Source organism: Melitaea cinxia, chromosome 2, assembly GCF_905220565.1.
Source record: "Melitaea cinxia chromosome 2, ilMelCinx1.1, whole genome shotgun sequence".
Taxonomy (NCBI): Eukaryota; Metazoa; Arthropoda; class Insecta; order Lepidoptera; family Nymphalidae; genus Melitaea; species Melitaea cinxia.
Window position 1 is genome coordinate 10,372,961 of NC_059395.1, and position 119,905 is coordinate 10,492,865.

Sequence of the window (119,905 nt, forward strand, 5' to 3'; positions counted from 1 at the left end):
AAAAACGCACTATTAGATATAACTCGAAAAGTTGTTGTTAGATCTCAAATAATTTTAAGTGATAAAATTAAAAAAAAGATTGTCGAAATCGGTCCACCCAGTCAAAAGTTCTGAAGATACATACACTAAAAAAAATCAGTCGAATTGAGAACCTCCTCCTTTTTTTGGAAGTCGGTTAAAAAATTTAGACCACTCGTCAACGTACGGACACTTCGTATCCGAAACCTACCATACCTACCTATCCGAAATAAAAACTCTTATTTAGGATAATACAGATAATAAAATCTAACAATTAACAGATTATATTAAACAGAATATTAAAAAATAATAAACGTCACGCGGATGTACAACCTCGTTCATAATAACAATCGAGTGTGATGCGAATAGAAAAATCGTTAAACCGTCGATATAATTTCGCACAAACCCGTACATGTAATTTGATGGTAGGGGAGTGTTTCCGGAGCATTCAGGCATTCAGTCAGGACCCGTTTAACGGCCCGCTTTGTATACCGGGCCCCTCGGCTGCGTTCCAAGGCCACGGGAGAGCCAAGGTCACGTCAGGTGTGACATCTTTGGACCATCATCGGTTATAATTATTAAAGATCTAAAAAATTTTGATAATTTTATTTAAGGTAAATTCTAAAACAATAATGAAAATCATAAAGTGGACTTATCCCCTTTTTGAAAAATGTATTTATTTAGTGATTATCAAAATATTTTCGAACACTTATAAAAATGTAACTGTTTTTATAAAAAATATAAACATATGACTGGTGGAATACATTCCATCACTCGAAACTTAATATGGAAGCTTTTATCTTCTAAAGGCTTGATGATAAGTAATAAGTATAGATACAATAATTGTGTTTGCTCGCAAACGAAAAAAAAACCGACTTCAATTACATCGACAAGTAATACAACGTAGATCGACGAAAAAATAGTCAAGCAACTACGCGTTATCAAAGATTACTCAAAAATTAGTTATCAGATCTCGATAAAATTTATTTGTGACCACATGAAGTCAGTGAAGGAAGAGATGTCGGATATGAGAAACTCTATGGACTTCATGAACTCTAAGTTTGAATCACTGCTTAAAGAACATAAAGAAACCAAGAAGGTCATGGTCGAACTACAAAAAGAAAATAGTGTGTTGCAGTCGAACGTTAGGGATCTTAATGCGCGTATTAATACCCTCGAACAAAACGCGCGATCTGCCAACGTTGAAATACAATGTGTGCCCGAACGAAAATCAGAAAATTTAGTCCATATTGTGACTCAACTGGGTGCAGTGGTCGGGTGTGCTGTCCCGCAGGAACAAATAGCACATTGTAGTCGTATCGCTAAAACGAAACCCAATAGTTCGAGACTGAAATCGGTTGTAGTTCAGTTCGCTAGCAGGAAAATTTGCGATGAGTTTCTAGCTGCGTCGATAAACTTCAACCGAGGAAAGTCAAAAGAAGAAAAGCTCAACAGCTCACACCTTGGCTTCAATGGCGAAAAAACTACGATATACATCGTTGACCATCTGTCCCCCATGAATAAGAGGCTACACGCTGCCGCCAGGACGACTGCCAAAGAGAAGGGCTGCAAACACGTATGGGTCAGAAATGGTCGTATTTTTATGAGAAAGACGGATGGCTCCGATTATATTCTTGTACGCGATTTAGACTCATTGAATAACCTTAAATAGTTAACGATACCATTGTTGTTATTTTGCATGAATCTGTCTATGTAATTTTAAAATTCAACTGTTTATCTGTATATTACCAAAATGTTCGAGGCTTACGTACTAAAACTAATATGTTCATACAAAGATTATTTTTGTCCAACTATGATATTATTGTATTAACGGAAACTTGGCTTAATAGTAGCATATTGAATTGTGAGCTGTTTGATGGGGGATACGTCGTTTACAGAAGAGATCGGGAAACAGCTGGCTTTAGTAGTAGCAGGGAGGGGGGAGGAGTATTGATCGCTGTAAATAATCGTATCGGTTCTAGAAGGTTGCAGGAATGGGAAAGTGATTGTGAGGATTTATGGGTACTAGTCAATGGTTCTGTTCCTTTGGCACTGTGTGCGGCGTATCTTCCACCACCGGCAAACTTATCGATAGTAAAATGCTTTGTGGACAATTTCAATCGCATTTCTGACTTTTATAACTCGCAAATATGTATTTTTGGGGATTTTAACTTGTCAACTTTGAATTGGGCTTCTGTGGGCAATTTGTCATACCATTTATCACCGCTTTTTTAATGTTTTGTAGATTTTGTTAACTTAAACGGCTTGAAACAATGTAATAACATCACCAATTATATGGGTAGAACTCTTGATTTGGTTTTAACAAGAATGTTATCTTGTAACGTGCGTGAGGCTATTGACGTGTTGTGTCCTATCGATCCACTACACCCTCCTCTTATTGTAGATCTCTCGTCAATTGACTGTCCCAAATTACAGTACAACGATACCAGCAGACTTAACTTTTATAAGGCTAATTATGACTTAATCAACAGTTTTTTGGCTGAAGTTGATTGGGAATCATTGTTTGATGGGTGTAAGGATGTTAATGGGTTGCTTGTGAAATTCTTAGAAGTTATAAACAAGGCAGTACATAACTTCGTCCCATCAAGCAAACCTAAGACGAATAAGTATCCGCAGTGGTTCAGTAAAGATCTAATTAACCGTCTTAGGGAGAAAAATAAGATCAGGCAAAGATATAAAAAATATAAAAATCCTCTTGGTTTAATATCTTTTAAATTGTTAACTCAACGTTGCCATAAACTGGCTTCAGCCAACTATAAGTCGTATTTGCAGAACATAGAGGATGGAATTTCAAAGAATCCAAAATTATTTTGGTCCTACGTCAAAGCAAAGCGTGGTGGTACTGGAGCTATCCCTGCTGTCATGATTCATGGTGATCGTCGAGTGCATTCTGGTAGTGACATTTGTAATGCCTTCGCGACCAGCTTCTCCTCGGTTGCTTCTTGCTCCTGTCCTCCTCTTAGTAATTTTGATAATGAAGATGCTGATGAGTGCTGGACAGGGAAATTAGCCTTCTCTAGTGATTGCTTATCGACACTAAGTATATCTCGCAGGCAGATCTATAGAAAATTACTCACTCTTAATGTATCTAAAGGTGCTGGACATGATCGAATCCCACCATTATTCATCTCTCGTTGCGCTTCAAATTTAGTGGAACCCCTTTTTGTCATCTTTAATTGCTCCCTTACTTCAGGAATATTTCCTTCTATCTGGAAAGTAGCGCAGGTCGTCCCTATATTTAAATCTGGAGATGCTGAACTTTTCAGTAACTACAGGTCTATCTTCATCTTGCCCACTCTAGGAAAAGTTTTTGAGTCTTTGGTCTGTCCTGTACTTCAGAGTTATTTTAGTAAATATATAAATGAAAACCAGCATGGTTATGTCAAAGGAAGATCGGTAAACACAAACCTGGTTTTGTACGTGGAAGAAATTACAAAACACATTGATAGCAATAAACAAGTCGACGCTCTGTACACTGACTTTAGCAAAGCCTTTGATAGAGTTCCACACCAACTTATATTAAAAAAGTTGTCGGCGTACGGTGTTGTTGGTTCTATCTTGTCTTGGCTAGAATCATACCTTTCTGGGCGTATTTTTTACGTAGTAGTCAATGGCTTTACCTCTACACCACGTGACATAAACTCTGGAGTGCCACAGGGATCTCATCTCGGTCCAATTCTTTTTAACATCTTTGTGAATGAACTTCCCCACTTCATAAAGCATTCTGTCCCTTCCTTATATGCTGATGACCTTAAGTTATGGAAGGTTATTGACACAGAAGAAGATGTCTCCCTTCTACAAAGTGACCTCAATGCTCTTGTGCGGTGGTGCGGAAGAAATGGTATGGAGCTCAATATCAAGAAATGCAATCACATAAAATTCACGAGAAAATTGTTTCCCATCTCATCGGTCTTCTTTATTAACGGTGTGAGTCTAGAAGAAGTTGACGTAGTAAAAGATTTGGGAGTATTTTTGGATGGCAAAATGACTTTTGTTCCGCATATTTAAGGCATGGTTGGGAGAGCTTCCAAGCTGTTAGGTTTTGTTATCAGAAACGTCAGGGCATTTAAGCGCTCATCAACCAAAATAGCTCTCTATAATAGTATTGTGAGATCAGTTCTTGAATATGGTAGCGTGGTATGGCGTCCACATTATGCTTGTCACATATTACGTATAGAACGAATTCAAAAGCGGCTGGTTCGGCATTTAGTTTTCAATCATTACAGAGACAAGAAGTCTCTCGTATAATGATATTTTAGAGTCACTGAAAATGCAAAGTTTAAACAGCCGACGTGACTTACTTGATCTCTGTTTTTTTCTATAAAATTATGAGAAATTATCTAAGTTGCCAGCTCTTTTGGAAAAATTTATGTTTAGAGTCCCTCAGGTTGAGCCACTCTTTCGTCCACTTCGTAGAACAGTTTTGGGTGCAAACTCGCCAATCTCACGAATTTGTACGCTCTATAATAGGTGTGGGGGATCGATTGACGTATACTGCATGTCTCTAACTAGATTTAAAACAGAAATTGCCAATAGGCTGACTTAGTGGTTATTGTAATTATTATTATTATTATTATTATTTTTTAATTATTAGTCTTGGTGTTTAGCACATAATTTAGTTTCTAAGAAATTTTCTATTGTATACATAATATAAAAAGCATGTGGAGTATACCTGTAACTGGTTGTGCAATTAGCACAAATAAATTAAATATTATACTGTAGATGTAAGTAACATTGTAACAATTGTTGGTGTACCAAATAAATAAATAAATAAATAAATAAATAAATAAATGATAAACATCAGCTTTCGATTAAATTTAAAATTATCAAAATCGGTACACCCAGTAAAAAGTTATTACGGATTTTTGAGAGTTTCCCTCGATTTCTCTGAGATCCCATCATCAGACCCTGGTTTCCTTATTACGGTACCAAACTAGAAATATCCCCAACAAAAAAAGAATTATCAAAATCGGTACATCCAGTAGAAAGTTATGCGGCATAATACAACGTAGGTCGACGAAAAAAGCGTCAAGTAAAACGCATTATTAGATATAACTCAAAAAGTAGTTGTTAGATCTCAAATAAATTTAAATGGGACCAATTGGCACACACCACCTTTCGATTAAGACAAAATTTGTCGAAATCGGTCTAGCCGGTCAAAAGTTCTGATGTAACACACATAAAAAAAAATACAGTCGAATTGAGAACCGCCTCCTTTTTTGGAAGTCGGTTAAAAAATAGTCAAGTAAATGCGCATTATCAAAGATTATTCTAAAAGTTGTAATCAGATCTCGACGAAATTTAAATGTGACCACATGAAACATCGACTTTCGATTAAGTTAAAAATCATCAAAATCGGTACACCCAGTAAAAAGTTATGCAGATTTTCGAGAGTTCCCTTGATTTCTCTGGGACCTCATTAACAGATCCTAGTTTCCTTATCATGGTACCACACTTAGGATATCTCCTTTCCAACAAAAAAAGAATTATTAAAATCGGTTCATAAACGACGAAGTTATCTCCGAACATACTTTAAAAAATATATATAATACACGGTCGAATTGTAACCCGCTCCTTTTTTGAGGTCGGTTAAAAAACGCTGTAATGTACATTGGCTTAGCATAAAATTGTACCTATTTCATGCTGTTATAGATGAAGCATCAAATAAAGTGACATAAGTATATAGTATTTCTAACACTTTTAACAAAAACTTTCAAGGCAAATGTTTGTACTATGTTGATTTCTAGTGTCCATCTCGCCGAACAAATGTTTATTCAAGAAACCATGAATATTTTATCAAAGGCAAATTGATGCAGACGTCAAATTAAAATAACATTAAACACTTTTGACAAGATAAGCACGATAGTCAGAGATATTATCGGTGTGTGGACTAGAAAGACATTTTAGAAGACTTTTTTTATCTACTTGAGTGATATTTTTGATGTGTTTTTTAAACTTAGGTTTGTGATATTTATCGAAAAATTATAGTTAAAAGACATTTTGTAGTTGAGATTAGACTCACGTCAATCTCAGTCCAGTCGACTCTAATTCAGGACACGAGGAGTACATCCGATACTTTAAAAATATAATTAACTATAAATAAATATTCTAGTTTCGACTACTACTGTAACAATATGAAATTTACAATGTTAAGATTAACAACATGAAACTGTCCTATAATTAAATAGAATAAGCCATTTATTTAGTGAAAGCCCCGCTGTATAGTTAACTGAGGTCACAACTCAATAATACTGTTTTCAAGCAGTATTGTGTTGCTGTTAGTGAGTAAGGCAACCAGAGCTCCTGGGGGGGGGGGATAGGGTCGCGAACACGCTTGCAATGTGTCTGGCGTTGCAGGCGTCTATAAGCCACGTTAATCGTTAATCAGGTGAGCCGTACGCTTGTCTGACGACCTAGTTATTTATATAAAAAAAGGCCGCCACTCTGCTCTACTATGGGTTGGCTAACATAACAATGATATTTTTTTCCAATGATTTTTTTCCAATGATTTTTATATGATATTTTAGTATCAGGCTTACCTAAATTAGTAAAGTTCGTATCGCTTATCATATAAGAAATAATTATGTTTAAAATACACTTCATTAATATATATTTCTTTTTTAAAAATTCAGTCTAATATAATAGCGCGTTGCGTTGTCTTTTGTCAATGAACAGTCTGAGCTATGAAACATCGCTACAATAAATTACTGTTGGCTATGGAATTATAGAGCCTGTTAGCGTGTGAGCCGATTCGTTCCAGTGGTAATGTGACGTTAAAATATTCCGCCACAATTGTGCCACCGACACACATGACCTCTAACTGCAGTATGGATATAGAATATAATTCAAAATATAGTATACTAGCTTCTGCGCGCGACTTCGTCCGCGTGGAACAGTTGCGCGCGCAATACTTGATCATTATTTTGCTGCGATGTTATTTTAAAACTGCGATATCTCCTGAGATACTCATTGAAATCGAATTAGGTAAAGGCTATTTTGTTTTAAATTAAATACTTGTGATGAATAACGTATTTATTTAGATAAGGATTAATATATGTTTATAAAAACATCTTCGCAAAATATGCATTATTTTAGAACAAACTTGGCTAGCATAAAAAAGGTTATAGTGAGCCAACCTTAAAAGATAGATATATGCTGTCGCGGACTTTTATTTAGAACTTTTAAAGAGGTTTAATTCTGTCATACATGATTTTTGCGAAACTTTAACTGTTTTCACAGCGCACGCAGCGGAAGCTCGTAAAAGGAAAAAAGAACCCTCGATTTTAAAACATTCTTCATTGGTGCTCCGCTCGTTTTGGTTTTAGCGTGATGATATATAGCCTATAACCTTTCTCGATAAATGGGCTACCTAACACTAAAAGAATTTTTGAAATCGGACCAGTAGTTTCTGAGATTAGCGCGTTCAAACAAACTCTTCAGCTTTATAATATTAGTATAGATTCTTAATTGGTGCTTCTCTCCTTTCGGTCTAAGCGTGATGATATAGCCTATATCCTTCCTCGATAACTGGGCTATCTAACACTAAAATAATTTTTCAAATCGGACCAGTAGTTTCTGAGATTAGCGCGTTCAAACAAACAAACAAACTCTTCAGCTTTATAATATTAGTATAGATTATGAATCTTTACTACAGCATACTTTACCATAGTTGAATTCAATTATAAAGAGAAAAGACAGATATTAGACATTCTTTTTATCAATAAAAAAATTATCAATCACTGCATTCTTTTAAATCTTTTATTTAATTATATTGCTTTTTTATCAATAGATATAACAAATATTTGCCCCGATTTTAAGAGAGAAGTGAAATTTCTTTTAAGACTAATTATATATTTATTAATAAAAAATAAGTAAAGAACTATGTAACGTGCCTTTAAGAAAAAAATCTAACTACTAATGTGTTGTAGTGATGGTTTTAATAATATAAATAATACTGTTTTGACAAATAAATCGACTTCTTCATACCACCAAATCAATACGTATGTAGGTATCGAGTATATCACTCTATTTTAAAATCAATCCAACAGAAAAAAAACTGAGTATCAGTTTACATACAATACGACTAAATGTAGCGTTCATAGGACACAAAAAATATTTTGTCCAAATGGAAAACTTTGTTTTCTACATAGGTACCTATAAGTTGGTCAAAACATAACATCATTTAGCGGGTCGCAATATTGATTATTTTATCCTCAAATTTTACTTGATTTAATCGAGGTAAACAAACGTAATCTCAGGAAGTAAAACTTCAAATTGAAAATTCTTTAGGTTTTAGAAAACCCATTTATTGATGAAATCTATAGGCTGTTTTACATAACGCTACGACCAATAGAAACAGAGAGTCATTGAAAAATATTACAGAAACGGGGAAAAATTATTCCTTTTGATATGATAACATATGAACCTAGCCGCTGTCAACAGCTAATCATCAATGAATAACATTTTTATATTTTTCTTAATACTCGAGAAGTATCTTAAGTATCCTTCGATAACCTCTTTTAGATAAACCGACTGCAATGTTTATGTAGAAATAAGGACATCCAATTACTTTATAAATTGTGAAATTATAATGGATGTATACTATCAACCTGCTTATAAGTAAGAAAAAATTATATAAAATACACAAACATATGGAAATAAAGTGAGTTTAAAGTTGTAAAACGAAATGGAAAATGGAAATGTAAAATTATATTGAGCTTGCTAATTTAAAGGTTCTTTTTTATATAAAATCGTTAATATACAAATAAACTAAGGTTTACACTACATATATAGAGTCATTTTATAGTCAGAGTCACCTCGAATTTTGTGGTAACGCTAATTTAAGATATAAGAGCATTATTTTCCATTATCTTTTCGTTTAGAGGAGCAGCGATGTTTTTTGGGCTTTCTTTTTAATGAAGCTTATCACGAGAATCATTGACCCGTGAATCAGAAATTTTAACGAAGAATAAACAATTAATAGGGATTAAAAAGTAATATGAAAGTTACATTACTTAAAATTAATTTTGTAAGTTGTTTTTTTTTTATCTCCTATTGTATTATTTCTAAGAGCGTTATTTCAAAGGGGATTAATAAAATTGTAATCAAACTAAATATTTGTTCATAGTTTTAAATATCTGAAGGAAGACATAAAAATAAACTTTAAATAATAAACTTTGTTATATGTTAATCCCAGCCCTTTTAACTTTTTTATTGATAATTTATATCCATTTTTGTTACTTATTATTTCCTTTAACGATTTCTTATATTAATAAAATTCAATGTTTCATTTACTTTAATTCTCAAATACGCAGACATACCTAAATATTATTTATTCTTACATAACTTCTGAACGGAAAGAACCTTAGAAATTGTCAAGTTTCCGGGTAAGTTGTCCTATTAGCAAGTTTGATTTGGGAGTCTTCGTTTAACACGATTGTGTGAAAAAGTTTTGGTTAACAAGCAATATTAAATAATATGTTCTATGTCTATTTTACTGATTTTCACGTCTCAATTTTAAATCTCAAAGGCTATCTTGGGTTTTTATCAGGAGAATTGACAATCTGAATCGTTTTAATATATTATCGTTATTAGTGTTTAAAATATATTAATATTTATATAAGTTAATGTTCTAAATACCTAATTAAATTATAAAAATAATTGTTTTTATTTTTATTTCTCATATGTTACCAAAAATAAACAATTATAATACGTAGAGGCTATATTAATATATTTTTTATTTAATTTTATAAATTTATTTATTTAATAATATAATAATAATTATCGACTTTTCCGTTTGCAAGAGGTTTCAACCATAATCCATTTCATCTGGTCAAAGAATAAGTAATATTTTTACACGAATTGGACACCAAAAATGATTCACTAAATCGGTTAAAGTTTTTTGTATCAATTTAATGCTTAAAAGATATACTCGCATGTTCAGTTGTGACATTACTAAACTTTAATTTTAAAACCTTATTTTTTATTTAGCCATAATGCAATTTTATAAGAATCTCTAATATATTTCATAGGCATGTTTTAGGCAGACTAAAATGCGAGCGTAATTTCGACGAATAAAAAAATTTGTCTAAGAGAAACAGACCGGTCAATACCATAAAACCTCGTCCTATTATGGTAGGAATTATACTATCTTATCGATCATTATCAATTGTTTCAAAAGATCTCTATGACCCTAATTAATTGATTTACAAATTTGCATAGATATATGTATATCAATTGTTTGTACAATAAAAATACCAAAAGTACATAGAGATTTAAAAAAAAACCTTTTAAATTTTAGAAAAAAAAAAGTACAAATGTTACAAAAATAATTTGAAATACTTTAATGTCAGTATTTTAATATTAATGTACCTATTGTTGTTATTAAGTGTGTAATATAAATAAATGTAATTTAATATTCTCCTTTTTCGTTTAATTATTTTGTACCTACTTATATTTATATAAATAATTTTAAAATACTCACGCGGATATTTATTATTATTTAAACTACGTTAATTTTCACTCTTCACAATCAGTAAGAGTTCGTCGTTTATTTTTATTCTTGTTTTCACTCACACCCGACTGTTACGCGGATTTGATGTCGTTTGATTGTATATTTTGAACAAGCCGCCTCGTTGTTAGTGATCTTGGCGGGAAATTACACTAGCGACATCTATTAAGATAATGCGAATACAAAAGATAACGCACGCCACCTATTGCATAATAGCGATTGTCTACTAATTGGTAATTTTATGTGTATAACTGCATAGGTAATTATTGCGTTCTCGTTGACATTAATTGGATCGAAAAGGTGTGAACGTCGTTAGTCAAGTGAATAATTGAGGATTGAAATTAAAATTCAATTTATTATAGTATATTTATTAAATCTATTTTAATAGTTAACATAAAAATATACAATATTTTTTAATTTTATCAAGTCCACTTACTACATAATTTAATGTGTTTTTTTTTTGTAAAACTTGAGAGTTATATTTAAGTCTAAGCATCTAGATTATGTTCTAAAACATAAAGTAAACAGGTGTCTAAGTTTGAATTACAAAATTCAGTTATTCATTTATTAAATTAATTAAATGAAATACATATAAAGCAAAAGAGCTGAAATGAAATTCTTAATAAATACAAGAAACGTCTTATATAGGATTTTAGATTTATAGTAATTATTACACTCAAAAACAATACATATAACTAAAATTATCAAAATAATCTTCATTATGAGTCTTCTCCCAGATCACATCGCGTAGGTATTGCTTTTTCCGATTTGTTCGCAGATTCTTTTTCTGATTCTGAAAAAGAAAGCATTCTAATTACTGAAACTAATTTAACAGCAACGAAAATTTTACATAATCTGATACGATTTCAGCATGGTTTTACAATATTTTAATATATTTTAAATTTATTAAATATTTACCTGAATCTCCAACTAAAGTTGACTTAATAGCTACAGGATCTGTGGCAGGAAGTTTTATGCCTTGTTTCAACACCATTGTTCCATCCTTCAAGAAAATAGATTTATATAATTGACTTACATACATAATAATAAAACTAAATAAACATATAGGAAACAGAGATTGGTAAAGTGTAGTCAAAAATTAACGAATTAATGTAATGCTTCTTATTAAAATTTAATACACGAGGTTTAATATATCATGGTTAGAAGAGAAATAACCACATAAACATACTAGAGATCATAAGAATTAAACAAAATAATCAGTCTAATAGAAGGTTAGGCATAAGATAGGTTTTTAATTTTTTTAATTATAAATAAAACCTGATAAACCTTTAAAGCTACAATGGCACGCATATTTATGGACCACTCATTTGTACTACCTTCATTTCAACAAGGCCTTTCTTAGCCATAGCTTCGACTTCGGCTTTTGTCATTACTATTTTTTGCACCTTAACAAGCTTCTTTCCAATTTGCATTTCACACAGCTCTCCAGTCGCCATAGCTGGAATAGTGAAAAAAAATTAAATATAAATTGAAAACAGTTGTGCCATTTGAAAGGTTTAATGCCACAAATTTAATTAACAACACTATGTTAAATATAGGTCGTTTAATATATATATTAAATTTTTACTTATTAATTTATTGTATATATATAAATTAATTAATAAGTAAAGATTTTTTCATAATAATAATAATAAATTTATACTTACGTCTTGCATTAACAGGGAGAGGCAAAGGTTTCACTCCTGGTGGTAAGGCTTTTATGGGTACCTGTGAAATTTTTTAAATTATAATTTTGTGTATAGAAAAAGTAATACAGACTAAGAGAAAAAAGTTTCAAACAATTTATGACATATAAACAAACTTCATTACATGGGCTAGTAATACAAAGTAGGTAGAAAAATGTGTGATCTAAGTATGCATTATAAGAAATAAGTTAAAAAGTACTCGTCAGATTATAATAAAATTTAAATGTGACCATGGGACAAGCAACAGCTTTTGATTAAAAACATTATCGACATCGGTCCTTCCAGTAAAAAGTTTTTTGGTATAATGCAAAGAAGGTCGATGAAACAATAGTCCAGTAAATATGCATTATTAGAGATAGCTATAAGAACTTGCCTAATCTTGATTTAGTTTAAATGGGATCATACGACAGGCACCACCGTTCGATTAAAAAAAGATTAAGCGAAATTGGTCCATCCGGAAAAAAGTTATGAGGTATAATATACATAAAAAAATACAGTTGAATTGAGATCATCCTCTTTTTTTAAGTCGGTTAAATATTTTTAATAGGCTCTACTAGAGCTACACAATTATTATACTACACCACTTGCCACAGACTTTTTTATGAAAACAATAATTTATATTTAAATTGTTTTATGGATATTTAACCTTTTTCAAAGTTTGTCCAGTAGGTGAGACAAGGACATCACTTGGAGTAACCTTTTGTTCTGGCAGTATTTTACTGACGTTCTGAAACAAGCACATATTATTATATACTACTTGTATCACCGTAGCCTTCACTTATAACAGTTATTTAATGTATTTTACCCTATTGTTGTCATTTACACTATTTGAGACTTCAGTTTCCATGTTAATAGAAGTGTCGTCTAGTTCTGTTGTATCCTCTTTTTTACTATCGTCTGCTTCTTCACTGCTCTCTTTCCTTATTTTTGCGGGACTGGAAAAAACACCATGTTAAAGTAATAATAATTTTATTTATACTTTGTAAATACTATACGTATGTCTTGAAAATCATGTATTTTATCATGTATTAAATACTTTTGCACTGTGGTAGCGAAGCAACTTCTGATAGTTTAAAATTTTCTGCTTTTTAATGTAAATCCTTTTGTTTTATATTTACATTGTTTCTATTCGGTTCCATTACTCATATTTAAATGAGGAAAATATGAAGGGTCATAGGACATAAGCAATAATATTATTGTAATTCTCTCTTACACTTCAATCGGAACTTTTCTTGGTCGACCTCGTTTGCGCGGCGTTGCTGTTACTGGAGTTTTCTGCTTCACCTGCTTAGCTGGCTTCGATGTCTGACTCGATCGTCGAGATTTGAGACGAGACTGATACATAAAATATATTTAAGTACATACATAGCTATGTTTTTGCTTGCTTTTTTGGGAGCTAGTAATGTCTATACCAAGTTGTATCAGTAGCAAAATGTGGCCTAATCGATAACATAGAAAATTTCTTTTTAGACAATCTTTAAGAATCCTTTGTTATAAAATGTTGAAGAATCAGTTATATAAATATTATTTAATGTTGAAGTACGGCTTTATTTAAATCTTGTTAAATGTTGTTCCTAAAATATTCTATATACATAAAAATGAATCGCCAAATGTGTTGCTAAGCGCCAAACTCGAGAGCGATAGGATCGCTTCAGCTAATTTTTTAAGATTTCTAATACTTTAAACAAGGTTCTTTCAAAATTTAAACAAAGATGCGTAAAAATTTGGAAAATTTCCAAAAACGTTAGGATTATTTCAACTTTAACGCGTTTGACAGTCAAGTGAGGACAACGTCTGGCAAGTCAGCCTAGTAAATAAATTTATTATTATAACCTCTAAACTTTTATGCGGTTCCTCATAATCATCGTCATCTTCACTAGTTTCATCATTGTCTTCAACTTGGGTTCTGTCACGTATCATTTGCGCGTAGTTCTTAATCTTTGATGGCCTTGTCGATCTTCGTATACCCTCTTCTGAATTACTCTTATCACTATTTGATCCATTTTTAATTACACTCTGAAAATTAAAAGTATTAACTATTTACAATTTATGCTGATGGATGTGGTTATCTTAGCGTCTGCAGGTATAGTTCGCGTCATGTAAAAAGAACGCTGGCCTTGAAGCTGCGCAGAAGCGATTTATCGGTCTATTTGGTGGTATGCCTACCCCGACGGGAGTGTTTATCACGTGTCGCATACTTGCCGGTGTGCTATTGGTTGGACAGTTCGACGTCGACTCAAAATATTATCGCGCACAAAAGTTTTAAATTACAAAATTCTCCATTTACTATTTATTTTACTAAAAAACAAATATCAATTTATCATTTTAAACACATAAAAACTAATATGATACGAATATCGAGAGTACAGATAATTAATATTTTTGAATACGACATTTCAATAACTAAAAAATTTGTTATTGCCTTTGTTTAAAAAAAAATTTGTGATTTTGTAAAGTGATAATTATTATACTTATTTAGTCCGAATTATTCGCACTTGTATTTCTAGTATTTTTTAATGTACCTACCAATAACCATTATACGAAGCCGCGAGTGAAAGCCTAATTAAAAAATAAAACAGTAGTACTTGTGCGCGAGTATACCCATGCGCAAACGCACCCCCTCCAGTTTCTTTCAGCGTTCTTTTTACATGACGCGAACTATACAACACACAATAATCTGTATAAATTAAAATTAATTCGCCGAAATTTACGTACGGGCTTTCGAAGGGCTCCACCAAATCATATAATCCTTTTTTTTTATGTTGATTATTGTCAGAAGGTTTGTAAAAATGAAAATTTATAAAAGATTCGATATAATAAAAAAATGGGTAAAAAAAATTTGTACACTGCCGGGTTAGCTAGGGGAAATAGCAGTTCATAAGCATACAAACCTTTGGTGTTTCCTTTTCTTTGATATCTTTATCTTTAATTTCTCTATCTCTGACATCTTTATCTTTAATTTCTCTGTCTTTGATATCTTTGTCTTTAATTTCTCTGTCTTTGATATCTTTATCTTTAATTTCTCTATCTTTGACATTTTTATCTTTAATTTCTCTATCTTTGATATCTTTATCTTTAATTTCTCTATCTTTAACATCCTTATCTGTATCTTTATCCTTGTGTTCCTTATTGTTTCCGTTATTATTTTTAATTTCTTTACTTTCCCTCGGTTCTTTATTCTCTTTGGTTATCATGCGCTTCTCCGGTTGTTTCTTATCAAAAGCCGGCGATTTGTTTCGAAAAGGCAACTTCTTTTCTTCAGTCATTCTGTTGAACATTATTTTGTTATTAAGAAAAAAAAAACTATAATAATTAATAGATGTAAATATAATTAACAATACAATATATAATAAATATAATACTCAAAATAACACAAGCTAATTTATTAGTTATTTGTATCAACAATATTATATACATATACATTATAAAATAAGTTTATGGCTTTATTATTATTTTTAACCTTTTTGCTATATTTTTTTACTTTATCACTCTTGGGCTAATGTGTTCCGCGGTAAAATCTTTTCTCACCACTATGGGTAGACTGGTAGAGATCTCTTCTAGAGATAAGTTCGCCCTTGCCAACATCTTTTGTAAAAATGATTTATAATTTTATTTTTTAAAGTGCAATAAAAATTGTTCAAGCGACATCTAGTGGGTAGTGGCGCTTCTAATGATATGAAGTTGCCGCTTATCAGCCAATGAGAGGGCGACGGGCGGGGGGACCTCGCCTAACTTCATACGTTTTTTTTTCTTCGTTCAAAATATTTAAAATTGTAACGTTCATCATTTTCTTATTCATTATTCGTTGTTATTTGGTCAGACAATACACGAAATCTTTATCATACGAGTCGTCTTTTATTTCAAAGCAAAAGTAAACGTTAATAGTTTTAATACCGATTGATCTTGAAATCGAATACAATACAAGCAATCTGAATTACGAACAAAAATATATATATGTCAGAGAGTCATTAATATAGAAAGAAAAACGAAGTTTGATGCGGTATCCTGAGGTTGGCAACACTGTCAGACATTCGGTCAAGACGACAAGACGTCGACGCATCGTACGATAAAGAAGAAATTTTTGAAAATCATTAAAACGAAGACGGCATTTTCGACGTAGTTTCTTTGTTCGATTTATTATTCGCGCAGGAGAAGGAAAAATTATGAATGAAATTAATTAAAGGAATTACTATGAATGAATTTTTCACTATATACTTTATACTTTTTTTTTTGTACGTTTTATTTGGTATAATTGGACAAATTTAATAATAAGTATAATAGGCAGCGCATAAGTTGAACAAAAATTTTCACAATCGAAGTGCGGGACGCGGGCGCGTCGCGTCACCCTAGCAACGCACGCGCTCAATCGCTTTCCGTCCCTCTCCACCCGCGCGCACGCTTGTCGTAGAGAACAATCGCGAACGAAAGTTTTGACTTGTTTGACTAGTTTACTTTTGTGTCAAAATAATGCCTCGACCTCGGCCAACTTTAAAGAGACAAGAGAGAAGAATGATCTTTGATGTCTTTACATATTTTTCAAAAGAAAATAATATAATCGAATCTCAGAAAAAAACAATAGAAGCTACAAAAAAATCTGTGTCGACAGTTAGAACTATTATCAAGGAAAGTAAAAGATCAGAATTTATAGTTGCATTTAGGACGCCCGGTAAAAAGAGACGAGTAAAACCAGTCACAGGCATTGAAGATGATGATGATGATAAAACGATGCATTCACTATTTTTACAAAACTGAAAACGAATTGCCAATGAATGACAGTGATCAATCGACACAGTAATTAGATAACATATTTTTTCTTTGATTTCCATAAACTATTCCTTATTATCGAGTTACTTTATTATTATTATACGATGCAATTATTCGTTTGCTGACAAACTTATACTAGGATATAATATGTTATATTTTGAATTTCGCGGGCAAGCGCAGATATTTGTGGAGCATTCGCCTTAGCACTTTTGTCTACAATAGTACCTGCGCAAACGACACCCATTTTTGTTCAACTTATGTGCCGCGACCTATACAACCTTAATAAGCAAGACGACAGTATCAAAAACCGTAAATTTAATGATTATAGAGGACCACTCATATTTTTAAAAAATTGAAACACAAATTACAGCGCATGCCACCAAGCTTAGGTAAACACCGCTGCCAATATTCTCGTGTGTGGATCGTCCTGTCTGGGTACGGGCCTTGAGGCTACCCTCTTTACCCGGGCTTTCATCACCGGGGCACTTTGCCTCTTAGGTCACGTTATTTTGGCTCTAATGGGCCAGGGTCTTATAGCCTTTGGAGTCTTCGCCTGGTCAAGTAACATTCCCACCGTCGTTCAATCCCTAACAGGTGGTGCCTCCCTTGGTCATGGTAACGTCAGGATGTTCTGCGCGTTGTCCGGATCGTCACCACCGCTGCTGATTGCAGGAGCTCGCGAGGTAGAGGATTATTCCGGCGGTCCCGCATGGAGCGGGGCAATTCCGTGGAGGTGTACGCACGCACCTTTGTCCACGCGAGCGAACATAGCGCGTGCTATGTTGCGGATGCACTCCTCCATGGTGGGCATCCTGGTGTCTCGATAGATGACGTCGTTTCTGACGTACCACGGAGCTCCTGCAATCAAGCGCAGGCAACGGTGCTGCTGGACTTGCAACCTTCTAGCCTGGTACGCCAAGCGGGAGCGGACTTTGGCACCGTAGACTATCGATTTGGTTCTGAGCGGCAGTCTAGATGTAAAGACGGAGTGGAGCTTCGTTCGGGCCGCCGCTGCGTGGTTTACCGCACCGTCAATACTCTCATTCACTGTTTTGTTTTTAGACACAATAATATGTTTACCTAAGCGTAACGTCAGAGCTGACGCCATAACACCTGCAGCCGTTTTGGCGCACTATTTGAAAAAAATATTAGAGAAATAATTTTAAGCTTCCTTAAACTTAATTTTATTACCGAAATAAAGGTTGTTTCGTAAATAGTAAACGTGTACCTACATTACGGAAGAGGTTTTCAAAATCCTTCGTCGCGGCGCATTGGGGATTACTTTGCTGACATCTTTGTATTACTCACTACTATTAAGGGAAAGCGTACCTACTTATCACTTCACATTACTCAACTGTGCGTCTTCCTCAATATTATACAGCATCACTGGTGGTTATTAATTATTATTTTATCTTTAAATTTTACAAAAAGACACATTATCTCAATGTGTAGTAGTGCTCTGTATACCATAAAACACGATGTTGCGATTAAATTTTAAGTTATTAATATAATTATGTAGTGAAAATTAAACAACAATCAACAATTGGACATAGTAAAGTAAATGCTTATCAATATTTAGAGCTTACCTTAACTTCGGTGTTGAAGTGTGAACTTGCTGCGGCCTCTTGTTTCTAATAGGTTCTAAAGATTTTGGAGTATTCTTGATTATTTCAGTGCGACTGTTTGTCTGAAAAAATATTATTGAAATTATACTTCTTTTGGCGAGTTAGGGAAAAATGATGAGAGTAAAATTTTACGATGCGCGCGCACAACGTCAAGAAAAACTGACACCCTGAAGTTAGCTAGTCAACGAAGCTGTTAGCAACGTGAAGTTAACAAGGCAATGAAGTATAACTTCTTACGTGCGTACATAAGAACACACACTTTTATATTCAATATATAATTCAATAGAGATTTATGATTGTTATGTTTGCATTAAAAATACATTTAATCTATGATACTTCATGTTGTTCATTTAAAACGACTTTGATATCATATCAGAAAGTTAACGAATTTCTATGTTTAGTTACTTAAAAGCGATGATTTACATTTTTGTTTGAAATAAATATATTTTTAATACTAATTTTCTTACTTCTAGGTGGCTTTTGTATTGTATTTGTAGAAAACTATTACTGGATATATTAATATCGATATTATAATAGTTTGAAGTATGAATTTTATATAAATGAAAAGTTTATTTTAAATTATAAAACGGTACCCTTTTGAGATCCTGCAGTTCTTTCTCCAGTAAACGTAAAGATTTATCGCTCGTTCCTCCTGTGTTAGTTGTTTCCACTTTAGTAACTGGTTTGTCCTTGACTTCAACCACTAAAAATTAAATTATTATGCAAATGAAAAATTGATATAAAATAAAAACTAGCAATCCGTCCCGGCGTCCGCACGGTTGCAAAAACTGTCACTATTTCTCTACTATATTATGCATGTATTATAAAATGCGACATGCGACAGCAGGAAGCGACTTTATACTATGTAATGATGAATAGACGAAACAAATGTACGCACATAACTTCTGTACGACTTAATAATTTGAAATTTGAATGCTGATCTTGCAAAGAGTGCGGACAAACTAGTTAGATTTTATAATTTATTTTTGCACTGATATCGGTTAAGTAAAGTTTGTTCATTAAAGTTGTTTGTTCATCCAAACTAACATTAGTAAGATTTTATCATTATATGTTAGGATTAGAAAACCCCCATTTATTGGACTCAATTACAGGGTATGAAACAATGACTTTCTTATATATTTAAACAGAGTAGTATCTTTTAATTTAACGCGAGTAAAACATTTGGACGTTTAATACATATATTATAAAAAAGAAGCCATACCTGAATCTAATGTTTGTTGTACTACTTTACGTTTCATTTCCTCGGCTCTACGCAATATGCTTGCTGTCTAAAAGAAATTGTAAAAAAATATATTACTATACTAAGAATTTGATGTAGGCTATTGCGCTACTTTGACAAATAATATTAACATTGATTTTATTTCTGTTAATTACCCCCATAATGCAACGTTTTTAATTTAAAAGTGCTTTGTGATAACAATCTTTATTGAGCGAAATAACAGCAACTAATATATAAGGGACTTGAGAAATAACATTAAATGTTAATCTGACGTATTGAAAGTTGATATAGACGAATTATTTGTAAAAAAAATTTTTAACATACACATTCGTCTGATTCTAATGTTGGCAATTCAGTGTTTATGTTTTAGGTGTTGGCTATTTGATATAAATACACAATTTAAACAGACATGTAAATTATTTGCAAATAATTATATCTTACACCAACACTCGGGGCAGGAATTGAAACCACACCCCTCAGAAATCAGGGTCATTGCCAACTGTGCCAATGGGCTAGGTTCCCTACCAGTCAATTCAAAATAAATTGTTATGTAAATGGTAATAGAATAATGTTTAGCATTTGAATTATATTGTCACCCTTCTTAAATAAAAATAACAATTACCTGATTGTCATTCGGCTTGCTTTCTTTTGCAACAGCTATTTTAACTGGGTCTGTCTTTACCGAGACAACAACTGGTTTAGCAGCTGGCTTCTCTTGTACTATTGGGGGATCTTTTTTTAGTATCTCCATTGTGTTGACTGTTGATAGCTCAGCATATGTAGTTTCAGATTCACTCTCTATAAAATTAATAATATAAAAAGGTTAAAATATTAACTGATGCCTGTGATGTTGCTGTGTTGCATGTTGTATATTTGAGTATACTAGCTGTGCCCGCGGCTTCGCCCGCGTTGATATCAGTGTGTCACAAAGTTTTCCCAGCAAACTTTCAGTGAATATTATCAAAATCGGCTTAGCCGTTCCGTAAACCTTCCTCTTAAAGCCATCTCTCCATTGGTGAAACCGCATGAAAATCCGTTCAATAGATTTTAAGGGAATCGATCACATACACTTTTGGGGACTTTGTTTTATAATACACTAACTGTTACCCGCGACTACGCTCGCATGGTTATGAAGATATGCATTACTATTAAGATGTTTAACGCAATTATTTTTTTATTTTAGTCACTTGAAATGCTTATCAAACTGAGTAACTTTATAAAAGGCACAATTTAGTATAATTTAATAGTTATTTTTATAAAACCTCTCTATACACCACATTTTTAGTTTTATTTTCAGGCTGCAGTATAAATAACCTAGCAGGCGAACTTATAGCTGCTGTATATGTTTCATAAAAACTATCAACCCCAATCAAACGCCCTTAGCAGTGGAATATCAAAAAATCCGTTCTTAGCGGACGTTTACTGACTATAATCTACCTCCCTGCTAAATTTCATCTTTGTCCATCCTGGATGGATGGACCATCCAGCGGTTCTTGAGTTCTCGTGATGAGTGAGTCAGTGACCTTTCTCTTTTATATATATAGATTACGATGCATTATTTGGACTCCTTTTCACCATCTATAGAGCATACATTTTAAATTTCGTCTCTTACTTCAAAAACATAGGACTTTCATACAAACTTCCAATCCCTGTTTTATCCCTTTAGGGGTCGAGTTTCGTAAAATCCGTTCTCAGCGGATGTTTACGCCCAATAAGGAACCTACCTGCCAAATTTCAAGTTTATAGTTGTTATATTTTCGGAGATTTCGTAATGAGTGAGTCAACCTACCATCCCCCGTTTTAACCCTAAAAGGGAGTTGATTTCTAAAGATACATTACTTAGACACCTTGTCACTATCTATAGAGCATACATTTTAAATTTCAAGTCTCTTACTTCAAAAACATAGGACTTTCATACAAACTTCCAACCCCCGTTTTACTCCCTTAGGGGTCGAGTTTCGTAAAATTCGTTCTTAGCGAATGTCTACGATATATAAGGAGCCTACCTGCTAAATTTCAAGTTTGTAAGTGTTATAGTTTTGGAGGTTTCGTGATCAGTGAGTCAACCTACGAACCCCCGTTTTAACCCCAAAAAGGACTTGATTTCTAAATATACATTATTTGGACACCTCCTCACCATCTATAGAGCATACACTTTAAATTTCAAGTCTCTTACTTCAAAAACATAGGACTTTCGTACAAACTTCCAACCCCCGTTTTATCCCCTTAGGGGTCGAGTTTCATAAAATTTGTTCTTAGCGGATGTTTACGCTCTATAAGGAACCTACCTATCAAACGTCAAATTTGTAGCTGTTATAGTTTCGGAGATTTCGTGATGAATAAGTCAAGGTACCATCCCCCGTTTTAACCCCGAAAGGGAGTTGATTTCTAAAGATACATTGTTTAGAGACCTTCTCACCATCTATGGAGCATACATTTTAAATTTCAAGTCGTTTACTTCAAAAACATAGGACTTTCATACAAACTTCCAACCCCCGTTTTACCCCTCTAGGGGTCGAATTTCGTAAAACCCGTTCTTAGCGAATGTTTACGCCCTATAAGAAGCCTATCTGCCAAATTTCAAGTTTTTAGGTGTTATAGTTTCGGAGATTTCGTGATGAGTGAGTCAACCTACCATCCCCCGTTTTAACCCCAAAAGGGTATTGATTTCTAAAGATACATTATTTGGACACCTTCTCATCATCTATAGAGCATACATTTTAAATTTCAAGTCTCTTAATTCAAAAACATAGGACTTTCATACAAACTTGCAACCCCCGTTTTACCCCTTTAGGGGTCGAGTTTCGTAAAACCCGTTCTTAGCGGATGCCTACGTCTTATAAGGAGCCTACCTGCCAAATTTCAAGTTTGTAGGTGTTATTGTTTCGGAGATTTCGTGATGAATGACCTTTCGCGTTTATATATATTATAGATTATAGATTTAAACTTTGTTAACATTTTGTCAAGATTTGAAGTCAAGGACTTCTAGGATCACTACTGTCAAAATTGCATTTTGTGCAGCAGATTTTATGGGTAATTCGTTTTTCATAAATATATGTGATTCACGTAAAGACATCGGGTGGTTAAAATTGTACATAATACATTTTATACGGTATATATTTTGAATAATATATTCAAAATCTCTAAAATTTCAGGCTGCCTGTAATATTTACTCATGTTGCAATGTTTTAAAGTACGCAAGTTGGGCGATAAAACGTCATTTTATTATAAATAGATATTATTTTTATTAGACATTATCATATAGATCATTATATATGCATCTATATGTAACTGCGTCTTGAGCATTTAACTGAGTAAGTCACAAGCCCATTGGCATTTTGGGATAAATAGTAAACTGCTTTCTTCTTCTTTCATCTGGAAAGTAATCTAAAGGTCCAGTGGGAACCTAAAGGTGACAAATATTTAAAAATTGTGTGCCTCAATGACATAACATAGAGATAGACGGGTTATTAACCGACGTGATTGTATTTAAAAGTGGCGCAAGTCTACGTCACAGAACGCGCGACGGGTCATGCCCGATCGCGCCGATTTGGCCTGATCGTGACGTGATATTATATTAATAATTAAAGATAATAAAACCCTTTTTAAAGCGATTTGTTTGACAGATGTAATGACTTGAAAACTAATGCATTTTATGTCGCGTGGCGAAATTAAAACAAAAGAAATAATATCGCGAAGCCAACTAAAATAAAAATCAATACTAATGATCTATAGCTCTTACATTTTTTGACTATTCAGTTTGGTCGGGTTCGCGATATTATCACTTTTGTTGGGTTTCGGAACGCGACATTAGATCGTCCAACGCGAACACGCACACGGTTTTGATAGATATGATTGAATTTGAACTTTGTGCAATGATAATAAAGTGCAAATTGACTCTTTGACGTTAGGAACACACCTATATTGCTTAGACAACAGTGAGTGCTTATATTTTAATATGAACCTTATTGAATAGCCATTAAGTTCAAATTGACTCTACATTTTAGTTAGAAAAAGTTTGTGTACAAAAAAGGGCTGTTTTTAGGGTTTTCCCGGAAATTATTCGAATTTTTCTCTCCGTAAAAACCATCCTTGGACTTCAACGAACATTTTAAAAAAAGAATTGTTAAAATTGGTCCAGGCTTTGTTGAATTATGCGCTTACTAACACATTTTGCAATTCATTTTTATATTATAGAAGATTAATAAGCAGTTACCTTCTGAATTAGTGATGTCAGGCTTGTCTACTACTTCTTTAGTGTTGTCAATCTGAAATAATATCGATGTTATACATATATTTTCAGTAACACGCGTTCGTTTTGTAGCATAAACATATATTTTAAGTTTTCATGTTCACTATTAATATTTTCATTTATATTTTTTATATGGTGTTTAACGCGATTTCGTGTTATAAATAATTAATAAATAAACGCCTCACACTCAACGGCCCCCACTAGAATTTATTCCGTGTCGAGGGTCCGGAAACACAATACACAAGCTTTGTGCTTGCACCCAGACCACGGCAAACATGTGTATGGCCAATATAAACGTATGCTATATGCGAGGATCGATCCCGCAACCATCAGCGCGATAGGCGCAAGCTAGTGCTGTGACAGTTGCGCTAAAATGTCAAAATCGCTGTGATCATTGTGAGATTCCCGATATTTCGGTGATGTTGCAAAGGCCATGATAACGGAATAATTAAAGACCGATTTTTTTTTTATTTAAAATGATTCGTTTTACTCAAGAAATTAGATTATTAGAAATGTTTCATAAAAGGAATTATTTTTTGAATATGATCTTGAGTCTGAAATCTTGAAATGACAATTTTGGTAAGTCCCATTAAATCTAATATATCAAATTCTCGTGTCGTTGTAGCTAAACTCCTCCGAAACGGCTTGACCGATTCTCATGAAATTTTGTGTCCATATTGGGTAGGTCTGAGAATCGAACAACATCTATTTTTCATCCCCCTAAATGTTAAGGATAGTCCACCCCAAATTTTTTTTTTTAATTTTTAGATAAATTATTAATTTTTTATTTTATTTTGGCGTTGAAAAATACATACAATCCTAAATTTTCATGCTTCTACCACCAACCCCTATTTTTAAATAGCGTTTAGCGGCAAGACAACGTTTGCCGAGTCAGCTAGTAAAAGTATAACTATACAACTTACCAAAAATTCATTTGGTTTCTTAATTTCGATGAGCATGTGGTCACCTTCATCTTTAACTGTAACAATGCGCTATTATAAGTATTTTATTGATTTTTATGTTATGACTAACATAATGTGATATTTAATAGCCTAAATTACTATTGGATAATTTGTTTTCTGAAGATTTTAAAATAAGTTTAAGTAGATTTTGCACACCTACAGACATCCGCTCTTGTACAGCTTAAGGTTGGCTATTGAAAGGTGCTTTTAGCATTAAGTTCACATACATAATTCTTGTTTATATGTTTATCATGTAATCCTAAATGACCGGACTGATTTGGTTGAAATTTTGTGTGTACATATCTATAGTTACATGGATGGTTTGAAATGGATCCGGTAGGTGGTACTGCTGTCAGTCTGTCACATATAATGTGAAGCTGCTATTCTAGCTGTCTGCTGGGTCCGCTAGTAAATTAATAAATATAAAGTAAATAAACGGTTAAGTGAAATATCATTTACCATTTATTTCATTATCATCTTCATCATCTTCTTCCTGATTTTCCATCGACGATTCATCATGACTCATATCCTGTTGAAATTAATTTAAAATGTTATAACTTACATTTCAACAGAATATCTAATTACACCATAAAAATGCTAATAACTTTGAAATAAAATAATACACTACATATACTTTACAATAGCTTGATACATAAAAACAATAAACCATTGCATAGTTAGTGTAAAAGAACACGCATAACATAACATAACAAGAACACGCATTTTTTAGCCTACTATGGAGTTTGGATCCAGTCGCGTAAGTGAGCAGACGTGTACTTGTCTTTAACAAAATTGTTTAAATTATGTAATTTCTAGTCAGCTACCGTCATACTACCGAGGCAATTAAACTCCAAGTGCAGTTGATCACTGATCACACACGTCGCTTCTGACCCCGGGCGAGGCAGCGGAACACCCGCGTAGCGCCCGCGACAACAATACTTGCTATTTTTTGTCTCTTTCATCCGCACGGACACATTTCGCTCCGGTTGCGTCAAGCGAGGCAGGCAAGTTACTGCTTTAATATTGAACTATAACTGCGATAGTGTGGGACGTCCTCCGGCCCGTTGGACCGACGATCTACGTAAGATTGCCGGTGTAGGCTGGATGAGGATTGCGGAAGACCGGGATGTGTGGCGCGAACTTGGGGAGGCCTATGTCCAGCAGTGGACTGCGATAGGCTGAAGTGTGTGTGTGTGTATAACTGCGATATTGCTGGCATATACTTAACTACGATTATTGTTTATCAGTACGCTTCGCACTAACTCAACCACCCGCATTGCTATAACCACTATATATAATTATTATAATTAATTTATAGTGAATCATTTAAAGTATAGAAAAAATTAGCGTGCATCATTCTCCGACTAAAGCAAGAACTTCTACGAGAGTTAGATCAGTCATTGACTTACGATTAGGGATAGTCAAACAACAGGAAGAGGAAACGACCCAGAAAGACTGGAATTGCCACTTAGATTTACAGGAATTTCATCAAGAATTTGATAACACGAAAGAATTTTAGCAAAAAATAATTATTAATCAAGAGCAAAATACGAAGAACATGAACAAAAATTTGGCAGAGATTAAGAATGAATTAACTGACGTGAAAAACTCAAACCACTTTTAAACAAGTGAACACAATAATTTAAGAAAGGAATTATACGAATTATTACCCAACTAATTAATGGAGTAACTAAAATCAAAACTTTACAAACTCATATAGACAATATATCTAGCAAAATTATAGCAAATTTATCTTCTTTAAGCCTCTTGTCTGATGACTTATCTGACAATACTAAGATCATAATTGGAGAAATGGAAGAAAGTAACAACAGAATGAAAAACCTCATCATAGCAGTATCCCTGTATATTCTGGAGTTAATGGATCAGAGATCTGAAACAAGGATTAAAAGTACTAAGCATTCTAAACGATAGTCCTAAAAAAATCTTTCGACTTGGCAAATATAAACCAGAAAAATCTCGCCACATTAAAGTCTGCTTTAACGATGACAAAATACCAAAGGTATTGCTTAGAGAGAGGTCCAAACTTGATAAAAATACGAAAATATTTTCTGATCAAACCCCCTTACAATCGTAGTATTGTAATAACAAAATAAAATTGGAACTTAAAAATAAACAACAAGCTGGTAATAAAAACTTACCAATTAAATATTTCAATAGAGTCCCTAAAATTGTTACGTGAAACAAAAAAATTGTAGTCTCAAAATCAAATGATAACCTGACTATTCACAACTCACACAGTATTTACACATAACAAATACTGGATACCTGTGAAGACTTGAAAACATCGAAATCAATACATAATTTCTTCTACACCAGTATTCTGCATTCGAAGCACGGGAAATTTGATGAACTGAAATGCGTCAAATCCATACATCACACAATCCACGTCATTTTATTAACAGAAACATGATTAAGACAGATGAACAGGGCAAGTGTTTTCAGCTACAGAATTAGTCACTACTACAATATCATCATCATCATTACAGCCTATACAGTCCACTGCTGGACATAGGCCTCCACAAGTTTACGTCAAAAATAACGTGAACTCATGTGTTTTGCCCATAGTCACCGCGCTGGGCAGGCGGGTTGGTGACCGCAGTACTGGCTTTGTCGCACCGAAGACGCTGCTGCCCGTCTTCGGCCTGTGTATTTCAAAGCCAGCAGTTGGATGGTTATCCCGCCATCGGTCGGCTTCTTAAGTTCCAAGATGGTTGTGGAACCTTGTTATCCCTTAGTCGCCTCTTACTACAATATACGGATTAATAAAAAAGGGGGAGGCGGCTCGAGTATTCAGATGGAAAAAACTACCTCTGGGTACACCTAGATAGATACTGCTTGGATGTGGGTCTAGTATATAATCTTGGAGATACAGATCATCCCACTTTTCTCAATACGCTCAATCAACAAATGGAAACTCATAAGAGTAGTATGTTCTTTGGTAACTTCAACGTAGACCTGCTTAGTAAGGACAGAAGAACAAGAGCCTATACCAATTTGATTTATGAATCAGGGTCAAATCAAACCCCTCAATTGCATAAAACAGAAATACTGTACCAGAGAAACCTCAAAGAGCACATTGATAGATCGATGTTTTAACTAATTTAAAAGATACTGACTTTCACATAGCTACCGTTGACTCCCCTCTCTCCTACCATAAATAACTTTATGTACAGCTAAACAAGCACAAATCTGTTCCACAAAAAAGAAGACAGTATCAGGCTACGAACTACTCAAAATTGAAAAACTACATTAAAGAAAGGCCTTTTCTTTTAACAGACAATAGCTATAATGGATCTGGAGTTTGGAGATCTTGGAGTTAGAGTTTTGTTCTTGGAGTTGAGTCTTTTTTAACCTTAATTACGTTAATATTTAATATTAATAAATAAATAATAAATATCTACACAATACACACACGGCCATCTGTTAACTTAATGCTTGTGTTATAGGTAACAGCCGACTGGTATATAGCTACATTTTTTTTTTTTCGATAAACATTCTTATAAATAATACATATATAAATATATAAATAAATATTTATATTACACCCAGACTCGGGGTGGGAATCGAACCCACAACCCTCGGAGCAGAAAGCAGGGTCACTACAAACTGCGCCAACGGGCTATTATAGGTATATGTTTGATTTATACTAACATCCTGCATTTCATCTTCATGTGCTTTCATTAAATGGTTGTTCAATTTTTCTTTTGTTGTAAAAACAAGCTCACAGAAGTCACACATAAATTCCACACCTGAAAAATTAAAATGAGTGTTAAAGCGTGAGACAAAAATTATTTTAATGATCTAATGGAATCTATATATTAATATGTGATGCAAAAATTTTGTACCCCTTTTTATGAAAATTGCGCGTACTCCTGTACGAAATTTCGCAAACTTATAGTTTATGATATAGAAAAGGAGTGCAAAATGCTAATATTTTTTTTTAAGTTACTACATTTGATATTTCGAACACTCGATAATTCGTAATATTTTTCGAGTTTCCTGAGTTAACTATTAACGAGAGTCGACTGTATATTCTTTTCTTTATTATTATAGAAGTATACATAGTCTTTGACAACAGTACCTTAATAATGTTCAAACTTATAATTTAAATTAATTATGGTCGAATTTCGACTACTGGGCGACCACTAGTAAATTATTATTGGTTGTTCTCTAAAATATTTCATATAAAAAGTAATAATTTTAATTTTTCGATCATTGGTTTGAAATTTTGAATGAATGCTTTTGCATAATTTTCATGGATAAGAGAATGAAAGATATACTATTTTATTTATGTAAACAAACCAACAACAGCTGTCAGAATGCTGACTACTGTGAAAGTCTTCAAAGTAACATTTTATACAACTAGAAAATCCACTTAATCCACTTATAGTTTAGGTTGTTTATGAATAAAGATTATAACAATATCTAATCTGCTTAAATCAAACTTTTAGCTACTCTAACGACCTCCTACTAAATATAATACTGCTCTCAAGTATTAAGGTGATCGTGTGGCTAGTAAGGTGACCCAGGTAGGGCCGGCAACGCGCTTTTGATACTTCCGATGTTGCGAGCGTCTACAGACAACGGTAACCGCTACCATCAGTTGTTCCGTACCCTTGTTTACCTACGCAGTCGTATAAGCCTTTTTTAACCGACTTCCAAAAAAGGAGGTTCTCGATTCGATTGTATTTTTTTTTATGTTAGCTCAGAACTTTTTAATGAGTGGACCGATTTTGAGGATTTTTGTTTTAATCGAAGAGCATGTCATGTGGTCCCATTTAAATTTAATTGAGATTTAAGAAGTACTTTTTGAGTTATACTTAATAATGCGTATTTACTTAACTATTTTAATGTCGACCTGCGTTGTAATAACTTCATAACTTTTTACTGGTGTAAGCGATTGTGATGATTCTTACTTTAATCGAAAGTTGAAGTGTGTTGTCCCATTTAAATTTGGTCGAAATCTGAGTGTCTAGTGCGAGTTTTGTTTAATCCGCCTCACAATAACGGGTGTAAAAAATAATCTTCACGTATAAACGCGTTTCTGTGGACAATAGTCGCACTAGGCACTCCGATGATTACTTTTCGAGTAATCTTTGACAATGCACAATTACTTGATTATTTTTTCGTCTACTTGCTACTACGTTGTATTACTAGTCTATGTTATTGAAGTCTGTCTTTTCTTCGTTTGCCAGCAAACACAATTGTTATAGTTAGTTGAACGAGACGGTACCGTTGACGTGGGTCTTGATGTGCGCGGTGACGGCGTCGACATCCTCGAACTTCTCCTGACACAGCGGGCACGTGAGGTTCTGAGTGGCGTGTATGGCGGAGTGGTAGATGAGGTCGTCTTGAGACGAAAACGTATCGTCGCACTGTTCGCAGCGGAGGGTCTCCACCTCAGGCCCAGCTCGGACACGGACTGTGTCGCGGTGCTTGAGGCGCAGGTGTCTGTGGATAGCGTGGAAATATGAGTTTAACTTAACGTGTAATTTCTATTATATCAACTGAGAAGGACACAGCAGTGCTTTCAAGTTCAAGAGTTTTCAGTTTCAAGTTTGTTGTGTTCCTGGTGGTAAGGTGACCAGAGCTCCTGGGGGGATTGGGGGTAGCCGAACGCTTGTTAGCCGTCTTACTTATAAAAAAGTGTGTGTGTCAGTTCCGACGCACGACTGGAGTTTACTCCTTTAAGTAGACTGTCTAAATAGGCACAAAAAAGGCTTACTAGTCTAAAAAACATTAATACTATATCAAATGGTATGGTAATGGTAAATAAGCGAATCAAATAACGCCATCTACCGAAACGCTATTGGGTTCCGATAAACTTTGTCGTCTCGTAACGCCATCTTCACCTTAAAAGTTGTTACAAAAAGTTTTTACGGGTACTGACGTATTGGCATTAAATTTCATTCATAGTAGCATATTAACTATCACCAGGGAATTTTTTAGTTGAGAGGAAATATAAATATTTCTTTTTTTTTTTCATGTTCAAGCAGCCAGCTGACATATTATAGTCAGTTGACTTTATTTTTCCTTCAAGATATTAGGTAAATTATAAACTGACAAATTGTAAAATGGGAGGAAATGACTAAAATACTTTATTTTTCTCCATGCGTGGGAGGCTGCCAGTGCTCGCTCCACCCAAAGAGTCGCAGCTGACGGTCGCGATTATTCATAATATAAATCCCTAATGTACTTTGCGAAGTTTCGATTGGGAGGAAATAATTGAGAAAATTTGTACCTGGCTCCCGGACTATTGTATTCATTCAGGACCAAGCAAGAAATAAATTTAAAATTCTAGCATTTGAAACACAACAGTGTACTGAGTGTTCAAATTTTTTCATCCTCATCAGCAACTCAGAATATTGACAATATTATAGACATGACATTTATTAGACGCAATGACTCATCGGCGTCGACCATGTCTTACGTTGTGGATTTTACACAAATAATTGCTTTTCAATAAAACATTTACAAGCCATTCAAATGTATATCCTACCTGGTATAGTGATGAGATTTCGTGAAGCACTTATCGCAAAACTTGCAAGGGTACGGTCTATCGCCGGCGTGTGAGCGGACATGCCTCGCTAGTTTGGCTATCGACACAAAACCTAAAAAAAAAAAAAAACTTTTGCTAGACATATTGAATTGATATTTGTTAGTTAGTAGTAACAGTTAGTGACAATGTGCGTATGTTCATAGCTTGTTGACTACTCTAAGACTCACGCTCCGGGCAGTACTCGCAGCAGAATGTTGGAGTCTTGTTGTGGACGACGTCTTTGTGCCTTTGGAGGGTTGATTTCTCGTGGAATCTATTGGAAGAAGTATTTAATAATTTAGTTTTCAGTTAATAGTTTTGTGATATAGTTATACATATCTATTGGGTTGTAATTGCATGTTTCTGATTCCATTTTTTTTGGTTTTGATCCTATTTCAGGGCTTGGAGGCGGTTATTTAAAATACACAAATTCTGATTTGTATTCTAGTCTCTCTTCCCGTGGGTGTCGTAAGAGGCGACTAAGGGATAACAAGGTTCCACAACCACCTTGGGAACTTAAGAAGCCGACCGATGGCGGGATAACCATCCAACTGCTGGCTTTGAAATACACAGGCCGAAGACGGGCAGCAGCGTCTTTGGTGCGACAAAGCCAGTACTGCGGTCACCAACCCGCCTGCCCAGCGTGGTGAGTATGGGCAAAACACATGAGTTCACGTTATTTTTGGCGTAAACTTGTGGAGGCCTATGTCCAGCAGTGGACTGTATAGGCTGTAATGATGATTCTAGTCAGTATGTTTATAATAGTACTCTATTGTGTGTGATATATACATATGAGAAAGATATTAAATCTTACTTTTTCCCACAAATGGAGCAATCGTAAGGGCGTTGAACGCGAATGTGTCTTTTTTGATGCGCCTCCAGCTCTTCTATTGACAAAAATGAGGCTGGACAGTTCGGACATACTTGTTGAGGTAAGTCCGAATGGATATGCTGAAATATATATAATCTTTTAATATTGTATTTATTCAAAAAACATTCTTTCATATATAGCGAGGCTAGTTATGAAAGAATGTTTGCTACATAACAGTCTGGAAATATCACTGCATGGTGAAAGACCTCTTCTATATTAGAAAAGCATAATAAAAGGTAAATATCACAATTCTAATGTAAATAATATAGGTATGAATTATGAATAAATTAATACATTTGATCTACACACTCAGTCCCAATTCCTAAGTTACTGTTTTTGCTAGAAGCCTTTAGTATATTTAAATATTACTTGTTCTATTACTTTACAGTAGACCTGAGACAAGAACCGCACCCACAACAGCATATATATATACATATATTTAGAACAGCTACTCCTTACTTTTTCGTGACGCTTAAGAAGTATCAGTCGTTTGAATTTCTTGCCACAGGCAATACACTGGAAAGGCATCTCATCGGTGTGTCGCAGCTGATGTGCTGCTAGGTCATATTTTGAGAAAAATTTACTGAAACAAATTACAAACATAAACTGAAATAATTTATTATAGAAATAAAATACATACAATACTTCATATTTAATGTTGTGTTTTCAAGCTAATTATTGTATTTATGCATACATTTTTAACAGTAGTAATAAATATTACTTAAAACCTGTTTTAGAGACAATAACTCTGGTTCAGATTTGGTTGTATATTTTACTTTAGACATCATATGTTTTCAAAGACATTGTGATAGAAGGACAGACAGAGGTCAGAACCAGCAGACTACTTGGTAATGATATGTTCTCAACAACATAATTTAAAAAAAAAAAATAAATAACATAAGAATATCTTGAGTTCAGAACCCTAATATACAATACAATAAAAAGTAAAACGTGTAACATAGAAATATGGGGAAATAGTTTAGATAAGTTTAATTAGTACATTTTATGTTACTATTTATATAACAAATTAAATATTATATATATTTACAATTCACAACTTAAGAAATAAATATTTACAGATAGTATTGATATAAATCATATCTGTGTGGAATTGGGCAGCATTTCCCCATTGAATCGCTGTCCCGATTCTCTAGGCAAAAAATGTACGAAAAGAAAGATGGAACAAAGTGGAAAATATTTGCCTTAAGCATTACTATATATACTAATTTCTCTGTTATTTGTAGGATATTTAGTGTCATAAAATAAATTTTAAAAAGTTATAACTTACGCATCACATTGATCACACTCGACAGTCCTCACTCTATGTTTCTGCCTCTTGTGTAGGTCGAGCAGCTGTTGCAGGGGGTAAGTACAGTTGCACTCGTCACACGGCCAGCATCCATCCTCTAACCCTTTCTCCAAAGCTCTCTCATCCTGATATATTTCTCCTGACTCTGTACCATATCATTGAAAATAGTGACATTGTTATCTAAATGCCGCAGTTTCTATAGGTGGATTTAAATTTACGATTGACAGAAGGTTTTGTAATTATCTTACCTGTCAATTTCACATTTCAACAGACTTATACACAAAATTTTTAATGCTTCCTAGTTATATAATGAAGCGTTTAATTATTATAATTATTTTATGAGATGTGATAAGCTTAACAAAAAGGTTTACAAGCCCACATTTGTGATAAATTAAGTTAATGGAAAAAAAAAAATTAGCATCTTTTAATTTCAGCAAAATTTGTTTGAATACCGAATGAACATCTCGATAACTAATAAAAAAATACATGCACAATAGTATAGAAACATGCACATATTTTCCCAATACATCATGGATATTTATTTAAATAGGTATGGCAATTCGTAAGCATTTCAAAGAAATTAAAACCATAAATAAACTCTTTATAACTAATATATTTCTTTCTGAAAACAAAATTGTCATTTTTATCATACTTTGAAATGCTGTCACAAAAATACAGGCAACTCAAAATTTACTATTAAAACTAAACATATATTGAATAGCTATGAACACACGCATTGACTACTTAGAATAATAATGCAAATAATAATAAATTTTTAAAACATAATTGAAAATAAACATAATTAGCGCACACAAAATTACCTTTACCCCTTGTGTTAGAATCTTCAACATCCTTATCATCCTTACTGGTGACCACTTTCACACAGGCTGTGCTTGTTTCATCTGGCATATCACCAATCTTAAAAATTTGTAAATTTTTGTAAAATTGTGATTGTCAAATACCTCAAAATATGAAATACATGATTTTTGTTTTTGTTCCATGCAAAATTTGGAGTTTTATCAAACTTGTAAGTTAATATAATTTCAGATTTCTTATATGCCAATTTTTACTATGAATTAATTTGAAAATTTATTGTGAACCATTTAAATGTGTCATTTAAAATTTTCAATTAAACTATTTTGAATGTATAAAAAGGCATAAATTTTTATAGGAACTTCAGTTAACGCAAGAGTTGTCTCAATCTAAACGAATTATTTCTAATAATTGCTCACTTTAACATTGTATACATTTCCTTCATCATCATCGCTATCTGAATTATCTTGAGATGTTACTTGAACAGTAGCACCGCCTTCTATAACAGTTTTCACAACTTTGCTTTGGAACACCTGTGAATATTACTATTGATCAATGGATTCGAAACACAAATAAATACATTATAGATATATCAAATAGTAATATTGCTTACATTAGTCAGGGACGTGGGCCAAGTAATAATTTCCATTGGTGACCCATGCTGGAGATATTGAAGTATGGTTTCATCTGCTTGACGGACTATTTGTTTGTACTCATAGAAAAGGTTCATAAAAAACTTACAGCGGTCACATATAAATGTTGGCATATTATCAGAAGGGTACACCTATAGAGTGAAATAGAAAATTGTATTCTTTAAGTTATTTTATGCATTTATGTTGTGTTTTTAAAAAATATAACAAACACTAGGTGGCGCTAACTTTGTCAAAGAAACTGCTCTTCTTTGACAAAGTTGATGTGAGATTGTAAATTTTTATTGGCATCTTATCAATTTTTAATAATTCAGTACTTTAATTTTTATCATGATCGGTTACATTACAACGTTAAATAATCTTTGTATAATCAATTTGGCGTTAGGCGCCATTACGCCATGAAGACAGAATCTTGTTACTATAGGTGGCGTCCAATTTGCAATGAATAGAACATTTAAAGCATTTTTTACATAATATATAAAAGAAAAAAACATTTTTCTATGTACATACCTCCATGGAAACGCATGATAATATTTTTAGATTAAGATTTACAGAATTTTTTGATGTTTGGTTTCTATCATACAAACTTCTCAAAGATTCGTTTTGTGTCAGACAAAAGCGACACATTCTTACAGCACTTAACGAATTTTTTCTTTTCTCCATTTTAAACGTTTTGTTTCACAGCACCACACCTAAAACTATATTTTGCTACATAACCTATCACTAATAACACTACCTCAAACAACTCCTATTGTATGACATTAGCGCCACAAATTATTTTGTTTGAGGACGCGTCGCTAAACTCGCCTACAAAAGTGCCACTAGTGGCGAATAGGAGAAACAAGAAACACGGTTTGACAAATTTCTACGTCACTGTGCGTCCAATATTGATTTCTTTCAACAACAGATGGTGTAATAAGTCACAAAAAATCCTACAGACAGTAGCAGCGAGACTGGACACGGACGTGCTATAATGAGGCATGGGATCCGTTTCCAGCTCAAAAAGACACTAAAATTTTTGTGATCCTTTTACTGAAGTAAAACTTCTTTACGCACACTTGACTTGAGGAGTAAGTTGGTGACGAGAGCGTTACGAAAAGTGCGATCGGGCGTGGCGAACGGAGCAAGAGAGAGAGGTGCGAGCACAAATTTTTTTCTCTCTTTCTCTCATAGTCAGTTAGGTATATTCTGCAGAAGTTTTACTTCAGTCGTCTGATCTAAGCATAGTAATTTTTAAATTTTTTACTAACATAGTTTTAAGTATTTTTACTAACACCTTACAGATCATGATGCGCTCGAAATAAGAAAATTTTATTTTATTTATTTAAAATGTTTTTATGTCATTTGTTGGAAGATAAAAATTAAAACTAAATAATCCAGGAATAATTGTACATTTTATGGAGATTTATGACATTATACCGAATTGATGATTCTTTTTTTAATCGAAAGCTAATGCTTGTCATGTGGTCCCATTTAAATTTGATCGAGATTTGATGACCCATTTAGAGTAATCTTTGATGACATTTATGTAACGGTACTTACTCGCGACGCCTTCTATCGGAATTCAGTAAAAATACTTTGGTTCGGGCTATCGATCAAATGATGTTACATGGGCAGATCTACTACAATGTTGTGAAATATATTATCGACTAGAGGGCACTAGCCGTTTATTCTTCATAAATAATTTTGATGATTCTGTTTTAATCGAAAGCTGATGCTCGTCTTGTGGTCCCATTTAAATTTGATCGATTAGGTACGTACTTTTTGAGTAATCTTTGATAACGTAGTTTTACTTGACTATCTTCCGTCTACTTACGTTGTATTACTTGTCGATGAAATTGAAGTCAGTTTTTTTTTTCGTTTGCGAGCAAACACAACTATTAATGTTGTTCTTAAATATTTAAGGAATTCTGAAAGTAAATGTAGGTAACTTTTTCATTATTATTGAATATTTGTTATGCTGTATTTATTTAGAACCCAACACAAATACAAATATCCTTTATTGTACAGCTAGAAACAATACATGTAAAAATAACAAAAAAAAAAGAAATGTATAAAAAAGCGGCCTCATCGCTAAAGAGCGATCTCTTCCAGACAACCATTGAAAAAGGACACGAATAAGAATAAAGTGGCATAAAGGTATACTATAAAATAATACATGTAAACATATATAACTAAATATACACTTAAATGGGCCGATCAACTATTCTTTATACATTTTGTAAAGATTTAAAAAAAAAAATAGTAGGTAAGTAAAAACCAAGGCGAATTTCTTTTACATTTTCTTTCCACTTTATTAGAATATTTACCAATGATCTCTGTTCATTGGTATGTTTAGTAATACCACGTAATACTATGGCCATCTTTGTTTTTATTGTAGAACTTTCAAAGGCCGTAACTTAGTGGACAGAAGTTTTAAAAACAATTTGGGGACACAGTTTGTTATTTTTTTTAAATAGTAAAATTAAACATTAAAAAACTGGAAACATGTAAATGGGTTTAAAAAGTATTATATATTGTGATATAAAATGGAAATTAATGCGTATTCATACAATATTTTTGAATTAATGCGTTAATGAATAACTTTTTAGTTGCGAGGACAGCAATTATTTGTATGGGAACGAGATCTTGTCAACAAGTTACCGTTAAAATAATTTAAAATAATTGAATCATGATAATGAAATGCCGTTTAATATCAATGCTGTGTATTCTAAAAACTGTTTATGATATGAACTGTTTATGATATGATATGAAATTATATTGTCATCATTGGTCTTAGTCCGTCTATTGCAGACGATTTAGACGTGTTAGACAGACATTGTGTCGCCTAGGACACTCTTCAGGAAAACGCAGAGTTGCCTAAGCTCTGCGCCACCCTCTCGACCTCACTGGCTAGGCCCACAGGAACGACGAGTCGATACGTGTAAAAGTAAAAGTCCCATCAAAATCGGTCCAGCCGTTTCAGAGATTAGCCGGAACAAATAACAAGTCTAAAAAATGTTATATTGGTATATGTACCGTATATAGTGTATACAACCATATACATTTAGTAAAAAGCGGTTATTTCAATATTACAAACAGATCCCAATTTTATTTATATATAGCAACTAATAGATATTATGAATATAAACGACACAGTGCAAGAGAAATATAGCACTAAATCAGTAACGATATTATAGCGACTTTAAGTAATGGTTTTTCAAACGGATCTTAAATTACTCTAATGATTGTGCACGCCTTATACTGCCGGTTAAAGAATTCCATAGTCGGGCCGCTTGGACATAAAATGAGTTAGAGTAAAAGGAAGAAGGAATTTTAAGAAGAATTTTTAAGAAGGAATTTTAAGAAGGAGGTTACTATCAGAGCGAAGAGACTGATCGTGAGAATTCGATAGTAATTTAAAGCGTTCTTTTAAGTAGCAAGGCGTCGTCGGATTGAACAGTAATAAACAGATAGAGAGTGAGTATTTCTAATTATTTAATATTAACTTACGTTGAATTAAGCGTATAAGTTTAAAATTGAGATCAAAAATCCTTATTTTTTTTATATCGCTATGATTGACACATGGGCTATGATGTGAGGCCCGTGTCAGCAAACGCAGCGTGGGATGCCTTCCGGCGCGATAGACCGTCGATCTATGTAAGATTGCAGGAGGAGTCTGGATGAGAATTTCGGTTTGTTATTTTGAGTTTGGCTTTACCGAATAACTATATTGTCATATAATAAAAAAAAGTACAACTACAAATATAATAAATACTTAACGATATAAACAAAAACCTTTGAATAGACAATTTAATATGAAGTTATATGGTATACCTAAAAAATACGATAAACGTGCTACATTACACGGTGGAGCCTTTTTTATATAACTAAATCGACAAAGAAGCATACAGCGGACCTGATGGTAAGCGATTACTGTAGCTTATAGACGTCTGCAACACCAGAAGCATCGCAAACGCGTTGCCAACTGACAATCTTCCTCCCCTCAGGAGCTCTGGTCACCTTACTCACCACAGGAACACGACAAAGTCAATGTACTTTCCTAGTCGAGCTGCTCCAGATTATGAGCAGAATATCCCTTGGTGTGCCCTACCTCCATTATATACATACGATTATGAAATTGTAGTTTTTTAATTAAAAAATTAAGTACATTCGAATATTTACGAACAATCTTGGGCTTGCTTGACCTTAACAGAATAAAACTGAATATGCACATAAAATTCCATCCGCTATCCCAAAGCAACCGTGAATTAGGAGATGTAAAGAGTCCATTGTCCTACATCTTACTATACTGATATCGTGTTTATTAAAAAAAATTGTAGTTTTAGCGTAATCAATCATATAAAATTCTTTACCTAATTTTTTCGAAATAAGTTCGGCGAAAAGAAAATAAGTATACTGAACTCTCATTTCATTCATAAATAGATTGCAACATTTAACGTATATAATATACTTTTTTATTACAATGAATTTGTATAGCTATAACAAGTATAGTGGGAATTCATAAATTAAATCTCGGATTAAGAGTTTTATCATAAATTTACAACGATAAGATAAATAACGCAATCAAATAACAGTAATTGTAAATATATTTTAATAATGATTTATGGAGTAGTTTACTTACATAATCATCAAACCTAGTAATAAAATTCAAATACAAATCTCAATTCAAATAAAATATATGATATTATATAATGGATACCTTGTTTAAAAACACAGTTAATCTTCGAAGAAAACGGAACGCTGACTTGTAAGTACTTTTTTTCAGTTTTTCTTATCTTGTTAAAGCCTCAATTGTATTGAAAGTAATTCACAATTGATTTATATTTAACGTGCCTAAATATTCAGTGATATTTTTTATTGTTAGGTGGCGTACGAATTCTCTTATTAACTTATCGAGGCTAAGTGGAAGTAGCGAATCTTCTATTTTTGAATCAGGTTCAGATACGTCACGTAAGGTAAGACGAATAAAGACAGCGTTATAATATTTTAAAAAAGAAATTATATTATTGTGTGTAATTGTAGTCAAAGAGATCTAATCGACGTTGGAATACAATAGTGACAATCGTCCTCGTGGAAGCGAAAAGTCTTCCTTCAATAGCTGATGATGGACATTCACATAATATGTATTGTAAATTTCGGTATGTATTTTTTTTGTGTATATTAATAATTCTTCATTCTATTTCTATATTCTGTGGTTATACTTTTCTTAAAGTTGTTTAAAATACATAACGTACCCTAGCTATGTAAGTACTTGCGAAAGGTAATACGTAGATAAGTAGCAAAGACGTAACGATAAGTTTATTATAATTTTAGTCCGATAACGATTTTTTAAATATTTTCTGTTGATAATCAGGTAGTCTATAGGAAGTAGCTATTTTAAGATTTTTAAGATAATTCGTGTGTGACATAAAGATACTGTTAAAATAGAAAAGATAGATATTTGTATATTTTATAACTTTTATCTAATATATGAAATTCTCGTGTCGCGGTGTTTGTAGTTAAACTCCTCCGAAACGGCTTGACCGATTCTCATGAAATTTTGTGTGCATATTGGGTAGGTCTGAGAATCGAACAACATCTATTTTTCATCCCCCTAAATGTTAAGGGTAGTCCACCCCTAATTTTTTTTTAAATTGGAACGAAGTTGCTTACGGCAGGCTTGACATTTGGCTGGGCGACCGAACTGACAAAAATGTGATACTAAAACCGTAAGAAAAGTATATAACGGAAATGACGTAATATCAGTCACACGACTATATAATATGACGTTTGTAAAACTAAAATATTACTAAGTAGTAAACTTTTTTAAAATTATTTATGTAATACTGTCGACAAAAATAAATAAAGCCATATGTTTTTTTATTTCACTTTATAGTTTCAATTATTATTATTATTATTTTCTTTGATTTATTTGATTTTACTTTATTTAATATTTTCTTAAATACTAAATTTCCTAAATACTTTTATGTACTTAATTAAAAACCAATCAACAAAATTAAAAAAAAAATCATGACCTAGAAAATATATATAAAACACACAATTTTTTTTTCAAAGTGTGTTGCTTCTATACTATCCGAAGGAACTTCGTTCCTACCTGGTGTCCCATGACACCACATAATTTTTTTTACATAAATTATTTATTTTTTATTTAATATGATTTGTCGTTGAAAAATACATACAATCCTAAATTTTCACCCTTCTACCACCAACCCCTATTTTTAAATAGCGTTTAGCGGCAAGACAACGTTTGCCGAGTCAGCTAGTAAAAGATGTAAAAAGTATAAAATGTTCTACAATTAGTATGATAGTGTTTATAACTTTAAGCTAATCTATGTATTTATTTTGATATACATTTTCATATTGTTTTTAAATTAATAAGAAACGTTTTCTCAATTATCAAATAAGGGAGCGTCCGTTAACCGCGTGGTCATATTTTAGCCCTTCTTAGATCCCTCCCTCCCCTCATGTAGCCTAACGTAGCTTTTTCTATCACCCCCCCCCCCCGCCCCGAGGGAAAGTGGTTTTTTCGCGAGATTTTCTGCTTTTTTTTGTACATTAATTAAAAAAAAAAGTTTATTTTAAAGGAATAATAATCATTTTTGCTAAACATATTCATATATTTTTTTATATTTATAAACAGTCTGACGCAAATGGTGGCTTTAGCTGCTCTTGTAAGTTATCGATTATTAGGATATCTTCCTTATATATAGCATAAACTAATGGATCTTTTTCTTTCTTTTTGTATGAAAGTTTTTATCGGAAGAAAACTACGTAGCTTCGCTCTTACGTCCTCCGTCCCGTTACGTAGCGCAGCGTAGCATTCAAACTTATCTTTCCCCCTCCACTCGACCAGGCTGCGTGTTTATGGAAGCTCTCTAAGCAATAATCAAACTTATTTCAAATTATTAGTTTATGCCACTTATTTATACATAAATATTCTTTAAAGCTGTTAAATGTGAATTAACTAATCTTTCGCAAGTTAATATAATAACGATGAACAAAGAAAAAAAAAACAGTTTTTATATTCTGTATCTAATTTTAAGGTTGGGTTCAGAAACCTTCAAATCTAAAAGTGTTCCCAGTTGTCAAAATCCGGAATGGAGGGAAAGATTTCAATTACATCTCTACGATGACTACGTTTTAAGTATATGTCTTTGGGATAAAGGGAAGATGAAAAATTCGATGGGCAGGTACGCGATAAATATTTACGCTTAAAATGAAAGTTATCTTTATTCAGCTTCTCTGATACCACTTTATGTGGGTTCGGTACAATATATCATTTCTTGCCTTACCATTTTATTATCCGTAATCTCTGAAATATTCCACTTTATTGTAACATTTGTGACATATTTTTCAACAATGTTTTTCTTACTTTATCACAGCCAATATATCTTTATTCATACTTAATATGTTCCATACCATCATTTCATATATCATCATACCATCATTCCAGTCATCTAGGAATTATTAAAAAAAAAAAACAATTATGCATATGTTTTAACATAAATATAAAATCATATCTAATCATAAAATTTATTTTAAGATTGTTCATAAAATTTATACAACAACAACATCAAAACACACGTTTATAACATTTATTCTTCTTATAAGTAAATTAAATTTTATTAATCTATACTTGCATGCAAAATATTTTTTAAATATTTTTTAATTAGTATTTTCTGTACTCAAGTTGCATTTTAGACTTGTCTCCTTATGAAAAGGAACGCACACACGAAATCTGGAGGAAACTGGACGATGGGTATGGAGCAATACATATTTCGGTAACGATGTGTGCAATAAGAGACGCTGAAATATCTTTAAAGGGGCTTGATACTCGAGAGTGTAATGAAAAACATGTGAGTATATAGTGATTATTTTGTATTTACATTGTATTTTTATAATGAAGAAAAAATGGTCTTTGTTTGATAGTTTGCACTAAACATAAAGCAAAATGCTATTGTCGTTTATTTTTTTACAATAAAATGTAAAATTATTTTATATTTTTAATCTTGTAAATATCAGTCTTGCTTTATTTTCGTTTGATTAATACTCAAAGATCCTTTGCTCTTTTTGATGGATTTTGATGAATCTTTACTTGATAAACACTTTATAAAGACTACAGATATACATACAAAAGACATAAAAGTCAAACCAAAATGAGAAAATCAGACAGAAGCTTAATATTCAGTAAGTAATGGAAAATTGTTTATGAAAAAATTATTTATTTTACTTTAAGGATATGCGTTTGCTATCAAACGATTGGAATGTAGTCGGCATGTTACACGTAAACGTTATAGGCGCCAAAGGGTTTACTAACAGGCCAAATGCGTACTGTACCTTGGAGATCGACAACGAGAGGGTCGAGACACATAGAGTTGGTGCGAGTACAGAACCCAGATGGAATAAATGTTACGTTTTGTGCGTATAACAATAGACTTAAGTCGATAAAAAATATACATTTAAGAATTTTTGGTTTCGAGACTAGTAAACAAAATAAGTATCTATTGATGAGCGTGTTATTGCGTATATTTTAAAGTTTTTATTTTAATTTTGGCTTTGGGTAGCTGGTAAAAAATCGGCTTCGTAATATGTTAACAGTGTTGCACAAAAAATACAATCAACTCGTTGAATTCATCAATAGGTTTTGACAAGATTTAAGAGTAATAAAAAACTTAAAAGAGTGTTGAAAATATAATTAAAATTATAGTTTTAGTACATTATTTATTACTAAGAAATACTAAACAACTAATAATTTAGATGACTATAACTTTATATACGATTGATTTGTAAAGTTTAACACAGCACACTATAAAAATGTCCTTTATGCCACTACCAGCCAATACTTATTTTGTCTTATTATTTAATAAAAAGGATATTTTAGAAGCATGGCTCTATCAATACAACAATGTTTTTAGTATTGTCTTACCAATATAAATTCTTGCTGGTCTATTCGAGGTTGTCGAGGTTTATTTTTGTTAAACCTTAATTCAGGCAGTTACTTCAGGTTTAATTGAAACCCTTGTTTTACACGCCCATTTTGATTTTGCAGTAAAGTGTACGACGTGACATCTACTCTAGATCTCAAAGTGTATGACAGCTCTTTAGCCAATGCGCTGTTACCTGAGTCCATAGGAAAAGTGTCCATTCCACTTCTCAGGATAACGAATGACGCCACGCGCTGGTATGCGTTGAAAGATAGAAGTAAAAGAAACAATGCTAAAGGGAACTGCCCAAGGATACTGCTGCGAATGCGTATGGTTTGGAATCCGGTAGGTTTTATGTAGATTTAAGCGCTGAGTTTCTTTCCAATTTTTCTCGGCCAAATCTATATTCCGAATAGGTGGTAGCTTCATATTTATAACTAGCTGTGCCCGCGACTTCGTCCGCGTGTAATTTAACAAAAAAATTATTGTTCAGTTCGCAGAGCTATAAGGTAAATAAAACTTCTAAAATAAAAGTAACCGTGAAAGTCCCGTCAAAATCGGACCAGCCGTTTCAGAAATTTGCCGGAACAAACAGACAGACAAAAATTGTAAAAAATGTTATCTTGGTATATGTACCGTGTATACATCAAAATGCATTTAATAAAAAGCGTTTATTTTAATATTAGAAACAGACACTCCAATTTGATTTATTTGTATAGATAACTCATTTATTACGAAGTAATGTAAATAATAGGGTATTCTACTATGTTTGAAAAAGCACTTCAAAATGTTGTTTTTCTAATAAAAAGCCACAAAAAATATATTTCGGCAAAATAAACACGCTTTCATGCCATAAAATTTAAATAAATTTTAAACCTTTTTTATTTCTGCGAAAACGCTATCAGCCATTTTGGTGACGTAATATTATGTTTAAAAACAAAAGTCGTGTATGACGTATGTAAGACCGAACTCGTTCAATACGTTTTAAGTTCAATACCTTATACATATTATTATACTCTTTGTCGTTCAATGTTAACAGCTACAAATATTTGGTGTTTTTGTGTAAAATAATGAATTACAATAGCTATCGTTGTGTGGTGTGTGTAGTGTCTAGTTGTACAAATACTAGCATTAAAAAAACTATTAAGTCTCAATTTGGCAGTAACATAAGGAATAAAACATAACCCAATACTTTCTAACATTTTTTTTTATATTAGGTATACTGACATAAAAAAAAAAACAGTATAATATAACAAGTAATACTTACAAAGACGTTTTAACATTCCAAAATTCGGCAGAACAGAAGTCAGGCTTACATGCAAAAAACTTTGCAACCACCATTGAACCAATTTTTGGCAGATTCGTACGATCTGCTTTTACAAAACCTTTTTGCATTTTAATAAATAAATAGGTACAAATGAAATGCACTAACGAAAGAGCACAAGTATTACTTCTTGAAGTTAAAGTTAAATATGCTAGCTAGCTGTTTACAGCTCTAACAGAACTTTGTTTTTGTTATTGTCCGTATGACGTCATATCATGGCGGGTCGTGTTTTAGGTCACGTGATATACAGATTAAAATATACGACTTTTAATTTAAATATAATAAAACAATAATGTGCTTTTATGATTCCAAATCAGAATATTTAAGTGTATTTTTACATAAATTTTATAATTTATTTTGCACTACTGAAAGCAGCGTCTTCGGTGCGACAAAGCCAGCCCCGCGGTCACCCACCCATATGCCCAGCGTGGTGATTATGGGCAACACACATGAGTTCGCGCCATTTTTGGCGCGGACTTGTGGAGGCCCATGTCCAGTAGTGGACTGCAATAGGCTGATATGATGATGATGACGATGATGATGAAACTCGAATTGTAAACCACGTGAATGTACCATAATTATCCAAAAAATATATTTTGTTTCATGAAGTATAAATACGAGTATTTTTTACTAGGTTTAGTTAAAAACGTTAAGATGTACTAAGTGCTTGAGGTAAAACTCTTAAGAAATTAATATTAATTAAAGAATCAGTCTGAGTCATACTTTTTATTGATATTACAAAAAAAACTAAACATTATCGAATATTTGTTTCAGATTAAAGCTACAATGAGACTATTTCAATCGAAGGAGATGAAATATATAAAGAAGCCGGCAAAATTTGATGTTTTTCTTATTTACAGTAACATGAAGTTTGTATCAGATCTGTTGAGCCTAGCCGCTGACTTAAACGAACATTATAAGTGAGCAAAATTTTATTGGTACTAGTTACATGGTTAAAGTTATCTTTACAAACATTATTTTAATAATCCAACTAGCCGGTTGGCGCAGTTTGCAGTGACCCTATTTTCTGGTGTGGGGGTTGTGGATTCGATTCCCGTCTCGAGTCTGGGTGTAATTTATGTATTCGTGTTTTTATTTCTGAAATCGTAGGAGTGTTCTCTTTTCTATACTAGAATTTCTGCAGCGGGATAATAGTAGGCAATCACGGTATAACAAGGCACATTGAAGCATTCTCCCATTTTTAACCGACTTCCAAAAAAGGCGGTTCTCAATTCGATTGTATTTTTTTATGTATGTTACTTCAGAACTTTTGACTGGTGCTGTGTGGCTACGGCACTAAAGAATTTAGCCACCCCCTCTCTTCCCGTGGGTGTCGTAAGAGGCGACTAAGGGATAACAAGGTTCCACAACCACCTTGGGACTTAAGAAGCCGACCGATGACGGGATAACCATCCAACTGCTGGCTTTGAAATACACAGGCCGAAGACGGGCAGCAGCGTCTTCGGTGCGACAAAGCCAGTACTGCGGTCACCAACCCGCCTGTCCAGCGTGGTGACTATGGGCAAAACACATGAGTTCACGTTATTTTTGGCGTAAATTTGTGGAGGCCTATGTCCAGCAGTGGACTGTATAGGCTGTAATGATTGATTGATTGATGATTTTGACTGGGTGGACCGATTCCGACCGATTTATTTGAGATCTAACAACTAGAGACTTTTTGAGTTATATCTCATAATGCGTTTTACTTGACTATTTTTTCGTCGACCTACGTTATATTATACCGCATAACTTTTTACTGTGTGTACCAATTTTGATGATTTTTAATTTATTTGAATGCTGATGTTTATCATGTGGTCACATTTAAATTTCGTTGAGATCCGATTACAACTTTTTGAGTAGTCTTTGATAACGCGTATTTACTTGACTTTATTTTCGTCTATTTACGTTGTACTTGTCGATGTAATTGAAGTCGGTTTTTTTTTCGTTTACGAGCAAATACAATTATTTAAAAAAAAACAAAACAGTTTAGTGGGTAATTTTGAGCCATACTTAATTTTCTATTAGGTATTTTTAACTTAACTGTATGAACAATTTGATAAACGTTCAAGCTTACACCACGACAATCCACTGCGGATTGACGAACAATATCATGAATGCGCATACCCTTCAATCTCTCAGGCCAGAATCAAATATCTGTACAAATATTAATTAATACCTGATAATCGTTTGTATAGCTAAAGAAATCAGAAAAATATTTGTTAATAGAATTCTCATTTCATTTGCTTATTTATATTGGATAGGTTTTGTCTAAATGTGTATAAAGATACTAAAGGTAAAATTGTATAACATTTATAGCAAATTTTTTTGACAGGCGCTTATTCGAATGGGAGGATGAAAAGTTTTCTTTCTTTGTTCTGCTTGGTTGGTTAATTTCTTGCTTCTACATTCGTCTGTGGATAGTACCTCTATTATTTTTAGCCCCTTTCATCAGTTATTGGATTTTTAAACGACGAGGTTCGTATACGTTTATGGAAATATTTTTAGTGGTCATTCTTAGTGAGTTAATTACTGATTTGTTTTTCAGATTATACGAATACTCATGGCGATGGATATGACGACGTGTTGGAAAGTGTATACATAAAGGTGAGAAGTCATTGATATAAGTAATTGTTTTTAAAATGACTATAGTTTCCATTGTGGTTAGAGTTTTCTTTCTCTAGGCGTGTGCCCAGCAGTGGGATGCTATAGGCGAAATCAGTTAATCGATCGAAAGTTATCATTCAAGTTCAGAAATATATAAATTTCTGGACGTTTATTTTCTTTACGTTTTTTATAAGTATAAAGGAAAAGGAGTAGGAATATTAATGCAAAGGTACTAAAAAAGAATATTCAATTCGACGGGATTAGGTAATAACAAAAATGTAAATCGATTTCCCCGATGGTTTCCATGGCATAAACCGAGTTATCTCAATCGATGCGTTACTAATTGCGTAACGATGCCGTCACCGAAGTCCAATAATCGAATTTACGTCGAAGCGAGTTCGTTTCGTTCGCAACTTTCAGAATTTACTGCACACTTTGATTATGAAAGTTTACTGAGCTACGTAAAATTTCATTTGGGCAAATTTGATTAACTTACTTTCAGTCCGACTTATTGACTAAATTAATATTCGTTATTGATGTTGTTTAATAGTTGTTTGGGCATAATTGACACTTATTTAAAGAATTATTGGATATAGTAGTTTCAAAGAAATTTTTATATTTTTTTTCTTTAATCTAAATTGTATAGCTATTAAAATTTTAGTTATTGGATTTTTTAAAGTTAATAGTAAATTTAGGGATATTATATTTACTTGAAGTAGTTTTAACAACTATTAAATCATTGCGTTGTATTGCATATGGTGTGCTAAAATTAGAGTTAGGTCGTCTATTTAGATGTTAAAGATATTTTAGCTCGAGAACACGGCTAATTAGTTAAGTAAGATTTAACTGTCATTGTTTGATATCCATATACGTTTCTTATATTATACTATTTTCTTAGAAAGGATTTTATACATCTAATCCCTGTATTAGATTAACTAAAACTAGTGATCGCCCAGTGGTCGAAATTCGACCGTAATTAATTTAAATATAACTTTGAAAATTATTAAGGTTCTGTTGTCAAAGACTATACTTCTATAATCAATTAATTCATTCATTAACGTCAAATTAATGGTGTGTGTAATGTTTTTTTATTATTGATTAAATGTATTTTTATGAATAATTAAAAAAATATATTACTATTCTGCACTCCTTCTCTATATAAACTAGAAGTGTGCGAAATTTCATACTCCTCCATCCGCGCAATTTTCGTAAACAGGGGTACAAAGTTTTTGATTCACGTATTAATTTATCGGTAAAATTGAACCGCTGAAATATATGTACGTAAATTACTTCCGAACTACTACACTTAATTCATTTTTTTGCATTCGTTATTGTTAGGACAAAATGAATAAAAGAAAATAAAAATAAATCTGTATGTTTACGAATATAAAAAAAAAACACGGTGTTAGTGCGAAATTCACCAAGTCATCTAGTTAGGTATAAAAATTTAATGTCTCATTTCAGCAAGGAAAGGCTAACGAATAAACCAAAACGTACCTATATCACAGATGAGTCATTAACCCGACATCAGCTAAAATGACACATATTTTACGTCAACAACATAAACTATTAGTTATTAAAATATTTTCATCGTCATTATGATATCTTGATTTTTTTTGAACTTGACGTCACGGTTTTTTCCATTCATTATAATACTTTTAAAACATTTCAGGAAGACAAGACATTTACTGGAAAATTACAAGACTTACAAAAAATGACGCTCACCATAACAAATGGTATTGAATTCATAGTTTCGCACATTGAGAGGCTTTATAAGTGAGTTACTATTGTCTTCTTGTTTTGTCCCATTGTCTCATTAGAAGCATATTTTGTTCATTAAATTTTCAGGTATACAGGAAATAATTTCGCCATTATAGTGATTGTTTTCCTGTGATCTGACAAGTTACTAGATTATATATAATAATGTAAATAGTCAAATTAATGTCTGATGATTGTTTGGTCAATATTAAATATAATTATACAAATATGATTACGTATATTGTATCTTATACTGTTAACGTATTCTTACGTAAATTAACGTATCACCCGGTTTTGTGGTCTGTCCTTGTGGGTCTCCTCACCGGACCTTGTAGAGCACGGTCACTTGCCGGTCCCGGTTGTTATCACCTCACATGATATCAATCGTTACTCATAGCAGGGAATATACCGGCCAACCCGCAGTGAAGCAGCGTGGTATCCACACATTAAGCTCCAATTCTTCTTCTACACGGAGAAAGATTCCTTTGCCCAGCAGTGGCATTTTACAATCTGAATTGTGATCGTGATTCTTTTAACGTAGTCACACGTCAACCTAATACAGTCCACTGCTGGACATAGGCCTCTAAAAGTTCGCGCTAAAAATAGCGTGAACTCATGGGTTTCGCCCATAGTCATCACGGTGGGCAGGCGGATTGGTGATCGCAGTGCAGACTTTGTCGCACCGAAGACGCTGCTGCCCGTCTTCGGCCTGTGTAGTTCAAAGCCAGCAGTTGGAGGTTATCCCGTCATCTGTCGGCTTTATAAGTTCCAAGGTGGTAGTGAAACTGTGTTATCCCTTAGTTGCCTGTTACGACACCCACGGGAAGAGAGGGGGTGGTTATATTCTTATTGCCGTAGCCATACAGCATTAACGTAGCCTTTGTATTAAATTTAATAAAATTAGTAGTACTTTAGAAACATAGTTTCCGTGATACTTTTTTTAAATTAAGAACAATTTAATAAATATTTGATATAATGTGATTGTAACACAAAACCTTTTTAAAAATTTTAGCTTTATTGATAGAATTAGGTTTCCTTATAGACCTTGGCAAGAGGCATAATGTTTTCTCGTAGTTATTTTTAAAATATCGATTTAAGAGTTGTATCTATTTATCTATTTTTCAGTCTAGTAACGTTTAAAGTACCATTTTTGAGTTATGTTACGATGATATTACTGATCGCTGCGTCTGCCGTCTTATTTGTGATACCATTCAATTATCTTCTAATGGGTTTAGGTAAGTGGTTAACAATATAAAACGGACCATTGATTTTGAGTGTAGTATTTATGATGAATAATATTATATGTAATATTTAAGCTTCATGACAAAAATCTTTTTTTTTTAAATTTTGAAATGACTGCCTTATTTGTAGATCAATTTTTAGAAACTTTTGACATTTTTTTGTACTCATTAAATTTTGATTTTTGTAGGTATATACAAATTCACAAGGAAATATTTAAACCCAGCGCGAGTACCTAATAATGATTTATTAGATTTTCTATCACGTGTACCGGACAACGAAATGTTGGTAAGTAAGGATATACGCTTCTTTTCATAGAAAATAAAAATTTGGAAATAGTATAAAATAAAATAAAAAATGTTCTTAGTAAATTTTATTCTAAGGTATAATAATTTTAAATATTATTTTCTAAACATTTTGTTATTTAATGTATCACAAAGGCAAGCTCCATCAGTCTATTACTTTATAAACATTAAATATTAACTTTTAGTATAATTACTTATTTTAATTATTCAATTTACAGAAAGATTGGAAAGAATTAGGTGTACCGGAACCCAATCAGGATCAACAGTCGTCGAAACTCGTAAAATCTATTAGTACCTCAATTTGAGGTAAACAATTGAATAAATACTTTTACTTACAATACCTATAATTACTACAGTGAAGTAGCTAGACCCGGCCCCGTATCCCGCCGCTTTGTACACGTTAATAAAAAAAAACCTTAAACTTGAAATTTTAGATAAAAAAATAAAACACAAGCTCCGTTAGTAACAAAATATAAATGCAAGAATTTGGATTGAGAAATAACAAAGAACTGCAGACTCATGATTAACTACATGGGGGGGGGGGGGGGTTTAGTATAGGCTTACTTAAATATATACTCACCGCTAGCTACGTCCCAGTATTACTTAATTAATTATTATATTTATACAATAAAATCACAATCGCATAATATCGCCAAAGGCAAGTATAAACCAAATGCCCGACTTGGCTTTTTGTTTTATTTATACGAATTTTATATTTAATTACAATAATGATGTAATTTGTAATCATAATTTGAAAAAGAGAATTAACAACATGTTTGTTCATGTTTTACAATTAAGACAAAAATCTTTCCATTCAAATTATACAAGCCGCAATTGGTTTACAGAAGTAGTCTCAGCGTCCTCTCCACTATGGCACTCTCTCTGAGGAACAGTGTTGTATTGCAATTTGAAGCCAATGGGTTTCTTAGGATTCATCTACCTACTTTTAGTTGGATCTGATGAATTCAAGTTCGGCTCTGGAACTTTTAACTCCCGCCATTGTTTCTGAAATAAATGAAATTAATCATTTACATACATTGCTTTGATTTTCCTGTACTCCGATCAACCTTGGTTAATAATATTATTAATTTTTATTACAAATGTAATTTTATTTTCAATTAAGTAATTATTAGCAGTTATTAGTAAACATAAACAATAGTATGAATGTTTAATATTTTTTTTGTACCTATACTTTGTATAATAAATTCGTTTGAAATCAATTTAAGACTTAAAACAGTTCTGGGCGGACAACAGAAAAAAAAAAAACTACAAAACATTCGCAGAGGTAATGCTTCCAAAATCAAATTTTGTTTATGGAAATTATTTCTATGAATTGTCAAAATAATATTTTCTTTTTCGTGACTAACTCAGGCTATTTATTGGTCGATATGCTACGATTTCGTAGCTTTATATAAGTTATAGCCTAGGTAAAATTAATAATTAGCTTGGTAAAATAATATTGATTGAGTTCAGATGTTTTCGATACGTAAAATAAAATACTTCGTTACACACAGTAACATATATATTTTGTGAATAAATTAAGACTTCTAAGTCTTGTGTAACTAAACATTGCAAAGATCTTATAATACATTTGCATTTAAAATCCTTATAAGTTATTCAGGTTAAAGTTCAGCCATTGTTCTCTATCTTAAAACAAAAAATCTATACTTTACAAATTATTTAATTTTTCTTTAATATTTTGAATGTTTACATCTTTTTAAGCTTGACGGAGATATTGTTTTGGACGCATCATATTATCATCTTATTATCATTTTTCAAAGTGTGCGTCTTATTATTATTTTTCCCTCGGTCAGGACTTACCAAAATTTCATTATCCGGCACACGTGATATAAAATCCAGGATGTCATTGTTTGGCGTTCGCGTCGGGTTTAAAAATTTACGTGTGAATTTATAAATACCTATAAATAAATAAACATTAAATAAATTACGTATACAATTTGTAAGTTTATATTAAATATATTTTCAGGAATACTTACCAAATGCCATGAATAAATAGTTTGCAGGTATAATATAGAAGGCTACTGATAGAGCGATGAGAGCTATTATCGCTAAATAACTTAAATATGGCACGCTGAAATTTGCCAAGCTGAAAGGAAAAACAAAAATATTGTTATGTTGTATAACTTATTTTTACAATTTAGTTACAAATTATTATAAATGTTTAAATAATATACTAGCATTTATTTTTTATTAAATATAAAGTTGAAAAAAATAATGGCAAGAAACCCGTGAATAACAACGAATGAACATGTATTACGGGTTTTTGTTGAAAAAGTATGCTACTATTTTTGGTAATTATTTGTAATCAGTTTACTCTATCAAATATTATTATGCAAATCACATATATAGCTCGATGGTCGAGTAACGGCCTTTTTTACGTGGGGAAAATCCATCATGCATATCTTCCAGCACGAGGGTGCCAGAGGGCTATGTCAGACTCCTACTGACTAAAAAACCACTACGTGCAGTCGTCCGCCTGGGTGGGGCGAGATGGGGTCGCGCTAGCATACGCCACTTCGCCCCGGGTCGAGTAACAGCCTGAGTTAACTGAGTCGAATAACACAACATGAATTTCGATGTATTACGCTTGCTCAGGTTTAGGTACTAAAATGTCTAATATAGGTACTTAAAATATAGAATGTATTATATTATAATTAAATGTATTAATTACTTGAGCTACCTATGTCTCGTAATATAGTCATCATCACATAACATGACAAAAGATAAGCTTATGTACCACAATACGCAAGCTAGATTCTATCATAAAACACATCCGTCATACATTTATGTGTTATTAAAAAGTAGTTCTTGCTGTGTGGTTACGGCAGTAAGAATATAGCCACCCCCTCTCTTCCCGTGGATGTCGGAAGGGACAACTAAGGGATAACACAGTTCCACTACCACCTTGGAACTTAAAATGACAACCAATGGTGGAATAACCATCCAACTGCTTGTCAATTATGCATAAAAATATATTAAATCAATAAAAAAAAAACACTGCACACAATACCATGTATTTGACACACACACGCATATTACATCCTTTTGTTGATTGTCAAAGTCTGTAGTCAAATTGAATTTTTTTAAAAAATATTTAATTCCAACATTTCCTAAGTAGAATGATTATATGATTTCAAAATAAATTTGGATATAGCTATACTGAATATTTTTCGTCATCACATCAAATATTTCCGTGTACATCTTTCGTGACAGACACACTCCAATAGATTTTATAAAACAACTCACGAATAACTTTTAAACATAAAAATAATAACATAAAAGTTTACTTGAAAAATAAAACATTATAACAATATTATAATACATCTATAGTAATAAATGGAGAGCCGGTTTTTTGTTCGATTATATTGCGAAAACCACTGAAACGATCGGAATAATACATATCATAAGATGCAGCGTATTTCGGAGGTTTTAGTCTATATATGATGTGTTGGTGATTACTTATCGTGTAAAAAATATGAACGGACAGAGGACGCTAGTATCTACATATTAATACGTGACGCAAAAACTTTGTACCCCTTTTTACGAAAATGTCGTGGACAGAGGAGTATGAAATTTCGCACACTTACTGTTTATATAGAAAAGAAGTGCAGAATGCTAATATGTTTTTGCAATTATGCATAAAAATATAGTATCAATGAAAAAAATTACACACACCACCACGTATTTGATACACACACGCATATATACTCGTACTTACTCTTTTGTTTATTATTATAGAAGTCTTTGACAACAGAACCTTAACAATGTTCAAACTTAAGTACAATTTAAATTAATTATGGTCGAATTTCGACCACTGGGCAACCACTAGTATATATAATTATACAAATGGCAATAAGAGTAATCGTCGTAATTATTTCGAATGTGCAGTGACGATGAGTCAGTGTAGTTAAGTACTTCAAAGAACTTTATTTTTTTGTAAGTGGTATTTTATGTCAACAATTAGTTTTTTGCCAATTGGTAAATAATTGTTTATATAATGTGGTCTTTGTTAGAGTTTTTAAGGATAATACTGGCTTATTAGAGATACATTTTTGAAACAGTTACTTGTTCCTTGTCAATTGTTTTAACTTCACAACGACGCGTTGGCGCAACGGTCACAGCACTGGTTTATGGCTGTAGCGCTGGCGGTTGCGGGTTCGATCCCCGCACATGGCAAGCGTTTGTACTGGCCATACATATGGTTGCCGTGGTCTGGGCGTTTGTGCTTGTGTATTGTGTGTGTTTCCGGACCCCCGACACAGGAGAAAATCCTAGTAGGGAAGTTCCGAGTCCGTTGAGTGTAAGGCGTTTATTTATCTTTATTTATTTTTTATACTGTATAAACACGTTTATTGTTAATTTTTTGAAGTAAAACGCACGCACGCTTGACTTGGGGAGTAAGCCGGTGAATACGTGACGAGAGCACTACGAAATATGTGATCGGGTGAGGTGAACGGAAGTTGAGAGGGAGACAAGTTTGTGAAAATATAAAAAGAGAGAGGGAGTTGCGTTTCGTATATTACTGTAGGGGCAATTAAAGAAGTTTTACTTCAGTCGTGTGGTCTAAAGCACACTCGTTTTTCTTTTTGATTAATTTTTAATCCTTTGGATTTGTCAACATATTTATTTTTTGATTTTATTTGATTGATGCGTCTTAGCAGCACAAATAATATATACTATTTAAAACTTAGAATATATTTAGATTAAAAAGGTATACTATTATGTAGGTATACAATTTATATTTGAGTATACGATGAGAACATCTTTAAAGTTCCAGGCAACCTTTATTTGAAATTAATTAAATGTGTATAATATAAATGTTTATTTAAATGCGCTAATCTCAGGAACTACTGGTCGGATTTGTAAAATTCTATCAGTGATAGCCCATTTCTCGAGGAAGGCTTATAGGCTATATAATATTTTAGTACCTCTTTTTATTAAATTAACGAGGGTGAAACCGCGGGGAACTTCTAGTTAATTACATATGTGTGTAGTGTAAAGATTATTATGATGGGAAACGAATCTTAATACGTTTGTCTACAACTAATTTATATATCAATTTACATCGCAAGCGTTTCAATAGTTTAAGCATAAAAGACAATTTAATTTATATTCATCCATGCAATTCTTACATTATTTTAAAACCTTAAAAAGTTTTTTGTAACATTTATAATTCAAAATTTTTGTAAAACATAATAATAAATACTCACTTCCTTATTCTTTCAAGCAACGACACGACGTAATCGATTCCGTTCTTGATTGTTAACGTCAGGTCTTGAAGCTCGTTGAGACGAGTTTTTATCGTTTTGTCATCCTACGGAGAAAAAACATATAGTGACTAGCTCGTTTGCGTGGTTTTTTCCATATTTACGATTATCGTCATTGCTAATTTATGAACCTTTGCTTCTTAGAAGTGTGATTGCTTATAGCTTATCGTAACGATTAGATGATACGGGTTTATTTTTGTAAATTTTGAAAATTAGTTATTGATAATTAATGGCTTAGTATAAATATACCTAGGATATAGTTTTTTTTCATTTTTTCATTCATTTAATATCATCAAAATTGTTAGTGTTTTTTTTTGTGCTGAGTACAACGTGTGATTAAATTGTTCTGAAATAATTGTGTTTGATTTCAAACGAAAAAAACCGACTTCAATTACATCGACCAGTAATACAGCCTAGGTGTACGAAAAAAAGAGTCAAGCAAATACACATTATTAGAGATAGCTGAAAAAGTACTCAGCAGATCTCGGTCAAACTTAAATAGGACCACGTAACAAATATCTTCTTTTGATTAAAAAAAGAATTATCGAAATCGGATATCAAAAGTTATGGTGTATACCTAATACAACGTCAGTCGGCGAAAAAATAGTCAAATAAATACGCATTATTAGCAATAATTCAAAACCATAAACGTAAGAGCAAACAAAGTAGAACAAACCTTTACAGACTCTACAGATCGAGCGAGACGAAATGGCAGTCGTTTTTGATTACGTGCAATAATAGAGTAATTGCTATAGCAGCTATTTTTTATTTATAAATATAACTAAAAATGTTAAAAGCAATTTTAATATCAATTATTTCCCAAGATTAAAAACATATTTATTAAAAATTGAATTATATTGTCATCTGAATTTTAGAATGATTGAGTTGTCGCGATTTGAAAGAAAAATTTTAAATTAAAAAATTTTGTAAATAAAGAAAATAAATGTTTGAAATGTTTAATAATATAATTTATTGAAGTCGGCTAAAAACTACATATTAAAATTATATAACACGTCTAAATACAACATAATCTAGCATAAAAATACATTTTAGTTTTTTAAATCGTTATACTTAATTAAATATATATTAATAATTCAATATCTTCTCTATCTCTATCTTTATCTTTCAAAATCTTCAATAACTATATTTAGGTACTCATAATTATGTGAAACTAATTAAATACAAAATATTAATTTTAGACGAATAAGTAACACAATAAATTTCTAGCAAATCCGACTAATATTATAAATACAAACGTTTGTGAGGCTGGATTTTTGTTTCTATTTCACGCAAAAATAACTGAACTGTTTGTAATAAAATTTGGTACGTAGATAGCTTCAGATTCAGAATAACACAAAGGCTACTTTTAATCACGACATTCCTACGGGATTAGAAATAAAACGGGCGAAAACGAGGCACAACTAGTCTGAAATCTCTCTAATGCGGAAATTTGAACAGAGCGGACAGTAAGTACTTCTTGTAACTTGAGGGTAAACTATTTTGTTCGTAGTGTTGTTTTTTCTGTTGTCGTTTCACAGCTTTTTACCATCATCTACAATATTTTCTTTACTCTTAAGACAACACTCACAGTAAGTTCGAGAAAAGTTTTGAATGTAGCACTAGCCATAACAATTGGAATAGCAATCGATCTTATGCCTAAACACTGTCGTTTAAGATGTTTTGTAGGAACAATGCCTTCGCCATACATGGTAGTGCACTCCAAGTATATAAGAGCTTGTTAACAACGTACCTACAATGCAACGCAACGTTTCAGGGCAATGTAACTGATGTGTGTACGCTTTTATATTATGTTAGCTGTTATCCCGCGACTTAGCTATGTGTATGGCCTTTGAATTAAAAAATATAAAATAAGAACGTCACCATTCTTGTCCTCATTGACTTCAGCAATGCTTTCATTGCTGTGTACAGCAAAAAAAGACTTTGTTCGCGAAGAAATTTTGATAATTATAATTGAATAGTATAATGCAATTCAACGCAGAATGCAAAAATGTTATGCCATTTTCAAGAAATCATAAATAGTGATCCGCAACCACGCAGTACACTGCGATCTAATTTAATCTAGATTCATTCAGCCGATCAGTCGTGATTGAGTGACAAACACCATTTAATATACACTTTTTCACTTATAATAGTTGTAGTAAGATAGTAATCACTAATATACATATACATATATGTATGTTAGTTCACTAAGTATAAACTCAGATATTAAACAATTTTAATTAACATAGACAAGTTACCTACACGAATACATTTCTTGAAATATACTAAGCGTTTATTGAGGTACAGTTTACAGCAGGAAATTTCTTGCTCAAAGTCTAGAGCAGCCCGACTGGGGTAGTACCTCGACCTTACAGAAGATCACACAACAATAGCACTGTCTTTAAACAGTGTTGTGTTCCTGTTGGTGAGTAAGGTGACCAGAGTTCCTGGGGGGGGGGGGGGGGATAGAGGCGTCAACGCGCTAGCGATGCTTCTAGTTTTGCAGGCGTCTATAAGCTATGTAATCGCTTACCATCAGGGGAGAAGAACGCTTGTTTGCCGACCTAGTTGATGAGAATGATGGCCTATTAATCAATATTCTACGGCAAAAACATCGTTATAACGATAATTTCAAAGGTTTTTTTTTATTTTTTAGATAAGGCGTATGTATATCTTACATATTTACAGGCGTTTATTGACTAAAAACATATAAAAATAACTACTATCGAATTTTAAACGGCAACTGACTGCTAAACGTAACAAATAGAAGTAAAAAAAAAAACGAGTGTGCTTTAGACCACACGATTGAAGTAAAACTTCTTTTCTTGCCTCTAAAGTAATATACGAAAGTAGCTCTCTCTATCTTCACTAACTTATATCTCCCTCTCAACTTCCGTTCGCCTCGGCCGAGCATACTTTCGTAACGCTCTCAACACGCATTCACCAGCTTACTTCCCAAGTCAAAAGTGCGTACAGAAGTTTTACTTCAGAATTCTTTTATAGATGTTTATACCTGCTACTTTAAAATTTAATAATTACTTTTCATAGTAAAATCAATATTTCATTCATATCGTTCCAAGTCTCAACTGTAAGAAGTCTCATGACTTTAAGATAAAGTTAGTAACAAAAGTTATAGCAAAATTTTGTCATAAATTATTAAAAACATTTTAACTAAACTTAAGGGTGACAAAAACTAAACACATAAGTTTTTTTAGAATAAATCCAAATAACAAAAACGTGAAATGTTATACTCCAGTAAAAGGTTAAAAATGTTCTGACCTTTGATGAAATTTATTTAGCTTTGAGGTCACGCCTTTATGATATCTGTGAAGAGTTCGCGAGACTTTTCGACAGGACAATTCAACTTTTTAAAAACTGTCGTGGTTAATAGATACCTACTTTTATCTTTATTGGTCAAATTTAATATTCAGTGTAATACGATATAAGAAGGTTCTCTGCTCTCATTTAACTTTTCACTTTTTCAAGAAACATTTTAGTAAACGTAATATTGTGCAGAATAAATATTTTTTAAATATTATGACCATAATTTGTTAATTATTATTATCCTATTCTCTATCTTAAATTTATTTATTTTATTGTATAATTTAAAAATAGCTAATATGACTCTTTTGGTGAGTTGGTTTTATATTTATAGAATGTATTAAGCTTATAATAATTTGATGTCTATTTGTATATGTAAACACAATAAAATGTTTGATAATATTTCTATTATTCATTTTTTATTTCTGTTTTTTTATTTTTTTTTATTTTATTGAACTAATTGGTTGGCGTTAGTAACAAGTCACTGTCTTAATATTTTCTGTGATTTGTGATTAAATTTTTATTTTTAGAATTTAATATGTTGTATCTTATGTTCGTAATGTATATAAAAATATATATATTAAAATCAGCTCCGTACCTTTGTTTCCTGTTCTTCATCTAAGTAATCATCTTCAAATTGGGTTATTGGGGCGAGAGCGTTGTTATCTGTAACAAAAGTTCATTAATTGTTAATTATGGATACTTATCTAATCTATAATAATTTGACTAGCCACCTGAGACTAGGTGTAATATTTGTATTCATATATTTATACTAGCTGACCTCGCAAACGTTGTTTTGTCATATATGTTACAAGTCCCCCTAAATCCCCCCACCCAATAACTTAAGGGTATAAAAAATAGATGTTGGCCGATTCTCAGACCTACCCGATATGTACACAAAATTTCAAAAAAAAATATATATATATATATATCTCTTGTACTTACTTCTTTGGGTAAGCCAGTAATGAGCAAACGGTAAGACGAGCAACAAAGGTGTCATCCACATCCTAAAGAAGTACCAGAAACTCAGCCATCCGATTAACGCCATGCCTGACTTCTCCTGGTTTTCCCACTCGAATAATCGCCTAAAATCATATATCACTTATAGGTTTATGTGCAGATGTAGAGGTAATAAATTTAACACCTAATGAAAATACTTATTGTGAAATTTAATGGAATTAAATTACTGTTTGCGATAGAGAGATCATAAAGTACGATAAAAATAGTACGTTGGCAAATTGGCATACAATATGTACACATCATCATCGACGAAAACTATTCAGTTGGGAAATCATAGCAACAAATGAAAAATTTGAAATGGGTCGAGCATAAAAATAGGAATAACAAAAAACAAATTTCCAGAGGTACTCATACCATTTATTCTGTAAATTAATTTTCATTATCCATTCTGTTGTATCGAATTCAATTATCAGATTTTTACAATCTACTGATCTTCAAAGGAGTAAGGATGATTCAATAGTTCAAATTATGTTCTCGCATCCCAAAAACGATTTTAATTTTAACGAGTGCTTACATGAACGATAATTATGAGCTTCTTGCAATTAAACTAGTCAGACAAGCAAATAATTATCACAACTAATTCTTACCGTGTATAGAAAAAAACAAAAACACTTTTTTGTAGTTTTTTTTTGTACTAATAAAATCTGCGATGTTAACTAATTTAATAATTTAACGAAATCAGTAATAAAAATAATATAAAAATATTTTTTTAGTAGATTTGTGTTTATATATTATAGTCATTGCTTCTTAGGTTCCGTGATTAAATGTCACGCGAGACTATGTTATGAGTGGGTATAATATGTTCAGTTTTATGTTGAATTCATGACATATAACAGATTCGAATTTGTGACCTCACATTTATTTTAAGTCAAACTTTTATGATGTTTTTTTTACTGTGTGTTATCAATTCGGTTGGTATTTTTTTAAATGTATCTACAATGATTACGTCGAGATTTCGGATCTGATTTACGCGGTCCCTTTTTTGTTTGATGCGGAATAGTTTCGAGTAGCAGTTTTCATTTTATGAGCATTTTTTGTTCATATGGACGATATAAGTTTACGATAATTTTTATACGGCTTTTTTTTAAGTGATAACAACGAAACCTTACTGTAATTTACAAAACAACCTATATTAAAGACACTAAAAAAAAACTACGTTTCAAAAAACTGACTTTAAAAACTAAAAACAAAAAATAATCTCATGCAAACCTACTAATTTCCTTTTAATAAAATATTATTATTTCTATGTGTTATCTACTGATAGGTTCTATAGGAAGTCAGTGCCAAGTATATGTAGGTACTAAGTGTATAATAGTCTTTTAGTTTGGTATTTTAATTATGTCTAATACCTATTTTAAGGCTTCAAAACGAATTGTATACTAAAAATTCTTTCTTACAGAATATTTCTGTCATATGGAAGACCAAATGAAAATATCACACATTTTAAAAGGTTATTTTACATAATATTTTAAAGAAATAACTGATTGATAATCGATACGAACTGACCTTTTCGATTTGTTGATAAGATTTTTTTAATGAAAAAATACAGTTACAAGCAAGCAATACAGATATGTACAGTAAAATAAAATAATTTATTGACGAGAATGATACTTAACTCTCAAGTACAATTATATGTAAATCGTTCAAGTATAATGTACAAATTATGATAAGTCTACACTAGTGAACGAGCCATTTTCCTATACCGTCTGATTTTGGTAATTTCGTCGAAAATTTATGGTAAAAACTAGGATATTTTTGAATTTAGACATCATTTTATAAGATTAATTAGCGATCAGAGAAGATGCATTAGCGTTAAGCCCGCCTCTTGTACACACTTGTACTGGTGTATTTATTGTGCAATAAAGAATTTAAATTAAATTAAATTTAAAATACTCCCAATAACAATAGTAGACGAATTTACGCAAAAATTTCTAAATTTACTTTATCTACGTTCCTAATTCCCTCTACACTTCCTAAAGTTACAAATTTAACTAAATTTAACTACGCATACAGTCACAGACTAAAATACATTAACAAGGCTTATTGCTTCGCATAAAGCAAAAATGGGTAACCTAGCCTTTAAACAATTAAGACTATATTTATATCTATATTAAAATTATAATAAAAATACTGCTTTTTTCATATACGGTATAAAAACATAGCGTTTGTTAAATATGTTGTTATAATATTATTTATTATTTATTTTAATTTTGTTAATATTTATTAAGTTATACGATTATGCTAAGGATAGGTGGATAGAGAACCATGCTAGTAAGTATATATTAAAAAAAAAACTTTATATTTTAAACGATACAACTTGCACAGAAGTTAAATGTGAGTAGAATCACACGGTAAGTCTAGTCGCTAGTACATAGCAAAAAATTGTTACAATTTATAAGACAGATAGACATATTTTGGATTTTTATTGTTCGTGATTATTATCATTTTTGTTATTGTTGATATTTTAAGTTAATATTTTAGGTAAAACTTGTGATAGTGCGTAGGCATTAAAACTTAAGTAATATTAATTATAAAGTAATAATGTATAACCTTGATATAATAAAGTTTTAATGAGGTATAATAATATGAAAACTATTTCTCATAAGTAACTAACACTAAATTACTCACCAAAATATAATGTACAAGCTAACTGTAAATATTTAAGAAAAAAACCGATAAAAATATTAATATAGCCATAAGAAGCGCATATTCCATCAGTGTTTATATACAACGATGTTAGTTCGACGACCTGCATCATAAACAGGTAACATATTGAATATTCATGATATATCTACACACTAAACAATGGCTATTAAGAATTACATACTCACTTTAAGGACTCATTTCCATTTTGAAAAACTTTAAATATCTGTTTAATGAAATTCAAGTTACTATATATCAAAGGGATGTCGAATTTCGCCGGTTTCGTTACGTATTTGGTTTCCTTTGGCCTTATTACGCGCATCGATGCTTTAATCTGTAAAAAAAAAAGTGTCAACCTCGTTTTGGCAGTATAAAATATGATTTGTTTTGTCGTTGCGAATTTGTGTAATGGTCAATTTTTGATATGATATTCAAAAATGTTTATAATAGTTTATTTTTAAAGTTTTAATTTGTAAAATGATGATTCGAAAATGCTCTTGGAGCCTATTTGAATAAAGCTGTTTTTGATTTTAAAAGTTATCTAATACTTGAAATATGGTTATAACAGTAGCGATATTTACTGGAATAAAAACCTTAATTTTGCACTTGACCGGTTTGTGAAAAACCAATGACGCCACCGTGCACTTATGGAACTATTTTTTGTTTTACTGTTTTAATTGAGTTTTATAATGTAGTATAGCGTTATAAGATAATCGATTTTCATCTTACCGGATTCCATACAAGTGACATCTCCAACAGAATTCTTGGACAGTTTCCTTTGGCACTATGACGTTTTGCCCGGTCCTTAAGAGCGTACCATCGTTTCTCATTGTTCTTTATTCTTAAAAGAGGTATCGTTATTTTACCGATTGTCTCACCTTTCATCGATTGTAATATACACTCATCGTAAACGGTAATATCTAATGCCGACGTAACGTCATTGACACAGCTGCAAAGAAGTCATCATTTAATTAAAATTTATAAAAAATGAGGTTTTTTTTGAATCATCATCATCATTTCAGCTTATTGCAGTCCACTGCTGGATACAGGCTTCCACAAGTTCGTGCCAAAAAATGGTGCGAACTCATGTGTGTTACCCATAATCACCACGCTGGGCAGGCGGGTTTGTGACCGCAGGGCTGGCTTTGTCGCACCTAATACGCTACAGCCCGTCTTCGGCCTGCTTATTTCAAAGCCATCAGTTTGATGGTTATCTCGCCATCCATCGGTTTTATAAGTTTCAAGGTGGTAATGGAACTGTGTTATCCCTTAGTCGCCTCTTACGACACCCATGGGAAGAGAGGGGGTGGCTATATCATTTAATGCCGTAGCCACACAGCCTATATAATTATGTATGTTTATTACACATACATAACATATTTACGCATTTTAACAATTTTCATGATTTTAATACTGGCCTATTTTGTATTTGAAATGGCTTTTGCAATGGGTTAATGAATTCAAAAACGAATTGTAATTGCTTTAATTCAATCAGGAGACTCGAAGACACAATACTGTTTGTATTTTAGAATCTTACTATTACTAATAACTTGACACTTCAATAAAATATTAATAAGTAAGATTTCCTTTACACGAATAGGTAATTAGTTTAAATAAATATAATTTTTACAAATAGGTTTTTATTCTTGCGTAATTAAAACGACACTATAATAAACAAGTTTACCAATAGCTCATACAAAAAGGACCATAATAATTTATAAAAACAATAGAACCATGTTATGTAACTTTTATTACAGGTTGTGTAACACTAATGCCTTATAAAATGACTGTTGATTTACCATATTTTCTTTATCTTTGGGATATAGGTATAATATATTTTTAAAATTATTAATTAGTAAATAAATAAATATATGTAGGACTATATGATATTAAAAGTAAATATTCGTTCATTGTAGGGGATCTAATTACAAGAAGGAATATAAATTTTAATGAGAAATGATTCATTATAGTCTTGATGACGAACAATGAACGATTTCGTAATAATTTATAGAACACGAACACAAATAAAGCATCAATGCCGTGCATAAGAAACACTAGGACATCTGGTATTGATGTATAATCCGTAGTTCATGGAAAGTATGGAACATCTTAAGCTTTTCACACAAATATAGCTAATCCATTTTCTCCTGTTAAAATATAGCCTATGTCACTCAATGGTAACAAAACATTCTATAGGTGACTAAAACTTTTTGGTTAAATTTATAATAATAATAAAAATATATATAATTGAATTTTCTTTTGGCGCGTTACGAAAAGTGTGATTGCGCGAGGCAAACGGAAGTTGAGAGATATAATAAGTTAGTGAAGATAAAAAGAGAGAGAGTTACGTTTCGTAAGTTTTATTTCTAATTGAATAAGTTTGATTGCGATTTATTATGTCAGGTTAAACGTAATAAGGAGTATTTATTATATTTGTCATTAGGTACAGTTCGTTTGACTTAAAGCACCCAGGTAGGCAAAGGTTTTGGTTATGTATATTTTAACTTATTACTTACAATGTAAAGCTTTTATTCCAGTTCGGTTCTGAGGTGCCTCGCACGGTGTGGGTTTGAATCCTCGAGTTGTCCAACTCCAAAACACAGAACGAATTTACGTTTCCGCTTATGTTGAGAGCGCTTAACCCTTTCGCTCCGTGCACTGTTACTAATAATTGGCCGACATTGGTCCAGTCGTCCAGTTTATACCACATCTGAAATAATCTCCATTTTATAACTGCTATCTTTATAATTATACTGGTGACTTCACATTTCAATAAAAAGTTTAGATCGAGAAGACAAATCTTCATGTTTTTAAGCTTTGCGTTCTCGGTTTAGTTTTTATTAATGAATTTTTTATTTTATTATTTAAAAAATGATTATGCAAGGTCTTTTTAACCGACTTCAAAAAAAGGAGGAGGTTACTCAATTCGACCGTATATATTTTTTTTTTTTTTTATGTATGTTCGGAGATAACTTCTTCGTTTATGAACCGATTTTGATAATTCTTTTTTTGTTGGAAAGGAGATATTCATAGTTTGGTACCATGATAAGGAAACCAGGATCTGATGATGGGATCCCAGAGAAATCGAGGAAAACTTTCAAAAATCGTAAGGGTGACTAGTAAATTTAATCATGTTTTCATTAAGTACTATAAAGCACTACTATTTAATAATGGTCTGGAGTCGATCTGATGATGGAGAAGAAAGATAGTCGAGGGAACTCTTCAACGACTTATAGCAATTACCTGCTGTTTGAACTTAATTCGTTTCTAATGATGAGAACTTTGCATATATATGAGTTATAAGTACCATTTCAGTCTGATGATGGAGACGAAAGATAGTCGAGGGAACCCTTCAACGACTTATAGCAATTACCTGCTGTTTGAACTTAATTCGTTTCTAATGATGAGAACTTTGCATATATATGAGTTATAAGTGCCATTTCAGTCTGATGATAGAGACGAAAGATAGTCGAGGGTACTCTTCGACGACTTATAGCAATTACCTGCTGTTTGAACTTAATTCGTTTCTATTGATGAGAACTTTGCACCTATATGAGTTACAAGTGCCATTAAAGTCTGATGATGGAGACGAAAGATAGTCGAGGGAACTTTTCAACGATTTATAGCAATTACCTGCGGTGTGATCATCTGTCTCGCAGGACCAGGTTTGATGATAGAGCCCATAAACACTCGAGGGAATTTCTCAACAATTTACAGCAGTTACCTTTTGCTGTTTGACGACCGCTTTGATATAATGGTGCATGTGCCGTGTCGGCGGCGCCTAAACACCGACGGTCGCGGGTTCTATTCCAGCTCGGAGTGGATATTTATGTTTATATAAATATTTATTTTTGGTCTAGTTGTTAATCCTTGTGGTTCTCCCAACCTAGCCTCGGAGAACACGCTAGGCTGTCAGTCCCGGTTGTTATTACGTACACCTGATAGCGAACTTTACTCATAGTATGTCGACGCGTTAGCGCAGCGGTCACAGCGCCGGCTGTTGCGCTGGCGTTAGTGGGTTCAATCCCCGCGCACGACAGACATTTGTATTGGTCATATAGATGTTTGTCATGATCTGGGTGTTTGTGCTTGTGTATTGTGTATGTTTCCGAACTCCCGACATAAGAGAAAAAGCATCCTTGTTAGGTCTACCCATCACTAAAAATTGTAAAATAAAATAATTTTTAACAAAAAAAAAACCGACTTCAAAAAGGAAACTAAAAAGTGAAAAATAAATTTACTTAGTACAAAGTAATTCGTATTTTGATGTAGTTAATCAGAAATGATTAAATAAATATTTTATAATTTTGAAGTTGGTGCCAAGTAAATACTACAACAACCTGGCTACAATAACAAATACAAACAGCACACACACAACAAACAAGTACAAAAAATATTATTAGATATGTCAAAACAATAACAGAATAATAACAGTATTCAACCTAATAGTCAATGAAACAAATTATGAAAGAAAACTGAATACAACTTATGAGTAGATACTAGAGTAGTTATGGTTTTACTTGGCACCGACTTCAAAATTATAAAATATTTATTTAATCATTTCTGATTAACTACATCAAAATACGAATTACTTTGTACTAAGTAAATTTATTTTTCACTTTTTAGTTTCCTTTTTGAAGTCGGTTTTTTTTTTGTTAAAAATTATTTTATATTATAACCGGTTATTATATGTATAGTTACTGTTTAGTTATTATATTATTACAAAAAAATTATAGAGATGAAATATGATTTGCAATTATTAGATATTAATCAGGTAGATAGATATCAGAAGTATGTTACAAGAAGAGTCACAAAATTGTGTTCCTATAAAACCAACTAAAAATTGAATGCTAATACTAAAATTTGATGCAGGCATATTGTGTAAGTGGAATACTGAATGTAATAATGTATATACATAATTATAAATTCTCCGCAGACAAAAGCTAGTATCGAATGTTTGGGAAAACACGACGTATTTTCCAAGAACAGAAGCAAAAACCAATTTTACGTATTAATTGAATGAGGCTATGAAATATACACATACGTCACTATAAGAAGAAAACCGTTCCTCCGTCTCATGACGCAATACACGATTATTAGCTTAGCGTTTTTTGTAAATTATAAAAATATTAAATGAGTTCTGACGTCAATATTTTGAAAAAAGTTATCCTGTATATTGAATTACGCAGCAGTATACCGCACTAAGTAGTATTTAGTATCTCACAAGATTAAAATATCCATTATCACAATCATACAATTCTTGCGATTAAATTAGTTTAATCACTACTTAAATTTTAATTTCTTTTCGTGCAACTCGGTGTAAATCTTCAAATTTAGGAATACATTAAAAAAAAATTAATTGATTAAAAGTATTATCTTAAGTTAAAAAAAATGGTAATTATTTTAATATTAGACGTCGTACCAAGAAATATGTAAATGTGAGTAAATATGTTTTTCTGACAATTCATATTCCACGTTGAACTGACCTGTATTCGAACAATAGTATAAACATTGACCTAAGAACATTTGATCTGAGTTGCTGGTTTCAGTTTCCGTCAAAAGGGTAGTGACAATTAGCATTTACATAAAATAACAGCTCTTTGCAGTATTCTGATCGAGATCTGAGGAATATTGTTTTTGAGTTATTCCTAATAAATATTGTTTTTGAGTTATTCCTAATAATGCGTATTTAATTGACTGTTTTTTCGACTACCTTACGTTATATTGTCGGTGTAAATTGAAGTCCTCGATTACGAGCAAACACGATTATAGCTTTTTGTCAGTTTTTGTTTCTTTTTAACCGACTTCCAAAAAAGGAGGAGGTTCTCAATTCGACTGTATTTTTTTTTTTTTTTTTTTTTTTTTTTATGTATGTTACATCAGAACTTTTGACCGGGTAGACTGATTTCGACAAATTTTGTTTTAATCGAAAGGTGGTGTGTGCCAATTGGTCCCATTTAAATTTATTTGAGATCTAACAACTACTTTTCGAGTTATATCTAATAATGCGTTTTTACTTGACGCTTTTTTCGTCGACCTACGTTGTATTATACTGCATAACTTTCTACTGAATGTACCGATTTTGATAATTCTTTTTTTGTTGGAAAGGAGATATCCCTAGTTTAGTACCATGATAAGGAAACCAGGATCTGATGATAGGATCCCAGAGGAATCGAGGGAAACTCTTGAAAATCCACAATAACTTTTTACTGGGTGTACCGATTTTGATAATTCTTTTTTTGTTGGAAAGAAGATATCCCTAGTTTAGTACCATGATAAGAAAACCAGGATCTGATGATGGGATCCCAGAGAAATCGAGGGAATCTCTCGAAAATCCGTAATAACTTTTTACTGGGTGTACCGATTTTGATCATTTTTAATTTAATCGAAAGATGATGTTTATCATGTGGTCACATATAAATTTTGTCGAGATCTGATAACTACTTTTTGAGTAATCTTTGATAACGCGTAGTTGCTTGACTATTTTTTCGTCGATCTACGTTGTATTACTTGTCGATGTAATTGAAGTCGGTTTTTTTTTTCGTTTGCAAGCAAACACAATTATTTTATTATTTTTTAACAGAGAAGACGTGAATACATTTTTTCATCTGAATTAATGTTTGAAAATAGCCATTTTTATATTACAATCAACTGACAATACATACATTATATCAGCTTACAAGTATTAAAAGAGTTGAACTCATTAATTTCAAAAACAAGTAATATGCTTAAACTGATATTTTTATTCACTTTAAGATCAATCTTTAACATAATATTAGGACAGCTTTTATTAATAAAGTCCTCGTATTCTAAATAAATATGAATAGCCACTGTTTTATCGTATAGGTCCTTAACTCTTACTATTTTTTTTATATTTAACTACGCTGACGGGTTCGCATACTACACTGCTACTGTATGCTGTAAGGTGATTATTGATAATCGATATTAAAAAATTCTAGTTAATAGCTTTCGAATAGTCGATATAGCTCCCTATACATATAAATATAGGGCAAACATTTTATATGCTGATCGGGAATAAGTGTAATGATATGAATTGTAAGTATTCATTTCGTATATGTATGTATAAAAAGTATACAGGAGATAAACTATTCGTTTTCTTATTTTATTATTCTTGAAAATGCGTCACAACTAAAATGACAATTTAATATTCTAAAGGATGCTAACCTTTAGCCTTTCAATTAATAGTAATCATGTATAAAACGTAAACAGCACTATTAATGGATATATTATTGTGTAAGACCTTCAACGATTCACATAATTTTGGCAAGCGTAATTTTAAAATAATTATATCATTATATGTTGCAGGTTTTATTCTTTTTTTGTGTGTGATAGCTTTTATGTTTGTGTGTGCGTGTTTCCGAATCCTCGACACAAGACCCAAGTAGCTACTATACATGTAAAGCGTTCCTCATTAACTTATTATGGCTTGAAAAGAAATTGAGCGGCATATAAGTATATAAATATATATTTATATAAAATACTAGCTGACTCGGCAAACGTTGTCTTGGCGTTAAACGCTATTTAAAAATAGGGGTTGGTGGTAGAAGGGTGAAATTTTAGGGTTGTATATATTTTTTAAAGCCAAATCAGAATAAAATAAGAAATAAATAATATATCTAAAAATAAAAAATAAAAATTTTGGGGTGGACTACCCTTAACAGTTAGGGGGATAAAAAATAGATTTTGTTTGATTCTTAGACCTACCCAATATGCATAAAAATTGTCATGATAATCGGTTAAGCCGTTTCGGAGGAGTTTAACTACAAACACCGTGACACGAGAACTTTATATACTAGATATAATATATATTTTTCGCAAAATTTCCAGTGTTGCTTTACCAGCCTTCCTATCTTTTGTCCATAGTTCAGCTAATCTCATTTAAAGGGTATCCCCTTCAAACTTTGAGATTACTGGTTTGGAAGAAGCTAGAAACGCTTTCTTAATTGCATGCCCAGGTCAAAATTTTCCAGTTTCTCCAAATTAACAGAGGAGCTGGGACGACATAAACTGCAAATTGACTTATGACAATCTTTTAAGCTGTAGTACAGGTTTGGCGCGTGCTAGGCTTTTGGCCGTGGGTACGCATGAGGCCGGCTGCTGGCTTCACGCGTACCCTTCGTCAAATACAGGAACATTTCGTGAGCCTGACACGTTCCGAATCGCAACCAGTCTACGGCTTGGGGTTCCGGTCTGCGCTTCTCATAAATGTCCCTGTGGCAGTGATGTCGACAAGCTAGGATATCACGGTATGTCATGCCAAAAAAGTGCAGGCCGCTTCTCGAGACATGCCGCACTTAACGATATCATACGCCGGTCCCTTGTCAACGTCAACGCCCCAAGTCTACTTGAGACGACTGGTATTGCAAGAGACGATGGCAAGAGATCGGACGGTATGAGTTTGATTCCATGGAAGATGGGCCAGGTGTGGTATAGGATGCAACCTGTTCAGACACGCTGGCCCCTTCCCATCTACATGGAACCAACAACAGAGCTGGTGCGGCTTGTGAAGCGGCTGAAAAAACTAAAACATACAAATACAGGGGTCTAGGCTCCGAATATGATTTTGTCCCATTCGGTGTCGAAACCCTTGGTCCGTGGGGTCCTAGTGCTATAAGACTTTTTAAGGAAATAGCAAAAAGGTTATTCGACGTCACAGGAGACCGAAGAGCTGGCAGCTACTTCGGACAAAGAATTAGTCTAGCTATTCAAAGGGGGAACGCTGCCAGTATCTTCAAAACCTTGCCTAAGGGGACTCCTTTTAATAATATTTTTTAGTTATTACATTATGTATATATATATATATACTTAAGGTTTTTTAGTTTAATGTAATTTATCTTATTATAACTACGATTTTATTTATTTCTGTTCGTAAAGCTTGAACATGAGCACTTGGTACCTAATAAAAATATTACATATAATACACATTTTAAAATTTAAATAAGTTAAAATATAAGGTCTATTTTAATAAATATCACATTTCGGAATAGATAAATTCGACAATTGTAACTACATAATTTTATGATATACTATGTTCAAATATCCGGAAATGGCCATGATCAATTTATATAGTTTATTTATATAATTATGTTAAAAATTTTGCATTTAAAACCCAACATTTTCCTTCACTTAAATTTTTTATATTAGCCGATTATGTTCAAATGGAAATTTATCTCGTTAAGTGCGTAAAATATTAAATATATATTTCGTTAAGTGCGTAAAATAACTAATGAACTAATAAATTAATCGACACGACGTCAAACATCTATATGATGTGAAATTTTGACCATATATTAAGATTAAAATACAAATCGGATCTGCATACGTAGGGTTTCCACTATTGTAAAAAGTTTATTGTATGATATTTTATTACGTTGGGGATCAAGAGAAGCTGAGAAATAGAAGAGAAGTTGAGGAAATGACTTAGTTACTTACAAAGTTATCCTCCTTAGGTGTTTCATGTTGTACGCCGTTGGTTAATACGTTTTCAGTTGATATGCACCTTTCTGATCCGCTGAGAGTGATTAGCAGGTGCACTGAACCAAACCCGCAATCCAATTGTTGCCAGAGGTCGTGTGTTTTTTCTTTTTCCAATTGAGATAAATCGATGACACACCTGATAAATTAATTGTTTTATTTAGATACCCATTTTTCAAACTTAAGTTTGTTTACTAAGTTATAATTAAGTACTTGATGATTCAGCTTTAAGCATCCCATCTCATTTGGGGCATAGGCCTCATCCTCCATGTAAGAAATCCATGTGAGAAAGGTATAATTATTTAATGGCAACTTATGTAAGATTGATAAACATTTACGATTACTACTGTTTTCTAATGTTTACGCGAATTTTACTCATTTAATAAAACACTTTTTTCGGATTTTATCGCGGTTTATTGTTAACTTTTGATTCCCGACGTTTCGGATACTTTACAGCAACCATGGTCACGGGAGGACTATAAACCGCGATAAAATCCGAAAAAAGTGTTTTATTATACGATTACTACTGTTTTACGATGTAAATGTGGTCTTTGTGGTAATTCCACGATGTCGTGGTCTATAACATTCTTCAAAAGACAGGCAATCTCTTAGAAAATTATAGCATTTCTATTTCTTAATTTTCATTTTTTCGTGATTTTGAGATTAGGGCGTTTGAACAAATGCTTTTATTTAACCGACTTCAAAAAAGGAGGAGGTTACTCAATGCGACCGTATATATTCATTGGCCTTATCCGCCTATTGCAGACGATTTAGACAGTGTCAGACAGACACTGTGTCGCTTAGGACACTCTTCAGGAAAACGCAGAGTTGCCTAAGCTCTGCGCTACCCTCTCGACCTCACTGGCTAGGCCCACAAGAACGACGAGATGATACGTGTGGAGCCAGTTCGGCTGCAGGAGTCTTTCGCATTTTAGAGCTATGCCACGAATGCTTGACGGAGACTCCATTCCGGGTTTCAAATGAAGTTTTCCTTCTCCTGGACCCTGATTGTTTTAAGCCAGTTATATCTCTCGGTCGCCTTGTACGACCCCCACGGGAAGAAAGGGGGTGGTGCTATTCTAATCGGCCGACACCATACAGCATATATATACATACACATCAATGTATTTTTATACAACGAAAATGAATAATTATTTAATATAATTCAAAAATGACCATTAAATATAAATCTGCTTATATATTTACAAGGGTGTAAGCAAAAATAAAAAGATGCAAACAAATTGCCGATAATTCCAGCTAAATTTATTTTGCTGAAATATTATTAATGTCTCCGATTAAAAACAACGTTCGGTTTAAAAAGCACAAAATGCGATTGAATATATCATCCAAGTTTTTGTGTATGTGTACGTGTTTTATATTAGTTACGTATAAACTTACCGGCCCATGAAATTTTTCTGTTTCGTTTTGTGCCATACATTGACCTCAAGAGAGTTGTCTTCGTAGAGGTATAAGTTGAACCTCTCCCGCCATACCGGCTTCGTTTTGTGAACTTGCTTTGACTTGTGAGTTTCGGTACCTAGCCTTAAATAAATACCGTGATTAAAATACTGATAAAGCACTTCTTTAATTATAGTTAACATAACAAATACAAAACAGTTATAAGCTATTTGTAATTTTATTTGACCGTGCGTTAAGCAAGCATATACACAATGTTTATTTTTTAACAACAAAAACATACACACCGTGGAAGCTTAAAATCTTATAATGTATATGTTACATACAAAGTAACCAATTAGCCATTTTTGAAGTGGAAAAATACAAATACAAAAAAATAATGCTGTTTTCTCTTTGTCGTTAAAAAAAATATAATTATTTAGGATATGTAAACAGGGTGCGTTTAATAGTGAATTTATCACTGTTAAAGCTAGTTTGTTTTAAAATTTACTTTGTTTTTTTTTTATTACCTATTATGAAGATTGAAAACGATTTCCTTAAAGCGATAAATAATTTTGAAGCGTATACTGCGCATTTTTATTCTATAGCGTTTGCATTTTGTTTGGTTTGTGTTGGTGAAAAATAGATTGAAGTGTTTTTGACCTACTAGGATGAAGTAAGGATTTTACCATCTCTAAATTATTGTAGAGACGAAAACCAATTAAAATCAGAAGATACCAGATGTAGAAAAAACATTTAAGTCCAGTAACAAGAGTTGAAACACTACACTATAATACTCTTTTATAATTCAATTTGATTTTTATACTAAAGCGCACGCGGCGTTCGCGTGTCGAAACTCAGCACTGCTTTTAGCATTTACATGATTGCGGCCTTACTGAGACGATGTTCATTTTCATTACCGGTTTATCATTAGAGAAAAAAAAAACGTAGATTAAACAAACAACAAAATTTAGAAGTTAATTTTATCTTAATAATACAATATTTTAAAATTTAGCCTTAATATACAATATAGTAGTAACATTAAATGCATTATTTTGATGTATCTACTAAAAATACTTATATCATGAAAATGCTTTTTATTTTAATAGTTACTTCTTGTTTACTTATCCTGGTTAGTAAAATTAAATTCCTAAACGTATCCTGTTTGTATGTTAAACTGCAACATCCAGCCTGTAATATTCCACCCTGGGTATAGGCCTCTTTCTCCGTGTAGGAGAAGGATCAGAGCTTTATCCGCCACGCTGCTCTACTGCGGATTGTCGGATATGTTTAATATGAATAACGATTGCTATCAGGTATTTATAATAACAACGCCCGACGGCTTAGCGTGCTCTCGAGGTATGGTGGGGAAATTCACAAGCACAGACATGCAACCCGGAAATATATATTTGTACAAATACAAATATCCATCTCTCACGAATCGTCGGTGTTTTAGGCGATACTCACACCAATATAAAAGTGCGGTTGTGTCAAACTAACAGGTCATAAAAATAAGACCGATACGGTCTTCAATACAATAAAAATCCGGTGTTGGTGGTTCAGAAACACAACACAAGTAACATAACATAACAATACACTTTATTGTACACCAATACAGAAATAATAAGGATTTTTTTTTATGTCAATAGGTCGGCAAACAAGCGTACGGCTCACCTGATGGTAAGCAATTACCGTAGCTTATAGACACCTGCAACACCAGAAGCATCGCAAGCGCATTGCCGACCCAATCCCCAACACACAGACAGACAGACAGAGTATCATAAGGCACAAAGGGCGGCCTTATCGCTGAAAAGCGATCTCTTCCAGGCAACCTAGGGGCAGAGGAGATGGTATTGTGTCGGTGTGATGTACAACACAAGTAAAAAGACAATTGAGGTAGGGCACAGCAGGAAATATCCTGCTCAAATCTGGAGAAGTCCGACTGGGGTAGGATCTCGACTGTACAGAAGATCACAGCTAAATAACACTGCTTTCAAGCAGTGTTGTGTTCCTGTGTGGTAAGTAAGGTGACCAAAACCCTGGGGAAGGTACGGGTAGGATCGGCCACGCGCTTGCGATGCCTCTGGTGTTGCAGGCGTCAATAGGCTACGGTAATCGCTTCACACCAGGTGACCTGTACGCTTGTTTGCCAACCTAGTTTTATAACAAAAAAAATCCAGATCACATGAATCTGTGTAGTCTACATACTAGACTAACATTTATCATTAGCAGAGTTCGAAAAAGGCAATATAGATTTCTCTTACAAATCAAGAGATAAGATTACGCATTCGCGTTTCTTTTTTGTAAATTTTAAATATCCTTTATAGGTATATTTTTGTGCCCATGTTAATATTTTTATAGCGGTCTCTATGTCACTTTCACCTCTCTTTTTAGATTTTCTTACTCTATTAAAATGGTTATACCAATTTATTTATACTGTATTATAAGCTTTCATGATTTATGCTTTTCATATATGTTTATTTCATATTCCGATTATACTAATAAATACTTTTTATTTTAGCTCTTAAATATGAATAATTTACATACCTCATCAAGGGCATTCGCTTTAATTGAATACTTACGGTCAGTTTATTGTACTGTATTTATTATATTTTTTATTCTATTTAGTATTTTTATATATAATCTACAAATACCTTGGTGTTTAATTGTTTTTCCTTTCTCTAGACTATAGTAGATACTCATGAATAGAGTTTGTTTATTTTTTTTTAATAAAGAAATGTTTTACACTCAAAGGCCCCCATTAGGAATTTCCCCTGGGTCGGGAGTCCGGAAAAGCACATAATACATAAGCACAAACGCCCAGACAACGACCACATCTACTCACTACGCGGAAGCTATTTTATCATACTAGGTTGCTAGATTCGTTAGTGAGAATCCATTGACACTGTTGCAAGATATCCCTGAGTTGGCAGAAAAATATTTGATTGTCATTTTTCGATCTTTCAATACAGTGTCGTGGCCTTATTACCTACCGACAAATTAAATACAAATTTGTAATACTCCAACGGGTTCCGGGAACTCTCAACGGGAAACTTGTTATTGGCCTTATTTTTTTGTAATTTTTTTATAGTATGTATTAACTGAAACGCTGTTGGTTTTCTTAATAAATAAATAATAAAATAATAATTTTTTTTTTATTGTAAAGTAGTTTGTAGTCTCATGCGATATAGAGACAAACAATTTATATTTATAAACGAGTATATATTTATATTTACTTAAAAAAAGGTGTCTAAAGTCTGTCTTTCGGAGCAGCTGTTTTATTTTAAACAGAACCCATAATTATAGCAAAATTGCACAATAATTATATTCTTCGAAGGAAGGTTATAAATAAATATAAATTGGTTAAACGTACTCCAAATTAGACTTTGCTGAATCATTCATCAAATTAAAGAACAAAATTTAAATTATTACTAGCAAATATTGATAAACCCATTTGCTTATTAATTAATTCTCGATTTCAAATTGAAACTCGACTATGGTATTTATTTTCATATTAAGTTTACGAAATAAAATTGATAGATAACACTTAGACCACAATATTAAATTGCATATGAAATAAAATTTAAATTTAAATTAATGTTAATAATTATTTACTTATTAAAGTTGAGTAAAATTGCTAAATTTAATGGGTATTTTAAGTAGAATCTTGATAATAATAAGGTCAGATGTAGGGTTTTGCTTTTAGATGCAGATAGCAGAATAACCCCTTAGGTTATTTGAAAATATAATTCGTATTTTTAACCGACTTCCAAAAAAGGAGAATGTTCTCAATTCGACTGTTTTTTTTAAATGTATGTTACTTCAGAACTTTTGACTGGGTAGAGCGATTTCGACAAATTTTCTTTTGATCAAAAGGTGGTGTGTGTCATTTGGTCCCATTTAAATTTATTTGAGATCTAACAACTACTTTTCGAGTTATATCTAATAATGCGTTTTTACTTGACGCTTTTTTCGTCGACCTACGTTGTATTATACCACATAACTTTCTACTGGATGTACCTACCGATTTTGATAATTATTTTTTTGTTGGAAAGGGGATATCCCTAGTTTGGTACCGTGATAAGGAAAACAGGATCTGATGATGGAATCCTACAGAAATCGAGGGAAGCTTTCAAAAATTCGCAATAACTTTTTACTGGGTGTACCGATTTTGATAATTTTTAATTTAATCGAAAGCTGATGTTTATCATGTGGTCACATATAAATTTTATTGAGATCTAATAACTACTTTTTGAGTAATCTTTGATAACGCGTAGTTACTTGACTATTTTTTCGTCGATCTACGTTGTGTTACTCGTCGATGTAATTGAAGTCGGTTTTTTTTCGTTTGCGAGCAAACACAATTATCCTGTACCTGTAATTAAGACTTTTACTACCTACGACATTATGAAGTATAAAAACATTTCTTTCACCTTACGGTCATCGCATAGTAGCGAGGTGGATGAATAAGTGTATATAAAAGAAAATTCTATTCAATTTTTTAAAATCGAATTCGAATATTCGATTTTTTTAAGAACATTTATCTTACTGCTACTTATTAGGACAAAATTTCGACTCCACGTACTGTACTAATGGACACTAGGAGAAATTTAAATGCATCAAATACGTAAAAAAAATGTATACTCACTTGAACTTGCAGTAAAGACCGCTTGATCCGTTTGCTGGAGCATCTGGCAAATCCTTGGCTTCAATCAATACTATGTTCACAATTGAAGACCACGATTTCTTGAGAACTTCAAATTTTCGATTTTTTAAGATATACTGAAATAAAATTTTAATTTTAGAGATCTGTATCAATATCTTACAATAATTTAACGTAACTTTTTTTCTAGCATCACGGGGAAAATATAGATTTAACTTTTGTTAATAAATGTTACTAAATACACCGGCATATTTAGCGGAACACAAAAAAAGTACCATAATTAAAAAAAATATGGTTTTATTTTAAAATCTACTTACTCTGTAGGTTTGACTATTTCTTCGCATTTCGACTGCCTTGGCAATCTCTATTGGGGCTAAGTCAGGTATAATTCAGTCCTCAACTCCAAAAAGATACGCGATTAAAAAAACTAACAAAATATTTCAATGAAATTTTAAATCAAACTCAGAAGGAAGAAATACTCGAAGTTCGCTCCTGATAAGGTGTATTTGATTAAAATTAAAACAATTGCATAAAATGTGATGTTCAGTTGTTTTCTTAATTTGAAAATATTTCTTTTTAAATTAAATGACGTATAAACCAGCCAGCAACCTTATATGATACTGATATCGAACCTTTATTTTATGTTTCGCTAAATATGCCGGTGTGTGTAGTTCTTTCAAAAGTTGTAGAACTGTAGAGTTAAATTACGCTTACGCTTCAGCCTGTAATATCCCACTACTGGGCATAGGCCTCTTTCCCCATGTAGGAGAAGGATCAGAGCTTAATCCACCACGCTGCTCCAATGCGGGTTGGCGGATATATTCCCTACTATGAGTAACGATCGCTATCAGGTGTATATGATAACAACCGGGACCGACGGCTTAACGTGCTCTCCGAGGCACGGTGGGGAGACCCACACGGACTGCACAAACACCCAGACCACGGCAAACACCTGTATGGCCAATACAAATGTTGTTCATGTGTGGGGATCGAACCCGCAACCGCCAGCGCAACAGGTACAATCCATGGCTGTGACCGTTGCGCCAACGCGGCGTACAGTTAAATAATCAATACATATAATTAAAATGTAACGGATGACTGTCTGTACATGGAAGATATATGAGAAAAAATATTATCGGGACCTTTATAAATGCAAATAATAACCAAAACAATGATTGTTAGAATTTTTGTCCGTTTGTCTGTGCGTTTGTGCACGCGAATCGTAGAAACAGTTTATCCGATTTAGATGTGTTTTTCATATGGTAAGAGCTAAACTTAACATTTACTGTTTGTTTCACGTCAATCGGTTCATTAACAAAAAAGTTATGGCAATTTAAAGAATCACGTAGAACATGCAAATACCCAAAACGTGGACGAAGTCGCAGGCACAGGTAGTCGTTAAGTTAGGTTATAGTTTGTACTGTGCAGATCAGTGGCTATTAAATTAAACACGTCCGAAGGCTTGAAAATATACTTTATTACTACTCCAATAAATGGATTACATACTATTATATCGTAGGCACACTACACGCCCCATAAAATGAAAAAAAAAAAAAAAATTCTAAGGTTACATTTTTTTTTTCTTAACTTAAATCAACAATACATATATGTAAGTAATAATTTGTATTATAATACAATATTAGGATTTACACATGACAGAAATTTCGAATAAATTTATATAATATCAAGTGTAGTAAAGTTTTGTACGATTTTTATGTAAAATTTCTTCTTTACCATTTTTCAAAATTTTCACATTTGATGACATGTCTTCTAAGACTTTATAAGGTCCTGAATAAATTGGACAAGTTAATTTATTTCCTGTTACATTCTTAACTAAGATCAAATCATCTTTATTATAAGTTATAGGATTTACATATTTATCAAAAATACATTTTCTATGCTGTTTGCTTCCAATTAAATTTTGCCTAGCATCAAATTGAGATTTTTGCAAACGATATTTTAATTCTTTAGGGTAATTATCTACATTATACAAAGGCTCTATTATATTATTATTTAATAAATTGCTCGGTAAATTACATTTTTTGCCAAAAACAAGTTCATAAGGTGTATACTTTGTTTCACTATGTACGGTTGTATTGAACGAAAAACACCAATATTGCAACCAATGACTCCAATGTCTAGAATTGTTATCTGTTTGTATTCTCAAAAAAGAATTAAGAGATTTATGAGTATTTTCCAAAGATCCTAAAGATTCGTGGTGATACGCAGTGGATGAAATATGTGTGATATGCAACAACTTGCATACCTCATTCATAGTACTACTCATAAATTCAGTACCACGATCACTTCCAATTTCCCGCGGTACCCCATACCTAAGAATAAAATTTTCTACAAAAGCTCTAGCTACACTAACACTGTCCTTAGTTTCTAAAGGATAAGCTTCTACGTATTTGCTTAATTCGCACTGAACAGTTAATATGTATGAAAAATTATCATAATCTTTCTCTAATGGTCCAACGATATCTAAATAAATTTTATCAAAAGCGCTTTTAGCTGTTGTTGTTATTTCCATAGGTTGTTTAGTTGGTAAGGAGTGCTTTTGCTTTTGACAGCTATCGCATCTTCTTACGAACTTTTTAACATCTTCACACATGTTTGGCCAAAAATAATATCGTTTAATATTATTTAGCATGCGCCTAACGCCTGCATGTCCACTTGTGGGTAGTAAATGAAAATCATTTAAAATCACTCTTCTATCGTTGACGTCATCTACTTTCATTACTCCATTAATAACACAAAGTCGTGGTCCGGACCACTTTGGATTATTATTTATTTCTTTGGTTAACCATTCAATCAATAGATTGTTTTTCTTATTTTTTACAATATACAACTCGTCAATATTTATTTTTTTACAAAAAGACTCTAAGCCCCTCACGAATGCGGCTCGCGCAGAACATGATCGGGTGTCTACATCGCTATAGATTGTATACTTCGATGGTAAATATAAAAATTGTTTATCTTGTATACATACATCATCATGACAACTAGCTTTATATTTTTCGTATCTAAATTCGACTCCCGAGTTTGGTTTTTTAAGCAATTCCACGACATTAGGGTGATCAATCCTGCAATCTGTGGAACTGTTATCGACCAAATCGGTATCTTTACATTCATCGCCTTGCATTCTCTTCATCCGTCTAGTCATTACAGACGCGATATGTTTATTCATCTCTTTCAACTCATCTGATGTCACAACTATGCGAGATAATGCGTCTGCAGCCACATTATTCGCTCCTTTCACGTACTCTATCTTATAATCATACTCTTCTAAACTCAGCCTAAATTTTAATAAACGACTGCTGGGACTGTTGATATTAAACAAATATACTAAAGGTCTGTGATCAGTCCTAATAGTAAAATTTTTACCAAATAAATAGGGTCTGAAGTAACGTACTGACCATACTATTGACAACAATTCTTTTTCTATTGTGGGATAGTTAATCTCAGCCTTGTTAAGTGTGCGACTTGCATATGCTATGGGTAGATTATTTTTATTACACAACATTGAACCAATTGCCACCCCAGACGCGTCAGTGTGTAAAATAAATTCATTATCTTTTGATAAGTCTGGGTATTGTAATATAGGTGGGGATGCAAGACAATTTTTAAGTTTTAAAAATGAGTTTTCACATTCATCCGTCCATACAAACTCAACTCCTTTACGACTTAATTTATTAAGTGGTATGGTGATTTCAGCAAAATTAGGGATAAATTTTCTATAATAGTTGGCAAACGCAACAAACCGCTTTACCTCATCACTATTACATGGCCTAGGATAATTTTTTATTACTCTTGTTTTTTCAGGATCAGGACTTATACCTTGCGCCGAAACTACATGTCCTAAGTACAATAGCTCTTTTTTTAAGAAAACACATTTTTGTGGATTTAGCTTTAGATTTACCTTTCGTAATCTTTCTAAAATATCTATTAAATTTTTGTTATGTTGACCTATATTTCGGCCAAAACATACAAGGTCATCCAGGTATATAAGACATTTTTCATAGTTTAATCCAGACATTGCCACTGTCATTGCTCGACTAAACGCACTAGGACTAGTTTTTAGACCCATTGGCAACCTTTTTAATTGATATTGTTTATCGGTTGTGAATGCGGTTACTTTTCGACTATCTGGATGAAGGCCAAGTTGATAATAAGATTGTGTTAAATCGAGATGACTAAAATATACGGAACCAGATAAAGCATCTAATATATCATTGATATTTGGCAAAGGAAATTTATCGTCTTGTATTCTTTCATTTAACTTTCGATAATCAATTACTATGCGCCACTTCTTATCGCCTAAAGTCTCACTTTTTTTTGGTACAAGAAGAAGGGGACTAGACCATTCACTTTGACTTTCTTCTATTATATCCTCTTCCAACATTTTACTAATCTGACGATCTACTATGGGTTTTAATGATTTTGGTATCCTATACGGTTTACTATAAACTGGCATTACATTATCTTTAAGATGTATAGACTGATTGTATATGTTAGTTACTCCTAACTTATCTCCATCAATATAAAATACATCTGAATACTTCGCGCATATATTCTCAATAGATATTCTTTCCTCCTCATTTAAATGATTTAATTCTAATAAGTTGAATAATTTCTTTACTCGATTCGCGTTAACTAAGTTTGGTCTAAAAGAACAAATTTCATAATTACTTAATAAATCAAACGTTGGCGTAAAATAACTTAATTTTACTACGTCATCTCTTGTGTTTAAAATTTTTAACGGTATTTTTCCCTGTTTAGGCGTTACTAATGTACTAGCTAAATAAATTCCATCGCATAATTCTTGTGGTAATATTACGCAATCTTGATTTATATCTGTGTCAATATAATGCAAGGATTCACATCGAGGTGATAGTATTAAATAATTGTTGTAACCAATTTGACCCATCTGTAACTTTATAACAGTAGTTCCGATATTCGTACTAAGTAATAGGGTATTTAATTCAAAATTTAAAATACAGTTATATTTACTTAAAAAATCCTGACCTAGGATTCCGTCGGTTCGACAGGGTAGATTTTCAAATACGTAAAATTTATGCGTTAATTCAATATCATTTACTTTTAACTTTAAATAAACATATCCCTTGGAATGTATGTTGCCACCTATACCTCTGATACAAATTTTCTCAATTTGGAATGGAATGTTAAGCGCGATCAAATTCTCGTACTTTACCGCGGACAACGAGGCGCCGGTGTCAATTAACCAATTCTGAGGAACGTCTAATACGCTCATAGTAACAGAGTTAATATTATTACATATTACATTATCTTTATTATGGACGAAAAAAATGATCTGTTTTAATTATATTGCAATTATTTTCCTGAGGGGTTTCCTCAGCCGATTTAATCATATTCATATGATTTTCACGACCTTGAACCCTATGGCCTCGATTAAAAGTATTTGTATTGCTACGGTTCCCGCGACGAGAATATGAACGACCCCTATTGTTAGTACGAGTACTATGACGTGAAAAATTTGTTACCGTACCTCTACCGCGAACTGTAGCCAACGCCGTTGAAGATGAATCGGGGCGTCTGTTATAACTGTTAAAATATCTCTGTCTATAACCACGACTATTATGGTTATTATAAACTGATGACCTACCTCTTGTGTTTCCATAACTCATAACTGTTCCTTCTGGCTGCGCTGATAATTCCTCGTCCATTGCGCCTCTAATTGCGTCTTGTAATGTGACATAATTTCGCGCCGCTATAATAGTACTTATTCGACTATTTCGCAGGCCGTCCGAAAATCTTTTAATAGCATTTTTCTCATTAATAGTTTTCAAAATTTCGTATTTTTGTGAATCGCCGTCGGCCTGAGAAATAGTTAAATCGACAAACATAGATTCAATATCCTTACCAAAGTCTTCTATAGTCCTCCCGCCTTGTTTTGCTCGCTGCAACTGCGATTGGATCGCAGTATCAGACTTTTTTGGTAGTAAAAAAGACTTCATATCCTTTATCAAGTCTGAAATTGATGTATAATTTTGAGACATTCGTAGCTTAGCACTCTCTGACAGCCTAGACTTTAAAATAAAAGTTATTAGGGAGGTTTTTCCGTTTTCATCAATCATATCCGAATACATTTCGATATTACTAATTAATTGCTTTGTGACGTTTTCGTCACCTGTCATAACTGGCAGCAAAGATATTGCAGTTTTTAAATTAAATTTTTCCATGTTGCTAGAGGTGTTTTTACATTCAACGACACTACAATCAGTAGAAATTGAACACAGTTCCTTAATTCTAAGAAAAATATGGTTTATTTGTCCATATGTTAACTCTAAATCTTTTAAATCAGAGGATTTAATTTCCTCCTTAGTTACGCCCTCTTTTATATTCTTAACAATACACAAAAAATAATCATATAACTCATGGGCCTTCTTATATTTACCACTTATATCCTGCGTCGACCTCCGAAAAGGTCCTAAAAAGGTCCTAAAATTATCTTATTAAAATAAGATAATTTTTAATTGACTTAAGTTCATTTAAAATACGATCAAGATCTTGAGCCATTAACAATCATATATTATTATATTATAATGGTATATATTAATGGTATTATCATAATGGTATTTATATAAACACAAACTAGTTTTAAATAAATAAGCTAAATAAAATAAGGATTACAGTCCACTAAATATTTTCATACCTCCTTATGCGCACTGAACTACACATTATAAAAGCACCTTTATATGTATTACGCACTATAAAAAAAAAGAAAACGCACTTCACAAATTCACTAATCACTTGCTGCTTGCTGGGTCCGCTGGGCTGGGTCAAAAGCTCGCATACATGGGACGTTCCGGTCTTGTCTACCAAAATTCCTCGAACTTCTAAACGTCGTTGCAAATAATTCTTGTCTTATCCATCGCGTATGGCATTTTTTATATAATTTGTAAACGTAGTAAATTAATATAATGCCACTCAAAATAGTGAAAATAGTTAAAATGATAGTATGGTACCCCAAATTCCAGTGCAACATTTGTACATCGTTTCCACTGTTTGAGTTAGAACCGGCTGCGTTCTGGTTTAAAAACACTTCTTCTTTATTCTGGGTTGATTGGCACATTTTAATTAAATATTGTTTGCAGCTTTAATATAATTGCGCAATTGCACTCGATAGCACAATCTAATTCTTTGCACTGTGACACGAGCATTGTTTTTTATTAGTCACTCCACGTAAGGTAAGGTATGCGGTGCCCGAGCGCGCTGATCTCCTGTTACAGGCAGGGTCGCCATGTACTGTGCAGATCAGTGGCTATTAAATTAAACACGTCCGAAGGCTTGAAAATATACTTTATTACTACTCCAATAAATGGATTACATACTATTATATCGTAGGCACACTACAGTTGTCACCTTATAAGTTTTGGTGAGTGTTAATACGTTAGAAACTTTACTTTAAAAAAATTGCCTTATCCGGTTACAATTAATTATTATAAGCTTAGATCTAATTTTATATTTTTTATGATTATTTTTTAATTTTTTAACTAGAAAAAAATTATTATATAGAATTTTGATATAAATAGTTATTAGGACTTGGATGACAGTGCCTATCAGGAGTTCACATTCGCTCTAGAACTATTGAGTTTTCAAATTATTTTTATGTTAAAAACTTATTGCACTCTACGAAAATATCATGTTAATCACACAAATAATATGTATATTCAAAACACGCAAATTTTATGTTTGCAGCTGGTACTTTAATACTTACACATAATATGGTTCATTATTAGGTACTTCTAATAAGCTTTGATATAACTTTTGTTACACGTGTTGTCTAGGTATTATTACCAGTTATCAGGTAAGTTTTTTATTAGCTTTAATTGCGCCAATTTAGAAAATATGTATTATTATATTGTTATACATACTAACATAAAAAAAAACAATGTTTATTTATTTGACACTGTGGCTCTACATGTAATCTATATCTATACAAATGAATAAAATTGGAGTGTCTGTTTATAATATAAAAAAAAAACGCTTATTACTAAATACATATGGATGTATACACGGTACATATACCAAAATAACATTTTTTACAACTTTTGTTTGTCTGTCAGTCTGTCTGTCTGTCTGTCTGTCTGTCTATCTGTCTGTTTGTTCCGGCTAATCTCTGAAACGACTAAACCGATTTTGACGGGACTTTCACTGGCAGATAGTTGATGTAACAAGGAGTAACTTAAGCTACTTGTATTTCAGAAATTTATTTATTTTATAACTCTGTGAACTGAACAAAAATAATTTTTGTTAAATCCCTCGCGGACGAAGTCGTGCGCACAGCTAGTAGATAAAAAAAAGAATGGAATAAACGAAATATGCAACTGCACTAAATTGGAAAATTATTTTTTATATGGGTCTGGTATTCTCAGGACAAGGTTCGTATAAATGAAAATACAACAAATTGTGGTTCAAACTTAGCCAGTTCAGCTAGTAGTTTGGAAACATGCGGAGTTTACAAGGTCTACTCATAAGATGCCATTAAAATATTTTATGCAAATCTCAACCTTTTAATCAATATTAACAAAAACAGGTAATATTTGTTAAGGTTTTTTTTTTATTTCTATTTTGTATCAAACCAAAAAATTTTTGAAAATAATAACGTTACAATATTTAAATGTAACTAAAATATATATAAATAGACTACTTTATGTATTTAAATGTAAGCATTTAATTCTTTCTTTTTTCTCTTTATAATTGTTATCTTTGTAACAATAAACATTTATTGAGTAATAATTACTCATATGATTTATATAAACGAGTGTTTTTATGTTCACTTTGTCTATTGTTTTATTTTAAGAGTTATTATGTTAATATTGCATGTGTACTGTGCATTTACATTATTTAAATATTTTTAATCTATTTTTTTTTAAATGAAAAAGTCGATTAATTTACAACTTTATAAAAAAAAACTTAGAACAATAAACGAACAATATTCAATTTGGTTTTGGTACATTTCGGCAATTATATTTTTATATATATCGCGAAAATTGTTTTAATTTTCTTTTGTTTTATTTTATAATTACTCACAGTGATTACAGCTGCGACATCCTCGTGAATTTCAGTAGTCATTGTTCTAGGCACAAACATTATTAGTACTTCACCGTTATAAGCAACACTTCACTTTGAGCGTAGTTGGCGTATACGAATGTTATGACGTTCGAATTCGAAGCACGACCAATATTAACTATAAAAATAATTTAAACACAACAAAACGTATTTTTTTATCTCGAGCTTTACGTCACTAAATAAATGCAAGTACTAGAGAGGTGCAGGATAATATTGTTTTATAGTTTATTTTGCAAATAAGTAAGAACTCGTACTTAAAACACCACCTTTGGTTGATTCAGATAAACATTTATACGTTTTATTAGTAAGACGTTGACATTAGTTGTGAATAACGATGCTGCGAGGACTCTCGAACATATCAGCCGGCACTGATTAGTATAAAGTGACTCAAGCCTATACAATATACTTCCGTTATGCTTCCAAACAAGATAATAATTTAAATTATTTTTCTATAGTATCATCAAGGTTATTTAATATTACGTTAAAAATATAGATTTGAACTAGTTTTTCTTAATTTATGTAAAGTTCCTAATTTGCAAAACATACACAAAAGCAAACAAAACAAAATGATATATAATAATAATGCGTCTAGATAGATTTCAAGTTTAAAAACAATTCTACTGTGAATGCACTGGTTTCACGCTTCTCTTGTTGTCTGTGGTTTTAATAATTTTAAATTTTTCCTACTGATTTTTTTGCCGTTTATTTGCGTTGTGATCCAGTTTGTATATGTGTTGTGTCATTTTATTAGTTAGAATAATATTTTTGTTAACTCTTAGAAATAACGAGTGTTTGTTTTTTAGTAAATTATTTAAACTACGTTTACAAATTAATGCTTCTATATAGTTATTTATTAGTATATTTTGTAAGAAATTTGTATTTTTCTAATTATGGTAAGTACTACTTAGCCGTCGGATTTTACAATATGCTGTAATAAAAAAGTAATTTAAATGTTTGTATATTATAAGCCACATTAGCTGTAGGGTAACTAATGACTAATATTACTTAATTTTGGTAGGGTATAGGAATACGAACTCCACAGTTCGTAAAGAACTAGCTTTAATGCTATAATACTACACTCTCAAAGAATATTGTGGAAAAGAAGTTTCTATAATTGCATATCCAAACTGTTACCGATTTTAAAAATTTCATTATTCAAATAAAGCGGAAGCATGAAAAATTTTAATAAAACTAATACGAACATATTTTTAGATATTTTAATGCCCATCGCAACAGATTCTATTTCCCTTGAGAAATAATTTTATTTTGACTTGTAATAAAAATGAAAAATAAACTAACAAGATAAAGTTATATTAACTAACATTGATCAAATACGAATAAGTCAGTTCTCATATACATAACATAATAGTTACTCCCAGGAACTGGTGATAATATAGAGATTGAGTTCTCTCTAATATCACCAGTTCAGTATATAAGTAAACCAAGCTAACTTGCTTCTATTTGCGAGATCTTAGCTAAAAAAAAAACTTGTGGACTTCAAGGTATGATATTATTAATTACTTACTTTTTGTACTTTCTTTCCATGGTCTCTTATTACAGTCAGCCCACTACCAATGCGTCCCATGAGCTGGTTAGGGACAGCAAGCGCGGTGGGCGCCATCGGGTCCATAACCAGGCCGTCCGGAATCGGAATTGACCTAAGAGCAAAGTACTTTTAAACATTTATATTTATACAAATAAAATCCTAAATCCCTTCAAAAACGTTTTAAAATGGCGGTATCTCCCCACATAGAACAGCCCGTTGTTTACATCATTGTGAACTGACAATCAATCACTGAATACTGCTGCGTTTGACGATATAAATAGCCAAACATGACTACGTCAAAAATTAGTAATCATATCGCAAAAAATACTAACATTCGTATCTAGGAGAAGCGATAAATAGCGCTTTGTTTTTGTATGGCTTCTACTAGATTATAACAATTTTGAAAAAGTGAATATCAGCTTATTTATTTTTATATTTTTAGTAGGTACCTGCTCTTATCTCGTTTTTATTTTTATTTATTACTCGCCGACCCGTGCCCACTTCGTTGGATGTTAATTTTTTGTGATGCAAATATAAAGTTTTCATCTCGCTCGTATTTCCCCGACTTGATATACTTAATTATTTGTTACTGAATTTTTTTGTTCAATAACAATCAAATATAGCCTATATCACTCCTGAATAGTGTAGCTGTCTGTTAGTGAAATAATTTTCATGATCGGATCAGTATTTGCAAAGATTACCCTCAACAAACAAACAAAGTTAGAAACTTTACTTCTTTATAGTATTAGTATATTAACGTTATTAGGTTGGTAGATTTTTGTGTATACAATTTTCTAAAAATTCGTTTATCGACGGCTTGCCATCGACAATTAAAAAGCTAATTAATCATATTTACAAAATCAAGATCATACGAGGACACCTAAAAACTTTCAAACTAATTTAACCTAAAACGATAAAGGTCAAGTGTGAATCGAGATGTCCTTAAACGTGTATGGTCAAACGTCCCTCTTATATGTTAATACGAATTTTAGATGGACATGTCTTGCAACTCCACCAAATGATCAATTTTACGATCTGCCTACAACATATATGTACATATTTCTTTAATATATCTATTTAACTGTTACTCCTAAAAGATTTTGATGAGATTTGTTATTGATTTGAATGGGTATCTGGATAGTTAAGAACTTTTGAATTTTGGATTTGTAGCATGAGGTACATACAGTAAGCAGGCTTTATATTTTTTTTCTGAGAGTTTTCAATGCCTGTCAGTTTTACTAATGTAGCTAGCTCTAAATAGTCATGTTTTAATGCATCTTACGAGTGTTAGTAGTTGTACCATACCTAAATTTTTGTTTTTAATTTTTAGAAAAATTATTTATTTTTTATAATACAACATTAAAAAATACATTCAACCCTAAATTTTCAACCCTCTACAATCAACCCCTATTTTTAAAAAGCGTTTAGCGGCAAGACAACCTTTGCCGAGTCAGCTAGTATATATATTATAGAAACCCGGATCTGATGATGGGAAGAAACAGGGCCAACTACTCCAAAAGTACATATTCAAAAGTTCTCATTAGTAAAACAAGTTTGATGTTTTTTTTAGTCATTTCATTTTAGATGTTTTATTATAAAATAATTGTTTTCTAAATTTTCTAACAAAAATTTTTTTTGTATGTTAATAAAATCTTAATAGATATATTTTACTTTATAGTATTTTTTTATTATAAGCACTTAACGTTCAAATTCTATGAAAACTAAAAATAATGATTCTAAATATTTTTTATTACTGGCTTAAGTTCCTTACGGCAAGCTTGACATTTGGCTGGGCGACCGAACTGATGTTACCCTAAAACCGTAAGAAAAATATATAATCGACTCCAGTTTACATCGACAAGTAATACAACGGTACTCAAAAAAATAAACAAATAAATAAGCATTACTTGGGATAACTCAAAAAGTATTCGTTAGATCTCGATTATATTTAAATGGGTAACCACATGAGAAGCACCGGCTTTCGGTTAATAAAGGATTCATCAAAATCGGTACACTTAGTGAAATTGAGAGCCTCTTTTTAAGTCGGTTAAAACGTGTAAAACAAGCTAGCGAAAATAATATTTGTGATACGGGTCACCATTGGTCGATTAAAATATGGAGACAAATTATGCGTCGATATCCATACTTTATTAGTAGATAGTATTTAAAAGATTTTTATAATATTATATGATCATCATCACTTCAGCCTATCACAGTCCACTGCCGGACAAGTTCGCGCAAAAATAGCGCGAACTCACGTGTTTTGCCCATAATCACCACGCTGGGCAGGCGGGTTGGTGACCGCAGGGCTGGCTTTGTCGCGCCTAATACGCTACTGCCCGTCTCCGGCCTGTGTATTTCAAAGCCATCAGTTTGATGGTTATCCGCCATCGATCGGCTTTATAAGTTCCAAGGTGATAGTGGAACTGTGTTATCCCTTAGTCGCCTCTTACGACAACCACGGGAAGAGAGGGGTAGCTATATTCTTTACTGACGTAGCACACAGTCGAATATTATATAGTTATAGCGTATATACATACGCTGCTTTATAAAGTCGCTCTTTTACCTTTTATTATATTATGCTCGTATTATAAAGATTTTAATCTATTAATATTAAATTAATATACAGCGATTTGTTTTTGTCAGAAACGCCTAATTTATTATATTTTAATATTAGAAGCATTATTTAAATAACAACTTTGTTCGGAATCCGAATTCTAATTACACCAAACACGCTATATTTAATTAGAACTTGTTTTTTAAATTCTGTTTGAATTGTATTATAAATAATATTGAAAAACAGAGGGAAGCTCTTTAATAGAAGTAGAGCTTTTAATCAGGAAAAGCGGAAGCATGTTTCCAGTAGTAAATTTTATCATAATTTTGCCGTTATCTTCTTAAACGGTTTTCTTTCATCTATCGGCGTTTAATTTAATAGGACTTTATAAGCCGATCGTTTTGTTTATGTACAAATTTATCAAGATATTGATGATGGTCAAATGAATTGATTATATTATTATAATCAAAAATATCTTTATGCAAATATTCCTAAGCACCTTCGAATCGTCATTTTACAAATTGAAATTTTAATTATTATTAAAAGTGAAGTTATCACAGAGAAGATTCGGCAAGAAAGGCGGTCTTTTGTACGTAACGGGACAATGAGCGTAACATCGCAATCCGCGTAACACTACACTGAGTCATCCATTTTCGTGCATGCAGCCGACGTTCATCGATTTATTAGACATTATCACGTCAAAAATTAAAATTTTAGACTGAGTGGAGCGATTTTGATGATTTATTTCTAATATATATATTTTTTAATTTATTTGTAACATTATGAAAAGTATGTATTATACTACATTTACTTGCAAAAGCCCTTAGGCTTGTCCGCAAGTAACAGTCTCATACAATTTATATAACACTTATACATATTGCTATAACATTTACAACTACAATAGTTACAAAAACATATTTTTACTAAGCTTAGACAATTTTTGTTAAACAAAGTTTTGCCTACTTTTTAAAAATTACTTCTCGTTTATCAATTAAACAATACTATCATCGACGGTATGGTCACAAAGACGATTACAAAAAACATACACCCTATACCCCATACTTACACCCGTAAGGGAGATAGTTGTTTTTATTTGCTCAGAAATAGCTAGCATTATACAGGTTGTTATGAAAAATTAGTTAATATATTCATATATATTTTACTTTTATTTATTGATCATTTGAAAACAGATAGTAATAAAATATATATTATACATACACATAATATATACTAACACATACACTATACATTGTACATATATAACCTGCATATACATACATGACAGATCCATTTATTAAATTTTAGTTTTTAATATTTCTCATTTTTTTTTACCCGACTGCCAAGGAAGGGTTATGTTTTTCGCGCGTATCTTGTATGTATGTATATTTGTATGTAATATTCTTTACTACCTCATATTTCCAGAACCACTAAATGGATTTACATAATTGAGGTATCGTTAGGTTCGTCTTAGCTGCCCAAGTGTTCTTAGATAGGTGACATTAAAAAAATCAAACATGGCGGCTGCGCGAAGCCATTGTAGTTAATGAAAAAAAATTTTTTTTCTCGAATACTACAATATGGGTATCAAATTGAAGGGCACAATACAAGGATTTTAAAAAGGTATATCATGATTATTTTGCAGTTGTTCATAGAAATATTTTTTAAGTTTATATTTGTAATTATCTTCTGTAATATCGAGAAGTACAGTTCTGGGTATTTGGTTAATTAAAATGGGTATCAAATATCTAATCACAAATACACAAACCGCTCACAAATATCTAATCGAAAGGTGGTTCGAGTCATGTGTCAATGTGACCATATTTAAATTAAATTCAGATCTAACAAGTTCTTTTCGAGTTATATCTAATAATGCGTATTTACTTGACTATTTTTTAATCTACTTACGTTGTATTACTTATCGATGTAATTTAAGTCAGTTTTGTTTTCATTTGCCAGCAAATACAATTATTATGGAGCCTAAGGTTGTATGTTAATTTTAAATATTTAAAGCAAACATTTTATTTTATTTAAATACAAACAAAAAGAAAAATATCAAAATTGTAAGAAGTTTAATATCAATAAATTCTACCATAAATTGTAATTAAGGAAAAACTGTTTTAATAAATTGTGTCTCCGTAGACTTTTAATATGAAACAAAAAAAAAATCATTCACCTTGAAAAAACCTTATAGGAAGTTCGATAAAACAAATAAGCGATTGAACGAGTCGGTTTTTTTATGTTCTATAAGTAATATGTTGTGTAAGTTGTATAAAAGAATATGTGATAATTTATTAACAATACACACAATCAATATTTTGTTAAAGTATTTTCTTAAAAAAAACGCTGTTTCCTAGTAGTACCTACTCAGTTCAAAATCTATTGAGAAAAAGATTTCTATTTCAAATTTTGTACCGGTTTTGTCCGCTGTAGGCTGTAACGTCAATTGCCAAAACAACATTATGTTAAAAACCATTAAGCCTTTACTATAAGAAGGTTTTATGAATGTTTTTTGCTAAATTTTAAATGTTATGTTTTGTATGATAGTTGTACGCAATTCTTCGTGGGGGATTGACTCGCACTGACACAGTTTTATTTTATCTATAAATTAATAATTAACCACGGAAAATATTCCAAACTCTTATTTGAAATTAATAATAATTAAAGTGCGTCAGAAACATAACGTCGTATATAAAAAGCTTTAATTTTATATCTTCGTGCGTCACTCGCTGATATGCCAATTTCAAACAGGTTTAAGTTTCCTTTCGTGTCGGTCTTGTACCTTTAACATGAGCTTAATTACGTCGAAAACACGTAGTGACTTCAATGCCTGCGCATTTTCGCATACTTATAAGCTTTTGACTAGCCCATTTTCAGGAGCAGTTTGCTGTTGCTTTCTGATTTGAAGTTTATAACCATACCATTTATATATGAAGACTGAAGTAAAACTTCTGCACAATAAGTGTGCATTGTTTTTTAGATATATGAAAAGTAACTGGCTATGAGAGAAAGAGAGAAAGAAAATGTGGGCTCGCACCTCTCTCTCTTGCTCCGTTCGCCTCACCCGATCTAACATTTCGTAACGTTCTCGTCACGCATTCACTAGCCCCACTCCCCAAGTCGCGTACGTAAAGATGCCTTAGTTCAAAAATATTCTTTCTACATATCTACAACAACATCAAAGCATAAATTTCTTTACTAATCGAATACAGCTTAATAGTCTATACAATTAAAAGACATTTATTTTAGCATCAAGAGTATGCAAAAAAAAGTGACAAAAACATTTAAACCTGTAACCTTTCATTTGGAATGACGAATCAGATCTGAGGACAGTCGTGCACGGTTGATTTATTTGAACAAAATAATCGTAAGGTTGTCAATTTATTGCGTAACTAGGTACAGGCAAAAGTTTTTTACTCATTTTTTTCTATGAATATCTCGTGGATGAATGAATAATTGAAGATAGAATAAATATTCTATGAATATCTCGTGGAAATTTTTGTTTCGTGTACTTTATCGTGTATTTCATCTTCCTTGTTACATCATCATCTGTAATATTCCATCTCAAAATCGAAGTAGTCTTTTGATATGTTTTGCAATTAAAATCTCATTACTAGATATCTGTATTGATTTTATTATGTTTCAGGTTTTGTTGTTCATTATGTCTGTGGTTATTATTAACTGACGAACAGGTTAAAACAATTGATACTTGTCTGCTCATGTCAAAGAGCATTCATTTATAACTGTTATTAAATTTACGTCAGATTCCAGATAATCCAAGATTGCTTTTTATTAATAGCAGATTTATAAATGTAATGAAAAGAGGTGTTTGTTGCCTTTTATTGGCACTCAAAAAAAAAATGTATACTATAAACGCTTATTTTATTATAAACGTTTAATAAATATGTGAAAAAATACTATAGTTGGTTTGGTTTGAATAATATACAACCATATATTTAAACAAAACGTTGAAAATGAACAATCTATTAATCAAAAAAGTTCGGGGTTTTCACAATAACAATTTTTCAAGACGAAAAATTGTTGACTAAATAATTTATCATTATAATTAGGCATTAAATGTGCTTGAAAAAAGGGAAGAAACTTCGAAAACTGGTTTTTATATTAATTTTATTGTAATGCATTAAAAACAGGGATTTTTATAATTGATTTGACAGCGACCTTCTAACGGGATACAATTAATGGAATGGATAAATGAAAAAGAAGCGGGACTACATCAAGCATTAAAAACTTCTCCGATGAAAAAGATAAAGCAAAGCATTACGTTGACCTCAAAAAATTTTCATTTCTTAAAATCTTTTTAAATTTTTCGTTAATTTTTGATTCATTAATTCCGTATTTAACAAAAGGAGAGCTATAATGAGGATTTGTTTGTTTTTGTTTGGTATATATATATCTCAATATATATCATTTTATAAGTATAACTTTAAAAAACCTAAGATAACCATCAAATTGCTGACTTTGAGAGGTTTTGAGAGGTTGAAGACGGGCAGCAGCGTTTTCGGTGCGACAAAGCTAGCCCTGCGGTCAACAACCCGCCTGCCCAGCATGATGACTTGGGCAAAACACATGAGTTTACGCCATTTTTGGCGCGAACTTGTTGAGACCTATGGCTAGCCGTGGATTGCGATAGGCTGAAGTGGTGATAATGATGTGATGACATATATTTATATATATAAAGTACTGTTCAACGATAATACGATTAATGCATCCGAAACATTTTATGGTCTTTCCAATATTCACTTGGGAATCGCCAGTGCGACATAGTCATACTTGGGGAAATACACCGACCTTAAGCTTATTTATCAATAAACATTTGTAGATACATAAATCTCACAGTTTTCCTTCTATCAGGATTAAAGTTAAAAAAAAAATTATAATTTTAAAAGAAAAAAATAATTTGTCTCCTAATTCTTACTGTGTAATCTGACTTTTAGTTAGTCGCAACGTTAGCAAATCAATTACATATAAAGTAATGTTAGTAAAAAGTAACAGATAAAAGAAAACATCTTATTTCTGATAGAGTCATAATTCGTTAACCAGCTTTATTGCGAATTTACTACTATATTAATATTGCTAAATGTTATAACTAATTTTATTTGTCCTTTTTCTATGTTTACTTTAACGAGTTTATTCAATCGAATATAATTTCTTTGATTTCCATCACATTTTACAGGAGATACTGTCTCAAAATACCAAATGTTTGGCCACTGTTGTCATACTGTAAGTTGGGAAAACCCGCTTACGCACTATACAATCTTTTCCTTCATTTGAAAATTATGTAAACTTATTTTCTTATTTCTATATGTAAACTTACTTTGATTTTAAATTTGAATCATTACAAAAGTAATTGATATGAATAATCTTTTAAGTTCATGTCAATTATGCGTTACGCTTGACATTTTTAGATTGCAAGCCTTGGCGAGAGCATTTGCAATTAACGCATATCTCATATGAAAATGTACTGCATCATTGTAATTTACGTTGTCATAATTGAGTAGAATGTAATGTTTTTTACCAACTTTAAAAAAGGAGGAGGTTTCTCAATTCGACCGTATATATGTATGTATGTTCGCGGATAACTTCGTCGCTTATGAACCGATTTTGCTAATTCTTTTTTGTTAGAAAGGGTGTCTCAAGGGTGGTACCATGATAAGGAAACCAGTATCTGATGATGGCATCCCAGAGAAATTGAGAGGAATCTTCGAAAATCATAGTGACACTAATGCGTCTGTATTATTTTTTTCGTCTACTTACGTTGTACCTATTTATTACTTGTCGATGTAATTGAAGTCGGGTTTTTCGTTTGCTAGCAGACACAATTATTAAAGAACATTTAAAGTATTTAGTGTATGTTTTTTTCCTTGACGTGATTTAGCAGATTATATTGTTTAATGCACTTAACACATAATTGTTTGCTTCTGTATTCATGGATTTGCTTTTGAATTTATCTACTAATTTTATTACTCTTTTATATATGCTAAAACTTTTGGTAACTTACTGATTTAAGTTTCTTATTCATAGGCTATTGTATTCTCTTCTAATATAAGCTAGATTTTGGATTAACAATAAATTGCAAATAAAATTATTTTAAATAAAAGATGGCTAAAACCTTTTTTTATAAGAAATGAAAGACTAAAATATAGTTTCACAATATTTGCTAATTGTTTCTTATTTTATTTTAACTCTAACATTACTTATTTAGTAGGATAAAAAGTTAACAGGTTAAGGATAATGCATTTACTTGATCGATAAACTGTATGTGCTGATGAAGATCGCTCGCTACCTTGATACATGGAGTATCAGAACGTTGATTGCATGTTGATGAGTGTAAACAACATGCACATTATCACTATTACCTATTTAAATAAATCTTTAGTCATAAAGTCCTTGTTAGGTTAAGGTTTACGTAATAAGAACTTAAGAGGACAAAGTCAACTGATCTTATAATTCATCTTTGACTTAACCATTTGTATTATGAGTTAATTCTTGTTTAACATACAGTATTTGTCGTCCTATCTTGTTTATAAGGACTTGTTAATATTTCACTAAAAGGAGAGGTGAGGGGAATCGGTTCTGCTTATTGTCACCATTTTTCAAGGTCGGGGCTTGTAGATAGTTGGTAAACGATGTCAGAGTTTAAGATTAGATATTGAAGTGTCATGAAACTTTTTGAATATTTACTTTTGAATATTTACTTTTGAATATTTACTAATCCAATTTGTTTCATAATTTTATATTATTCATATAAAAATGACATATTGTGTAGCATTTTAATTTTTTCTTATTATAAAAAAATACAGATTTCGAAGTTATTTTTGGATACACAATCGGTCTTTTCCGCGATATATCATTTATAAATATATATTGGTTCGATATGAACACGGATGATGCGTGATTACAACAAAGTTATCGTCGGTTTATTTTTTGTTAATGGTGTTATAAAAACATGACAAGAGTTCTTAATCTTACTTTAGATATTAGTTACAGTCATTGCTAACAGTAAACCAACGTCTTGAAGACTAAAAAAGAAATATATATATATACTTCATTATTAAAAAATATATAATTTAGTACCTATTTCATTAGGGTTAAATACAACAATTTGTTGACAAGTCTATTTTTAATAATGTCATCATCATCATTACAGCCTATACAGTCCACTGCTGGACATAGGCCTCCACAAGTTCACGCCAAAAACAACGTGAACTCGTGTGTTCCGCCCATAGTCACCACGCTGGGCAGGCGGGTTGGTGACCGCAGTACTGGCTTTGTCGCACCGAAGACGCTGCTGCCCGTCTTCGGCCTGTGTATTTCAAAGCCAGCATTTGGATGGTTATCCCGCCATCGGTCGGCTTCTTAAGTTCCAAGGTGGTTGTGGAACCTTGTTATCCCTTAGTCGCCTCTTACGACACCCACGGGAAGAGAGGGGGTGGCTAAATTCTTTAGTGCCGTAGCCACACAGCACATAATAATGTATTATTGTATTTAATGTATTATTTAATAATGTATTTAGAGATAATGTTGCAAAAGCAATATAGGTCTAATAATAATGTAAGTACTGATAAGGTACGAGAATTTTATAGAAATATTAGAATATACCAGTTCCAATAATAACGATGGTTAAATTCAATTCCAAGAAAAAAAAATCTTTACACTTCCTACCTAAAAATATTATATTGTGACTAAATGTATTTTAAAATAATCCAGTGTTAAAACTTTGTGATATAGTAAAGACTGTTGTTAATACAAACGTTAATAATTATGAATCTTAATGGTTATTAATATGATCCCATTCAAGTGTTTTTAAGTAATTGAAGTTTTTATTATTTTAGATGAGAGAACAGAGCTATATGATTCAGCGGTAAAATACACTTAATTACAAAAAAACACGACATTTATAAAACTAAAAATTACTTTTTATAGTTAGATTTATGTGATCATTCTTATAATATAATCTGTTAAGAAAATACACGGCTCGTTTTTTTGTATTAATAAATAAAGACTTTTGTCGTCATTTATTGGAATAATTGTACTTGTAACGTTGTTTACGAAACGTTGGACTTCAGTCTGATTTCTCTAGACGGAAAAAGTTTGCAACTTACTCGAACCATTCCGACTGAACAAGAGGTTCACGGGCATTGCTAGGTTCCGAGGTTATCGAAATGTCAGTGTTACGGACTATTGGAAATATTTTTATCTCATTCGTATTTTCGACGTCTCGTGACACTCTTTCATCGTCAGTCTGTCTATTAGAAACAATTTCATCACAGTCCGATAGCATTGTCGGGGTTTTTAAGGCCGTCGATGAATGAACGACATCGACTTCCTCGTTTTGTTTACACGCTCCTGCACACTTCACACAATACGGCACAGATTGCGGCTGAGTCTTTGTTCTAAGCGACAATTTTCCTTTCAAGGACATCACTTCACAATATTCGGTATATAATCGAGCAAAGTTTATATTAAAGCACATTAATTAATTCATTGTCGCGTAAAGTATTACACGTTTCGAAAAATTATTTCAAAGAAACAGCAGTCGTCAGAATATTTAATAATTCGTACAGTATATCATGCAGTAATTATCGTTAATATTTTATCACTTTTTAAATGCTTTGTTGTTTTTTTTTTTTTGACAAATAGCTTGTCCGATTGTTAGTCGATCACTAAAACTTCTGTTATTAGGAATAATGTAGTTATCATAGAACGGTATTGACCTAATATTATAGATAATAATTAACAAATTATATATTGATGTGTGCTTAATTGAGAAAAATAACATTGATCGTTAAAAATCGATTAAAATCTATATAGAGTGGAGCGCACATACCTCTGTCAGGTGGACACGATCGTTGCGGAGGTACACAAATGACTGAGTTAGCGAGAACACGCGGTACGGCCACAGGAACTTCACCTTACGGTTCTTACCATCTTGGTTTTTTGCTTCACGAGTTCATAATGACACGTTTATAAAAAAAAAAACATATATTTCGTCTCGGATCGGTAGCATATGAGCACAAATAAAATTATTAATTAACAACTAAAAATAATTCCGCGTTACTTGACTTCAACGTTTATACTGCCACATTCAATATGGACTTTAATTATATGTATTTATAATCGAATAAATTATTTACTATTCAAACATCGTTGTTGGTACGAATGAATATTTTTGTTATAAATGAGAGAAGTTTATTCATTGTATATAACCATAATATATTTGAACAACAACAAATATTTCACCACTGTAGTAGACGAGCTTGGCGGATTAAGCTTCGATCCTTCTTCGTCTATCGTGAGTCATTAAATTATTGTTTTAATAATGATATATTTATAAATAAAATAAAGTTAAGTTAGTAAGTATAATTGAAATTGGATTAAAGTTTAGACACATTTTTCATCGCACCAAAGAGTTTATTCTTTAATTATAACTGCAGTTACATTTTCACTACTAGTTTTCGCCCAGAGGTCGAAATTAGACCATAATTAAATTTTAAATAAAAAAAAAAAACTAAAAATAATAAAAAAACGAAGTTCCTTCGGATAGTATAGAAGCAACACAATTTGAAAAAAAAAAATAAGTTGAATTTTATATATATTTTCTAGTACTTGATTTTTTTTTAATTTTGTTGATTGGTTTTTATTAAGTAGATACATAAAAGTATATAGGAAATTTAGTATTTTAGAAAATAAAAAATATCTACCGTAAAATAAAATAAATCAAACAAAATAATAATAATAATAATTCAAACTATTCAGTGAAATAAAAACACGTTTTTATTTATTTTTGTCGACGGCATAAAATTACATAAATAATTTAAAAAAAAGTTTACTAGTAATATTTTAGTTTAACAAACGTCATATTATACAGTATATGTGACTGATATTACGTCACTTCCCTTATATATTTTTCTTACGGTTTTAATATCACATTTTTTTCAGTTCGGTCGCCCAGCCAAATGTCAAGCCTGCCGTAAGGAACTTCGTTCCAATAAAGAACCTTTTTTAAAATTTTTCAATTACATACAGACTACAGACTTTGACAATCAACAAAAGATAAATAATATGCGTGTGTGTGTCAAATACATGGTTGTGTGTAATGTTTTTTTTATTGATTTAATATATTTTTATGTATAATAAAAGAAATATTAGCATTCTGCACTCCTTCTCTATAACTATATAAGTTTACGAAATTTCATACTCCTCCAACCGCGCAATTTCTGTAAAAAGGGGTAAAAATTATTCAAATGTAATTATTTGATGTAATTAATATATTAAATGATTGAATGTCAAATTATAAAAAACAAAATACGTAAAACGTAATTATTGTAACTATTTTGTATGCCTAAGTTGATGCGATGGTCGTCCGAACTATGCTTAGGTAAATTTGAACCAGTGCGAAGCTGGAAGTCAGTGTTCACAAATATTGAGTAAATTTTTTATTATAGTATGCTAGCAAGTTTTGCTTATTTTGTGGGATTCTTCTGATTCAGGAGAGCCTTTGAATAAAAAAAAAACGATGTGTTATTGCGTGTTTTAAACTTTGTAAGAGTATTAAGTTACTAAGTTTTATATTATTATTTATCTTAATTTTAGGTTTGAACGTAAAAAAAGATTTATCTATATAATCTAAAGGGTTAATAACATTTATAAGAAATTAATTAAATCGTATATTTAAAAAATAAATTTAATAAAACGTTAATATTAAAACTTAAATGCATAAAATTAAATTACACATTTTTATCTGCACAATTAAAACTGTTAATCTTCTTCACCTTCTATCAGAGATAAAATATATTCCCTTTATCAAAAACTACGTGATATAAAACGAACACAAGAATTGATATCAAATCATTACAACATCTTCAATGAAGAAATACATGACAATGTATTTCAAAATATAATTTTAAAACTATTTTTTAATAATTTTATTCACAAATAAATGCATCTCAAATTTAAAATCAAAATTGTACCTAGATGATGGAATCATTGGAGGTAAAGTGGACGATGTCGTTGAAGACTTAATCAAAATTAAAAACGAGTTTGATAAAATTGGTCTCAAATAAAAATTTTCAAATTGTGAAATTTTTTTCACAGATCTTCTATCACTTTCCAAAATTAATTTGGCAACGGAATTATTTAATAAAATTGCTCCTAATTTAAAAATACTTCAAAGAATTACACTTTGTCTTCTAGTTGCACCACTTTTTGATGAAGGCATACAGCCAATTTTGGATAATAAAATTAAAATATTCGTTGAAAACACTGACAAATTGGGTACTCTAAATTCTCATATTGCCTACACTATATTAAAATATTATCTATTTGTCCCAAAACAAATGTATAATTTGTCCGTAAGCCCAATTTGGAAATGTCTTGAACTGACTGAAAAACTTGATACCACTTTAAAAAATTCATTAGAAAAAATTCTAAATTTATCTTTTGATGAAAATTCGTGGACCCATACTACTTTACCAATTAGAGAAGGTGGCATCGGCGTGAGAAAAATTTCTAGTGTCGCTCTTCCTGCGTTTCTTGCTTCTATGCATAGTATCAATGGTTTATGTTCTGACATCTTAAAATCTAATTCAGTCCAAATTACAGATGTGACAGATGTAATAGAAAACTGGAAGTTAATGTGTCCTAATGGCGATATCCCGAAGGACGTTACAAAACAAAAAGAATTTGAAGCATATGCTTATATTTGTCATATTGCGGATTCCATGTAACAGAAGCATATTCTAGATGCGATCTTACAAGTGCATTGTATAGAATAATAAAAGTATTGATATCTTTAAAAGGTTTTATAAAAATAACTATTAAATTATACTAAATTGTGCCTTTTAAAAAGTTATTCAGCGTGATAAGCATTTTAAGTGACTGAAATAAAAAAATAATTTGCGTTTAACATCTTAATAGTAATGCATATCTTCATAACCATGCGGACGTAGTCGCGGGCAACACTTAGTGTATTATAAAACAATGTCCCCAAAACTGTACTTCGCCTCTGTCGAGACCTGGGTTGTTTTGGACTCTCTGCAGATATGTCATATCACTGGCAATATATCAAGGTACTGAGATGTATGTACGACGCGGCGACGATGACCGTTCATGTCAAGGACCAAAGAACAAGACCTATTTCCCTAGAGCGTGGGGTAAGACAGGGAAATGTTATATCACCGAAACTGTTTAACTGTTAGGATGTCTTTAAGACCTTGGATTGGGGGAAACGAGACATCAACGTCAATGGTGAATACATTTCTCACCTTTGTTTCGTCGAAGATACCGTTATCTTTGCGGAGACGTTGGATGAGTTAGGCCAAATGCTGGCCGGCCTAAGCGAGTCCTCCCGACGTGTCAGTCTCTGTAAACTTGGACAAAACGAAAGTTATGTTTAACAACCAAGTCATACCGAGACCGGTATAGGTCGATGGTACCCTTCTCGACGTTGTTCAGGATTATATTTACCTAGGCCATACTATCAAACTAGGCCACAATAACTTCGAGAAGGAGGCCGATAGGAGGATTCGGTTGGGCTGGGCGGCGTTTGGCAGGCTTCGTCGAGTCTTCACTTCGAAGGTTCCGCAATGCTTGAAGACAAAAGTCTTCGAGCAATGCGCCCTGCCTGTGTTAACATACGAAGCCGAGACGTGGACACTGACGAAGAGACTGATCCACAAGTTTAAAGTCACTCAAGGTGCAATGGAACGAGCTATGCTTGGGGTTTCTCTCAAAGATAGGATTAGAAATGAGACTATCCGCAAGATGACAAAAGTATCCAACATAGCCCACAGAATTAGCAAGTTGAAGTGGCAGTGGGCTGGTCATCTTTGTCGCAGGACCGACGGCCGTTGGAGCAGATGGGTCCTGGAGTGGAGACCGCGTCTTGGTAAACGCAGTGTAGGACGTCCTCCGGCCCGTTGTACCGACCATCTACGTAAAATTGCCGGTGTAGGCTGAATAAGGATTGCGGAAAACGGGATGTCTGGTGCGAACTTGGGGAAGCCTATGTCCAACAGTGGACTACAATAGGCTGAACTGACTGACTGACCCCAAAAGTGTATGTGATCGATTCCCTCAAAATCTACTGAATGGATTTTCATGTGAGGAATGGAGGAATGACCAATGGAGGAAGAGGAAGGACACGCTGATTTCAACGCGGGCGAAGCCGCGGGCACAGCTAGTAAAATATAATCTTACTTTCAGTGGTAATAAAATGACAATGAAAGCAAAAAAAGCATATTTTTAGACCACTACAACATATCTTTGGCCTATACAAACATTTATCATGAGCGGTGATCGAATCTGCGATGCCTAGCACAATAGAAAGTGTGACCACTGCGCCAACGGGCTTTCAAAACTTTAACCATAATCCTATTTATGAGAAAACCCTTTTGCTAACTAGTGGGTCATTTAATCAAAAACGCTTTAAAATAAAACAATTAAAATTGTTCATGAATTTTATCTATAATATAAAAATGAGTCGCTGAATGTGTTGCTAAGCGCAAAACTCGAGAACGGTTGGACCGATTTCGCTAATTCTTTTTTTAAAATATTCCTTGAAGTACGAGGATGGTTCTTACGGAGAAAAAAATTCTAAAAAAAAAAAATTTTAAATTTCCTGAAAAAGTCTAAAAACAACACTTTTCTATACTCCCATACAAAAGATTTGTGATAATACTTAAAAGTCAGTTTGAACTTTAATACCATACGATAAAGTTTGTGTTAGGCGATACGAAGTTCGCCGGGTCAGCTAGTTTTTAATAATATTAATAACCTGTTTACGTGGCATCACTCAAATTACAATATTTTTTGATAGAGGAAACTAATTTTAATTAAATAAAACTAAATTCAGTTACTGGAGGATAACTTAATAATTAGATAAACAGCTATAGAAACATACATTTGTATGATATGATATGATAATGATTTTTATTTAGATCTTAAAGGATATACATATATAATTAGCAGTTGCCCGCGGCCTCGCTCGTTATATTTATTTATAATTATTTATTATTTCATTTTTTTTAATAAATTGCTTTTTCTTCTTTTTTGTTTTTAACCGACTTCAAAAAAAGGAGGAGGTTACTCAATTCGACCGTATATATATATATATATATATATATATATTTTATGTATGTTCGGAGATAACTTCTTCGTTTATGAACCGATTTTGATAATTCTTTTTTTGTTGAAAAGGAGATATTCATAGTTTGGTACCATAATAAGGAAACCAGGATCTGATGATGGGATCCCAGAGAAATCGAGGGAAACTGTCAAAAATCGTAAGGGTGACTAGTAAATTTAATCATGTTTTCATAAAGTACTATAAAGCACTACTATTTAATAAAGGTCTGGAGTCGATCTGACGATGAAGAAGAAAGATAGTCGAGGGAACTCTTCAACAATTTATAGCAATTACCAGCTGTTTGAACTTAATTCGTTTCTATTGATGAGAACTTTGCATATGTATGAGTTATAAGTGCCATTTCAGTCTGATGATGGAGACGAAAGATAGTCGAGGGAACTCTTCAACGACTTATAGCAATTACCTGCTGTTTGAACTTAATTCGTTTCTATTGATGAGTACTTTGCACCTATGTGAGTTACAAGTGCCATTACAGTCTGATGATGGAGACGAAAGATAGTCGGGGGAACTTTTCAACGATTTATAGCAATTACCTGCTGTGTGATCATCTGTGTTGCAGGACCAGGTTTGATGATGAAGCCCATAAACACTCGAGGGAATTTCTCAACAATTTACAGCAGTTACCTTTTTCTGTTTGACGACCGCTTTGATATAATGGTGCATGTGCCGTGTCGGCGGCGCCTAAACACCGACGGTCACGGGTTCTATTCCCGCTCGGAGTGGATATTTATGTTCATACAAATATTTATTTTCGGTCTAGTTGTTAATCCTTGTGATTCTCCCAACCTAGCCTCAGAGAACACGCTAGGCTGTCAGTCCCGGTTGTTATTATGTACACCTGATAGCGAACTTTACTCATAGTATGTCGACGCGTTAGCGCAGCGGTCACAGCACCGGCTGTTGCGCTGGCGTTAGTGGGTTCAATCTCCGCGCACGACAGACATTTGTATTGGCCATATAGATGTTTGTCATTGTCTGGGTGTTTGTGCTTGTGTATTGTGTATGTTTCCGGACCCCCGACATAAGAAAAAAAGCATCCTTGTTAGGTCTACCCATCATTAAAAATTGTAAAATAAATTAATTTTTAACAAAAAAAAAACCGACTTCAAACAGGATACTAAAAAGTGAAAAATAAATTTACTTAGTACAAAGTAATTCGTATTTTGATTTAGTTAACCAGAAATGATTAAATAAATATTTTATAATTTTGAAGTTGGTGCCAAGTAAATACTACAAACAACCTGGCTACAATAACAAATACAAACAACACACACACAACAAACAAGTACAAAAAATATTATTAGATATGTCAAAACAATAACAGAATAATAACAGTATTCAACCTAATAGTCAATGAAACAAATTATGAAAGAAAACTGAATACAACTTACGAGTAGATACTAGAGTAGTTATTGTTTTACTTGGCACCGACTTCAAAATTATAAAATATTTATTTAATCATTTCTGATTAACTAAATCAAAATACGAATTACCTACTTTGTACTAAGTAAATTTATTTTTCACTTTTTAGTTTCCTGTTTGAAGTCGGTTTTTTTTTTGTTAAAAACTATTTTTTTTTCTCTTTATAATTTTGTATTGTATGCATATTTTTTTATTGAACTTTGTATTCATCTTGTTTTATTAATTTTTTTGTAACTATAAATATTTTAGTCGTTAAGTCTTTGCAATGTTTGTGATGTATATATTTTTCCTTTTTTCTTTCTATATTTTAAGCTCTTAATAATTGTGAAAAAAGGTAAAAATCAAAAGTTGTTTACGTATTTTCTTTTATATTAAATATTTAATAAAGATAAACTAAAATTTATATTGATAGAGAATGTCTTACTCTACAATAGAAAATACGCCAGTTGAAACAACTCCACATAGCTAACAAAATATATTTTTTTTTTATTCTTGTTTTTGCTCTCCTGTAAAATGATGATTTTCGACTTATATTGTTGTCAAAGGAGACAAAGATTTAATAGCTAAAGATCTAAGGTTTGATTTGTTACGTATGCTTCGTTTCGTCCTGTTATCAATCCTCTATTGACAGGGGTTGTCTTTAAGATATAACTATAAGTAAAGAGCCTTTGCACTTTGTTAAGTTAGTATATAGTTATTTTAATGTAATTATAATTGCACAATAAAAGATTAAGTAAATAAGTAAATAAATAATGGTGGATAGATACGTGTTGCTTTAGCTCAAGTTGTTCGCTGTTTCGGAAAGGTTCGTGCTCAAACATCCGGCTCGGACTTAGCAAGTGTTTATTGTACTTCGATAGTTAAATATTTGCCAACATGTTACACCGTTGTCTATTTACATGTTTACGTCTATTTACTACCAAGTTAGTCTGAAAATAATTGTGTTATAAGTTACCTATTTCTTAAAGTCTTAAAATTTATTTAATAAGAGCTTTTATCTGCAAATTTCTCTGCGTAGAGTTGGTATTTTTGTAGCTCATTACTCGAACCGAGCTTTCGGCAATCGTTGAACTAAACTATTTAAACAAAAAACGAATCAGTAATTTTGATGTACAAAGATCTGCGAATCTAAACGCAAGTAAAAAGGTCAACGAATGTGGTGTAAAGTAATAATTCATAGCTGCATATTTGGTGATTCTTTCGTTCAGAACATTTTTTAAACTCCGTTCTTGATTTTCCCATCCTTTACACAAAAAGTTGTTTCGACTTATTACTCTTATACCTATAAAAATTATTCGTTATTGCCAAATATTCTATATGTAGACTTATAGCTTACTACTATAAATACTGAGCAACGTAAAAAGTTAACTGTTATTTGTCCTAAAGAGAATTGTAAAAATGAAGTAGGGAATTGATCGAGTGTTCCACTAAACTCTCACTTATTTAACTTAAGTTATCTGTTACTACTATTTCTTGTTATTTTTATAAGAGAGGAATACCCTAATATAAATATGAAGTAATTAAGCAGTTTTAGTGAAGAAATCATAACGTTATTCATAAGTGTAATAAAAGTTATTTCGAAGACTCTCCTTACGACCTTAACCACATGCCGACCGCAAAAGAAAATGAAACACTCATATATCAGGTGAAATATCAGTTTACCTTTTAGCCCACTTAATAAGAGATTTTACCTTGCGAACAGTATAGAATTTGCAAAATCAAAACTTAGTAGATATGTTTAGTTTAGTTTCAATACTTACGAGTAATTACGTAGTCTTAAATTAGTCACTGTTTGGAACACATCACCGTGGGTATTATTTCGCCTCCAAACTAAATGACAATAAATAAATAAATAAAGTTTTATATAGATATAGGCACGCATATTTAATTACACGAGTTTTTAAAACGCTTAATTCAATAATGATTGTTTTTAACCGACTTCCAAAAAAGGAGGAGGTTCTCAATTCGACTGTATTTTTTTTTTTTTTTTTTATGTATGTTACATCAGAACTTTTGACCGGGTAGACCGATTTCGACAAATTTTATTTTAATCGAAAGGTGGTGTGTGCCAATTGGTCCCATTTAAATTTATTTGAGATCTAACAACTACTTTTCGAGTTATATCTAATAATGCGTTTTTACTTGACGCTTTTTTCGTCGACCTACGTTGTATTATACCGCATAACTTTCTACTGGATGTAGCGATTTTGATAATTCTTTTTTTGTTGGAAAGGGAATATCCCTAGTTTGGTACCATGATAAGGAAACCGGGATCTGATGATGGAATCCCAGAGAAATCGAGGGAAACTCTCGAAAATCCGTAATAACTTTTTACTGGGTGTACCGATTTTGATAATTTTTAATTTAATCGAAAGCTGATGTTTATCATGTGGTCACATATAAATTTTATCGAGATCTGATAACTTCTTTTTGAGTAATCTTTGATAACGCGTAGTTGCTTGACTATTTTTTCGTCGATCTACGTTGTATTACTTGTCGATGTAATTGAAGTCGGTTTTTTTTTCGTTTGCGAGCAAACACAATTATTATTAATTAAATAAGGATGCGTTATAGCTATAAAAACCGTTACTATTATTATGTTTTTTCCTTATATTTCTTTTCTACACTGATTACTATGAAGCTTGAAAGCTACCAACAACGTCTAGAACTACGTCATAAACAATATAGGCCGCGTCAGCATGATCCTGCCAACCGTTTATTAGCTTAAAAAATTTATTTCTTTATTGACCGTGATGTCAGCAAAGGTACTTAATTTAGGTGGTTTATAAAAATCAATTGTAAAATAACATTAAATTTCTAAGTCTCAAGGTAATAGATATTTATATCAATAAGGATTAATTGCGATTGAAAGAAAATAACATTGACAATACTACAATCTAATTATGTATAAGAAAAATAGTGGCTCTTGTATCTAGAAAGTAAATTCCTGCTATCGCGAACTTTTATACATCCTTTTAAATTTACGATGTTCACTTAGTTATTATGTTGCATACCCTTAGCTTCAAGCAACTTCAAGTATGTTACAATAATTAGGGATTGCAATCCGGAAAACCGGAGCTGGTAATTCCAGGAATCCGGCATCACTTACAATAAAAGTTATAAAAATGTGTTAAAATACCATCATAGGTCAGCCATATAAAATGTTAATAAAATTTATATTTTAAGCCTTCCTTGTTTATACCTCTTTCTATAAAATAAAATCTTATCATATTCGAAATGCGCTGCGTCATCAGTGTTTCTCTACTATATTATGCATGTATTATATATATAAATCAATAACACACAAATAAAAAATCCGCATCAAAATCCGTTGCGTAGTTTTAAACATTCATAGAGACAGCGGGAAGCGACTTTGTTTTATACTATGTAATGATAATGATGGTAATTTGAACAATTTTGCTAAAATTAATCTAGCATCAACTTACACACCATACACACTTAATTTTTGGCGAAAGGCTGGATGAGGATTGCGGAGGACGGGGATGTTTAGCGCGACTGCGATAAGCTGAAGTTAATAGTCGGTCATAATGTTGTGCTGTGGATTGACCCTGTAGTTGTCACGTGCAGGTTTCGTCATAATTTTTTTTAAGCTTTCCATAATTGAATGGCGCTAGTCCGAATTTTGACTTGCTACAAATCAGTTAACATATACGTGTGTCGTTCACTAAGCAGTCTCTGCTAGTATTATTACTACCTAAGTATAAATAAAAAGAAATTAGCACGAAATTTCAATTAAGTAATAACTTTTGATTGACTACCACTCCGGTGTAATGGTGCGTGTGCCGTGTCGGCGGCACCTAAAACACTGACGGTCGCGCGTTCGTATCCCGCTCGGAATGGATACTTGTGTTTATACAAATATTTATTTCTGCTCTGATTGTTAGTACTTGTGGGTCTCCCTACAGTGGGATAGGAGAGTGGGATATTACAGGCTGAAGCGTAGTGAGTTTTGATTACAAAAGTAAAATAAAAAAAATCGTGTTAAATTTATTGTGCTGCTCATAGTCGTAATAACACGCTTTCATAGAATATAATCACATCATAATGTTAGTAATTTTATTGCGTATCTGAAGGTTTATATTGCTGCTGGTTGTGTGTTTGGTCATTGAACTTACTTTCCATATTTTTCCTTCCGAGATCCTGTTATGTTTGCTCATATTGTTACCTGACATTACAATACATTCGGTGTATCGCAGTGCATTCGTGTTCTACAGCAACAGCACACTCATATGTTAAACAAAAAAAAAACATACGCATTCATTGAACCTCCTCTCTTAAAGGTCGGTTAAGGAATGCATAATGTTACAAACACGAAGAAATGCTAGTCGTATTATGAAATAGATAGAGCCTTTGTAAAATTAGATTTCAAAGGTTCTGTATCATAAAGGACTTATAAAAAATCAAGAACTTAGTTATTTGTAATTTTTTTATTATCATAATAGATAGATTAAAAAAATTGTTGATATCGGAAAGTTTTTAGTGCCGGAAACGTTAAGCAGATATCCTTGACAATATTAAACACTATATATATCATTCAGTATGACGATATACGAAGTTGTATAACGAAAGGTCAGTGGCACGTCTGAAGAGGGGATGGCTAGTTTATATGTATGTGTAACCTCCGCAATATTCAGGGTCACGTGAAGTTTAGGGCTGTCTGAGTGTTTTACTCACGTATCGCCTTCTGTATAATTTCTTCGACATTGCAACAGTTTATTGATTTCTATATTTTTAAAATTAATGTCTTTAAAAAATATCAACTTGTGGATGTAAAGCTTCTGTAGTTCTCTACGCTAAGATACAAATGGAACTTTGTTACTAATAGTTTACTGTCTGGCCATCTGTCAGGGTCAGAGGGTCAGGGCCCTTGTCCTGTAGTCATTTATAGTTTTCGTGACGGTATGTATATTTTTTATAGTTTAAAGGTGTCAAATAAACGTTCTGTTCTGCCTGATGAGAATAATGAATGAATGAAAGAATGAAGAGATGAATGATGAAGAGCTCTGTCTATTTTTTTTTATTACAGGATCACAACACTTCTCGATAGCAGTATTATTTTTGTGTGATTTTCTGTAAGGTGGATGTACCTCTTCAGTCGGACTGCTCCTAATTTTGAACAAGATATTTCTATCTATTATTTTTATCAAATGCTAATGAAAAAAAAAATATTAAAAAGAAATAACCTAAAAATATAACAGACGTCTTCGTTCAACATTTTTTTATCGGAATGTCAAGAAAATCGCGTAAATGTTGTACAATGGTAACTTGTATGCAAGGAAAAGTCATGTATAATTGTTTTTTAAAGGCACACGTACCTATATTGGTGTCATAAAATTTTGGATTGTTTTAAATAGTTCTATTATTATTTTTAAATTATACTTAAAAATAAAAAAAATTATCACAAATATGTAGAAAACATTGTACCTATATAAGCCCGGTGGCGCGGTTGGCAGTGCTTTCTTCTCTAGTGTTCAGGCTTTATGGCTTTTAGGCCGATATAGCGCCCATGTGCAATTAATACCATAGCGATCTAATGACGAATACAAAGGCCAGCCGAAATCGTGCAGCTTAAAAAAATATATCAACGATATCTCTCCATTGTTTTTTTTTTTACATTTAGACATGTATGTAACATACATCGATAAATTGCGAATTCGTGTGCTACTCTCGGTGTCCGTAAAACCCGGCGCCCGAGTGCACCGCAACCCCTGCATTACATATAGGTATAGTTAAAACTGCTGCTGCCAATTTTGTGGGTTCTATACTCGTCCCTTGAGGAGTGGTAAATATGTAGATATATTAGTCGTTTCCTATCTAAGATTCAGGCGTTAAGTTGCTGATTAGCTGTGCCCGCGACTTCGTCTGCTTAGAATTTAACAAAAAAATTATTGTTCAGTTCGCAGAGTTAGAAAATAATTGCTTACTCCTTATTACATCAGCTATGTGCCAGTAAAAGTCCCGTCAAAATAGGTCCAGCCCTTTCAGAGATTAGCCGGAACAAACAGATAGACAGACAACAATAATAGTAAAAAAGTGTTATTTTGGTATATGTAGCGTGTATACATCCATATTCATTCCAATTTTATTTATTTGTAGATATACATATTAATCATTCACCAAAAAATGTTTATGGATGTTTACATTGATTGCCTAATTTTCTAGCACGGATTGGAATGTATGTTATAAGTAAGTAATGTACATTTTTTGTAGACTAGTAAGGGATTTTAATTTGCAAAATAATGAGATGTATTTTATTTACCTACATTGCTATTAGATATAAATATTTAACACTAGTTAATTATAATAAATACAATACAAAATATTAAATACCTAAGTATTTCTAATAATAATTGATGCAATTAAGATTTACTGTAAGTATTATAAAGTTAAGGAGGTACAAAAAATAAATATACTTAATAATATGTATTCGAATTTGTGGAACCTTAGGTAAATTAGTCTAAAGTAGCGTAGTTAACTATTTGTGTGTAAATATAAATAAAAATAAAAATAATAATAATATAATACGTAAAAGAACTCCGACTAACGACGGAGTATAACGATCATTAGTTAGGTACCTACTTTTGTATAATAAATATACTTATTTAAATTTATGTAGGTAGATGTATATATGTTAATTCAATATTAAACACGAAGGATAAAAGTTCAATAACTTTATTTTGTGTGTCATTATAAAAGAAATGCAATTTTGTATTCATTTTAAAGTACCGAAAGTATTTGCTCATATCCTACCACTTAGGTACTTATATATATAAAAAAAAAAAAATAAAAAAAAATTACTAAACACATTTTTAAATTTAAATCTAAGTATTTTTAGTTTTTGGTAATTTTAAGTAAATTTAGTTACTATATTAATAATAAAGGTCGTTTCGCCAGCTATTTTCTATTATCAAGTTTGTACAGCTTAAATAAAAAATAAAATAACTATAAAAACAAAATAGAATATCAACATATTTTTTTTATCAAACTGTTACTAATCTATAGTGAGTATTTACCGCCATCTTTTATTGTGATTTGGAACTTAAAGATTGGAATCAAAATTTTATAAGGAAAATGTTAGGGCGTTAATAAAACCGCAGGATTTAATCACTATAAATATTTGTTTTATATTTATTACATATAGACGATCTTATCGCGGCTAGTGACATCAAGAGACAACTCTAATATTATTTTAAAAAACCCATTACATTACTCAGTCAATATACAACTAATGCTTACGTATAATAATACCTAGCTCACGGAACTTCGTACATTTTAACAGAAACTGCCCAGCGTGGTGACTATGGGCAAAACACACGAATTCACGCCATTTTTGGCGCGAACTTGTGGAGGCCTGTGTCCAGCAGTGGACTGTGATAAGCTGAAGTGAGTGATTTATTATTCCTTCAATAAAAAAATTATAGATCGCAATACCTTATAATGCTTCTTTATAGACGACATTCAACGTAAACTGACTCGAAACATGGACAAATAGGTTGGTTGGCTGACTAACATGGGAGAAAGCATCATAGAGCTGGCCAGCCTGGCCGTGCGAGAAACAGCTGACGCTGAGGTCCACGCCCGCTACATGCAGCGTCTGCCCTTGAACTTTGTTTTTGTCACGAATTAATAACCAAACGAAAACCCTTACACAACCTTTTTTTTCCCTATCCCAATGTAGAATACTGTCAACGCCATCTAGTTTATTTAATACGATGATGATATACGCTATGCTACACTGTTTTTTAACCGACTTCAAAAAAAGGAGGAGGTTACTCAATTCGACCGTATTTAAATATATATATTTTTTTATGTATGTTCGGAGATAACTTCTTCGTTTATGAACCGATTTTGATAATTCTTTTTTTTTTGGAAGGATATTCATAGTTTGGTACCATAATAAGGAAACCAGGATCTGATGATGGGATCCCAGAGAAATCGAGGGAAACTTTCAAAAATCGTAAGGGTGACTAGTAAATTTAATCATGTTTTCATTAAGTACTATAAAGCACTACTATTTAATATGGTCTGGAGTCGATCTGACGATGGAGAAGAAAGATAGTCGAGGGAACTCTTCAACAATTTATAGCAATTACCTGCTTTTTGAACTTAATTCGTTTCTATTGATGAGAACTTTGCACCTGTATGAGTTATAAGTGCCATTACAGTCTGATGATGGAGAAGAAAGTTAGTCGAGGGAACTCTTTAACGCTTTTTAGCAATTACCTGCTGTTTGACCTTAATTCGTTTCTATTGATGAGAACTTTGCATATATATGAGTTATAAGTGCCATTTCAGTCTGATGATGGAGACGAAAGATAGTCGAGGGAACTCTTCAACGATTTATAGCAATTACCTGCTGTTTGAACTAAATTCGATTCTATTGATGAGAACTTTGCATATATATGAGTTATAAGTGCCATTTCAGTCTGATGATGGAGACGAAAGATAGTCGAGGGTACTCTTCAACGACTTATAGCAATTACCTGCTGTTTGAACTTAATTCATTTCTATTGATGAGAACTTTGCACCTATATGAGTTACAAGTGCCATTAAAGTCTGATGATGGAGACGAAAGATAGTCGAAGAAACTTTTCAACGATTTATAGCAATTACCTGCTGTGTGATCATCTGTGTCGCAGGACCAGGTTTGATGATGGAGCCCATAAACACTCGAGGAAATTTCTCAACAATTCACAGCAGTTACCTTTTGCTGTTTGACGACCGCTTTGATATAACAGTGCATGTGCCGTGTCGGCGGCGCCTAAACACCGACGGTCGCGGGTTCTATTCCCGCTCGGAGTGGATATTTATGTTTATACAAATATTTATTTTCGGTCTAGTTGTTAATTCTTGTGGTTCTCCCAACCTAGCCTCAGAGAACACGCTACGCTGTCAGTCCCGGTTACGTACACCTAATAGCGAACTTTACTCATAGTATGTCGACGCGTTAGCGCAGCGGTCACAGCACTGGCTGTTGCCCTGGCGTTAGTGGGTTCAATCTCCGCGCACGACAGACATTTGTATTGGCCATATAGATGTTTGTCATTGTCTGGGTGTTTGTGCTTGTGTATTGTGTATGTTTCCGGACCCCCGACACAAGAGAAAAAGCATCCTTGTTAGGTCTACCCATCACTAAAAATTGTAAAATAAAATAATTTTTAACAAAAAAAAAACCGACTTCAAACAGGAAACTAAAAAGTGAAAAATAAATTTACTTAGTACAAAGTAATTCGTATTTTGATTTAGTTAACCAGAAATGATTAAATAAATATTTTATAATTTTGAAGTTGGTGCCAAGTAAATACTACAACAACCTGGCTACAATAACAAATACAAACAACACACACACACAACAAACAAGTACAAAAAATATGTAGTCTTTCGACTAATTGGAAGCTGCTTTTCTATATCTGCAGGGCGCGGGCGTAGGTTATACTCGTACTCTTTACAATAAATATTATGTAGGTAGTACTTACAAAGATTATAACAAAATTGTAACGTACACTTCGGAGTTCCGATCGAGTCTATCGTGTGGCGGAGGGAGTAACTCAGAGCAGTGCCTAGGACTTGCGACCCAGGTGTAGGTTTGAGGAGGCCCCCTTTGAGATACGTATCAACGCTCACCTTCACTGCTCGAGTTATCCGCCATAATATGTAACAATTAATTCGTATGCACAAATTAATTATCGAACGAGTCTAGGTTAAGCTACTAGCAGGATACAACAAATAATGTATCGTGCCAAGCCAGAGCCAAGACTGCCTTAGCGGCGGTTACACTATTCGTTTTATACACGTCAGAATAACTCGAGTAATATAATAAATGAGGGTAGATGACTATCGAACGATGTGCTAGGTGGCGCGATCGTTGCATCTATTGTTTATAAATTCCTTTCTAATTGCGTACGACAGTGCTATTGCTGACAAATATTATTAGATATGTCAAAACAATAACAGAATAATAACAGTATTCAACCTAATAGTCAATGAAACAAATTATGAAAGAAAACTGAATACAACTTACGAGTAGATACTAGAGTAGTTATTGTTTTACTTGGCACCGACTTCAAAATTATAAAATATTTATTTAATCATTTCTGATTAACTAAATCAAAATACGAATTACTTTGTACTAAGTAAATTTATTTTTCACTTTTTAGTTTCCTTTTTGAAGTCGGTTTTTTTTTGTGTAAGGTTTTACTTTTTCGCGGAATCTCGTCTTTTTAATATATTTATTAATAGAATAATATTAACTTATTTATATGTTTTTCTTTTCTTTTTTAATAATTATGTAAGTTTATCATATCGTAGTTTTTATCTATTTATAATTGATTTTTACTCCATTTGTGCACACCTTAAACGCTGCTACTGTATCGTGTCCAGTACCCAAAGGTTATCTGGAAGAAATCGCTATTTAGCGATAAGATCGCCTTTGTACATCTTCTATTGTATCTTTCTTTATATATGTCTGTATTTCGGTGTACATTAAGAATAAATAAATAAATAATATTTTTGAGTAGGTACCTATAGGTACCTACAATACGGTATGATTTTATAAGTTTATACAGTAGAGCCAAAACTAGTCTTAGAAAGAGTAGGTAGGTGTATGAATAAAAACAAAATTATTATTTTGTACCTTTCAGAACTTTTTCATGTCGATTATTATTCCTTTTTTAATACTCATAAAGACAATTTTTATTTTATGTGGTGAACACAACATACACAGTTTTGTTGATTTATTTTTTTGAGCATCAGTAAATACTTCTTGAGGTATTGCGAAAGGGAATTGCAAATAATTGCAAAGTAACCAATTGATAAATAATATCTCTAGATAACTATATGTCTAGCGTGAATACCTACTGATTCTATGATTTCCACTTATTAATAATTATGTATGTGAAATTTAATAGGCCTGTAAAAAGTTTACAAAAAAGTCTTACAAAAAAGTTTTATAGAAAATAAAAAATGCAAAAAAAATATCTACAAAAATGCTCTCAGTACTTTTGCTCTAAGTTGCAGTTTCCAAGATATCAGCCAAAAATTTTTTTTCAAGATGGCCCTTGAAGCTCCACCTGAATCTGTCAGCATTTTGTGATTTTATACCTAATCGGTAAGTGATCCTAAATTTTATAAATAAAACAAGTTAGATCGAAGTCAAATTCTATTTTAATGGCTTAAAATAAAATGGTAAGTACATAAAGTGTTTTTACGATAAATGTTATACGATTGTCGATTTCTACGATAATAATTTTTTATTACTAGTCAAAATTATAAAGTTCAAAATGGAACTTAGAAACTAAACCCTAATTAAATAAAAAGGACATTAAACGATTAAATTTTGAAATGTTCGTGTTTTATTCATGAAGTTTTGACATTTTGTTTCATCAAGTTGGAATATCAAAAATAAGAAATATTTGGAATATATTATTAAATATAAATAAATTATTAATAAATATATTATAAAAATGCATACTATAGTGTCCAGTAGGAGTAAAGTAGTTACAGAGTAGTAAAGGGTACACTCCCTATGGAAAAAATGTCATAAACCTCATAAAATATGGACAAATTCAGGTCAAATTTTCATACCGAATATATGACCCATGGGTCGGCGTAAGGTGTACCTATATGAGCTAACGTTCAGGCGTTAGGCACAGCAGAAAAATTCGTGCTCAAAATGTGCGGCAGTCCGACTGTGGAAGCATATCTACATTAGAGAAGATCAGAGCCAAACAACAAATAAGTTATTAATAACTTTTTTGGCCTTAAAAACCCTCGGACAAGAATCGATAGACTAGATAG

The 119,905-nt window shown here is 32.3% G+C and overlaps 5 protein-coding genes across 5 annotated transcripts; 3 read left to right on the top strand and 2 right to left on the bottom strand.

The window, feature by feature from the left end:
* The first annotated feature begins 1,015 nt into the window (after positions 1-1,015).
* Positions 1,016-1,690, top strand: LOC123659445. The gene has a single exon (XM_045594662.1). It carries the CDS (start codon positions 1,016-1,018, stop codon positions 1,688-1,690), a length of 675 nt encoding a protein of 224 aa, XP_045450618.1.
* Positions 1,691-1,800: 110 nt separating this feature from the next.
* On the top strand, positions 1,801-4,047 carry LOC123659456. Its single transcript, XM_045594671.1, has 3 exons — positions 1,801-2,170; positions 2,264-2,662; positions 2,789-4,047. The coding sequence occupies exons 1-3, from the start codon at positions 1,801-1,803 to the stop codon at positions 4,045-4,047; spliced, it is 2,028 nt and encodes a 675-aa protein (XP_045450627.1).
* Positions 4,048-11,082: 7,035 nt separating this feature from the next.
* On the bottom strand, positions 11,083-36,259 carry LOC123664612 (RE1-silencing transcription factor A-like). The gene is made up of 27 exons (XM_045599131.1): positions 35,811-36,259; positions 35,264-35,434; positions 35,070-35,183; positions 34,651-34,755; positions 33,817-33,980; positions 32,988-33,111; positions 32,472-32,608; positions 31,846-31,931; positions 31,619-31,730; positions 30,353-30,570; positions 28,771-28,868; positions 25,558-25,627; positions 25,060-25,115; positions 24,101-24,152; positions 20,507-20,682; positions 19,867-19,933; positions 19,238-19,347; positions 18,606-18,706; positions 15,147-15,522; positions 14,089-14,271; positions 13,469-13,590; positions 13,061-13,190; positions 12,902-12,982; positions 12,217-12,277; positions 11,887-12,008; positions 11,468-11,552; positions 11,083-11,342 (listed from the first exon to the last, which is right to left on the bottom strand). The coding sequence occupies exons 1-27, from the start codon at positions 35,961-35,963 to the stop codon at positions 11,269-11,271; spliced, it is 3,348 nt and encodes a 1,115-aa protein (XP_045455087.1). The 5' UTR covers positions 35,964-36,259; the 3' UTR covers positions 11,083-11,268.
* Positions 36,260-39,994: 3,735 nt separating this feature from the next.
* LOC123659462 (multiple C2 and transmembrane domain-containing protein-like) lies at positions 39,995-51,762 on the top strand. Its single transcript, XM_045594678.1, has 14 exons — positions 39,995-40,050; positions 40,168-40,258; positions 40,326-40,441; positions 42,347-42,493; positions 42,994-43,159; positions 43,540-43,721; positions 44,353-44,572; positions 46,326-46,471; positions 47,884-48,026; positions 48,097-48,155; positions 49,828-49,931; positions 51,039-51,148; positions 51,343-51,440; positions 51,676-51,762. The coding sequence occupies exons 1-14, from the start codon at positions 39,995-39,997 to the stop codon at positions 51,760-51,762; spliced, it is 1,725 nt and encodes a 574-aa protein (XP_045450634.1).
* Positions 51,763-52,203: 441 nt separating this feature from the next.
* LOC123659474 (multiple C2 and transmembrane domain-containing protein-like) lies at positions 52,204-100,942 on the bottom strand. Its single transcript, XM_045594689.1, has 14 exons — positions 100,623-100,942; positions 89,925-90,057; positions 79,268-79,401; positions 74,623-74,766; positions 73,183-73,363; positions 66,246-66,439; positions 64,459-64,678; positions 63,918-64,063; positions 61,012-61,151; positions 60,665-60,732; positions 56,689-56,792; positions 53,455-53,564; positions 53,279-53,376; positions 52,204-52,462 (listed from the first exon to the last, which is right to left on the bottom strand). Exons 1-14 carry the CDS (start codon positions 100,940-100,942, stop codon positions 52,394-52,396), a joined length of 2,061 nt encoding a protein of 686 aa, XP_045450645.1. The 3' UTR covers positions 52,204-52,393.
* Between the last annotated feature and the right edge of the window lie 18,963 nt (positions 100,943-119,905).

What these genes read in the sequence shown, in the direction of transcription:
- LOC123659462 (XM_045594678.1), top strand. Translation starts at nt 39,995, where the DNA reads ATGGATACCTTGTTTAAAAACACAGTTAATCTTCGAAGAAAACGGAAC. An exon ending in GTTCAGATACGTCACGTAAG is followed by an intron (nt 40,259 to 40,325) that starts GTAAGACGAATA and finishes GTGTAATTGTAG; the next exon opens with TCAAAGAGATCTAATCGACG. An exon ending in GAGAGTGTAATGAAAAACAT is followed by an intron (nt 43,160 to 43,539) that starts GTGAGTATATAG and finishes TTTTACTTTAAG; the next exon opens with GATATGCGTTTGCTATCAAA.
- LOC123664612 (XM_045599131.1), bottom strand. Translation starts at nt 35,963, where the DNA reads ATGGAGAAAAGAAAAAATTCGTTAAGTGCTGTAAGAATGTGTCGCTTT. An exon ending in AGAAACCAAATGAATTTTTG is followed by an intron (nt 24,153 to 25,059) that starts GTAAGTTGTATA and finishes ATATTATTTCAG; the next exon opens with ATTGACAACACTAAAGAAGT. An exon ending in AGAAAAGTTCCGATTGAAGT is followed by an intron (nt 13,191 to 13,468) that starts GTAAGAGAGAAT and finishes TGTTTTTTCCAG; the next exon opens with TCCCGCAAAAATAAGGAAAG.
- LOC123659474 (XM_045594689.1), bottom strand. Translation starts at nt 100,942, where the DNA reads ATGTCCTTGAAAGGAAAATTGTCGCTTAGAACAAAGACTCAGCCGCAA. An exon ending in GGTCTTTACTGCAAGTTCAA is followed by an intron (nt 74,767 to 79,267) that starts GTGAGTATACAT and finishes TATTTATTTAAG; the next exon opens with GCTAGGTACCGAAACTCACA. An exon ending in TTACTGGCTTACCCAAAGAA is followed by an intron (nt 60,733 to 61,011) that starts GTAAGTACAAGA and finishes CTTTTGTTACAG; the next exon opens with ATAACAACGCTCTCGCCCCA.
- LOC123659445 (XM_045594662.1), top strand. Translation starts at nt 1,016, where the DNA reads ATGAAGTCAGTGAAGGAAGAGATGTCGGATATGAGAAACTCTATGGAC.
- LOC123659456 (XM_045594671.1), top strand. Translation starts at nt 1,801, where the DNA reads ATGTTCATACAAAGATTATTTTTGTCCAACTATGATATTATTGTATTA. An exon ending in CTTTTATAACTCGCAAATAT is followed by an intron (nt 2,171 to 2,263) that starts GTATTTTTGGGG and finishes AATGTTTTGTAG; the next exon opens with ATTTTGTTAACTTAAACGGC. An exon ending in TAAGTATCCGCAGTGGTTCA is followed by an intron (nt 2,663 to 2,788) that starts GTAAAGATCTAA and finishes AACTGGCTTCAG; the next exon opens with CCAACTATAAGTCGTATTTG.